The sequence below is a fragment of the Trachurus trachurus genome (genome assembly GCF_905171665.1).
Source record: "Trachurus trachurus genome assembly, chromosome: 14".
Taxonomy (NCBI): Eukaryota; Metazoa; Chordata; class Actinopteri; order Carangiformes; family Carangidae; genus Trachurus; species Trachurus trachurus.
In genome coordinates, this window is record NC_139903.1 from 1,615,989 (window position 1) to 1,737,884 (window position 121,896).

At 41.5% G+C, this 121,896-nt stretch overlaps 1 protein-coding gene across 4 annotated transcripts; it reads left to right on the plus strand.

Moving 5' to 3' along the window:
* The first annotated feature begins 9,563 nt into the window (after positions 1 to 9,563).
* On the plus strand, positions 9,564 to 118,542 carry LOC310996901 (glucocorticoid receptor-like). 4 transcript variants are annotated; one of them, XM_083986418.1, is made up of 12 exons: positions 9,564 to 10,159; positions 13,837 to 14,212; positions 14,246 to 14,331; positions 15,519 to 16,543; positions 80,970 to 81,139; positions 85,068 to 85,094; positions 95,398 to 95,514; positions 101,486 to 101,758; positions 108,504 to 108,648; positions 111,754 to 111,884; positions 115,900 to 116,057; positions 117,822 to 118,542. In XM_083986418.1, the coding sequence occupies exons 2-12, from the start codon at positions 13,846 to 13,848 to the stop codon at positions 117,981 to 117,983; spliced, it is 2,661 nt and encodes an 886-aa protein (XP_083842544.1). In that variant the 5' UTR covers positions 9,564 to 10,159; positions 13,837 to 13,845; the 3' UTR covers positions 117,984 to 118,542. The 4 variants fall into 4 exon arrangements, with proteins under 4 accessions (XP_083842544.1, XP_083842545.1, XP_083842546.1 ...); XM_083986419.1 differs by having other exon boundaries at positions 13,837 to 14,331; positions 15,519 to 16,217; positions 16,254 to 16,543; positions 117,822 to 118,541; XM_083986420.1 differs by having other exon boundaries at positions 13,837 to 14,331; positions 15,519 to 16,217; positions 16,281 to 16,543; positions 117,822 to 118,541.
* The last annotated feature ends 3,354 nt before the right edge of the window (positions 118,543 to 121,896 follow it).

The window sequence follows — 121,896 nt, forward strand, 5'->3', positions numbered from 1 at the left end:
TTATTTCAAGTGAAACAAGTGAAAATTATCTAAAAACAAGTTCATTTTTAGGTGATGAGTCTTATTTTAAGTGAAAAGAGTTTAGTTTTGACTAGAAATTAGACATTTTGACAAGAAATAAGACAAATATTCTTGGAAAGATTGAGTTTTTGCAGTGTTGTGAGTCTACATATGAACAGAAATCTCTGCAGTTTGAGTTTTGATGAGGAGCTGTGGGAGAAATCCAACTCCAAAAACACACAGACAGTGAAGATGACACCGTTGTTGTTCGTTAAACAGGACCCCAACACTTTCTTCACAATAAGAACCATATTAATAACAACAGCAACAACAGCACTGACAAATATATTTAATAGCTTCTTTATATAAGAAACTGGGGCGATGGTTTGAGTCTCAGTGCTGAGGCTGCACAATCACATCTCTGCCCCCAATTACAGATCAGGAATTGAACAATGGGCCTGTCAGCTCAGCAGCCGCTCGCTCGCTCGCTCATTGGACCAGGTCTGGCAAGTTGTCAGCCAGCGAGCGAGCACGGAGATTCTGGCAGAGAGAGAATAAAAAAACAGATCCTGTGGCTCCATGGAGCTGTCAGCACCGCTCACTCCGTTTACCTTTATTAGCCCTCGGGGGCTTCGACAACATGCTCATTTGGTTTTTACTGCTTCCTCTCTGCAGTATAATCAGGAAGCAACACACGAAGCTCCGCTGCTATGCAGATGACACCCAGCTGTATCTACCGCTGCAGCCTGATGAGACATAAAGACATTTCTACATTCCTCCTCTGTTTGTCACTGTGTTTGGAGGCTGGCAGACGCCTCAGACAGATATCATCAGAGCTGCATCCTGCCCAGATTCCTCCAGGTTCAATGAGGAACCATGTTTACGATTTAAATCTGACTCCAGGTCTGATCTCTCCTCCTCTGTGTCTCTAACCCTCCTCTCCTCCATGTGCATTTGTTTCCAACAACGAAGAAGAAGCTGGTGAGAAATCAATCCATGGAGCGGTGGATAATAATAATAATACAAAACCTCTGTGGTCAAAACATTAAATGTTGATAATTTGCAAGGATTCACTTTGTTTCATTCCAGATTGATCTGGACCAGTTTTTCAGGTATATAATAAATTATAGGGATGAATTTGTGAAATAAAGACAAAACTGTTCCCAGTTTCCAATTCACAAAATATAAACTCATGTTCTGTTCTCTTCAGACTTTTCTATTAACTTTATACATTTCCTCTATTTTTGCAGAAAACTGAACTTTAAACTTTAAAGACGAACTATGTCCAGTCAGTCTGGTCTCCTCCTCTGTGTCTCTAACCCTCCTCTCCTCCATGTGCATCATCTGTTTCCAACAACGAAACCGGTGAGAAATCAATCCATGGAGCAGTGGATAAGGTTATTTATCATCTATTTATCTCCCTGGAACTAGTTACAAGTCATTGGTTTAACCAGAACTAGGACTCTGGAGCTGGGAGTTAAAGGGATATTCCGGCGTAACTTTGATCCATGGTCTAACACACCACGACACCGAGTAATCTTTTGTTTATGACAGTTAAGACACAGAGACTATAGGCCTACTGTATAGGCTACACGTCGTAACACCGTAGCCGCTCTAGCCCCACTAGCTGCCCCAGATGTTAGCGAGTGCTAGCACGTCTCTCTCAGCAGCAGCAGCAGTCAGGACTGCAAAGAAAAATAATTGCAGTCCGAGTGAAGCACTGGAGCCGCGGACGGAAGTCTCGACTGGTAAGAAGTAATATGAGGGCCGTTTTTGTGAGCTAGCTCGATGCTAACTTCGGCTAGCGGTAGCGGTTAGCATCCGCCGCTAACACCGTCTTCCCAGCTCACCACAATGGCTCTCATTCCCCGTTACAACATAATGTTGCCGGTGTTTACAAACTGCAAAGAACAAAACTCCACACTGACTCCACCTTTATTAAAGCAGAAATAAGCGATATTTTTGTGTTAATATAAGTCTTAAATAGTTGTATCTTCCGACAGCAATCACTTCTATAGAGTGTTTGGACCGAAACACGGGTCTGTCAGTCACTCTGCTCTGCTCTGAGCCGAGGAGAAAACTTCTCGTATCCTACAGTTTTTATCCAATGAGGAGAGAGAACGGCATGCAGGGCTGTGTGTGCAGCCAAGGGATGCGCCTGAATGTGGCGACGTAGGGACAAGGTAACTAGTAACTCGTGTTTTTCCGACCTGTGAAGTCGTACCAGTTCGATCTGGTACGAGTTCACGGGTCAGAAGTTACGAGTGGCCGTTATAGTGACTTTCACAGGTAAAACAGGTCGGAGAAACACGAGTGGGTTGCCTGGAACGCTACAAAGTCGTAAGTCGTGACTTGAAGCTGTAATTTACGGTTTCAAAAGCCTACCTGGAACGCAGCATTAGCCAAAACGACTGGATCGCTTACTTCTGCTTTAATTAAAAACAATTAGGCCTATTATAGGCTAACTATTTATTGTTCATTTTCAGGTCGCACCACATCGTCTGGACCCACTTTTGGGAGATGACAGAGAAGTTGTCCAATGATAACTTGCAGGCAACTATGCTCAACGGGAAGTGACACTGCTTTAGCGATTATCGAACGTACTTCCGGCAATCAACAGTGCCGTGACATAGGTCTATTATGCCAGAATATCCCTTTAAGGGGCATATGTAGCAGAGTTCCTCTTGTAAATGAACTGACCTCTTACTTACCATCAGTTTAGACAGAAAGAGGCTTCTGATAAGTGTGTGTGTGTCCAACATGGACCATTGAGCAGGGCCGGCCCCTGGCATAAACCCTCTATGTGGTTGTTTAGGGCCACAGCCGTTAGGTGGGGGGCCACATGATCAGAAAGGTACCGGGGTTCATCAAGTCATTTAAACATCCTGAGGTCTGCACGTGCAGCTATGAGCTTTATATGTAATGTGAAGTCAATATTCAGCTTCTTTTATCTCACATTTGAGACATTTGGTGAAAATAGAACGGCAGAATGACAACATTTGTGCTCAAAAAGTAATCTTACAAAATTTCATTTCAGACTTGTTTTCTACACTTATCTATTACTGTATTCATATCCTATTTCAAGCACCAAAACAGTTCATTCTCATGACTGAAGGAGTGTTTTCATTTGAAATTTTTCAAAAAGCAGACCTCAAATTTCCAGCATTTGGCCTAAATTATTTCTTTCTACAGTGTTCTAGGACAAACTGGCCTCAGTGTACTTACAGCGGAGGTTCTAATATTTAGACATAAAACACTTGAGTAAAGTGGAGAAAATGGCCTCAAACCTCAGAGGGCATAAACACGTCTGTATTCAGTTTTAACCAGTGATTTGGTGTTTGCGCTTAGAGTGGGCCACAAACAAAAACCTTGTTTAGGGGGCCACCAACATCCTAGGGCCGGCCCTGCCATTGAGCTTGGTGCTGAGTAACTCACTGTGTTATTTCTTCAATAATCACATAACATCGGTGTCTCTGGAGAAGAAGCACATAGTAACATATTTCTCCCTGAATGCTCAGCAGCAGCTGCACATAGACCTACATCACCCACCACGTCGTCGAGCTCCGCAGCTCCACAGCTCTGCACGTATACGGTGTGTTTACTGTCTGCTGGTTAACTCGTATCACCCATCGGCCATCGCCAGCCAGCCGGCTCTAACCCCTCACCGTGTTCCCTGTGATGTTTTGAGAACAGAGCGGTTTGCTGCGGCCCTGGGGAGCTCCTGCCTCTCTCCAGCCACACCGGCTCATAATGACACATCCACATGCACAGGACACACTCTGCTGCTTCTAATCGAACCACTTGCATTGAGGGCCACGCCACCTGCCCCCTCCCCTTCTCCTCATCCCCCCACCCCCTTTTCCTCTTCCTTCCTCCTCCTTTCCTCCTTCTCATCCTCCTCCTTCTTCTTTTTTTGGCTGCATCCTTGGCATCTGCTCCTGTCCCCTCTCTCCTCCTCTTCCTCCTCCTCTTCTTCACTCTGCAGGGACTCACAGCTCAGTCTGGTCCTTGTTCTCAAGTGTCATCAGGAAAATATATTTTTCTTTTTAGAGAGTCTTTTGTCCCAAACACACATTATGTAGATTTGTCTCCTTTTTTCCTCTATATCGTTATTTTTGGATCATTGATGATTCATCTGTTTACTGTCATAACTTCATTTTTGATGTTTTGATTAGATTTTTTGGTAACACTTGAATAGGTATTCATAAGATTGACATAACAGCTGTCATAAACATCAATGAATACTTATGACAGCTGTCGTTAAGTGTCATTCGGTAAGTTATGTCACTTTTGATGCAAAGTTGACATTGTTTGAGATGTTTTTGTTATGAGAACTTGACATAATTTTGAAAGTTTGGCAATTAGGTCTGCTATGACAGTTTAAATTGTCTTTATGTCAAGTTGTCAGAACAAAAACATCTCAAACAATGTCAACTTTGCATCAAAAGTGACATAACTTACCGAATGACACTTAACCACAGCTGTCATAAGTATTCATTGATGTTTATGACAGCTGTTATGTCAATCTGATGAATACCTATTCAAGTAAAGTGTTACCGATTTTTTTAATTCCGTACATGTAAAAGACCATAATTATTATCAATATTACCATCATTTAATTAAAAAAAAAAGTAAGACAGCAAAAACAGACAACAATCAAACAAATAATGGAAAACAAATAATTCCTTCCATTAACATTTGTTTACTTGCACGAAAAGGTACGACGGAGTATTAGGGCCACATTGAGAAAAACAAAACAAAACACAGACTTCAAGAATAAAGTCATAAATTTACGAGAATAAAGTCGTACATTTCATACGAGAATAAAGTTGTAAATTTACGACTTTATTCTCGAAGTTTCTGATTTTTTTATTTGTCAATGTGGCCCTAATAGAGTAGGAGGAATTGTAAATTTATTTAATCCTACCACCATTCACTAATCGAACGATCCTCTATCAATTATTGTCCATCTACTGTACCTATCATTTATTTTTAATTTGAGTTATTTTATTTGTGTTCGTAGCCCAGATGAGAGCCACACATCATTATAGTGACAAATAAAGTTTTCTATTCTTTTCTATTCTATCTATCCCTCATATTATCTATAATATAATATCATATTATCTTCTCTGCATAAATAATTCCCCTTTCAATGTTATTGATCATGTGATTTTGACAGTTATTTAACCACACGGGGCCTCTGACGTGTGTTTCTCTTATCTTGGCCTGTTGCAACTGTTGTTGTTTTTTTTCTTTCTCTTTCTCTCTCCCTCTTGTGCAGCTGTTGTAATAAAACACGTGTGCAAGGATCACTTTGACTTTTCCTCAGTGTGAAAAGCAGCTTGACAGATTTCTACGAAGGAGTATTAGGGCCAGCCAAAAAAAAAAAAAAAAAAGCCAGCCAGCCAAAAAAAATAAAAAATCCGGCGCAAGGGAAAAAAGCAAGCAAAGAAATAAATAAAAAATCCCGCACAAGAAAAAAAAAAATCAGGTAAAAAAAAAAAGTCTGGCAAAAAAAAAAAAAAAATCCAGCACAAGAAAAAAAAAAAGAAATGTCAGGCAAAAACCACTAGTTTGGATTTTGTAAGGGCCTATATTGCTCCAATTAAGCCATCTCACTCAAGTTTTAGAAGACTGGAGCTCATAAACAGACATTGCCCCTTCTGCCAAACTCTGCAGCGTCATAAAAGTGAACAATAAAGCCGATTAACTTAACTCAATGCCGGAGTAGCTATGACAATGAAAACAAGAAAACTTCAGCGGTAGGCTACTGCTAACGTACAGCAATGCATGTTCTTCATTTCTGTCCCCCATATCTATGGCATGCCCCCCACCCCCCACCCCCCAAAAAAACCACAAAAACAAACACACACACACAATCATTTATAAGTTACATAGAGACGTTATATGAGCTAACGTTTAGCGCTAGTAGCAGACTAGCTAACTAGCGGTAACCGCCGTGACTGGACCACCACCATCCACTGGTCTCTGCCTCCTCCTGTAGTATTTACAAATACAAATACTACAGGATACTACAGGATATACCTATGTCCTCTCCTCCTCTCCTGTAGTATTTGTAGTATTTACACTTACACTTTGTTGTGGTAGCCTACTTGGTCAAGCCTCTGCAGTTTTTTTTGTTTTTTTTTACCTGACTTTTTTTTTTTCTTGTGCCGGACTTTTTTTTTTTTACCTGTCTCTTTTTTTTTTTTCTTGTGCCGGATCTTTTTTTTTTTTTTGCCTGGCCCTAATACTCCTTCATAGATTTCCCATGTTTCTTTTCAATAGAGCAGAGTTGTTGTTGTTGTTGTTGAATATTCTGGGTGGGTGGGTGTGTTATAGGGGTGTGTGTGAAGTGTGTTTCATAATTATAACATGTGTCTGTGAGGTGAATGATTGTTCAACCCCCCCCCCCCCCCCCCCCCCCTCCAACAGGTGGAGCTCATACAGGTTATCTACACAGGAGGTCACCGGGTTTCAGATGAAGTAACGAGGCTTCAGCTTCAAGTGCTACTGGGCTGTCGACTTGACCTTTGACCAGAAGCACCATAAATAAAACGAGTTTTAGTTTCAACAGAGAGAAACATGATGATGGATGTTCTGTTTGCAGGAAGATGTTCTGTGCAGTGAACTTTAACAGATAATATACAAAGCAAAGAATAATTTACTCCCTAACAATATTCAAAAAATGTTTAAGGAAAGAGAGAGAAGGGAGATACCGAGCTAAGAGGGAAACTTAACTTAAAATGACATGACACTATACGGCACTTTATGGTGCACTAGAGCACTTTAGAACTTATATTCCGTGTATTATCTAATGTTGATATTGTGGGTGTTTTTATTGTGTGAAGAAGAGCAGCTGATCAATGTGCAATTTCCTTCAGGATCAATAAAGTTGCATCTAATCAGTAACACTTTATAATAAGTACACACTATTAAGCATTAGTTAAGCATTAATAAATACTGAATTCATTATTTATAATGCATGAATACCAAAAGCATGTGTATCTGTGTGGCTGCCAGAGGATCTAAAACAAAGCAAAAACATAACACAGTTTAGAAAAGAAATTAAAACATAGTATGATAGAAACCTATAAACAGGATTGATCATTGTGCTGTTTATTTATTTGGCTTCATCATCAATCATGTTGATTATACGATTTCTGCTACTTTCTGTTGCACTAAAGAGCTCCAAAGGTTTCACTGAAATGGAGAATTAAATTATAGCTTCTACACCTTTTCATCTATGTAATATTTATGTATTAAAGGGATAGTAGCATTTAAAAAAAAAAAAAATTAAAATGAATAAAAACTGTGTTTTTCCTGCACTTTGAAGGGCTGGAAAAAATTATATTATAGCGAACAATGGAACTGTGTATTTTTTTTTTAGGTAAAACCTCTTTTAGGCCGTGAAAATAGGCCGTTTCTTTGGGTCTGTTCACAACACTGTATGTTGTAAATCTCTGGGCAGGGCTATTATGGGCTGGTGTTGCTAACGGGAGGAGTGTAGAGAGTCTTCTACTGCAATTAAAGTACTTAGGGGCTATTTGGAGATCATACAACCACACTTTAAAAAAAAATGCTACTATCCCTTTAAGTTTGAATTAATGAATGCATGTTCATTGATGCCTGACTGTAACAAACTGTGCACCAGATCAAATAAACTAACTGCTACTAAGAAGATGTTGTTGGTGTCCAGACAAACTGGTTTCATATCAGCTGCTCACATTAAATACCAAGTGTGTGTGTCTGTCTGTGTGTGTATGTGTATGTGTGTGTGTGTGTGTGTGTGTGTGTACAGTATGTGTGTGTGTTGTCAACAGATTTCTGTGGTGTGTGAAATCTTAGATATAACCAGAAACACGTCGGCGTTGAGACATGTTTCAGGGGCCGAGCTGTTTGCTCTCATCAGGGGGGAAAACACACATTTCCTCTTGTTTGCTCAGAAACTCATTTGACCTTAAAAGGACCCCCACGTGGGAATTTAACTTGGGAACCGAAAGCTTCAGGGATTTCTATAACTAGTAAAGCGTGTGTGTGTGTGTGTGTGTGTGTGTGTGTGTGTGTGTGTGTGGTTGGAGAGGGAGGGGGCAGAGGGGGGAGAGGGAGTGGCAGGAGGTGAGTTACGACCTTTAACTGCCTCCTCGCGCGGTCCCACCATGCGCAGAGGTTAGCGGCGGACGGAGACACGTTGTGACAGACCCCCCCCCCCCCCCCCCCCCAGCAGCAGCAGCAGCAGCAGCAGCAGCAGCAGCAGCAGCGGAGTTTCAGCGGGGAAAGGGGCGTTCACGTTCACCAGCAAGTGTCAAACTAAACCGCTGCGTCAATGCGTCACAGGTGCGCACGAGCTGACAGGAAGCTGGGCTCCTCTGCTGAAAAAATAAAAGCTGAAACACAACATTCACTGGTTAAAATGTTAAATGAGACCAAACTGGATGGATAGATGGATAGATAGATAGATAGATAGATAGATAGATAGATAGATAGATAGATAGATAGATAGATAGATAGATAGATAGATAGATAGATAGATACTTTATTGATCCTAAGCTGGGAAATGACAGTGCAGCAGCAGCATTTCACAGACACACAGTGACGATAACAACATACAGTATAAGAATATAAAGAACAAATTATACATAATAAAATAATAACACAATGCAAAACCGCTGATGCACGTTGCCTTCAGGGACAGTTTTTCATCAAGCAGTCTCTGCATTCACCTCTACAACACAGAGCTCTGAGCAGCTCGCCGCTCTGCTCCGCCGTTCTAAAAATAGCTTACACCGACTAAAAATAGCTTACACCGACAAATAAAGTTAACAAACCTACTGCTATGACTATAGGGATTATGGCATTGGGCCAATTTGCCAAAATGTTGAACTTTTAAAATCTTTATTGACAAGCAAGTAGAGTACAATAATGTTTTTAGACAAAAAATAGATATGAAACAAGGTAATAATCAGGCGAGATGGTAATAAAAAAAACCCAATAATGTTGGTTTAGTGGTTTAGTTTTGAGAAATCTGTGTTTGTGTATAAAGAATTTACAGGAAAGAATTAAGTAATTACTTAGTAATAAATTCAACTTGTTGTTATGAGAAAAATAACAAAGAACATATTTTTTGGTGAACAGGTATGAGACACTAAGAAAGTCAGAAAAGTGATTTCTCAGGTCAATCCAAAAATCATGCACAACACAACATTCGTAAAATACGTGAGCGATAGATTCCTCTACACATTTACTGTTCACATCCATAAACTTGCATTGCAAGGGTAAATTTTGTGTAAGATTTTAAAATGTATTTCTTTGACCTTATTAGAGATGCAAAACTTATAAGGCAGTAACCATGCTTTATAGAAGATAGTTAGATAGATAGGCCAAAATGTTGAACTATCGCTTTAAACAAGGAGGATGTGACGTAATGACAGGAACAACCACACCAGAGCTTTTATTGTTAAAGGGCACAAGCGGAAGTGCTGCTGCTGCTCCATATGTGACTTGACTCCCCCCCCCCCCCAGTCCGCCCTGCCCTGCCTGAGTTTGCAGTTGAGACTGAGAGCAGCGCGGCGCAATTATATAACTTTAATGTTGGTGACGGAGCGAGAGGAGCGCAGCGCAGCGCAGCGCAGCGGCGGAGGAACACGGTGTCGAATAGCCGCCACGGAGGATTTATTATTATATCATCCACACACCGACTAACTAACTATACTAACCACGGACCTATCGATCGACCTCTCTCCGCTCCTCTTCTCTTCTCTTCTCTTCTCTTCTCTTCTCTCCCCCCTCCTCCTCCCTTCCTCCTCCTCTTCTCCTCTTCTCCTCCTCCTCTCAACTCAGCCCTTCGCGGTGAAAGTTATCGACGGATCGGCGGAACGGAACGGAACGGAACGGCGCCGCGCATAGGAGGAACACAGCGACGGTGTTGGTGTTGTTGACTTTAGAGAAAGAAGAGGAGTTGATCCACTGGAGGAGAAGAGTTGTGTAGTTGATCCTGACTGAGGACGATGGCGCGCTGACACTTCACGGACTCAGAGAGAGAGAGATTATTATTATTCCCTATAGAGCTGCTGCTTTCTCTTTTCCTTCTTCCTTTTTCTTTTTTTCTTTTTTCTTCTGTCCAGCTCGGGGCTGAGGGAGATGAGCTGACCGGCTACAGGTAGGACACACACACACACACACACACACACACACACACACACACACACACACACACACACACACACACACACACACACACACACACACACACACACTGTCTGTCCGCCTCCACACACACACCGCTGCTGCTGCTGTCAGGTCGCTGCTCTCATGTTGACAGCAGCAGGGAGGGTTTAGTTTTTCCTCTCTTTTCTTTATATGTAGCTATATGTATATTTATATGTATATGAAACAACAACAACTGTGTGTGTGCTGCCGCTGGTGCAGCAGCTTTTATACAGGCCGACGACGTGCTGCGTTCAGGGGTCGACGTGCTGCGTTCAGGGGCCGCTGTCAGTGTCAGACAGACGAGCAGCAGCAGCAGCGTGTTGTCTTGTCACCGCAGCAGCCGTTTGTTTGATTGTTGGGTTTTTGTGTGTGTGTGTGTGTGTGTGTGTGTGTAAGACACTGGAAATGTTGCACAAACTAACTTCCATGGGGCGGCTGCTGCTTATCTACCCCCCCTTCCTCCCCCCTTCACCCCCTCCCCAACCCCCCCCAACACTCCCCCACCCCGCACTTCCCGGCGCCGCCAACAGGTTGCACTAAAGCGGCTTCGGCAGGAAAAGTAGTAGGCTGCTACAGGATGGAAAAAAGCTGCAAGTTTTTATTTAAACTTGTAACATCGCGAGTGTTGAAGGAGTCGTGTGTATGTGTGTGTGTGGGTGTGTGTATATACACTGCAAAAACTCAAATATCTTACCAAGAATAGGCTATTTGTCTTATTTCTAGTCAAAATGTCATTTCTAGTCAAAACAAATCTCATTATGCTTAAAATAAGACTCATCACATTAAAAAGCAGCTTGTTTTTAGACACTTTTTACTTCTTTCAAGCAGATTTTCACTTGAAATAAGTAGAAAAATCTGAGAGTGGAGCAAGTTTTTCTTTCTTATTACAAGCACAAAAAACCTGCTTTCACTGGCAGATTTTTCTACTTATTTCAAGTGAAAATTTGTTTCAAACAAGTGAACAAGTGAGAATTATCTAAAAACAAGTTGAGTCTCATTTTAAGTGGAAAGAGATTCGTTTTGACTAGAAATGAGACATTTTGACAAGAAATAAGACAAATATTCTTGGAAAGATTTTGAGTTTTTGCAGTGTAGTCGGTCATATGTAGGCTACCTAGCCTAATAATGTAAACGCAGCCGTGTGTTGCAGCGTCACGTGGGCGGGGGAAGTGGTGGTGACACCTCCAACCAAAACAAAACAATCAAAACAAAACAAAAACCTTCTCGTTTTTTCTCAGTGGGATAAATTAATTCCTGTAGAGCAGATCCCCTCCGCCCCGCCCCCCTTATAATAAGTTCATGGACTTTACTATTAGCACCAAAGTGCAGCAGCAGCAGCAGCAGCAGCAGCAGCAGCAGCGGTAGATAAGCAAAGTGCCAGAAGGAAGAATGTCACGACGTAGTAACAGATTTACATAAGAACAGAAAAGAACAGAAAAGAAAAAGAAAGAGAGAGAGAGAGAGTAGCTACGGTGGCCTGGATGTTCACATGTTGTTGTTAGTGAATCCAGTTCAGTTCTGCTCCTGAAGAAACGAGGCCGATCAGTGTGTTAATGATCAACAGATACATGATTCAGACCCTGACAGACAGGCTGCACTCACTTTATTTGATTTTACTAGATCTAATTCAACTGTTTTATTCTAGATTATCATTATATACTGTATATATATATATAATATTTTAAAGCAAACTTTGAGTTGTGGAGCTGCTCCTTCCAGCCAATGGAGACAGAGAGTCGGTGGTGGCTGTTACACTGCAAAAACTCAAAATCTTTCCATAATATTTGTCTCATTTCTTGTTAAAATGTCTCATTTCTAGTCAAAACTAAACTCTTTATACTTAAAATAAGATTCATCGCCTCAAAATGAACTTGTTTTTACATCATTTTCACTTGTTTCAAACACATTTTCATTTGAAATAAGTAGAAAAAACCTGCCAGTGAAAGGAAGTTTTTCGTGCTTGTAATAAGAAAGAAAAACTTGCTCCACTATCAGATTTTTCTACTTATTTCAAATGAAAATCAGCTTGAAAGAAGTAAAAAGTGTCTAAAAACAAGCTACTTTTTAATATGATGAGTCTTATTTTAAGTAGAATTAGATTAGTTTTAAATAGAAATAAGACAAATATTCTTGGTAAGATGTTGAGTTTTTGCAGTGTAGAGAAGAAGCCCAGAGGCCCAGAGTGTGTTCATCTCTCTCAGCAGATGTGTTGTTGTTGTTGTTGTTGTTGCTGCAACACATGTTGAGCTTCAGCCTGAAACACAACCGGTACGTGAAGCGACAACGTGGTGGTGGTCGTCCTGCAGCAGCAGCAGCAGCAGCAGTATGGAGCTCAGAGAGAGAAGAGATAACATGAATCATCTTATGTAACGGCCGTGGTGGCGGTGGCCTCCCCTCTCCGTCTCACTGAGCTCAGTTTGTGTCTCTGCCATATTGCTCCACTGTGGGTGGGTGTGTGTGTGTCTGTGTGTGTGTGTGTGTGTGTGTGTATGTGTGTGTGAGAGAGCAGGAGACCAGGCCTGTTGTGTGATTTGGCTGCTGTCACTTCTTGAAAAATGAAAATAAATAAAAAAGAGCAGTGGAGATAAGAGACAGAGCAGAGCAGCAACACACACATTCATAATCCAGATGTTTCATACTCTTATTCCTGTGGGAGGAAAAGGCTTTTCATTTGTCTTCTGATAGATTTGTTTCTGTTTTTTTTAGGGCTGCAGCAACGATTATTTTCATTATCGATTATTTTAAACGATTAATCGATTAGTTGTTTGGTCAATAAAATGTTAAACAATGTTGAAAAACGTCAATCAGTGTTTCTCAAACCACCAGACGACATCGTCCTCAAATGTCTTGTTTTGTCCACAAACCAAAGAGAGACTCAGTTTATTGTCATAAAGGAACAAAGAAACCAGAAATATTCACATTGAAGAAGCTGGAACCAGAGAGTTTGGACTTTTTGTTCGATTCGATTATCAAAATAGTTGACGATTCATTTAATAACCGATTATTATTCGATTAATTGCTGCAGCTCTAATCCAGATGTTTCATACTCTTATTCCTGTGGAGGAGCTTTATTCCAAAAATAAGTGTTTTCATGTGTCTTCTGATATATTTTGTCATCTATCGTCTCGGTGTTTATGAGCACTGCAAAAACTCAAAATCTTTCCAAGAATATTTGTCATATTTCTTGTCAAAATGTCTCATTTCTAGTCAAAACTAATCTCTTTTCACTTAAAATGAGACTCATCACCTATAAATTAACTTGTTTTTAGATCATTTTCACTTGTTTCAAACTAATTTTCACTTGAAATAAGTAGAAAAATCTGCCAGTAAAAGCAAGTTTTTTGTGCTTGTAATAAGAAAGAAAAACTTGCTCCACTATCAGACTTTTCTACTTATTTCAAGTGAAAATCTGCTTGAAAGAAGTAAAAAGTGTCTAAAAACAAGCTGCTTTTAATGTGATGAGTCTTATTTTAAGTAGAATGAGATTTGTTTTGACTACAAATGACATTTTGACTAGAAATAAAAATGATTGAGTTTTTGCAGTGTGTTTTCATGTGTCTTGTGATATATTTAGTCCTCTATGGTCTCTGTGTTTCTGTGTTTAACTCTTCTCTCTCTGTGTGTCAGGACAGAGACATGGATCAGGGTGGACTGAAGCGTAATGGTAATCCAGACGACAGTTTGACATTTGTGGAGACAGGAGGAGGAGGAGGAGGAGGAGGAGGAGCGGCGGCCGGTGACACCACAGCTGGTTCGCTGCTGCAGCCCGTCGCCGTGGCCACCACCGCCGCCATCGCCACCATGCACCTGCCCACGCCCACTCCTACTCCCACTCCCACGCCGACGCCCAACGGAGGACAGGCTGGAAGAACCAAAGAGCATCAAAGAGTGGGCGAGTTTATTGTCGGCCTGTTCGATTCCCTTCCGCCGCCGCCGCAGCAGCATCACGGCCTGTGTGAGCCGAGCTCGGACACGAAGGAGGGGAAACTGATCCGGATGCAGAAGCAGCAGCAGCAGCAGCAGCAGCAGCAGCAGCAGCAGCAGCAGCAGCAGCAGCAGCAGCAGCAGCATCCAGATGTTGGGATGTTCAACCTAGAGGACGACGTGTCGCTGCTCAACCAGGTGTTCTGCTCATAACTTACACTCACTGTGCACTTTACACTGTAAACACTCCAAATCTTACCAAGAATATTTGTCTTATTTCTAGTCAAAATGTTTCATTTCTAGTCAAAACAAGTACAAAGTAGCTTGTTTTTAGACACTTTTTACTTCTTTCAAGCAGATTTTTACTTGGAATAAGTAGAAAAATCTGATAGTGGAGCAAGTTTTTCTTTCTTATTACAAGCAAAATACGTTTGAATACGTTTGAAACAAGTGGAATTATCTAAAAACAAGTTCATTTTTAGGTAATGAATCTTATTTTAAGTGGAAAGAGATTAGTTTTGACTAGAAATGAGACATTTTGACAAGAAATACGACAAATATTCTTGGAAAGATTTTGAGTTTTTGCAGTGAACTGGGTAACTCTTGATTACATCAGGCGGCGGGAAAAAACTTGCATTGGGCGGGTGGATGAAACTTGGGCTGCTTCAAATGATTTATTTCACTAGAAAGCCCGACTGAAATCCCCACAGAGCCATCCATCCTGCTAGCTACACATTATCACACTTATTACACGGCTTACTAGTGAAATTTGTAGTGAAGTTTTTGCAGTGTATTTGCTGTTGCTTTTTTACTATGTATAGTTTCTTCTTCATATTCTTATATGTTGTCATCGTCACTAATCTCATTATACGTAAAATCACTTAAAAGGACACTTGTTTTTAGACACTTTTTACTTCTTTCAAGCATATATTCACTTGAAATAAGTCGAAAAATCTGATAGTGGAGCAAGTTTTTCTTTCTTATTACAAGAAAACTTGCTTTCACTGGCAGATTTTTCTACTCATTTCAAGTGAAAATGTGTTTGAAACAAGTGAAAATGATCTAAAAACAAGTTCATTTTTAGGTGATGAGTCTTATTTTAAGTGGAAAGAGATTAGTTTTGACTAGAAATGAGACATTTTGACAAGAAATACGACAAATATTCTTGGAAAGATTTTGAGTTTTTGCAGTGTATTTGCTATTGCTATTTTGCTATTTTATTATGTATAGTTTGTTCTTTATATTCTTATATTATTATATGTTGTTATCGTCACTGTATCGTCAGTGTGTGTCTGTGTAAAGCTGCTGCTGCTGCTGCTGCACTGTAATTCCCCAGCTTGGGATCAATAAAGTATATCTATCTGTCTTATCCATCTATCTACCAGAGCATCTCCGAGCTGAGCCGGACGTCCATGGTCTCGTCCGTCCTGGGCAACCTGCCTCTGCCCGACCTGTTCCCCCCGCGCATCATCAAGCAGGAGCAGCAGCAGCCAGGGGGGGGTGGGAGCAGCAGCAGCAGCAGCAGCTTTTCTCTGGAGAAGGACCTGGCGGCGGCCTTCGGGGGCGGACACGCGGGCGCCGGTCTCTGTTGTGATTTGGATGCAGCAGCAGTGAACAACAACAGCGCAGCAGCGACAAACAGCCGCTTGCTGGAGGATACGGAGATCTGGCAGCATCTGGACCTGCCCACGTCGCTGCCGGAGATCAGCGACATCGAGCTGGATTCAGAAGTGGCGCATTTGGGGGAAATCCTGCACGACAGCGGCGGTGTGGGTCTGCTGAAGGAGGTAAACGGAGGAAACTGTACCAATGTGAACGGCACGGAGCAGCAGCAGCAGCAGCAGCAGCAGCAGCAGCACGCCATGCAGCACCATCATCACCTCCACCAGCAGCATCAGCAGCTGCAGCAGCTTCAGCAGCTTCAGCAGCAGCAGCAGCATCATCACCTACTACCGCCGAATCTCCTCTCCACCGTCATGATCAAGGAGGAGAAAGACCCGGACGACTCCGACTCCTTCACCCACATCCGAACCCCGGGCGTGGTGAAGCAGGAGAAGCTGGACGGTGGCGGTTCGAGTTTCTGCCAGCAGCAGCAGCAGCAGCAGCAGCAGCAGCAGCAGCAGCAGCAGCAGCAGCAGCAGCAGCAGCAGCAGCAGCAGCAGCAGCAGCAGTGTCTCCAGAGCAGCATGAGTATGAGCGCTCTGCACGCCATGGGAGCAGGTTTCCTCTTCAAAGCCAGCGCCGCCGCCGCGTCCTCGTCCTCCTCCTCCTCCTCCTCCTCGGCCGCCGTCGTCGACCAGAAGCCTTTTCCCATGTTTGCTGGGGAGGGTTGGACCAGGGGGGGTCGCTATGGAGACGACGGGCTCTCCTCCGCCACGGCTCTAGCTCCGTTCTCCGTCAGCTTCTCTAGGTGAGTTCAACTGTTCACGTGATTCACTCTGTGTTGTTGTGGTCTCAGCTACGAGACGGCGCTGTCTAAAGTCCAATATTCAGAATGATACAGTACGACCATGCAGTTTCTTTAGTGCATTTAGAAACACTGCTTAAAGGGATAAGTTCAACAACATTTTGGCAAATTGGCCCATTGCCATAATCCCTATAGTCATAATAGCAGTAGGTTCGTTACCTTTAATTGTCGACCGGTGCAAGCTGTTTTTAGAACGGCGGAGCAGAGCCGTGAGCTGCTCAGAGCTACACTACGGAGGCTCATTATGGGATTTCTTGGTTTCACCTCATCAAACTCATCAAATACACAATCCAACAACTCCACAACGCTCTGGTGGACAAGTTGTGAGCTGCACATTCACCACGCTATGAGATAATAACACAACGTTACCACACAGAGTTGTTTTAGAGGGAAATTCATGCAAAACAGCTGATGTGCGTTGCCTTCAGGGACAGTTTTTCATCAACAGTCTCTGTATTTCCCTCTAAAACAACTCTGTGTGGTAACGTTGTGTTATTATCTCATAGCGTGGTGAATGTGCAGCTCACAACTTGTCCACCAGAGCGTTGTGGAGTTGTTGGATTGTGTATTTGATGAGTTTGATGGAGGGAAACCAAAGAAATCCCATAATTATCCTCCGTAGCGTAGCTCTGAGCAGCTCACGGCTCTGCTCCGCCGTTCTAAAAACAGCTTGCACCAACAATTAAAGGTAACAAACCTACTGCTATGACTATAGGGATTATGGCAATGGGCACAATTTGCCAAAATGTTGAACTATCCCTTTAATATTTTTGAGGCGATATTAAGATTATAAATAAACGGTTCAGTGATGTGTGTGTGTGTGTGTGTGTGTGTGTGTGTGTGTGTGTGTGTGTGTGTGTGTGTGTGTGTGTGTGTGTGTGTGAAACCAGAAACCTCATGTCAGTGAGTTTAAAGAGGGCGATCAGGTGATGAGGTGTTTGTCCACATGAAGCTTGGCCGCTGCCTTTAGTCTTTTTGGAGGGAGCGCCACACTGCACAGCAACAGGACACACACACACACACACACACACACACACACACACACACACACACACACACACACACACACACACTGCTCCAATCCACATCACATTTTATGAACAGTGTGACAAATGATCAGAGTTTGAACTCAGAGTTATAAAGAGAAGGTCACACAGCTCTGTGTCCACATGTCGGCGGTTTCTCTTGAGTTTTATTTTGAAAATCTGCCAGTGTGTCAGAGAGAGTTGTGAAATGTTGTTCTCGTACTCGGCTGCTACTTATCGTAATCCGTCCATGTTCTACACGCTGGTGATTTTCCAAAATTGCGCTGTAACATGGCGCTATAGCTTTAACAAGAAAAAAACGTTATGAAATCTGATAATCTGACAGGAAATGATTCATTGAGAAAACATGATATGTGCATTTGTGAGGATGCAGTGTGGTCATGTTTTTATTAGAGGGAAATGAGCCGCTGTGACTGAGAGGTGTGTGTGTGTGTGTGTGTGTGTGTGTGGTGGTAAAGTGCAGCGTTTAAAGACAGATATGAGTTTCTATTCCATGAGCGTGGTTGTGGTTGTTTGGCTCCAGCTGCTTTGTGAAAATCTTACCAAGAATATTTGTCTTATTTCTAGTCAAAACAAATCTAATTCTACTTAGAATAAGACTCATCACATTAAAAAGCAGTTTGTTTTTAGACACTTTTTACTTCTTTCAAGCAGATTTTCACTTGAAATAAGTAGAAAAAAATCTGATAGTGGAGCAAGTTTTTTATTACAAGCACAAAAAACTTGCTTTCACTGGCAGATTTTTCTACTTATTTCAATTGAAAATTTGTTTGAAACAAGTGAAATTATCTAAAAACAAGTTAATTTTTAGGTGATGAGTCTTATTTTAAGTGAAAAGAGTTTAGTTTTGACTAGAAATGAGACATTTTGACAAGAAATACGACAAATATTCTTGGATAGATTTTGAGTTTTTGCAGTGCAACCAGGTTAAACTTTCATAGAAAAAGTGTGAACCCTTTGGAATTTCTTAGTTTTCTGCAATAACTGGTTATTTTTATGTGATCCCATCGCCACAATCACAACATGCTTCACCTAATGCCACACGAACAATTATAATATTTCATGTCTTTATTGAACATTTCAATTAAACATTCACATTTACAACTGGTTGAAGCTCCTTTGGCAGCAACAACCTCAACCCAACGTTTCCTGTAGCTGCTGCAGGTCAGAACTGATCAACACTCAGGATGAATTCTACAGAACTGCTTCAGCTCAGCCATGTTATTATGGGATGTCTGGTGTGAATGGCTCCCAAAGGTGGAATTTCTTTTGTTGAAGCTCCTCTAAGATGATCCAGATAGGAGATTTACTTCAGTGTTTAGGGTTGTTGTTCTGCTGCATCACACAACTTCTACTGAGCTTCAGCTGGTGGAGCCGCCCTGACATGATGCAGCGCCATTTTTACACCATATGTACAAAAAATACTAAAAAATGAATCTTAGTTTCATCAGTCCACAAAACATTTTCCCATTAGTGTTGTGGAGCGGCAAACTGCAGAGCTGCAGTGGAAAAAAAGCAAAGCAATTAAAAATTGCTCACATACTTTTTGTTGCAGCTGTAAATGGAACCAACGGGAGCTTTTAGTCCATGAGTCACAGTGAAGTGCTGCTGTCAGTCCAGATCTCTCTCTCTTTCTCACATGCTGATTGTCATGAAATGTGAGCAGTTAGTGTTGTCTTTTCTTAAAATCTCAGATGTGTAATGCCAATCACCGTTGTAACCAGGGCAGGCTACTTCCTGGTGCCTTCATGTTGGTTGCGTCTCAGCTGAACGATGCAGAATCCTTCTCTCTTTCATCTCTCTCTTTATCTTTCTTTGGTTTCCATGACACAGAAACTTGTCTTTCAAAGTACAAACCTGTTTATTAACTAAACTAATTATCACTTGCATCATCATCATCATCATCAGTTAGCTAATCATGCGTTTTACAGAAAGTCATAATTAATATCCGTCTCAATTACCTTTTAAATTCCACACAGTGACATTTTCCCATGAATCCACATTCCACAGTTTATTGACAGCTTCACTTGTGACATGTGACGTGACAGCAACTCAGTGTGTGTGAGGATTGTGGTGTTCATCATATTTATAGACACACACAGGCTGCTACATGTGTGTGTGTGCATGTGTGTGTGTGCATGTGTGAGCTCCGGTGCAGATCATTAGATAAAGGAAGTGCCCAATGTACAGCAGCAGCAGCAGCAGCTCTGACTAACGATGTCATCAGATACCAGCCGGTCTACTGTACAACTGTTTTATGAGTGAGAATGAAAAATTACTACAGCTCCCCCATGGTTACCACACCAGTTTGCATAGCAACCGACTGCGAGCGAGCGAGCAAGCGAGCGCTGTGTGTGCTGCTGTAGATGGTCGACCGTCGACCGCACGCCTTTGCCTTCGTGTGCTGTGGGAATTCTCAGCACCGTTGGAAAAAAAGAAGGCTTGGCTTCGTCTGTCGTGTTGCTCTGGTGGTTATGTAACTGATAATCAAACAGACAAATGTTGATGCTTCCTGTTCGAGGCCCCTTGTTGATACACTGTAAAAAAAAATCCTCCAAGCAGCACGACACCACTTTGATTAAGTAGAGACGAGACGGCGCTGTTGCATCTTGTCGGCGTGCAGGAGATAACACTTAACCAGAAAGGACATCGCTCTGTGTGTGTGTGTGTGTGTGTGTGTGTGTGTGTGTGTGTGTGTGTGTGTGTGTGTGTGTGTGTGTGTTTTATCTGTTTTAAAAAAGTAAAAAATCTCATCATAAAACCCTCTGAGTCATGCTCTCTGACTGTAAAAAAGGCTCCTGAGCTGCTGACTCGTCTCTGTTGCTGCGCTACATGCGTCAGTGTGGGCCGGGACAGCAAGACACAGCCTGCGTGTATGTGTGTGTGTGTGTGTCTGTGTGTGCATGTGTGTGTGTGTGTGTGTGTGTTTGGTGTGTGTCTGTGTGTGTGTGTGCACAGAGAGGCTGAGACTGAGGCCACGTGTACATATCTCTGCCCTGGTGGGGGCCGCTGCCTCTCTCTGTTGGTCGGTCACTTTTTTTCTGTCTCACCTCTTCAGGCCTCAGAGTCTCTGCTGCATATTTCACAGAGACACGCGAAGGCTGCTGCACACGGAGATGTCATGCATGCAAACACACACACACACACACACACACACACACATGCTGCTGAGTTAGTGGAGTGTGCTGCAGACTGTAGAAGTCAGGGCCAAGGCCGACACACACACCCACACCCACGTGTTTGACGCTTCAGTATTTTAAACTCAGTGTTTTATTCCAAAATGAACATTGAGTCTGAGTCCTGACAGACTTTAACACTTTAACACTTTTAACATAAATCAACTTTGCAGTTTTTGTTTTATTGATTTTAAAATGAAGCAACAGGCTTCACACTGGAGTTCGTGCTGTTACTGTATCAGCACGGACGTGATTCGGTCGTAGGCGCGAGGTTGCAGCCGTAGCTACAACAGCACGACCTCCAGTGTGATATTTTATTAGTTAACAGTAATAAACTACAAGAGATTATGATTTGTTTGTTTATTTAATCATTTCTTTGACTCCGCCAACACAAATAGTTCCGCAACTGGAAGGGAGACGAGGCTGTTGCTATGTAAATGTAAATGTAGGCTACTTTACAACAATCCTTTCGGTGTAGGCTACCAAAGTGCTTTACAGCGGGTAATAAAAAAGAAGAATAAATAAAAACAATTAAAAACAGTGAAAGCAATAAAATACAGCAAAATCAAATAAGTTAAAATGAGATAAAATAAGGTAAAAGTGTCATTGCTAGGCAACACAAACATTTCCTACTAGCTTGCTACTAGCTACAAGCTACTAGCTACCGAGCTGGTTCTGGTTCTGGTTCTGGTCATGGTTCTGAGCCGGTGTCTGATTAGCAGCGGAGCAACAGGACCAGCGTGAAGATACAGAGACGTTATCGATACCGTATTACATTTATTTATCTGCTATGTAATCAATATAAACACAGTTGAAGCTAAGTAGCCTAGCTAAGCTATGTGGCTAACAACAGCTAACGCTAATATCAAAACACACTGGCTCTGACTTAGCTCCTGTCCAGCTGAACAGCCGAGTGATAGTGTAAGTAAGTAAGTAGCCTAATCTTTATTTATATAGCACCTTTCACAGATAAAAATCACAAAGTGCTTCACAAATGAAACACAACAAATAAAAGCAGTGGCAAATAAAACACAATAGCCTAAATAAATAGAGGAGGAGGACAAAGTAGGCTATGTAAAAAGTCCCAGTGCTGTTATCAGGCTACTGTATATCAGCACTCACTCATGGAATGTGTCTTGTCCAATCAGATTACTCGGTTGGAACTAACTGTTGTATAACATTTAGCCTATTAACACCAACACAAAAGAGGCCACAGCAACAACAACAACAACAACAGCACTACTGTAAATGAAATATTCCTAAATCTATGATCTTCTGTTGTTTTTAGACTTTTTTTTGTGTTTTGCATTTCCATTGCAGTTTATGTTTCTTCTTTTTATGAGAACAACAAACACACACACAGACACACAGACAGAGGAAGAACCTGCTGCACTTTAAAGCCGCTCTGACTCTGACCTCCTTCCTGGATCTGGATCTGGAGCTGGAGAATCAGGCCTCAGGACAAACTGGGACAGCGAGCAGCCTCAGAGCCACCGTGCACGCTGATCCACATCCACACACACACACCTCAACAGCATCACTGCAAAAACTCAACATCTTTCCAAGAATATTTGTCTTATTTCTTGTCAAAATGTCTCATTTCTAGTCAAAACTAAACTATTTTCACTTAAAATAAGACTCAATCACCTAAAAATGAACTTGTCTATAGATCATTTTCACTTGTTTCAAACTAATTTTCACTTGAAATAAGTAGAAAAAGTTTTCTGTGCTTGTAATAAGAAAGAAAAACTTGCTCCACTATCAGATTTTTCTACTTATTTCAAGTGAAAATCAGCTTGAAAGAAGTAAAAAAGTGTCTAAAAACAAGCTACTTTTTAAAATGTGATGAGTCTTATTTTAATTATAATGAGATTTGTTTTGACTAGAAATGACATTTTGACTAGAAATAAGACAAATATTCTTGGTAAGATTTTGAGTTTTTGCAGTGATAGTGATGGATCTCAGCTCTGGTCCGGTCTGGTCTGGTCCGGTCCAGTCCGGTGTGTTTCTATAGATGAGAATGTGAAGCTTAATGATGATGATGGTGGTTATGATGGTGAATAGGACGGTCGTTATAGTTGTTATTAAGCCGCTAGACTTGGAGCCTTCATGTGTAACTTACTGCTGCATTTCTTTAACATGCTGCTGCTTGTGGGAACAGAGATATCATCATCATCATCATCATCATCTCCTGTTGCTGCTGGAAGTCGTGACTCTTGTTGTATAGGATTCACTGGGCTTCAGGCTGCTGCTGCTGCTGCTGGAGAAAGTGAAAACAGCCCAAAGCAAAACTGTTGAACTGAACTCAGACCGACGTCTCAGAAATTATAATAATCTTTCAGCTTTTTCCTCGCTGACAACTCTGAGTTATTATTTTAACAAAACCAAATTCCATCATAACTAGAATGAATCCATCAAACTGAATCATTGATGTGGTGAATAACAACAGACACACACACAGCTGATTGGCTTCTCACTGCTGCACTAATTACATTTGCTACAGAGATTTTTCTTTGCTTGAATTTCCATGTGTTGAACTCAGCGGCCACATGCACCTGACAGAGCTGCTGCTGCTGCAGGGGGAGATGGGATGGGGGGGTGGGGGGGGGGGGGGTCGTTGTGTCCTCCAATCAGAGGCCAAAGGTCAGTGAAAGGAACCTGCAGCCGAACTAGGTCAGACAGGTCGATGTCTGTTGACTCAGTTTCCTGGATTTGTAATCTCTAAGATTATGCCAACCTCAATCCACATTGTTTGTTTGAGTTCCTGTTGCTTAATAGGCTTTAGAGATAAGTTAACCTCTGCTGCAACGCACTGCAGCTCTGCAGCCCGCTCTTTAATTAACACTTTCTACTTTAGTCCCTCTCTGCACTAAAAACAACACAAACCTCCAGTGTGTGTGTTTGTGTGTGTGTGTGTGTGTGTGTGTGTGTGTGTGTGTGTGTGTGGAAATGCTCAGTGATTCTTTGTATTACAGTGTGAGTGTGCAGATGCATCGTAACGCTATTAGCGGACACTAGAGCTGCAACAATTCATCGATTAATCAATTATAAAGTCAATCGTCAACTATTCTGATAATCTAATAATCGGTTTGTGTGTGTGTGTGTGTGTGTGTGTGTGTGTGTGTGTGTGTGTGTGTGTGTGTAGTTATTTAAGAAAAAATGTCCAAATTCTCTGATTTCAGCTTCTTAAATGTGAATATTTCTGGTTTCTTTGTTCCTTTATGACAATAAACTGAGTCTCTGTTTGGTTTGTGGACAAAACAAGACATTTGAGGACGATGTCGTCTGGTGGTTTGAGAAACACTGATTGATGTTTTTCAACATTTTATTGACCAAACAACTAATCGATTAATCCGTTAAATAATTGATAATGAAAGTAATGGTTAGTTGCAGCCCTATAGCGGACAAAGGCAGACAGACCCAGTGTCTCTAGCTCAGTTAATTCATCGTCCAACAGAGAGATGAAGCTGATGATGATGATGATGCTGCTGCAGCCAGAGAACAGAACAGACGTATCAGCTCTGATCATCATCTGCCCTCATGCATTTCTCAGCAAGACGCTGTTTTGTTTCCTTCACTCACAGTCCTGATGCTGCAGCCTCGTGCAGGTCTGGCTGTCTGAAGCCAGAGGAACCAGAGCTGCAGGTCTCGGCCTCGGCCTCGGCCTCTTAGCAGCCGAGCCGTCTGTTACGCTGCTGCTCACGCTGCTGTTTACTCTGCTGCTGCTGCTGCTGCTGCTGCTGCTGCTGCTGCTGCTGCTGCTGCTGCTGCTGCTGCTGCTGCTGCTGCTGCTGCTGGAGCTGCTGCTGCTGCTGCTGCTGGAGCTGTGAACATGTAACAGGTCACATGACACCACGGAGGATTATTCAACCTCCTTCTCTCTGCAGCTCAGACCGAATGCATGGAAACAAAAACAGAAAAAACAGAGCGTTAATAATATCAGAGCTGTGGTACTGTAACACAACGGAAAGTCAAAGCAGTCGTATTAATCCTCCTCTGGTGAAAAGTGAAGTGGTGGTTTGTGGTGTAATTATCCTCTTACTTCATCTGTGACAACAACTCAAAGGCTTTTTTTTTTATATTAGTAAACCCAAACACAGCTGCCTGCAGGACTCTAACCAGTCAGTGTTGAATATATTCATTTGTGGACAAATAACAAACCTCTAATTTATATTTATTATCATTTATCTGTCAATCGTTATTTTTTATAGAGTCTACAAAATGTTAATAGTCACAAATATGTCAGTAGAGATGTTCCGAGCTCAGGGTTATAAAGACAAAAACAAACATTCAATTTACAAGGATAAAAAGGACCAGATATGATATAATATGTTTGCAAAGTGTTTTAAATGACGAGGCTCTGGCTTTAAACTGCTGGTTTTTATCGGTACAGATAATTATCGGCCCAATATTGACTGATATTATCGGCCAATAATTAATCAGGCCAAAATACACAGATAAGTCTGGTAATGACATCACTATAGAGCCAACTATAATAAACCAACCAGTTGATATGAAACAGTAACAAATGTTTTTTTTTTTTGAAGATTCATAACTGTTCTTGTAGTTTTTGCTGTGATACAGTAGTAGTGGATGTTGGTCGACTGTAATGAGCTGTAATGTTAAATTCATCTTTACTCACTACGTCTTATTAGCCTTTCTTAACCTGAGCTGTGAATATAAACTATTAGAAATGTTACCGGTACACTGCAAAAACTCTAGAATATTTGTCTCATTTCTAGTCAAAATGTCATTTCTAGTCAAAACAAATCTCATTCTACTTAAAATAAGACTCATCACATTAAAAGCAGCTTGTTTTTAGACACTTTTTACTTCTTTCAAGCAGATTTTCACTTGAAATAAGTAGAAAAATCTGACAGTGGAGCAAGTTTTTCTTTCTTATTACGAGCACAAAAAACTTGCTTTCACTGGCAGATTTTTTTTTACTTATTTCAAGTGAAAATTAGTTTGAAACAAGTGAAAATGATCTAAAAACAAGTTGATTTTTAGGTGATGAGTCTTATTTTAAGTGGAAAGAGGTTAGTTTTGACTAGAAATGAGACATTTTGACAAGAAATAAGACAAATATTCTTGGAAAGATTTTGAGTTTTTGCAGTGTATCAGTTTATCGTGCCTCATCCCTAGTTTGTTTTTTTATCTTTATCTTTTTTCTGGAACTTCATTTTCTCCAGTAGCCTATGGGAATGAGTTTGCTCCGTTTTCATCAGCTGACCAACGTATGGAGCTTTGTTTTTTGTTTTTTTTCATAGCCTAATAACACGTGATCACATGTGTTGTCACTGAAAACTGGTGGAACTTGAATTTTATGACCTCGTCGTTATTCATATGAGAGAGTTGTCCTACAGTGTTTTTCTTCTAAAGATTCATTCATTTCCTTCTGGAGGTCCATGCAGTCCACTGAGGAACTGGACTCTCCTTGTACTTCAGACTCAGTCGTGTCGTGTTCCCACCACCACACACACACACACTGTGGAGACATGTGGCAGACAAACACATGCACAACACACACACACAGCTCAGTCATTGCACATCATATGATGAGTGTGTAGCTGCAGTCGCTGGGAGGAATGTCTCGGTTTAGACTCACAGGACTCAGAATAGAGCCAGAGAAGCTCCGGCATGCAGGATTCTTCATGAACATAATATCTTTGTGTGATGATGAATTATGTGACGACCTTCATCACTAATACGCTGCAAAGTTCCCGGGAGTGCATATTTGTGTATAAGTCATAACTCCCCCCCCTCTCCTCCTCTTCCTCCTCCTCCTCCTCCTCCTCCTTGCAGCAACAGCCCGGGCCTGAGCTGAGCTGGTGATGGTAATAGGACAATGTCTTCCCTGCTGCTTAGTGCTTACATACATAGCTACATATATATATATATATATATATATATATATAGGCAAGGCAAGGGAATTTTATTTGTATAGCCCGTTTTTACAAACAGTTTGTCTGAAAGGGCTTCACATGGCATCACAACAACATCCTCTGTCCTATATATAAACATATATAGTATGTATAAAACCAAAAGATCAGTGAGCAAACTTAAATTTAGCAGCGACTGACCGCTCCGTCTCACTGTGCTTCATAAACACGGCAGCTCTCAGCTTGTTATGTTTGGCCAGAAGTCAGTCAGGAAACAGGAAGTGTGGAGTCTGGAGGCTGAAGTGGAGGCTGCCCCCTCTGGACACACACAGGACCATTAGGATCATTATTATTATGGTTTTTGTTATTATTATGGATTATATATGGAGGTAAAGAAGATGAAGCTGGTTTTTCTCTGTTGTAAACGTTCCTGTTCAGTCGTGATGTAGGTTACTGCAATGATGACATCACATTGAGTCTTGGAGAGATGGTTCTCTGGAGGATTTCCACCTTAACTCTGTAGCATTTCCACCTTAACTCAGCTCCATGTGTCCCTTGTCTCCAGCTCCAGAGTCCTTCTGGTTAAATCAATGAGTTGTAACTAGTTCCAGGGAGAATGGAGCGTCTCTTGGCTGAAAACCAAGCTTGTTGATGACAGATACGACTACACAGATATACACATGGTAACATGGTAGATGATAAATAATGTTATTTAAAGGGACAACGAGGAGTTTGTATTTGGTTATAAAAAAGTCTCATATTAATGTGGATGAATCTACGTTACCACTTGTTAATGGCTCCATTTTCAATAAATATATAATCTCCATCGTTATTTTGTTATTTTAATTAGTGGTGGAAGTTTCCTTACTTTCGGTTTCGTGGCGAGTCATGAGAATAACGCAGCAGAATCTCCGTTTATGGTGGGAACTACGACGGTATGTGATCGTCTTCCAACCTCTGACTTTAATTCTTGATGAATGAAAACATTCTTGGCAAGACGGTCCAAGAATTTCACCGTGCACGTGGAGGCTCATGGGAAATGTAGTAGGAAGACACTTTGCTTTCCAAAACTCCTTGTTGTCCCTTTAATGAGGGTTCGAGACACCAGACCTGGAGAGCTCAGGTTTAAAAAACAACTCTTGGAGCGATTTGACCCAATCATGTAGTTTAAACTAACTGGTCAGTCAGTGGCCACGCCCCCTTCTCCACCTCTGATATTAGAGGATTTACATGAATTGTGGAGCAGCTTTTCTTTCTCCAGCCATGAATGAATCTTAAAGTTGTCTCTTGTCTGCAGAGGAACTGTCCTCAGATCAGTCGACTGGATCTAACCTCCCTCGTTAAACATATGGCTGCTTATTGTGCTGCAGCTCCTCCTCCTCCTCCTCCTCCTCCTCTTCCTCTTCCTCCTCCTCCTCCTCCTCCTCCTCCTCCTCCTCCTCCTCCTCCTCCTCCTCCTCCTCCTCCTCCTCCTCCTCCTCCTCCTCCTCCTCCTCCTCCTCCTCCTCCTCCTCCTCCTCCTCCTCTTCTCCCCTGGAGCTTGATAGTTTTCTGTGTAATCATCTGCTCTTCTCACACCAGGTTCAGCTGCAACACGCTGCAGGAATCTGACGACGACACTTTATTTTTATAGTTTTTATTTGAATCAGCTCATCAAACAGGCCCCAGTGTGTTCGCTCCGTACGTCTGCAGGTGTGAGAAGTGATGAAAGCACTTTAAAGAAAAGACACCAAGTTGTTGGAAACAGAGTGTGTTTTATTATGGGTTGATTCAGACTAGAAGTTGTGTGTTCATGACGGTAACAGTCGTTAGAACAAACTGACTCCTCTGTGTTTCTCTCTCCTGCTGTAAATTCTCTGACGTGTCGCTGCTTGTTTTCTGATCGACAAATCAAGTTGTTGGAATTTCCTGTCTTTGCTGCTTTCCAGTGACGGCTTGTCACTGTAAAAAGAAAAAAAAAAGGAGAAAGAAAAAAGAAAAACCCTGAGAGCGTTTGGGCTCGGTGCCATTCTGTGTTTTCTCTACAAGTGTTTAGTGTCGGTGTGTTTAGTGTCGGTGTGTTTAGTGTCGGTGTGTTCGCAGCTCGTCGGCCTGAATGTGGGTCGATGTAATCGTCTTCGTCGATGCTTCTTCTCCTTCTTCTTCTTCCCGTTCTGTCTCTCATCTGTAACGCAGATGTTTAATCCCTCCTCTGCAAGTCAGCAAGGAGGGAACGTCTCTAATCCATAGGAGGAGTGGACATGTCCCCTGATTGGACTGGAGGAGCAGCAGGAGCAGCTGGAGCAGCTGGAGCAGCAGCCTGGGTGTGTCTGTGGCTCTCAGAGCCAAGGTGCAAAGATCACTGTTAGTTCATCTGTTTGTCTCCTCCACAAACACAAAAAAGTTCACTCAGTTTTGGAGGGAATTTGATTTTTCACTCAGTCGACATGTGATTGGTTTAAAAAAAGAAAAAAAAAGAAGAAGTTTTATCTGTAGAGTGAAGTAATAAAGTCTATAATGTAATCCTCCTCGGTGGTTTTAATCACGCTGAAATGATCCGTCTGATTGCATCATAAACATCTCAGAGCGAATCTCAGCGTCGTATCGTTTTATGAGAGAGTCGCACAGGTCGACACCTTCTCCTGCCCCGCTGCTGTGTGTGTCTGTGTGTGTGTGTGTGTGTGTGTGTGTGTGTTGAGACGATCACTAGTGTAATTATTTCTAGTAATTACGACATGCAGCAGCAGTAAAAGTCTGAGGACAGAGAGGAGGAGGAGGAGGAGGAGGAGGAGGAGGAGGAGGAGGAGGAGGAGGAGGGTGGGGGGTGGGGGGTGAGGTCGACCAAACAGGACTCTGGACCACTGTTTGTTTCTGTCATTCAAAAAGCGCCGTAACCATGGTAACCGCGGCCCCTATGACCCTCTACAGGAGCAACTTATTTGAATTCAATCTGTGACGCGGTTATGTAATGTAACATAACCAAGGTCTTGTGCTCAGACCTCAGGAAGCAGCAGAGAGATAAATGTGTGTTTCTCTCTGGAGCCATGGCGACCAAGGTGTTTTACTAGAAGCTTCTACGTAGTCCAATCAGACGAGTCGACTGTGTGTCGTGGCGCTCTGCGGTTGGATCGAAGTGATAAGATGAAGTCCACGTTTAAAACCTTAAATCTTTTCTCTTCAGACTTCTCTATTAACTTTATACATTTTCATCTATTTTTGCAGAAAACTGAACTTATCTTAAAGAGGAACTATGTCTCTCCTCCTCTGTGTCTCTAACCCTCCTCTCCTCCATGTGCATTTGTTTCCAATAGAGAAATTAATCCATGTAGCGGTGGATAATAATAATAATAATAATAATAATAATAATAATAATAATAATAATAATAATAATAATAATAATAATAATAATAATAATAATAATAATAATAATAATAATACAAAACCTCTGTGGTCAAAACATTAAATGTTGATCATTTGCAGGAATTCACATTGTTTCATTCCAGATTGATCTGGACCAGTTTTTCAGGTATACTGTACAATAAATTATAGGGATGAATTTGTGAAATAAAGACAAAACTGTTCCCAGTTTCCAGTTCACAAAATATAAACTCATGTTTATCTTTTCAGACTTTTCTATTAACTTTATAAATTTCCTCTATTTGTGCAGAAAACTGAACTTATCTTAGAGGAACTGTCCAGTCAGTCCAGTGCCTAACCCTCCTCTCCTCCATGTGCATCTGTTTCCAACGACGAAGCCGGTGAGAAATCAATCCATGGAGAACTAGTTACTGTACAACTCACTGATTTAACCAGCGCTAGGACTAGTTAAGGTGGAAATGGAGCAGAGTTAAGGTGGAAATCCTGCAGAGTTCCTCTTTAAAGAGCGTTTAAAGGGCTTTTCTTGTGTCCTGACACACTGAACATCCATCCAGCCTGTTGAAGTTAGAAATGAATCCGTCTGCTCTCTGTATGTGTGTGTGTATATGTGTGTGTGTGTGTGTTGAGTGCCTTTTGATTTGCTGAGGGTCATTTAATTATAGCTAATGTAGAAGATCACTCGCCTGCCATCCTCCAAACCCTCTGGAGATCTTGTCTGTCTGAGAGTTTGTGTTTCTGTGGAGCCAAGTGAAACTCGACGAAGCCGATGTGAGGGAGGTGTGAAGGGAAAGCAAAGTGGGAGAGTGGAGAGAGGGAGAGAGGAGAGAGAGGAGAGAGAGGAGAGTCCAGGACATTTTAAACATCACATTAAGGAGATATTTATAGACACGACATCTACAACATTCAGTATTTATAGCAGAACATCTGCTGGAGCCCTGAAGCTCACACACACACACACACACACACACACTGGAGCCCAGCTACTCTGCCCACTTCCACATTGTTATTTACTGAGCTGTTGTTGTTGATCTAATATTTGTTTCTGAGCTGCGTTAACATGGCCGACTGAGACTCTTTTGGCTGCGATTTGTCGTTTCATTAATGTGAAACTAGACGACTGTCGCGCTGCAGCTTCAGCTTCACAACCAAACACACATATGCACTGCAAAAACTCCAATATCTTACCAAGAATATTTGTCTTATTTCTAGTCAAAATGTCATTTCTAGTCAAGACAAATCTCATTCTACTTAAAACAAGACTCATCACATTAAAAAGCAGCTTGTTTTTAGACACTTTTTTACTTCTTTCAAGCAGATTTCCACTTGAAATAAGTAGAAAAATCTGATAGTGGAGCAAGTTTTTCTTTCTTATTACAAGCACAAAAAAGTTGCTTTCACTGGCAGATTTTTCTACTTATTTCAAGAGAAAATTAGTTTCAAACAAGTGAAAATGATCTAAAAACAAGTTGATTTTTAGGTGATGAGTCTTATTTTAAGTGTAAAGAGATTAGTTTTGACTAGAAATGAGACACATATTCTTGGAAAGATTTTGAGTTTTTGCAGTGTGCAAGTGTAGAAATGAATTTATTTTATATCATATAACTATCAATCACCTGCTCTTTATCTGTGCATGTGTAGATATGCACCTACAGTATCTATACACACTGGCAGGGGGGGAGAAAAAAAAAGAGGGTCAGCTTGCAGCTTGCAGCTCTGATTGGTCCGTGTGTGCAGCTGGCTCTGTGATTGGCCGTCGCCAGCCAACACAGAGGACCTTGTGCCTCGGGCCGATCAATGATTTACCTGACCAAGGTTACTGTACATGTGGAGGCAAACATTCACCCCCCCCCCCCCCCTCCACCCCTCTACCCCTCCTCACAGCTACAGCTCAGACCGACACCTCGTCTAAGCTCCAGATCCTTTCCAGCTGGTTCGAAGGGAAAAAAGAAAAAGAAAAAACTTGATAATGGCCTAATTTCACCGCGGTCAAAACACCATTAATGAGATTCAGTGTGTGTGTGTGTGTGTGTGTGTGTCCAGGCCCTTTATACTCGGGCCTGACCCACTTCTTGTTGTATGTTTGCTGAGCTACTGCTGTGCACTTAAATCAGCCTCTATGCAGAAAATTGAGGCGGCTATTAGAAGCTGATTGCAGCCTTTGTTTAGGTTTTCAGTTCTAGTGGTCAGGTAGAAAAACTGCTGCCACTTGTTAAACCACATGTTATATAATCCACTTTTTATTCCCTTATGGATAAAGTGCAACAGAGCTGCAGCTCTTCCTCTTAGACATGTATTTAAATATTTTTAAAGAGTTACTCTGCAGGATTTCCACCTTAACTGTGCTCCATCATGTGTCCCTTAGCTCCAGAGTCCTAGTGCTGGTTAAATCAATGACTTGTTAACCCGTAATCTCTTGTTGATGACAGATAAGATTACACAGATACACACAGATGATAAATAACCGTATCCACCGCTCCATGGATTGATTTCTCACCGGCTTCTTCGTTGGAAACAGATGCACATGGAGGAGAGGAGGGTTAGCAAAACCCAGACTTGTATACAGTAGTTCCCCTAATAATATAAGTCAGTAAAACCTGCAGATATCGGTATTATAGCAGCTTGAATGTGTCGTTTCCTGCCTGGGCATTCGCTGCAGCTTGTTTCAAAGTGTCTCAGACTCTGGTTGTGACCGACAACTCGGCTGCGTTCGACTTCAACACTGGGAAACACTTGAGAATTTGTGTTTTTTTTTCGCTGTGAAAGAAAAACACCGTCTCATTTTCCTGCAGCTTTTTTTTTTTGTGTGAAAAAATGTTGTGCGTCTCACAGCGCCCACTCGATCCTGCAGCAAAGTGGGAATAAGAAAAACAACAGCAGATCAAACTTGCACCATGAAACACCGTTTCAAAAACAACTCAGATTAAATTTGAGTTAAAGTGAATTTGATTGCAGCTCTTGAAAAGAGATCAACACTCAGACACAAAGAAACAGAAGCTCCTTTGTGAAAGAGAAAAATCTCAGACTGATGGTGAAGCAGCAGCAGCAGCAGCAGCAGCAGCAGGAGAAGGAGAAGTTGTTGGTGTAAAATGTGCGATGGAGAAGAAGATTCTACTTGTGGAGCACTGCAAAAACTCAAAATCTTTCCAAGAATATTTGTCTTATTTCTTGTCAAAATGACTCATTTCTAGTCAAAACTAATCTCTTTCCACTTAAAATAAGACTCATCACCTAAAAATGAACTTGTTTTTAGATCATTTTCATTTGTTTCAAACAAATTTTCACTTGAAATAAGTAGAAAATTCGGTAACACTTTATAAGATTGACATAAAACAGTCATAACCATGACATAACAGCTGTCATAAACATCAATGAATACTTCTGACAGCTGTGGTTAAGTGTCATTCGGTAAGTTATGTCACTTTTGATGCAAAGTTGACATTGTTTGAGATGTTTTTGTTCTGACAACTTGACATCATTTTTAAAGTTTGGCCATTAGGTCTGCTATGACAGTTTAAATTGTCTTTATGTAAAGTTGTCAGAACAAAAACATCTCAAACTTTGCATCAGAAGTGACATAACTTACCGAATGACACTTAACAACAGCTGTCATAAGTATTCATTGATGTTTATGACAGCTGTTATGTCATGGTTATGACTGTTTTATGTCAATCTGATGAATACCTATTCAAGTAAAGTGTTACCGAAAAATCTGCCAGTGAAAGCAAGTTTTTTGTGCTTGTAATAAGAAAGAAAAACTTGCTCCACTATCAGATTTTTCTACTTATTTCAAGTGAAAATCTGCTTGAAAGAAGTAAAAAGTGTCTAAAAACAAGCTGCTTTTTAATGTGATGAGTCTTATTCTAAGTAGAATGAGATTTGTTTTGACTAGAAATAAGACAAATATTCTTGGTGAGATGTGTGAGTGTTTGCAGTGAGAGCAGGGTGTGGTTGTGTGTAGTCAGGTCTGCATTGATACCAGCAGCAGGTGGGCGTGTGCCGCGCTGCAGACGTACGTAGGCTGACTAAGCAGCTGCTGGTCGGCTGCATTTATCAGTGACTGGAGTCTGTTGTGTGTCTGTTGTGTGTCTGTTGTGTGTCTGTGTGCTGCTGCAGGGACGATACTGAACTGAACTCTCTCTGCTCCCCTGACTGCTGTTTCTGCTTCTGCTTCAGTTGAAAACGACATCTGGGAGGGAATGATCCTCCTGAGCCGCCGCCGTTACGTTACGTTCTGTTCTGTCATCCTCTAAAATAGCAGCCGAAGCCGAAGCCCCTCTGTGTGTGTGTGTGTGTGTGTGTGTGTGTGTGTGTGTGTGTGTGTGTGTGTGTCTGCAGCGGAGCGGCTATTTCCGGCCCGCTTGGTGCTAAGGCCAGACTACTATTTTAAACGGCGCTTTAGCAGCAGATGATAATGCGTCGCCGTGACTTTCACTGTGCCACTTTCCATCCCGCTGCCAAAACAATGTTGGAAATAGACGCATGGTTTGTTCCAACTACACAGCGACACATGTGCCACTCACCTTTATATTTATTGCTTATTCATCGACAAAGTTGGACAAAACTCAAATGCTGCCCGAGGCTTCTGGCTCTTTTAGGTTGTTGTTGGGTTTAGGGTTACTCCTCCTCCTCCTCCTCCTCCTCCTCCTCCTCCTCCTCCTCCTCTCTCAGTGTAGCCGAGGACACAGCTGTTTTCTTTTTTCTTTTTTTCTCATTATAATCGACGATTTTCTGCCGTTAATTAATGAACAACACAAAGACAAACACATTCCAGACAGCGGGATGAACCATGACGGACACGAAATGAAATGATTCTGTCGGCTTGGTTCAGATCAACACAACAGCAGTGAGACGTCCATGTGGCCGTCACATGTCTGTGTGTTGTCTAATGTTGCTGCTAATTTCAGGCTGCGGCTGCCAGAGAAGAGAGAGGGTTTTACATGATTATAAATCAGTCCTTGATGTTTTCTCATCCGAACAACTAGATCCTCCTTGGATTAGTTGATCTATAATAGAATAAATAATAATTATGAACCAGTCATCATCTAAATTGAGATATACAGATAAAACATAAACATTGTTCTCTACAGTTGATGTTAACGACGTTATGATCTCAGCCTCTAACGAACCCACAAATGTGGATTTGAGTGAAAATATCTGTAGCCATGGATTTGCATCTGCATCACTATGAGGAAGGATTTGATTTCAGCGCCTGCAAAAGCATCAGGACACATGAGCTGTTAATCTGAGCTGTTGTTATTGAGACTTTACAAACTGAACATTAAAGCAGAAGTAAGTGATATATTTGTGTTAATATAAGTCTTAAATAGTTATATCTTCCGACAGCAATCACTTACATAGAGTGTTTGGTCTGAAACACGGGTCTGTCAGTCACTCTGCTCTGCTCTGAGCCCAGGAGAAAACATTTATCGTATCCTACAGTTTTTATCCAATGAGGAGAGAGAACGGCATGCAGGGCTGTGTGTGCAGCCAAGGGATGCGCCTGAATGTGGCGACGTAGGGACGAGGACTGTTATGGTGCGTTCAAGGCAACCCGTAACTCGTGTTTTTCCGACCTGTGAAGTGGTACCAGTTCGATCTGGTACGAGTTCACGGGTCAGAAGTTACGAGTGGCCGTTATAGTGACTTTCACCGGTAAAACAGGTCGGAGAAACACGAGTGGGTTGCCTGGAACGCTACAAAGTCGTAAGTTGTGACTTGAAGCTGTAATTTACGGTTTCAAAAGCCTGCCTGGAACGCAGCATTAGCCAAAACGACCGGATCGCTTACTTCTGCTTTAAAGGGAGAGTATAGGAGAGAGAAACGGTTCTAGCAGCCACATTTTGAAAATACACAATTAAAAAGTCCACGCCCTCTTTCCTCAGACTTCTCTCTGAATCCACATCTCCAGAGCTCAGGAACACGCAGCGCTAGTTCAGCGTTGGGTTCACATCAAGCTGAAGCTGCGTCGATGACAGCGAAGCAACACAATGTGGGCGACGCAGCTTTCCTGCTGTAGTCGAGCTTCATCGCTGCTGTAACTTTCCTCCAGCTTTTCCTCATGGTTCATTCATGACGTCATGACGCAGGCGATTAGAGCAGGAAGAGAGAGCAGGTCAGAGCAGAGGAGGGAGGGACAGAGAGATGGAAGTAGGGATGTGACTCTTTGGGTGTCTCACGATTTGATTCGATTCTGATTCTTATGGTCACGATTCTTCGATTCTCGCTCGATGTGCATCGATCACCTGTAACAACGAGGCGGCGCTGCGCTCTCTGCCAGAGGAGCGTCTGCTGTTCCTCTCTCTGCAGCCTGGAGTTTGGCTGCACTTTGTATAAAAACAGTTCAAGATGTGGAGATCAAACCTCCATCTGAGCAACGGTCAGCTGCACAGCGCATGTGTTTTATAACAGCAAGAAAACCCCCAAAACAAACCATTGATCATCCTCTCAATCGATGATAGAGGGTTCGGCTGCTGATCTGCACAAGTCTGGTCACAGAGCATTTTAATCTTATCAGTTAAGTTGATTTTTGAAGTTTATGAATCGATCCAGAATGGTAGAGGATAAGAATCGCAATTCCTCGATGGCAGTTTGATTGACACATCACAATTCAATTGACTTGAACGTGATTGGATGGTGTTGTACAGGATTGTCCATCCAACAGGAGACTGACTTCATTCATTCTCGTGGAAAGGGCTGAAGAGGATTTCTACCTTTACCTTTTAAACTGAGATGTTGATGTGTGTGTTGCTGTTTTCCTGCCTCACACACTTTAACTCGTTCTACGCAGATGTTTTTTTTTTGGATTGTGCAGAAAGTCTCGCTCATCGTCGTCGTCGTCGTTGTAACCCACCACATCCACCGCCGCCGTGTGTTTAGTTCTGAAACGCAGGAGGATTAACAAAAGGTTTCGATCTGTATAACCAACACCCACCCACACACACACACACACACACACACACACACACACACACACACACACACACACACACACACACACACACACACACACACACACACACCTTAACCCTCTTCCTTTTCCTCCAGACTGTCTTCCCTCTTTGAAGTCTCTGGCTCAGATTCTCTCTAAATGTCTCTTTTGCCTCTTCAGGTATTTTCTCTTTCATTCCCTCCTCTTTCTCTCTTTCATTCTTTCTTTAGCCTATTTCTTTGTGTATTTCTTTTTGTTCAGCCCAGATGTTGAGCCGTAACAAACCTCTTGTTTCTCACAGCAGAGGCTGGTTGTGTTACCTTGTTCCCATCAGCCTTTTTCTTTCGTCTTTGATTCTCAGCGAGAGGCTCGTTGAACATCCGTCAAACACGGAGTGAACAGGTTCACTGATTACCTGCAGTAAATCATCAGCCACTTGACATTTACTGCAGCAGATATGGAACATTTACCTTCCCTTAATCATATTTGATAAGAAGAAAAAGAAGAAGTAGAGAGAGCGTTGTATTGTCGGGGAGTTTTAAAGGTTGATTCTGGAGTTTTGTGCCCAAAAATAAACACTAGACTGCTTGTTTGTATAGCTAACAAATGAAGCAAGAGAGTCTGTGTTTTCTTTTCAGCCAATGACGGAGCTCCGGTGAAGCTCCGTGCAGCAGAGTAGCTAGCTGCACTAGCTGTCTCTGATGCTAACGAGTGCTAGCAGCTAGCACGTCTCTCTCTCTCAGCAGCAGCAGTTGTCATGACAACAAAGAAACAGAAACACAGTCTGAGTGAAGCGCTGGAGCCGCGGATCGATTCCCCACCGTCTCCGACAGCTAAAGCCTCGACTGGTAACAAGTATGAGGACCGTTGTGGTGAGCTAGAGCTAGCTCGATGCTAACTTCGGCTAGCGGTAGCGGTTAGCGGGGCGGTGAAATGAGCTGTAATTAAAGTATGTGGTCCTTGTTGATATGTTTTTATTTTAGTTTAGTTTTAATAGCTATGCTGACACACTGCAAAAACTCAAAATCTCTCCAAGAATATTTGTTTTATTTCTTGTCAAAATGTCTCATTTCTAGTCAAAACTAATCTCTTTCCACTTAAAATAAGACTCATCACCTAAAAATGAACTTGTTTTTAGATCATTTTCACTTCAATTTCACTTGAAATAAATAGAAAAATCTGCCAGTGAAAGCAAGTTTTTTGTGCTTGTAATAAGAAAGAAAAACTTGCTCCACTATCAGATTTTTCTACTGATTTCAAGTGAAAATCTGCTTGAAAGAAGTAAAAAGTGTCTAAAAACAAGCTACTTTTTTTTAATGTGATGAGTCTTATTTTAAGTAGAATGAGATTTGTTTTGACTAGAAATGACATTTAAGAAATGAGACAAATATTCTTGGTAAGATTTTGAGTTTTTGCAGTGCACACACTCCAGTGATGAAACGGAAGCTGCTCCTTAAAGCGGTTTCAATGGGAGTGAATCTGCTGTGTGAAGTGGAGCTGCTGGAAAGAAAAAAAAAGAAAAAAAGCATTTAAACCCATGCATCACCTCGCTCCACACTCCACCGGCTAAATCCGTCAGCGGCTCTGAATAGCGACCTCAGTTTCACAGGCGCAGAAATGTAAATGATTCCATTATGGCCCATGCAGCGGCCGCGCATCGGCTCGCTCGTTATTTCCCTCCCTCTCCCTCTCCCTCTCTGTCTCTTTAGGGAAGAGGATCCTGGTTTGGGAGTGCAACCCTGCACTGCCTGGCTGGCTGGCGCTGTGCAACCTTGGCACATGTCAGGCATCCAGCAGCTAGACTTGGGCTGTTTCCTGAATAGCCCCTTAGCTTGACCTCATTCCCCTCGCAGCTACCGTGCAAAACGGTAAAAAAAAAAAAACGAAGCAAAGCCCGTTTCCCTCGGTGGTTCAAGACCGAAAGCTTCATGTTTTTGGTTCAGATGTGACTTCACTTGACTTGAAATTCCTCATTTTTGATCCTTTTGGGAGCAAATTCACCCCACACTGCAAAAACTCAAAATCTTTCCAAGAATATTTGTCTTATTTCTTGTCAAAATGTCTAATTTCTAGTCAAAACTAATCTCTTTTCACTTTAAATAAGACTCATCTCCTAAAAATGAACTTGTTTTTAGATCATTTTCACTTGTTTCAAACTAATTTTCACTTGAAATAAGTAGAAAAATCTGCCAGTGAAAGCAAGTTTTTTGTGGTCGTAATAAGGAAGAAAAACTTGGTCCACTCACTATCAGATTTTTCTACTTATTCCAAATGAAAATCTGCTTGAAAGAAGTAAAAAGTGTCTAAAAACAAACTTTTAATGTGATGAGTCTTATTTTAAGTAGAATGAGATTAGTTTTGACCAGAAACAAGACAAATATTCTTGGTAAGATTTAGAGTTTTTGCAGTGTACAAACCTTGAATGTGCGTGATGAAGGAGGCTATTTTAGCAGCTGGCGAGGCCGAGGCCACTATCTGCTGCTGCCGCTCTGCAGAAATAGCTTCCAGAGTGTTAACAAGCGTGTGGCCTTTCTTGAACCGGGATTCTCAGAAGGCACGCAGCAGTGGCACCTTGCTGTGAAAGAGCACCGGTCGGCGGCTCGATCGGGAGCCGTTCTGAACTCTGAACAAGCGGCTTGTTTGTTTACAGTGACAGACAACTGGAACCCATATATATGTTCACTTAAAGGGATAGTTCACCCAAAATTGAAATTTTTACTCATGATCTCCTCCCCCTCATGTGGACTAAGGGCTGGGAGAAGTTTCAGAGTCCTCCGTGGCTTCTCTGAGTTACAGGGGGTCTCGGCGTAGCAGTGCATGTCCATATGACGGTTGCAAATGGATACCAACTGTCTTCATAACAAAAAGACACACCAAAAAACATCCAAATACCTCCATGCTGCTCGTATGTAATGTCCGTCTTGTATTGAAGCCCCGACATGCGAAAATGTCCCGAAAAAAATTAAATAAGTCTATATTTCAAGCTTGTTTTGTAGTGGAAGCTTCTCGAAGCTCCTCTTCCCGGTTCGTCAAATTTGGATGAACCAGGGTCTGTCCTCTTCCCAGTCGTCCAAATCCGCTACAAAACAAGCTTGAAATATAGACTTATTTAATTTTTTTCGGGACATTTCCGCATTTCGGGGTTTCAATACAAGACGGACATTACATACGAGCAGCATGGAGGTATTTGGATGTTTTTTTGGTGTGTCTTTTTGTTACGAAGACAGTTGGTATCCATTTGCAACCGTTATATGGACATGCACTGCTACGCCGAGACCCCCTGTAACTCAGAGAAGCCACGGAGGACTCTGAAACTTCTCCCAGCCCTTACTTAGTCCATATGATGAGGGTGAGTAGATAATGAGTGAAATTTGAATTTTGGGTGAACTATCCCTTTAACAAACGGTAGATAGAAAAAAAAAAAAACCCAGATAGAAAAGCATGTGAGATATGTGTTTGCAGAAAGTTGACTCGCCCGTCACTTTGGACTCGTTGCTCCCGGATACTGAAAAAAAAAAAGAAAAAATCCTGCATCCTGTCTTACGCACTGATTGGTTGGACGTGTTTTCTAAGAATTTGGTCACAGGCAATTTACAGCTTCTCCATATCTGGTTTTTCATGTTCCTGACTGTGCTCATGCCTGGACGCCGGCCAGCTGGATTATATAACGCATTCAAGCCGCTCATGTAGTCACACACACACACAACCTTTTTAATGCAACACACAAAGCCATGATTTAGGCGCTTACAGTCTTTTAAAGCGCCATCCATCACATGCACATGAATGTATTTGTTGAAGTAGGCTATGTGTTAGTGGTGCAGCATGGAGAGGGTTAACGTTGGTGAATGAGCAACAAATCCCGACAAGTCGCTCTCTCTCTCTGTTTGATGAAATAAAGAATTTGGCTGAATAAGACGTAATTATAGTTATTTCAACCTTGATCTCTCTGCACACCTCCAGTCCACTCACACACTCGCACACATACAGACACACACACTGCTGCTCTTCTTATTCATCATTGCAAAGTTGTGTGTGTGTCTGTGTGTGTGTGTGTTTTCCAGAGCCTGCAGCTGTTTATCTCACAGCGATGGAGCTGAAGTCGTTTTGCTCAGAAAACCAACACGACTGAATCATGCATTTCTTTATTCTGTCAGGATTTTGTCTTTTCATTATACACACACACAGTCACACACTAAGAAAATGAATACAAAAAATATAATAGTATACTCCCTGTATTAAGAATAAAATCACTCACTGCAAAAACTCAAAATCTTACCAAGAATATTTGTCTTATTTCTAGTCAAAACAAATCTCATTCTACTTAAAATAAGACTCATCACATTAAAAAGCAGCTTGTTTTTAGACACTTTTTACTTCTTTCAAGCAGATTTTCATTTGAAATAAGTAGAAAAATCTGATAGTGGAGCAAGTTTTTCTTTCTTATTACAAGCACAAAACACTTGCTTTCACTGGCAGATTTTTCTACTTATTTCACTGGCAGATTTTTCTACTTATTTCAAGTGAAAATTAGTTTGAAACAAGTGAAAATGATCTGAAAACAAGTTAATTTTTAGGTGACGAGTCTTATTTTAAGTGGAAAGAGATTAGTTTTGACTAGAAATGAGACATTTTGACAAGAAATAAGACAAATATTCTTGGAAAGATTTTGAGTTTTTGCAGTGCTGGCTTATTAGTTATAATTATCCGCAGTGTGATTTTACATACATGGATCTTTTTATCTGAAAGCTAAGACGGCTGCTAACTAACGAAGCCGTTTGTTTCTCGTTTTAAAGCGTGATCTTTTCATTTCCCTCCTAACGTGGCGAGCGGCTGCAGCCGGGTCAGCGAGGAGAATCACACGATGTCGGACGGCTTCATCGTTTCACTGCAAACTGATGCAGCGGCTGGAAAATCTATTACATAAAAACCACAGCATGAGTTATTTAGCATTAGAGTCAGACAGTCCAGAGGCCTGTTAAGGACCGTTCTTCATTTGAATTGATCTTTTTTATTTATTTTTTCAGTCTATAATATGAACTCAAGACCCGACTTGACTCATAAATGGTTTCCTTCATTACAATGACACGCTGCGTTGGTGCAGCTTCAACAAACAACTGCAGCTTGTTGGACAGTTCCTTAACTAGAGTTTATGCTTTTTAGTTGTGGCATGCACACACACACACACACACACACACACACACATGCACACAAACACACACACACACACACACACACACACACACACACACACACACACACACACACACACACACACACACACACATGCACAGCTGCTGTTCCCACTGTTCCTGCTTCTGCTCGAGGTGCAGGATCAGGATTTCATTCCATTTAGATTTATTCCATTCATGGTTTACATACTACAACACATGGTTGCACATATTTACATAATGTAGCTACACACAGTCACCATGAATGAAAAGGAGCAGGATGAAGAAAAACATATAGTACCTGCCCCTCTCTATAGTTATAATTGCACTGGCTTACTATCAACACCAATATTAGAACTCTATTTCAAAAAATTAAAGAAATAAATGTAGTGTGAAAACGCTTTGCTTTTCCAAAACTCCTCGTTGTCCCTTTAAGGTCTGAAGTTCTATTAGATCGGCCACTTTCAATAAACCTGCAGAAATAAAACATCTATTTGGATCAGGAGCAGGTGAGCAGTGACCCGTGATGGGTAGTGTCGTTGTCTGTAGCTGCATTTTCCTGATGTCACCTGAACGCCTCACGGCACAGGCAGGTGTTGTAGTGAAGCAGCTGAAGCCTCGAGTCCTGCAGCTCAGACGTGTGTGTGTGTGTGTGTGTGTGTGTGTGTGTGTGTGTGTGTGTGTGTGTGTGGGGCAGTGTGTCAGACAGAGCCATGTATGGGAAACACTGCAGCTTCTACAGACAGTATTATCACACTGCAAAAACTCTACATCTTTCCAAGAATATTTGTCTCATTTCTTGTCAAAATGTCTCATTTCTAGTCAAAACTAAACTCTTTCCACTTAAAATAAGACTCATCACCTAAAAATGAACTTGTTTTTAGATCATTTCACTTGTTTCAAACAAATTTTCACTTGAAATGAGTAGAAAAATCTGCCATTGAAAGCTAGTTTTTTGTGCTTGTGCTTTTTGTGCAAGAAAAACTTGCTCCACTATCAGATTTTTCTACTTATTTCAAGTGAAAATCTGCTTGAAAGAAGTAAAAAGTGTCTAAAAACAAGCTGCTTTTGCAGTGCACTGTATGGACCGAACCGCTGCGTTATCGTTAAAGCAACATGACTTTATGTTTCTTCGGGGTTATGTAGTGACCGTTAGCGGCCGTTAGCTCCATGCAGCTCGTTGCTGAGCGGTGAAGTTGCAGGTGAAGCTGCTCCTGCAGGAGAGGAAACACTCAGCTCAGCTCTGTTTTCTCTCATCATGGTTCAGAAACAAAGATGGTGCACTGCAAAAACTCAAAATCTTACCAAGAATGTCTTATTTCTAGTCAAAACAAATCTCATTCTACTTAGAATAAGACTCATCACATAAAAAGTAGCTTGTTTTTAGACACTTTTTACTTCTTTCAAGCTGATTTTCACTTGAAATAAGTAGAAAAATCTGACAGTGGAGCAAGTTTTTCTTTCTTATTACAAACACAAAAAACTTGCTTTCACTGGCAGATTTTTCTACTTATTTCAAGTGAAAATTTGTTTGAAACAAGTGAAAATATCTAAAAACAAGTTAATTTTTAGGTGATGAGTCTTATTTTAAGCGAAAAGAGATTAGTTTTGACTAGAAATGAGACAAATATTCTTGTAAAGATGTAGAGTTTTTGCAGTGTGTCGCCTGTTTTTCTGACTGTGTTGAAGAAAATTCCTCCTGTGACTGTCTGAGACGGGAGGAAGAGGAGGAGGAGGAGGAGGAAGAGGAGGAGGAAGAGGAGGAGGAGGAGGAGGAGGAAGAGGAGGAGGAGGAGGAGGAGGAAGAGGAGGAGCTCTACTGTAACCGGGCGGCGGTCCAGCTGAGCCACAGTCTGAGCTGCTCTCTCTCCTCTCTCCTCTCTGTAACTACAGTACAGTTTCTTTCTTTCTTTCTTTCTGCTGTGGTTGTTTCCTCTGCTCCGTGTTGTCGGCTCGGCTCGGCTCTTTGAGGCGGCTGCTCTGCTCTGACGCTGTTATTGTTCTGAAGCTGCTTCTCTCTCTCTCTCTCTCTGTTTCACTACTGACATTCCTGACGAGCTTCCCTGTTGCCACATCTAGGTCACCACCTATTTCTTCTCTCATCTCTCTCTCATGCTCAGAGGAAACACGCTGCACGCTCTCAGTCTCCGCTGAGCGCTCACTCACTCACTGTTAGAGCAGAAAGAAGAAAGGAGGAGGAGTGTTGATATTTGACATTGGAACTGGGTTAGTTGATGTAGATTATTGAGTGTTTTTGTGAAGACAACTGTTGCAGAAATGAATTTATGTCACACACACAACAGTTGATTTAATATTTTTTAAATTAATTGAGTTCAGTGGTGCTCACATCACATCACACGTGGGAAGTTTGCAGCAGCGTTTGCAGCACTGCAAAAACTCTCGTCCAAATGTTTCATTTCTAGTCAAAACTAAACTATTTCCACTTTAAATAAGATTCATCCATCCATCCATCCATCCATTTTCATCCGCTTGATCCGGAGTCGGGTCGCGGGAGCAGCAGTCGGAGCAGGGATCCCCAGACTTCCCTCTCCCCGGACACTTCCTCCAGCTCTTCCGGGGGGACCCCAAGGCGTTCCCAGGCCAGCCGAGTGACGTAGTCACCCCAGCGTGTCCTGGGTCTTCCGCGGGGCCTCCTCCCGGTGGGACATGCCCGGAACACCTCACGAGGGAGGCGTCCAGGGGGCATCCTATACAGGTGCCCGAGCCACCTCAGCTGGCTCCTCTCGATGTGGAGGAGCAGCGGCTCTACTCCGAGCTCCTCCCGGGTGACAGAGCTCCTCACCCTATCTCTAAGGGAGCGCCCCGCCACCCTGCGGAGGAAACTCATTTCGGCCGCTTGTATCCGGGATCCCGTTCTTTCGGTCATGACCCAGAGTTCATGACCATAGGTGAGGGTGGGAACGTAGATCGACCGGTAAATCGAGAGCTTTGCCTTTCGGCTCAGCTCCTTCTTCACCACGACGGACCGATACAATGACCGCATTACTGCGGCCGCCGCACCGATCCGCCTGTCGATCTCGCGCTCCGTTCTCCCCTCACTCGTGAACAGGACCCCAAGATACTTAAACTCCTCCACCTGAGGCAGGAACTCTCCCCCGGAGAGATTCATTACCTAAAAAATTAACTTGTTTTTAGATCATTTTCACTTGTTTCAAACACATTTTCAATTGAAATAAGTAGAAAAATCTGCCAGTGAAAGCAAGTTTTTGTGTTTGTAATAAGAAAGAAAAACTTGCTCCACTATCAGATTTTTCTACTTATTTCAAGTGAAAATCTGCTTAAAAGAAGTAAAAAGTGTCTAAAAACAAGCTGCTTTTTAATGTGATGAGTCTTATTCTAAGTAGAATAAGACAAATATTCTTGGTAAGATTTAGAGTCTTTGCAGTGTGTCTGATAGTTTTGCTGATAGATGATTAACAGGAAGGGTTAACCGTCTACATCCTGTGCTGCGTCGAAGCAATAAAACTGATAATAATAATGATGATGATGATGATGATGATAAACTTTGTGTTTTATTGATCAGACCTCCTCTTCCTCCTCCTCCTCCTCCTCCTCAGCAGCTTCTCCAGGTTTTGGACTTTTTTGGTGGTTTTCATCGATGCCTCGGCCTGATCTCTGCTGCTCTATCAACCTTTTATGCATTAATTAACGCTGACACCCGCTCCCCCCCGCTCTGCTCTCGGTTCTCTCTATCTCTTAGCGCTGTTTCATCACTCTTTCCTCCTCCTCCTCCTCCTCCTCCTCCTCCTCCTCCTCTTGCACCGAAATGGCAAATGGTGTTAGCCAGAATTCATTAGCCCTCAGTCTGCTCTGCTCTGATTGATTTTAGCCAGAAACATTTTCATTTTCCCCCCAAAAAATTAAAAAACAAGTTGTCAGAGGAAGTGGTTTACACTGTGAGAGCTGCTGCTGCTGCTGGTGAACGTTACAGTAGAACAAAGTAGGATTTATGAAGTAGGATTATGATTAAACATGCACTTACATTCTGTATAAGACTGAGATATTTCTGCATAATCCGAGCGCAGCTGCTCAGGTCTCTGCTCGTGTTGCACAGCTTTGTGTTTGTGACGTTAAATCTGGAAAGGAAACAAACATGTTGCAGGAACCGATCTGAGTGGACGCGCAGCGCTGATCTGAGACCTGTGTGGACGTCTGCATGCAGGCTGATGCACTCACACAGCCGCTGTTTATTCTGAAATCATTAGAAGCTGAAGTCGACGTTGAAGCGTTCGGTGCAGCAGAAACACCTGCAGTCACACTTCACCTTCTATGGAGCTTCTCTGTCTCATCTGCACAGTTTGGTCATTTTTCAGCGTTTTTTATTTTTGGATATCTAAAAGAACAAGCAGCAGCTGGATTTTTAATTTATATATATATATTTTAAAGGGATAGTTCACCCAAAATCGAAATTTCACTCATTATTTACTCACCCTCATGTGGACTAAGGGGAAGTGGGAGAAGTTTCAGAGTCCTCCGTGGCTTCTCTGAGTTACAGGGGGTCTCGGCGTAGCAGTGCATGTCCATATAATGGTTGCAAATGGATACCAACTGTCTTCGTAACAAAAAGACACACCAAAGAACTTGTTGTCCGCTACAAAACAAGCTTGAAATATAGACTTATTTAATTTTTTTCGGGAAAGTTTCACATTTCGGGGCTTCAATACAAGACGGACATTACATACGAGCAGCATGGAGGTATTTGGATGTTTTTTGGTGTGTCTTTTTGTTACGAAGACAGTTGGTATCCATTTGCAACCGTCATATGGACATGCACTGCTACGCCGAGACCCCCTGTAACTCAGAGAAGCCACGGAGGACTCTGAAACTTCTCCCAGCCCTTAGTCCACATGAGGGGGAGGAGATAATAAGTGATATTTGAATTTTGGGTGAACTATCCCTTTATCCCCACACATCGTCTTTCTGCACTGAGCTTTGGACGAGCTCCACAGGTGTTGTTGTTGTTGTTGCTGTTGTCGTTTTGTGTTAATTATCTCTCCATCATGTGAATTAGAGTGTGTAGGTTTATAGGAGAAGCTGCATCTGCTCTGTTTCCCATCAGCTGCATTAAAGTCGGCCATGTTGGTTCTGTATCTTGTAACCGTTTGGACCGAGCCGTAATTTGTAATGTGGAATAATAACTTTTTAATGCTCTCACTAAATGTTGGATCGGCCCTCTGCGGCTCTGTGTCTGTGTGTGTGTGTGTGTGTGTGTGTGTTAAAGGAAAAAGAAAAACCCAAAACCTGGCTTTGATTGCACTTTTGAGGAAGAACACTTTCTTTTTTGGCAGATTAGACTGTAAAATAAAAAATCTAAAAGCGAAGCGACGTCTCTCATCTGAAGCCAGATATGAAGAAGAAGTAAGTTGGCAGCGTCACACAGTTGAATACCAGGAGAAGTAACAGACGCTTATTTGACACTGAGACGTGAAACGTGAGAAGCTGCACGGTGGAACGACGATGACTCGACCCTGACGAGGCTTCACACTCAGTCACGTACTGTAGCAGCGCTGCTTTTTATTCTAATTCAAATCAGGAAATCAGCCAGAATTAGATCTTTTTTTTGTTTTTGTTTTTTGTTCTGAGAGAAAAACTCTGAAAAAAAAGATGGAAATCATTTATTTTTATTTGTCTCCTGTTGTAAAACGTTGCTGCCAGTGAATGAACCTGCACTCAGGCTAATTAAGCTCTTGTTTTATAGGAGATATTAAAAATGTCAAAAACAGTACAAGAATTAATCTGCACCTCTGTCTCATCACAGTCAACTCTGTTAAAGGTATAGTTCAACATTTTGGCAAATTGGCCCATTGCCATAATCCCTATAGTCATAGCAGTAGGTTCGTTACCTTTAATTGTCGGTGCAAGCTGTTTTTAGAACAGCGGAGCAGAGCCGTGAGCTGCTCAGAGCTACGCTACGGAGGCTCATTATGGGATTTCTTGGTTTCAAACTCATCAAACTCATCAAATACACAATCCAACAACTCCACAACGCTCTGGTGGACAAGTTGTGACCTGCACATTCACCACGCTATGAGATAATAACACAACGTTACCACACAGCGTTGTTTTAGAGGGAAATTCATGCAAAACCACTGATGCACGTTGCCTTCAGGGACAGTTTTTCATCAACAGTCTCTGTATTTCCCTCTACAACAACTCTGTGTGGTAACGTTGTGTTATTATCTCATAGCGTGGTGAATGTGCAGCTCACAACTTGTCCACCAGAGCGTTGTGGAGTTGTTGGATTGTGTATTTGATGAGTTTGATGAGGGAAACCAAGAAATCCCATAATGAGTCTCCGTAACGTAGCTCTGAGCAGCTCACGGCTCTGCTCCGCCGTTCTAAAAATAGCTTGCACCGACAATTAAAGGTAACGAACCTACTGCTATGACTATAGGGATTATGGTGATGGGCCAATTTGACTAAATGTTGAACTATCCCTTTAAAGACGTTTATAAATCTCAGCTCTGTTGTGGTTTTTGGTCGTAGTAGGTCTCAGGTGTGTCGTGTTTCACTGTCTGGTTGGTTTGTTCAGGTTTTGCAGCAGCATGTGTGTTACATTACCCGTGTTTCCTTTAAACTGCTGCTGCTGCTCTGTGATCTGTTTTAATGGTATTATCATCCCAGAAAACACTGCAAAAGCCATCGAAAACACACACACACACACACATGTACACACACGCTGGCGGTCACTGAGGTCATAACACATCAGAAAGTAAAACAAAACAAAAGAAAACAAAACAAAACAAAAGAAAAGAAGAAGGACGTTAACTTAACTTCCATCCCACCTGTTAGCAGTTAACGTGCAGCTACAGTCGAGTGGAAAAACAAGAAATTAAAAAGCGCCAACACGGAGCTTCATCTCTGAGATACAGTAGAGTGTGTTGGTGGTGGAGTGGGAGGTCTGTCCTTAAAAGATCTTTGCTTGGCTGAAACGGTGAAGTAGCTCAGCTCACACATGGGGAGTGTGTGTGTGTGTGTGTGTGTTGAATTAGTAGGAACGTGTGCTCTTGAACGCACCACCTATGCTTTTGTTGTGGTTTCTCCATTAATGTCGACCTGTGGTGAAAAGTACTACTTTTACCACTAATGGTTTTGTTTACTTCCATTAAATCAATGCGGTGGAGGCGGATTTTTTGTCTTTTTTTGTGTGTGTGTGTGTGTGTGTGTGTGTGTGTGTGTATGTTTTTTTGCAGCAGGAGGAGGAAGCGTCAGTGTTGATCACACGGTGACGGAGCTGATATATTTCCTCTGCACTGCAAAAACTCAAAATCTTACCAAGACCATTTGTCTTATTTCTAGTCAAAACAAATCTCATTGTACTTAAAATAAGACTCATCACATAAAAAGCAGCTTGTTTTTAGACACTTTTTACTTCTTTCAAGCAGATTTTCACTTGAAATAAGTAGAAAAATCTGATAGTGGAGCAAGTTTTTCTTTCTTATTACAAGCACAAAAAACTTGCTTTCACTGGCAGATTTTTCTACTTATTTCAAGTGAAAATTAGTTTGAAACAAGTGAAAATGATCTAAAAACAAGTTCATTTTTAGGTGATGAATCTTATTTTAAGTGGAAAGAGATTAGTTTTGACTAGAAATGAGACATTTTGACAAGAAATAAGACAAATATTCTTGGTAAGATGTAGAGTTTTTACAGTGTGTGCATTATTTTTGGTGCATGCTCTTATGTATTTCTGAGCCAAATTGAATCCATACGCCTCAAACAACAACAGCTACAACCACCGAGCTGCTGCTGCTGCTGCTGCTGCTGCTGCTGCTGGAAATCTAATATCAAACCAATCTGCTTTATTCTGTTCCAACACTATTTTCAGCCGTGTTGACAGAGGCGCAGGTAATTTACCACCCCACCCCCATGCTGTGAACTTGTTGCTGCTGCTGCTGTCTGTGGCTGTTTGGATTACAATAATAGGAGCAGGGCCAACTGAACCAGCTCTCCACAGCCTCTTATCAGGCTCTTTATCCTCCCTCTTCTCCCTTTTCTATCAGTCAATGGGTTCACCTGAGTAACAGCTGCAGGATGCGTCTCATGTCTGTGGGTCTGCTTCACAAAAACACTAAGTACAAAGGAGAAAGTGAACGTCTTCTGGATTTACACCAGAGCAGCAACAAACACAGAGTCCATCTACTCTGCTGTGATGTCAGCCACGTATACTAACCTAACCTTAACTCAGCTCCATGTGTCCCTTGTCTCCAGCTTCAGAGTCCTAGTTCTGGTTAAATCAATGACTTGGGAATGGAGGCTCTCTGCCTCAGATATACACATGGTAACATGGTAGATGATAAATAACCTTAATCCACCGCTCCATGGATTGATTTCTCACCGGCTTCGTTGTTGGAAACAAATGCACATGGAGGAGAGGAGGGTTTGAATTTGAATTTGAATTTGAATTTATTTATTCAGGATAGCCCCTTGAGATGAATCATCTCATTTTCGAGGGGGTCCTTCCACAAAAAGATACAATGATACAATGTCAGGTAAAGAAATAAAAAGAAAAACAAATACATTGTAACACAATGCAGGACTTACATACATACACACACACACACACACGCAAGACAAAGCTCTCCTAACCCCAGCTAATCCACAAACGACCAGATATCGGAATAATAGTCAATTTGTGATATCATAAAAAATAAGTAAATAAATAATCAGATCAGATAAGAGAATCGCACACACAAAGAAAGAATTTTTTATTTTTTTTTAATTTTTTTTTAGAGACACAGACTACGTTTCCATGCAGTCAGTCAGTGTTCAGGTTGACGTTAAAGCAGAAGTAAGCGATCCGGTGGTTTTGTCTAACTTCCTGTCAGCAGATGGAGTTAGCAGTCCCCGCCCTCGTCCCTACGTCACCACATTCACGCGCATCCCTTGGCTGCACACACAGAGAGGACTGCCCCTTTATGCCGTTCTCTCTCCTCATTGGATAAAGGTTGTAGGATACAAGGAAAGTTTTCTCCTGGGCTCAGAGCAGAGCAGAGTGACTGACAGACCCGTGTTTCAGACCAAACACTGTCGGAAGATACAACTATTTAAGACTTATATTAACACAAACATTCACCTTACTTCTGCTTTAATGTTCCTTTAGATGGGGAGATCCCGATAGGCGTATACATGACCAGAAAATATTCAGGTTAGAAAAGGAGTCATCCAGGGGTCATTTTCGTGTTTTTAAAAACTGGTAGATGAGCATATTCTGCTTTTTCAAAAGGGTTATAGGTGTTTATATGGCCGTACGCTAATTATTATTGCTAATATTCTAGTTATTGACTGCATGTAAACGTAGTCCCAGAGGAGAAGAGACCAGACTGGAGAGTTCAGCTTTAATGTAACTGAGTTAATGTGGAGCTGTTGCAGAAACACACACCTGACCTGTTGTGTGTGTGTGTGTGTGTGTGCTGGTTGTATAGACTCTCTGTCGTCTTCATGCATGACGTCGGTAGTTGACAGGTCCTGTCAGATAGATATGTAGATATGTGTGGAATCTGTCACCTGAGACAATCAGACAAATTGGTGAAGAGGTTTCATCCTCTGCTACTGTTCACTCATCTGTGTTATTATGGTTATAGATCTCTGCTTTTTCACATTAACATCTTCCTCTGTGTTCGAGCTCGTCAGAAACAACAAGATAACTCACATTATAATCTAGTAGAGTCAGTAAAACTGGAAATATACTGAATATAGCCTACTATCTGTCTTTCCTCTTATCAGCTCTCTCTCTCTCTCTCTGGCTCACAGTCTGTGAAGCTGTTTGTGAAATCTGAGTTTTGAAATCTGTGAAAAAATGTGTGCAACCTGGTTCTGTTCTCCCTAATTTATGTTATCTAATCTAATCTTATCTCAGAGCTCCGAGCGCCGGGTTTTCTTTCTTTTTCTTTTCCTTCAGTCCCTATCTCCTCCTCCTCCTCCTCTCACTTTCTCTCTTCTTCCTCTTTTTCTTTCGTGGAAACAAGGCTGGGTCGGTTCGCCCCTCGTGTCTTCCTCCTCATCGTATCGTGTCGGTTTAGAGAGCGAGGAGGAGGAGGAGGAGGAGGAGGATAAGAGACTTTATGAAGGGATATTCAGCGTTCTTGTCTGGGTTAATGATTGGCTCCTTTCATCGTATGCGTGTGCGTGTGTGTGTGTGTGTGTGTGTGTGTGTGTGTGTGTGTGTGTGTGTGTGTGTGTGTGTTTGTGTAAACCAGGGGAGTGTTGTTGTGCCCTCATGGACTCGGGGTGAAAGTCGGTGTTGAGTCTCTTTGAATTCGCCGACAGAAACATGAAACTCTATCTGAGCACATGACGACACATCAGTGATTTTACAAATAAATCATTTGATATTTTCTTTATTATTCTGTTGTATTTTATTTTTCTCTTTGCATATATATGTGTGTGTGTGTGTGTTTTTATAACTATCACACACTCTGCTCTGTCGTGTTGTATAGAATAGAGCTCCTATTGATTTACACAGAGTTGGATTCTCACTCCGTCTTCCTCCACAGAGACTTTGACAGCTGCTCTCTAGTCTGAACAAACATTGCTTCAGTTTTCTAATAACTGATGAATATTTAACTGAGGCTGGTTGTAATGAAGCACACCGAGCTGTTTGCTGGAAACACATTTAATAGAAGTTCATTCAGTGTGACGCCTGCGTTTTTTTTTTCTTTTTTCTTTTCACCGGTTTGACTTGATCCGTTTCGACCACATTTCTTTTCTTTATTTTTCTATCAGCTATAAATAAATCATTAAGACAGAGTTTCCTGAGGAAGGTGAAGCTGACAATGATTCTGTCACTTTCAGGATGTTAATTATGATGAACGTCGACGTCTTTTTGTTTTCTCTAGTCTATTATTAAAAAAGACAATCAAGGTTTTTGTTTTTTTTGCTGTTGTTGGTAACTGACTTGGTGGTTTTTCAGGCTGCTGTGATTTTAATTTGTATCAATGTTGATGTTGCCTCACTCACAGTATTGAACTTGTGTCTTGGTTTCCATGAATAGAACTGATTGTTTATGAGGGTTTAACATGTGAATAAGTGAAGATGTGATGATGTTAAACCGCTGCAGCGCAGGTGGAAATCCTAAACGCTGCAGGAGTTTGGATGTGAGGGTTAATCTCACGTCGGCCATGTTTACTGTCAAACTGAACGAGTCACGTCCAGGACAATGAACTTTATGGAAGTTTTGGTAGCACTTTACATGACGCCTATCTCTATAACGCATTATAACCATACTTAATGAGTTATAATGCAGTTACAGCACTGTATAACTATAGTTACAAACACTCATAAATGATCATAATGCTTTGTAACAATAATCATTACACACTATAAAGCATTTTATCATGACTTATAAGGTCAGGTATTATAATACATTATAATTGTTAGTAATTCGCTGACAATGACCACATCGATAATACATTATAAATATAGTTATAATGTGTTATAATTGGCTTATAGACGTCATTATAAACACTCATAAATTATCATAAGGCTTTATAACAATAAGCATAACACATTATAGAGCATTATAACTCTATTATAATACTTGACCTTATAAGCCATTATAAAGTGCTCTATGATGTGTTATTCTTATTGTTATAAAGCCTTATGATAATTTATGAGTGTTTATACAGCGCTATACCTGCATTATAACTCATTATAAGTATGTTTATAATGTGTTATAGAGAAAGTCATCTTCAACTGTGCCACCTTGTCCTTACTAGGGATGTCACAATTACTCATTTTCACAATTTACCACGGTATTAAACACAACAATTAATTAATCGTCAAGGTTCCTAAATACCGTCACTTTAAAAAAAAAAAAAAAGATTATGTCATAACTATCGAGGCAGATCAGTGATCAGTTACACAACAGCTGCGTTTTGAACTTTGTTTTCATTCGTTAACTTATGCTAATGTTAATTTACCCAAGGTAACACTGATCTGGTAGCCTGTCAGTTGTAATAAAAAAAAAAACAATTAAAATGAAACATTTGGTATAGATGACAATTAATGACATCAAACATTTCCCCTGGGTGATTTATAATTGGTCATATATTAATAGATACTTAAGATATTTTGTGTATATAATTGTGATGTAATTGTATTTTGACTATATTTGATTTTACAGATTCATATGCTGTGAAATTAATTAATGCAGAATAATCGTGATAATCATAATCGTGCCAAGAAAATCTATAATGGTGACATAACTAGTCCTCACACTCCTTAAAACTTTCCTGCTGTTGCTGTGAGAAAAGCAGCGTTTTCCTGCGGTGTCTCTCCTCTCCTCTCCTCTCCTCTGAGTTTATATTTGGCGACGGAGCAGCTGCTTCATGAACTAACGAGGCGAGAATGTACTGTATATACTGTACGTGAATATGCGTATAAATACTGTAAGTCAGCACTCGGAGGGAGTCGGCTGCAGAAACAGAAACAGAAACAGATGCATTTCACTCCGGACATCTGATAAACTATCAGCGCCGTAGGGAGCGGCGGAGGAATGAAGGCGGTTTCTACAGCTGCACTTGAATGCATCACGACAGAGACCATTCATCTGCACATCACACTCACTCTGTTTTAATATTGTTCTTCTTCTTCTTATTATTATTGATCGTGGGTCGATCCAGAGTGCTCGAGGACTGAAGGCTGTTAAAGGAGCAGTTTCAGCAGCGGCTGTTAGCAATTATCTTAATTGATTAGGTATTTACTAATTCTTCTTTAAGATAATGAAAACTGTCACTGCAGCCTCTTGAACTTTAAATGTGATTAGTATTATTATTATTAAAGTGTGAACGGCCTCTGGGCTGCACATTCTTCACTAAGAGCTTCTGTCGTCTCTGTAACAGGAATCTAGTCTGAGTCAGTAGCATCAGTAGTAGAGACGCAACAATTAATCCATTAATCAAACAATAATCCATTATTAAATGAATCGTCAACTATTCTGATAATCTAATAATCAGTTATCAGTTAATAAAAAGTCCAAATTCTCTGATTTCAGCTTCTTAAATGTGAATAGTTTCTTTGTTTCTTTATGACAATAAACTGAGTCTCTATTTGGTTTGTGGACAAAACAAGACATTTGAGGACGTCACCTGGTGGTTTGAGAAACACTGATTGATGTTTTTCAACATTTTTTAACATTTAATTGACCAAACAACTAATCGATTAATGGTTTTTATTAATAAATAATGAAAATAATGGTTAGTTGCAGCTCTGAATCGGTCCCTCCCTGCTCTCAGGGTCTGACAACAAGATCTTTTTACTTCATAAAGATGAGAATGAGTCACACTTATTTAACTGTAATTCTCACACTTGCATTATGTTAAGTATAATTGCAGCAGCAGCAGCAGTCGTTTTAATAATCGATAATGACAATAATCGATAGTTAACTTGCAGCTCTAATCAGCAGCGTGGTGCATTGATCCATTGATCCGTATCGATAAGACAGAGGAAGTCTGTTTGTTGTCGGTGTTTCTCTATCTCCTGGTCTGGCAGCAGCAGCAGCAGCAGCTCGGTTCATTTTGCATCTTGACCTTCATTAATCTGGTTGCAGACTGTAACGGTGGGCGTATGCAAATTTAACCCTTTGTTAGTCAGCGCCTCTCTTCTCTTTCTCTTGTCTCTTGCCTTCCTGCCTGCCTGAGTGTGTGCGTGCGTGCATGCATGTGTGTGTGTGTGTGTGACCTGTTTTCCACCGTCACTCAGCCTGTTGGCGGCTGTAACCACAGGGCTCGGCCTCAGCCAACCAACCAGCCTTCCTCCTCCTCCTCCTCCTCCTCCTCCTCCTCCTCCTCTTCACCATGCAGCTCCAGTCTCAGTCTCAGTGCTGCTGCTGCTGCTGCACATCGCTGTGAAGTTGCTCCGTCAGTGTTTCAGCCCACACACTGACCCCAATTGAAATCACAGGGATGTTAACAGAGTTTGGAGGGCACAGCAGCACAGCAGCACAGCAGCACAGCAGCCTACTACTACTACTACTACTAATCTGCTGCTCACACTGCAAAAACTCAAAATCTTACCAAGAATATTTGTCTTATTTCTAGTCAAAATGTCATTTCTAGTCAAAACTGATCTCATTATACTTAAAATAAGACTCATCACATTAAAAAGCAGCTTGTTTTTAGACACTTTTTACTTCTTTCAAGTATATTTTCACTATTCCTATTACAATATGTTGAAAAATCTGATAGTGGAGCAAGTTTTTCTTTCTTATTACGAGCACAAAAACTTGCTTTCACTGGCAGATTTTTCTACTTATTTCAAGTGAAAATTTGTTTGAAACAAGTGAAAATGATCTAAAAACAAGTTCATTTTTAGGTGATGAGTCTTATTTTAAGTGAAAAGAGATTAGTTTTGACTAGAAATTAGACATTTTGACAAGAAATACGACAAATATTCTTGGAAAGATTTTGAGTTTTTGCAGTGTATATCACTTGTTTTTCGTGCACTAAACAAACATGCAAAATTTTTACCAGGAGCACGCAATTTAGTGCCTCTTATCTTCAGATCAATCTTCAGATTTTTCCAAAAAACCATGACAAATATTACACACTGCACCTTTAAACAATAAAAAGGTCCACACTTCCATGACATTAATTTTTAGGTGATGAGTTTAGTTTTGACTAGAAATGAGACATTTTGATAAGAAATAAGACAAATATTCTTGGAAAGATTTTGAGTTTTTGCAGTGCAGGTGGTCAGGTCAGGGATGTTTCTATTGGCCGACACCGACGGACAGAAATACAACTGCACCTGAAGGAGGCGGGAGCAGGTTGTCATCTCTCCCTCTGTGTTTCCTGAAGCTGAAGTGTCAGGTCAGACGTCAAGGTGAAAGGAGGGGGCAACGCTGGATTACAGCTTCATCTTTTGTGGTGTGTGTGTGATTGAAGCCAAACAGTGAGATCCTTTTTTTCCCTTATTTAACCCAGATGTTTTAGAGGGAAATTCATGCAAAACGTCTGATGCACGTTGCCTTCAGGGACAGTTTTTCATTAACAGTCTCTGTATTTCCCTCTAAAACAACTCTGTGTGGTAACGTTGTGTTATTATCTCATAGCGTGGTGAATGTGCAGCTCACAACTTGTCCACCAGAGCGTTGTGGAGTTGTTGGATTGTGTATTTGATGAGTTTGATGAGGGAAACCAAGAAATCCCATAATGAGCCTCCTCCGTAGCGTAGCTCTGAGCAGCTCACGGCTCTGCTCCGCCGTTCTAAAAAATAACTTGCACCGACAATTAAAGGTAACGAACCTACTGCTATGACTATAGGGATTATGGCAATGGGCCAATTTGCATAAAAGTTGAACTATCCCTTTAACCCAGATGGCAAATCTACAAGTATTTTTACATTTCTGAAATCTCCCACGACTTTTTTTTTCCTCTTATATAACAAGTCAGTGAACTTTGGCTTCATATAAAATGTATTTGGCTGTTTGGTTTTTGCATTGACTTTCAAACTCTTATATTACACATATAGATCATTATGATTTCCATGTTTATGGTCTGCATAAATATTTATGTTGCCGTGCTCAGCTCTGTGTTATGTAACCCCCCCCCTCTCTCCGTCTTGGCTGGCGAACACACACACGCTGCTGCTGCTGCAAGTCACTACTGTTTGTTCACAGCAGCAAAAAGCAAAGTGTGAATCGAGGCCGACAGCTCCACCGGCGCCGTGACAACATCATTATACTGTTAGTGTCATGACATTAATAGTGATATCAGTGGTGATAGTTCACAAACTGGTTTTATATATGTGTGTGTGTGTGTGTGGGTGTGTGTGTTTGTGTGTGTGTAATTTGCGCTGGGCCAACGTATTAAGGTGCTTAAATGAAAGATAACGACATCAGAGCAGCGGTGTGTCCTCGGGTCCTCGTCGTCCATCTGGTTTAACACACAATGTGTCAGCGGCAAATCGAATCTGCAGGGAGCAAAGCAAGGTTCACACACACACACACACACACACACACACACACACTGGTTGTGGATAAGCCCCTCCCACTCAGGGCAGGGGGGTCGTTGGAGTCGCTCCACGTCTTAATCTGATCCTGGTTTCTAATAATACACCTGCAGCAGTGCAGTTTAAATTGAATACAGTTCATATTTTACATTTTATTGCCGCTCATGAAAAGTATTTTATTTCTTTATGAATAACTTGAAGGATGTTTGGTGACAGTCGTCCGTCCAACCAGTCTCAATTTCAACGATTTTTATTGTTAATGTCATGGAAGTGTGGACCTTTTTATTGTTTAAAGGTGCAGTGTGTAATATTTGTCATGGTTTTTTGGCAAAATCTGAAGATAAGAGGCGCTAAATTGCGTGCTCCTGGTAAAATTTTGCATGTTTGGTTAGTGCACGAAAAACAGGTGATCTACACTGCAAAAAGTCAAAATCTTTCCAAGAATATTTGCCGTATTTCTTGTGAAAATGTCTCATTTCTAGTCAAAACTAATCTCTTTCCACGTAAAATAAGACTAAATCACCTAAAAATTAACTTGTTTTTAGATAATTTCACTTGTTTCAAACTCATTTTCATTTGAAATAAGTAGAAAAATCTGCCAGTGAAAGCAAGTTTTTTGTGCTTGTAATAAGAAAGAAAAACTTGCTCCACTGTCAGATTTTTCTATTTATTTCAAGTGAAAATCTGCTTGAAAGAAGTAAAAAGTGTCAAAAACAAACTACTTTTTATGTGATTTTACGTATAATGAGATTTGTTTTGACTATAAATGAGACAAATATTCTTGGTAAGATTTTGAGTTTTTGCAGTGCACTATTAAATGACAGCAAACGCAGTGCAGTATTTAAATAAGGGTTTTGTGCATGCAATCATTTCCACCATGGAGAGAGTGGACAGAGCTTGCACATGTTTTTTGCAGGTGACATCAAGTTTGCAGACGTTTTTATACAAGCAAACCTTTAGTAGATCAGACCCTCAGTGTATAATCGCTAAAAAATAAAACCTGTTTGGTTTTCGTAGCCTTATAATTCTTCTTTTATATCTGCATATAACAAGGGTCTTGCTATAGAGAGCGTCGCCATCTTGCGCCGCCATGTTTGTACGGCAGAAAATCCAGCCAACCAGCGAGCAGATGGTTTAGATCTTCACCTCATGGCCCTATTAGATTTCTTTGCTACTTATTACTCTTACTTGAATACATCTCCAAGACAAATATTAGTACTTTTACTGGAGTTAATTAGTAGGAAGGCTGAAAAGTACTGGTTACTTTCAGGTCTTTTTCTAAAATCCTATTGGACACAAGCTGTGTTTGTCAAAGAAGGAAACCCTAACCCCTAAAAGCAGCACATCAGTGCAGCTGCTTTCAAAGAGTTCATTCTCACTAACAAGAGTTAAAAGCTCCTTACATTCATTTACAAACAATTAGAGTCATTCACTGATGTGAACAATAAGACATTTACTCTGACTCTTACTTTGACTTAAAGCAGAAGTAAGTGATATTTTTGTGTTAATATAAGTCTTAAATAGTTGTATCTTCCGACAGCAATCACTTACATAGAGTGTTTGGACCGAAACACGGGTCTGTCAGTCACTCTGCTCTGCTCTGAGCCCAGGAGAAAACTTTTCTCGTATCCTACAAGTTTTATCCAATGAGGAGAGAGAACGGCATGCAGGGCTGTGTGTGCAGCCAAGGGACGCCGTGAATGTGGTGACGTAGGGACGAGGACTGTTATGGTGCGTTCAAGGCAACTCGTAACTCGTGTTTTTCCGACCTGTGAAGTCGTACCAGTTCGATCTGGTACGACTTCACAGGTCAGAAGTTACGAGTGGCCGTTATAGTGACTTTCACAGGTAAAACAGGTCGGAGAAACACGAGTGGGTTGCCTGGAACGCTACAAAGTCGTAAGTCGTGACTTGAAGCTGTAATTTACAGTTTCAAAAGCCTGCCTGGAACGCAGCATTAGCCAAAACGACCAGATCGCTTACTTCTGATTTAAGTACTGGGGTGGAGTACTCTGTTGTCCATCTCTGTACATTTCCTTTTTGCAGAAAACACGTGAAGTTCTTGTCTTTGGGGTTTTGACAGTTTGATCAACAGCGCGGTGGATCTGATGCTGATGTTGATATGAGTGAAACAGGGATAAAGTTAAAGGATTGTGCCATCGCCTCCTCCATCTCTCCTCCTCCCTGTGGTCCACTCACTCACTCGCTCCGCACCATGTGGCCCAATTTCCTGTACAGCGCCACATTCCAGCAGCATAGCGACGCTCCGGGGAGTCGACATGTGACCTCGTGTAGCCTGAACTGTAGCCGTCGTCTCACGGAAACGGAGAGAGAGGAGAGGAACAGGAGGCGCTCTGTCGCCCGTTCAGCCGCTCCTCTCTCCTCCTCTCTCCTCCTCTCTCCTCCTCTCTCCTCCTCTCTCCTCCTCTGGGTTGTGTTTTGAGGCGAGTTGCAGAGAAATGTCTTCCTCTCTATCTCTCTCCTCTCTCTGTCTGTCTGTCACTTTGTTTCATGTGTCTGAGCTTTTTTCTGAGCTCAGCTGCTCACACTCCTATCTTACCAAGATTATTTGTCTTATTTCTAGTCAAAATGTCATTTCTAGTCAAAACAAATCTCATTCTACTTAAAATAAGACTCATCACATTAAAAAGCAGCTTGTTTTTAGACACTTTTTACTTCTTTCAAGCAAATTTTCACTTGAAATAAGTAGAAAAATCTGATAGTGGAACGAAGTTTTTCTTCCTTATTACAAGCACAAAAAACCTGCTTTCACTGGCAGATTTTTCTACTTATTTTAAGTGAAAATCTGTTTGAAACAAGTGAAAATGATCTAAAAACAAGTTCATTTTTAGGTGATGAGTCTTATTTTAAGTGGCATGAGATGAGTTTTGACAAGAAATAAGACAAATATTCTTTTGCAGTGTAGGTAGGGCCGATACCGATTATTAGTAATCAAGGAAACTGATAACCGATATTTAGAACCGATATTCATTTGCAGAAAAAAAAGGAACATTTTGGTGTCAGAATTCAGAATAAGACACCTGAGCTCAGACTGAATACAGTCAACAGTTTGTTTCTTTTTTGTAAACTGTGAAAAATCTGTGATAAAAAGACCTTAAATATTTGTAGAATAATAGTTAAACTCCAACACAGATCTCGGGTCAGTGGGTGGGACATTGAGAGACGGCTGCATCACATTACAGCCAAAGGAGCGCGTTAGAAAAATTTATTTATTTTATTGGTTATTGGTGAGAAAACGACTGATACGATTATCGAAAAAATGATGAATATCGGCCGATATTATCTGCCAGTGTCAATAATCGGTCTAGAGCTGCAACAATTAATCAATTAATCGAACAATAGTTGATTATTAAATGAATCGTCAACTATCTTGATAATCTAATAATCAGCTTGAGTAGTTTTTTTTTAAGAAAAACAGTCAAAACTCTCTGGTTCCAGCTTCTTCAATGTGAATATTTCTGGTTTCTTTGTTCCTTTATGATAATAAACTGAGTCTCTCTTTGGTTTGTGGACAAAACAAGACATTTGAGGACGATGTCGTCTGGTGGTTTGAGAAACACTGATTGATGTTTTTCAACATTTTTTTTTTTACATTTTATTGCCAAACAACTAATCGATTAATTGTTTAAATAATTGATAATGAAAATAATGGTTAGTTGCCGCCCTAAATCGGTCCGTCCCTTCTCTCAGGGCACCGTGTGTGTATAATAAGTCTGACAACAAGATCTTTTTACTTCATAAACCTGAGTGATAATGATGATAATGATTCACACTTATTTAAAGCAGAAGTAAGCGATATTTTTGTGTTAATCTAAGTCTTAAATAGTTATATCTTCCGACAGCAATCACTTCTATAGAGTGTTTGGTCTGAAACACGGGTCTGTCAGTCACTCTGCTCTGCTCTGAGCCCAGGAGAAAACTTTTATCGTATCCTACAAGTTTTATCCAATGAGGAGAGAGAACGGCATAAAGGGGCAGTCCTCTCTGTGTGTGCAGCCAAGGGATGCGCCTGAATGTGGTGACGTAGGGACGAGGACCAATAGATCCATGACGAGGGCGGGGGCTGCTAACTCCATCTGCCGACAAGACGTTATGGTGCGTTCAAGGCAACCAGTAACTCGTGTTTCTCCGACCTGTGAAGTGGTACCAGTTCGATCTGGTACGAGTTCACGGGTCAGAAGTTACGAGTGGCCGTTATAGTGACTTTCACCGGTAAAACAGGTCGGAAAAACACGAGGGGGTTACCTGAAACGCTACAAAGTCGTAAGTCGTGACTTGAAGCTGTAATTTACGGTTTCAAAAGCCTGCCTGGAACGCAGCATTAGCCAAAACCACCGGATCGCTTACTTCTGCTTTAACTGTAATTCTCACATTTGCATGATGTTAAGTAATTGCAGCAGCACTTTGCAGCACCTTGCGTTGTGTTGTGTAGTTGTGTTGCAGGCAGCAGCATCAGTGTGTGTGTGTTGCTCCTCTGACTGGAGGTTATCATCATCATTATCATCATCATCATCATCATCATTATCATCATCATCTCAGAGTCACAGTGGAAACGACTGTTAGTGAGACCACGTCACTGTGGCTGCTAATGCTAATGCTGCTAATGACTCTGCTGGTGTATTTTAGTCCACACACAGAGGCGGCACAGTGTGTGTGTGTGTGTGTGTGTGTGTGTGTGTGTGTGTGTGTGTGTGTGTGGTGGACTGACATAAACATCAACTGTCACTGTTCAGATTCTCGGCTGAATGATAAACTTGTTTTCCTCTTTCTGGAGCTTTCACTTCTCCTCCTGTGGCCTGACTCACATCACCGACTTCTCTGCTCACCATGGAGAAAAAAAAAAGCTTCTGTTTGGATTTTAAGACTTTAAATTTACTTGTGTGTTTTTGTTAAAGGGATAGTTCAACATTTTGGCAAATTGGCCCATTGCCATAACCCCTATAGTCATAGCAGCAGGTTCGTTACCTTTAATTGTCGGTGCAAGCTATTTTTAGAACGGCGGAGCAGAGCCGTTTTGTTTTAGAGGTAAATTCATGCAAAACCGCTGATGTGCGTTGCCTTCAGGGACAGTTTTTCATCAACAGTCTCTGTATTTCCCTCTAAAACAACTCTGTGTGGTAACGTTGTGTTATTATCTCATAGCGTGGTGAATGTGCAGCTCACAACTTGTCCACCAGAGCGTTGTGGAGTTGTTGGATTGTGTATTTGATGAGTTTTATGAGGGAAACCAAGAAATCCCATAATGAGCCTCCGTAGCGTATAGCTCTAAAAAGCAGTTCACGGCTCTGCTCCGCCGTTCTAAAAATATCTTGCACCGACAATTAAAGGTAACGAACCTACTGCTATAATGACTATAGGGATTATGGCAATGGGGCCAATTTGCCAAAATGTTGAACTATCCCTTTAAGGATTGTGTGAAATCTGGGATGAAGGTGAAGTAAATGCATAAAGCAGGTGAAAAGAAACGAGGTCTGAGTTTGTTCTGCTCTGGTGCTGCTGTCGGTTTATATCTATGGTCTGTTCTGTGAATATCACAGAGTTTCAACACAGAAGCAGCTGCAGGTTGAAGACAGATCATGGTCACAGTGAAAAGAAATGATGATGATGATGATGATGATGATGACGCTGGGTTAGGAGATGGATGTGAACAGGATCTGTTGACTCATCCATCCACCCAGCTCCAGCAGCAGCAGCAGCTCCTCTTCTTCCTCTTCCTCCTCTTCAGCCAACAGACATGAATCACAGCACTGAAGTCTGATGATAAACCTTTAGAGTTTAAAGGGACAACGAGGAGTTTTGTAAAAGCGAAGTGTTTTCTCACTACATTTATGAGCCTCCGCACCGTGAAATTCTTTGACCGGTGCAAGACAGACTCATGTTTTCATTCATCAAGAATTAAAGTCAGAGGTTGGAAGACGATCACATACCGTCGTAGTTCCCACCATAAACGGAGATTCATCGGCGGCGTTATTCTCATGACTCGCCACGAAACCGAAAGTAAAGAAACGCTGGTCGGCTCGCCCAGCATTTCCACCACCACTAATAATAACAAAATAACCATAGAGACAAAACCATATGTAACCCTTTTACCACCGGCTCGTGTATTAAAACCCACCTTATGTTATGAAGATGAAGCTTTAACGCTTATCAAATGTTTTATGGTAAAAGTCACATCTCAAATAGTAAATATCAGTCTAGGGTAATGTATGATTCTCACTTGTAAATAACCAGGTGGAGACTGCAGGGAAATACACTTGACCTGTATCTTAATACTTCAATAATGAAACACAATTTAATAAAACCAAACACAATGATCTCAGTTTTGCGAATGTATTAATGATGCAGGGAAAACACACATCCAAACATTTCTCTTTGGAAGAGAGGTATAGAAAATAAAAAAGTATAACCCCGGGGTTTTAGAGTTTTTTGTCTTTTCTCAAACTGTCTAATTTTATTTTGAGTGCACTCTTTTTCTACCTTCGTTGGCGCGCTTAGCTGGAGCTCGTGATGGAAACCTTTTGATACCTGTACTCCCGTGTGTCTGTGAGGTCAGCCAGACCAGGCCGCAGCTGATGAATCGCTCGCTCGTTGCGGTAACGACCGTCTCCGCTCGCAGCAGCTCGCAGCGGCGAACCTCAGCCGCAGCGAAGCGTCCTCTGTGTCCCTCGGCAGCAGCGAAGCGACCTCCGTCGACGACTCTCTCCCGAGACGACTCACCGAAGCTCCTCCCGTCCGTGCAGGCGGCGTTTCCCCTCAGCGAGGCCCGTGGTGTTAGCCTAGCTCCCGTGGTGTTAGCCTAGCTCCCGTGTTGTTAGCCTAGCTCCCGTGGTGTTAGCCTAGCTCCCGTGGTGTTAGCCTAGCTCCCGTGTTGTTAGCCTAGCTCCCGCGGTGTTAGCCTAGCTCCCGCGGTGTTAGCCTAGCTCCCGTGGTGTTAGCTTAGCTCCCGTGTTGTTAGCCTAGCTCCCGTGGTGTTAGCCTAGCTCCCGTGGTGTTAGCCTAGCTCCCGTGGTGTTAGCCTAGCTCCTGCTAGCTAACAGAACCGAACTCGTCTTCGTGTTCACAAAACACAAGCAGCGGTGGAGAGTTGGACTAAACGCACTCCGAACACGTCGCTCAACTACAGTTCAAAGTCACTCACTCATAACTCCACACTGGCGACACACACAGTCCCAAAGTCTCCGCTCTACGCCATTAACACGTTGCTCCTTCTTCTTCCTCACTCGAGTCTCTCCCCGGAAGTGTAAACATTCAGGTCATGACCTCACGCGTGAACTCACGCACATAATGTAACGTAATAGAATTACTTTTAACTTCTTTTAAAGCAGAAGTAAGCGATCCGGTCGTTTTCGCTAATGCTGCGTTCCAGGCAGGCTTTTGAAATCGTAAATTACAGCTTCAAGTCACAATTTACGACTTTGTAGCGTTCCAGGCAACCCACTCGTGTTTTTCCGACCTGTTTTACCGGTGAAAGTCACTATAACGGCCACTCGTAACTTCCGACCGGTGAACTCGTACCAGATCGAACCGGTACCACTTCACGGTCGGAAAAATACCAGTTTCCTTGAACGCACCATAACAGTCCTCGTCGCTACGTCACCACATTCACGGCGTCCCTTGGCTGCACACACAGCCCTGCATGCCGTTCTCTCTCCTCATTGGATAAAAACTGTAGGATACGATAAATGTTTTCTCCTCGGCTCAGAGCAGAGCAGAGTGACTGACAGACCCGTGTTTCAGACCAAACACTCTATGTAAGTGATTGCTGTCGGAAGATATAACTATTTAAGACTTATATTAACACAAATATATCACTCACTTCTGCTTTAAAGGCATACACATCCCATGAAATGATATTTTTAAAGTTACTCATTTTAAACATTAATTATTTATACATTTTAATACCTCGTTTATATGAAATAGTTATTTATGTAGATTTTAACTTCACCATGAACTGGCATTTTATACTTAAAGCAGAAGTGAGTGATATATTTGTGTTAATATAAGTCTTAAATAGTTGTATCTTCCGACAGCAATCACTTACATAGAGTGTTTGGACTGAAACACGGGTCTGTCAGTCCCTCTGCTCTGCTCTGAGCCGAAGAGAAAACATTTATCGTATCCTACAGTTTTTATCCAATGAGGAGAGAGAACGGCATGCAGGGCTGTGTGTGCAGCCAAGGAACACCGTGAATGTGGTGACGTAGCGACGAGGACTGTTATGGTGCGTTCAAGGAAACTGGTATTTTTCCGACCGTGAAGTGGTACCAGTTCGATCTGGTACGAGTTCACGGGTCAGAAGTTACGAGTGGCCGTTATAGTGACTTTCACCGGTAAAACAGGTCGGAAAAACACGAGTGGGTTGCCTGGAACGCTACAAAGTCGTAAATTGTGACTTGAAGCTGTAATTTACGATTTCAAAAGCCTGCCTGGAACGCAGCATTAGCGAAAACGACCGGACCACTCACTTCTGCTTTAACTTATTCCCATGGAAATAATGAAATAAATAACACTGATATTTATCAGAGTATTACACATATATTTATCTAAAATGGACCATTAACAAGTGGTAACGTAGATTCATCCACATTAATATGAGACTTTTTTATTGTCGCAGAATTTTTCGTTCTGCCGACTGAGAAACTCCTCGTTGTCCCTTTAAAACAAGCAGCATCGGTGAGAAAAACAACTGCAAACAACCTGAGTAATGGAGGGAGCAGAGGGAGGAGGAGGAGGAGGAGGAATGAGGCTGAGGCAGTGGAGTGATGATTGAAGTGACAGCAGTGTGTGGGAGATGTAAGACACAGAGATGTGAGGAGGAGGAGGAGGAGGAGGAGGAGGAGGAGGAGAGAGGAGAGAGAGAAGAGAAGAAAAGAAGGAGCCATCACACAATCACATGATGATTTGTGAAACAAGGCTCGGCTTTATAACTCTGCTGCTCTGTAGCAACCAAAGGCTCCAGTCACTAATTCAAAGACCAAATCAACACACACACACATGCAAAGTGTGTCCTTTGCACACACACACACACACACACACACACACACACACACACACACACACACACACACACACACACACACACACATACACATATACATACACACACATGCACTGTATGTGTGTGTGTGTGTGTGTGTGCTTGTCTCTGGGTAGGTGAGTAATCCCATGACTGGCCTGACCTCCTCCATACTCGCTGCCTGTAGTGACACTCGATTGGCTGAGAGAGAGAGAGAGAGCAGCAGCAGCAGTTAAAGGGATAGTTCACCCAAAATTGAAATTTCACTCATTATCTACTCCCCCTCATGTGGACTAATAAGGGCTGGGAGAAGTTTCGGCGTAGCAGTGCATGTCCATATGACGGTTGCAAATGGATACCAACTGTCTTCGTAACAAAAAGACACACCAAAAAACATCCAAATACCTCCATGCTGCTCGTATGTAATGTCCGTCTTGTATTGAAGCCCCGAAATGTGAAATTGTCCCGAAAAAAATTAAATAAGTTCATCAAATTTGGACCAACTGGGAAGAGGAGCTTCGAGAAGCTTCCGCTACAAAACAAGCTTGAAATATAGACTTATTTAATTTTTTTTCGGGACAATTTCACATTTTGGGGCTTCAATACAAGAGGGACATTACATACAAGCAGCATGGAGGTATTTGGATGTTTTTTGGTGTGTCTTTTTGTTACCAAGACAGTTGGTATCCATTTGCAACCGTCATATGGACATGCACTGCTACGCCGAGACCCCCTGTAACTCAGAGAAGCCACGGAGGACTCTGAAACTTCTCCCAGCCCTTACGTAGTCCACATGAGGGGGGAGGAGATCATGAGAGTAGAAATTTCAATTTTGGGTGAACTATCCCTTTAATACTGTACGAATGTTATATAACGGTGGCAGATGAGGCGTAGTGAGGGGAAGAGGAAGGAGGAAGAGGGGGAAGGAGCTGAGAGAGAGAGAGATGTGGTGAAAGAGGAAGTGAGAGAGGGAACGGCAGGAAGAGGAAAGTACAGTAAGACGTTACACAACCAGGATGCAGAAGCTTTTATTTTATTTTATTTTATTTTATTTTAACAGAATGAAATGATGATGCATTATAAACCCAGAACTCTACCGCATGACATTTACAAAGAGCAGCTTCATTCAACACTGTTGGCATGACGACGTCACTGCAGATTTACTGAATTATTAACACAAAACATGAATTTGAAATATTTAAAAATGGAAAGAAAAAATGCTGAAGTAAAGACACAGTATCTCTGGGTCTTAGACTGTTGGTTGACAAAATAATATAAGATAAAGATCATATATAACACAAACTAGGAATGAAATATAGTTATACATAACATAAAGAATAGTTTGCAGATTGTTATTCATGTTACAGGGTTGAGTGTTGCATACAGTGTTGGGGACTGGAGATGTGCAGAGCTGCAGGTGTTTGGAGATAAGACATTGGACAATTGGACATTGATTAATAGTGCTACTACTACTACTACTAGGGCCGTTGTATAGGGGAGAAAGGTGATGATAACTCTAGGGGCCCAGCGCCCAGTGGGGCCCATAAAAAACCCCAGTAGTCTAATCTTTGTATGACTGATTTATTCTGTGTAAGACCCTGACTAATACTCATAGTACACTGTAAAAACTCAACATCTTTCCAAGAATATTTGTCTTATTTCTTGTCCAAATGTCTAATTTCTAGTCAAAACGAATCTCTTTCCACTTAAAATAAGACTCATCACCTAAAAAATAACTTGTTTTTAGATCATTTTCACTTAAATTCCCAATAAGTAGAAAAATCTTCCAGTGAAAGTAAGTTTTTTGTGCTTGTAATAAGAAAGAAAAACTTGCTCCACTATCAGATTTTTTCTACTTATTCCAAATGAAAATCTGCTTGAAAGAAGTAAAAAGTGTCTAAAAACAAGCTGCTTTTAATATGATGAGTCTTATTTTAAGTAGAATGAGATTTGTTTTGACTAGAAATGACATTTTGACTAGAAATAAGACAAATATTCTTGCTAAGATACTTGAGTTCAAAACAAAGAAGGCTAAATAAAAAACGATAATACATACGTAGTCTAAGAAAAAAAAAGGAAAAGTTAGGGGGAGGGGCCCACTTTAGTACTCTTTAAGGCGGCCCAGAATTCCTAGCAACGGCCCTGCTACTACCACTAATAATAATAATAATAAGCAGATTAATTGTCGTCCTACCGTCTTTCTTTTGCTTTAAGGTTCGAAGCACTCGAAATACAGATGCCAATGTTGTGTTACAATTCCACAGTTCATCGATGCGTTAGCTCGTTGCTCGGCATCTATTGATACGACTCTGAGGAATCTGTGTCAGAGAAAAGAAAACATCTGCAGTCAGATGAACAGTGGAGACTTGTGAGGTCAGACAGAAATGATCACACAGTCCGATATCATCATAATAAAATCCTCTCCAGCTGTTTGTTCTCTGCACTGCAGCAGAAACAGACTTTTCAATTAGTAGTAGAGTTTTTTTATGTTTTAATTCTTTCAATCCCAATTCTTTCAATTTCCTTTTGCTCATCATACTTGTTGTAAGTAGGGATGCACATGATTAACCGTTGAACCCGAACTTTGACTGATTAATACTACCGCTTCATTTATTTTTATTAGCTCCTTGTGTCGTTAACTCATGGGGCCGTGGTGTCGACATGTGCAGACTTAAAGCAAAAAGTTACATGGGAGGAAACAGAAAAAAACTTTGTTGATCGTCCTCTCAATAGGCGATGGTATCAGAGCAAATGTGTCTCATAATTCAAATTAAAATGGATTGACAGAAAGGCTTTTTCATTTTCAAAGTATAGCTGCATTTTTGACTCATAAATAACATGAATAATCAATAATCCAAACTGTTTTCAGCTTCAGGTGTGAACTGGACAGAGGAGCAGCGCTGCCGAGGATGTTTTGTAAATTAAATCTTAATTGAAGTCACATAATGAACAGTCTTGAAGAAGAAATTTAAAATGCAGTTTGGATTATGGATTATTATTCATTTTATTTATGAGTCCAAAAAAATGCAGCTTTATTTTGAAAATGAAAAAGCATTTCTGTTAATCCTTTTTAATTTGACAGAGGATCCGGTTGCTGAGCATTTGAATCTTATTAGTTATTAATCGGTTAAAGGGATAGTTCACCCAAAATTCAAATTTCACTCCTTATCTCCTCCCCCTCATGTGGTCTATGGGCTGGGAGAAGTTTCAGAGTCCTCCGTGGCTTCTCTGAGTTACAGCGGGGCTCCGTGCAGCACTGCATGTCCATATGACGGTTGAGAACGGAGCTCACTTTTCTTCGTCCAAAAAGACACACCAAAAAACATCCAAATACCTCCATGCTGCTCGTATGTAATGTCCCTCTTGTATTGAAGCCCCGACATGAGAAATTGTTCCGAAAAAAATTCAATAAGTCTATATTTTAAGCTTATTTTGTAGCGGAAGCTCCCAGTGTTGCTCTGCCTGTGCAAATCACGCGAGATTTGGACGGACCAGGAAGAGCAAAACTTCTGCCAGCCCTTAGTCCACATGAGGATAATGAGTAGATAATGAGTGAAATTTCAATTTTGAGTGAACTATCCTTTTAACGAGTGTCAGTTATCGGTCAAGTAGAAAATTCAAGATGTGCTGCAGCTTTCCCTAGTTGAAAGTTGTAGACGTGGTCGATCTGGAGTTGTGTGAAGTGTGAAGGTGCAAGAACATGTGGATGTCGACTCTCAGCTCTGTGTGTGTTTGTCGATGAGATATTATCCATATATTATCTATATATATATATATATATATATATATATATATATATATATATATATATATATATATATATATATATATATTATATATATCTGTGGTTATTGGAGGTGAAGCTGACGACTCAGGCGGTCCGGTCCGGTTTGGTCCGGTCCTGTCGGCGCCGGCTGCAGCTCGTGGTCCTGACGGTCCGTGTGTAGCTGCTGCTGCTTCCTGGTTAACATGCAGAATAACGACGCTCCTCAAAGTGGCGCTTTTAGTTTAGTTTAGTTCAGTATTTTTTTTGTGTGTGTGTGTGTGTGTAATCATTCGAGCTCAAATGATTTGCACGTGCAGAAACCTTGTTGTAGTCGTTTTACACATTCCTCAGTTTTCTAACGGGCCAATGTGTTTACAATTTAGCTCATTATGTGCATTTCACACAGTTTTATATTCAAGGAAACAACAGTTAGTTTTCTCTGTCGCCGAGCGGAGGAGAAAAGAGAAAAGTTCCCAGCATAGATTCTGAGAAGCGCTGCCCACAACAACACTGGTATTTATTTATCTGACGGATAAGTGAATCATCAAGAATCAAATGGAATCAAATTGAATCAAAATGAATTGGTTCTGGGCTGTGTGAAGTGAAATTCAATCAAACAGAGGTCGATCAAGCGCCAATAGCCGGGGCCGAGTGTCCGCTAATGGACGACGGCCTTTTAGAGATGGAAGCAGCCGCTCGTCGTCGTCGGAGAGAGAGAGAGAGAGAGTGGGCGCAGCAGCAGCAGCAGCAGCAGCAGCGTTCATTATGGATTCAGAGGGTTCATTTAGAGCCGAGGAGAGGCCGTAATAAAAACACATGGAAATAAATATTGTATTGAATGGCTGCTGCAGAACGGCTCTCGGTGCAGATGCAGTTCACTCACTCAGCCTTTCTTTTCTTTTCTTTTCTTTTCTTCTACTTCTTCATGAAGTGGCTTCTGGATTTGACAGGAAATGAAAATTAGAAGCAGAGAGAGGTCATGTCAAATCCGTTATGTATCTGCATCCAAAGCACAGCTGTGTTTGTCATCAGAGGTGTTGCCGGCCTCAAACATTCATCATCATCATCATCCAGTTGTGTTTTACTCACAGTTTCCACAGAAATTCAGTTTTATGTGACTTCTTATTAAAACTGCACCAGTTTTTTATTTTTTATTTTACGTAACTTACAGTTTTCTGTGTGGCCACGTCCTTCGGTTTCTATATCTGTGTCAGACTCGTCTCATATTCTGCATTTCTGTGTGAAGGAAGGGGAGGAAGAAACCGCCGCCCGTCTCAGACTCTCTGTGCTCCCACACATCACATCACATCGGCCTTAAAAAAAAAAAAAAAAGCTTTGATCTTGATGGAAAAATGATGTTTGCATGGCGTTCCCAGTGCAGTCGCTGCTATACGGCTCCCCAGTGGCGGAGCGGCTCGGACACGCCTCCTTCTGTGGAGACTGTTTGTTGTGATCCGTCTTTTCCATCGCCGCTTCCTGCAAGTTTACGGCTTCATCAGAAATACACATTTATTTATTTATTAAAGAGGAACTCTGCTCCATGTGTAGAGGACGTGTGTCCCTGTACAAAGAAGCTGGGAGGTCAAAATAAGAGTCCTCTTCAGAGTCCTAGTGCTGGTTCAATCAATGACTTGTAACTACACAAATATTTGTTCTGAGACTGAAGAACATTTTTTACTCGATGTTTAATGTTTAGTCTTTATGCTTTGGCAACATTCATGCCAATAAAGTGAATTTGAATTGAATTGAAACAAATTGAATTGAATTGTATATGTTCAAATTAGGGCCACTGGCGTGAATTTGTGGAAATATTGTTGAGAAAATTCTGGAAAAAAGACTTTTTTTTTTAGAAAAAAGTGATACAAATTTAAAAAAAAAAAAAAAAATTCAAAAAAAAAGTGGTAAGAATTCTTAAAAAACAAAATCTCAAAAATTTCTCAAAAAGGTTTAAAGAAAAATCTAGAAAAAGTGGTTACATTTCTAAAAAAAAAAAAAAAAAAAATCTGGAAAAAATACTTTTTTTAAGAAAAGTGATAAAAAATTTAAAATGTACTATACAGATATCACCATGGTAACATGGTAGATGATAAATAACCTTATCCACCGCTCCATGGATTCATTTCTCACCGGCTTTGTTGCTGGAAACAGATGATGCACATGGAGGAGAGGAGGGTTAGAGACACAGAGGAGGAGACACCAGACCTCAGAGTTCAGATTTAAAGGGATAGTTCAACATTTTGGCAAATTGGCCCATTGTCATAATCCCTATAGTCATAGCAGTAGGTTTGTTACCTTAAATCAATGACTTCTTAACCCGTAATCTCTTGTTGATGACAGATAAGACTACACAGATATACACATGGTAACATGGTAGATGATAAATAACCTTATCCACCGCTCCATGGATTGATTTCTCATTGAAAACAGATGCACATGGAGGAGAGGAGGGTTAAAGACTCAGAGGAGGAGACACCAGAGTTCAGGTTTAACTATAAACTTCATTGAGAATCAGTGTCGTGATTATTGGAAAATGGAATAAAAAACTAAACAAAAAAGAAGCTCAGTTTCATTCTGTTTGTCTGGATCGATTCTCGCTGAACATCGTCCACACTGCAAAAAAACACAGGAAACTAATTGTGTAGAGATATTATTATTGTGCGTCCTCAGCAGAGACCTGCAGACACACACACACACACACACACACACACACACACACACACACACACACACACACACACACGCTCTCTGTTTGTTGCAGCAGGATTTCATTTAATATCGTGTTTTTATTTTCATGTCTTGTTGCCAAGGTCCTTCGGTATCTCTCCACGGCCTCTTCAGCACTCACACATATTGTTAGCATGTGTTCACACACACGCACACACACACACACACACACACACACACACACACACACACACACACACACACACACACACACACACACACACACACACGCACACACACACACACACAGGAGTTGAAGTGAAGGAAGAGACTGTTAACATCGTCAAGCTGGTTTTGATTTTTGGTAAATTTGCCTCCTTTAAAAAAAACAGTGCAACTAATTCTGTGAAGGAATAAACACACACTCACTAACACGCACACAACACACACAGACACACACACACACACACACAACACACACAGTGGTGAAACTGTGTTAACACACGCTGGGGGCAGAGTGGACGGAGATGGAGCAGCAAAGGGCGCTGAACTGAACTGCAACCTGCTTTTTGTTGCGTGTGTGTTTATTCATATAATTTGCTGAGTAATGGTTGTGTGTGTGTGTGTGCATGTGTGTGTGTGTGTGTGCGTGCGAGTGTGTGTCTTTGATGGATTATTACATTACTTTTCTTTTCTGCAAAACATCATGCACCAGACTTTTTTATTTCTGTTTGTGTGCTAATCACAGTCTGCAGCGCGTTTGTTCCATCAGCATCAAGTCGTCTCTTCTCTGTGTGTGTGTGTGTGTGTGTGTGTGTGTGACTGTAAGTGCACATGTTTATTGCGCTCATAGAGACATTCCTAATGAGGCTTGAATCTGCGCTCCATGGCTGCGAGCCACGCTTGTTGGCCGAGCGCTGGGACGAGCATGTGAGTAGGAGCAGTGGAGAGAGTGTGTGTGTGCATGTTTGTGTGTGTGTGTGTGTGTGTGTGTGTCCATGTGCGTGGTAGGGGGGGTTGTAAATGTTTAATCCAAACACCACCCTGTGGTCGTTTTACATTACGAGTATTTTAAGTCAGAGCTTCAAGAACACAGAATAATATTGTGTCAAATGTAAAAACTTTATCTTTTTTAGGAGAGGAGACACTACGGGTGAATAGCGTAAAAATTTTAATTAACACATAATATCACCATGAAACTTCCCAAGTTCATCACTCACATTAAGACAAATATTTTTTGTATTACAGGTTTTGTCAAATCTCATGTTTAAATATGTAAATGAGGCAATATCTAATGAAATATGCGCTAATTGTCATACATTTCCAGAACAGAAATCTGAACAATGGATAAAGCCACTTTCAAAATTCTTGTTTTATTTTGTTGACACATTAGAGTCAGAAGTTTTACAGAGGAGGATTTTGGATATCTCTTTTTATCACTCTGTAAATGAGAAAATACTGTCACCAGCCCTAAAAAAAAAAAATCAAATTTCGCCATGTTTTTAGTAATAAAATGTTGTATAAATGAGGCTGTGAATGATATATCAACAATCCCCTCTGTAAAAACCTTCAGAATATAGAAAGGGATCAAAGTGGAAGGTTTGGTGTCTGGAAGTGCTGCTGAAGTGGAGATTTCTAGAGAGGAGTCTGAGTCTGAAAAACTCTTTTTGAGAAAACGGCCTTTAAAGACTTGGACTGTAAAATTACAGAGATTGTTAATGTCAATCCTACTTTTACGATTTGTTGCTGATGAAAAATTAAATGACAATTTTTGGAGCCTACAACATTTTTCAGGAGAGAGAGCTTTACAATGATACCTGACATGACATGGGTCAGACGAACTTTTGGTGATGAAAGAGACAAAATGAAGTAAAATAAAAACCTTAAAGTGGATTTTCTACCATTTCTTTCAACTTTTCTGAAAGAATACATGCTAAGGAAGAAAAATAGCCCAAAATCTCAAAATTGATCAGTGCATGAAAACACAGTGTTTTTGCCTGTAGTGTCTCTCCTTCTTGCAGTGAAATTACAGAAGGTCTCTGTTTTAAAAGCTGAACACTGTGTGAATACCTACACTCAGCTCTCTGTGTGTGTATGTGTGTGTGTGTGTGTGTTTGTCCCCACTGCACTCGCAGGTCAAGCGTCGTCTGATAATTAGTTGTTCGCAGCATCTTCGCTTTCCGTCCCGAGCGCGGCCGCTTTAAGTCGACATGTAACCAGAGAGCGACGGAACGACGAGCGGCTCGTTGAACCTCCTCATAACCGAGGTTAACAGAGGACAGCTTCTATAAATACTCTACTAGCAGCAGACAGCCAGCACCGAAAACCTGTTGCTATAGTTTAGAGTGTGTGTGTGTGTGTGTGTGTGTGTGTGTGTGTGTGTGTGTGTGTGTGTTCATGTCATGTTACCGACTGTGATTCATGTTGGAGCCTCATCAATAACTTTATCCTGCACGAACGTTGACCTCGAGCTGAGAGTTAAAACCAGAAGCAGGTTGTGGGTTGAATACGTTTCACAATGAGTCGTGTTGCCTTCAAGGTCTGAGGTTAAAGGGATAGTTCAACATTTTGGCAAATTGGCCCATTGCCATAACCCCTATAGTCATAGCAGTAGGTTCGTTACCTTTAATTGTCGGTGCAAGCTATTTTTAGAACGGCGGAGCAGAGCCGTGAGCTGCTCAGAGCTACGCTACGGAGGCTCATTATGGGATTTCTTGGTTTCACCTCATCTAACTCATCAAATACACAATCCAACAACTCCACAACGCTCTGGTGGACAAGTTGTGAGCTGCACATTCACCACGCTATGAGATAATAACACAACGTTACCACACAGAGTTGTTGTAGAGGGAAATTCATGCAAAACCACTGATGCACGTTGCCTTCAGGGACAGTTTTTCATCAACAGTCTCTGTATTTCCCTCTAAAACAACTCTGTCTGGTAACGTTGTGTTATTATCTCATAGCATGGTGAATGTGCAGGTCACAACTTGTCCACCAGAGCGTTGTGGAGTTGTTGGACTGTGTATTTGATGAGTTTGATGAGGGAAACCAAAGAAATCCCATAATGAGCCTCCGTAGCGTAGCTCTGAGCAGCTCACGGCTCTGCTCCGCCGTTCTAAAAACAGCTTGCACCGACTATAGGGATTATGGCAATGGGCCAATATGCCAAAAATGTTGAACTATCCTAAAATCAGAAGCAGGTTGTGGGTTGAATAAGTTTCACAATGAGTCGTGTTGCCTTCAAGGTCTGAGGTTGAAGTTGTGTGTGTGTGTGTGTGTGTGTGTGTGTGTGTGTGTGTGTGTGTGTGTGTGTGTGTGTGTGTGTGTGTGTGTGTGTGTGTGTGTGTGTGTGTGTGTGTTTTTAAAGTTTGAATAAACCTTTTTTTTTCCCCTCTCACATGTTTCTGACCACCACATTCAGAAAGTGAGTCGACTTTTTAACTGTCGTGCTAAGAATAGCTGCTGAAACACGATCAGATCTTTGATGCAGAAAGAAAAAAAAGAAAATCTCTGGTTTCAGTTCGACTTTTTTTAACAACCTGCCCGTTCAGAGCAGCAGCTAAACTCTGTGTCTGCAGCTCCACCTCTGCTCCGCTTGGCTTCACTCCAGTTCACATAAACAAGTGTTGTCTTTCCAATGACCATGAGGCACCAGACACTGTGAAGCTGGAGGAGACAGGTGACTAACAACTTTCATTTAGACATGCACTCTCTGTTTTGCAAACATGAGTCTGTAGCTCGGACGCAGGCGGAGAGAACAGATATGGATCATCAGTCGGATACAGAATCTGTAGGTCTGGATGTGAAGTCATTATGAAGCTCATTAGGAAGCGTGTTGCATTCACTTGTACGACGGAGTATTAGGGCCACACTGAGAAATAAAAGATTCACAAACTTCGAGAATAAAGTCGTAAATGTATGACTTTATTCTCGTAAATTTATGCCTTTATGCTCGTTATGTTATGACTTTTTTCTTGTTGGAAATGTACGCCTTTTATTCTCGTAATGTTATGACTTTTTTATCGTAAATGTACGACTTTATTCTCGAAAACTGACAACTTTATTCCCGTAAATTACGACTTTATTCTTGTAATGTAGGATATGTGCGACTTTATTCTCATAAATTTACGACTTTATTCTTGTAATGTTATGACTTTTTTCTCGTAGGAAATGTACGACTTTATTCTCGTGAATTTACAACTTTATTCTTGTAAATTTACAACTTTATTAATCGAAGTTTGTGTTTTGTTTTCTCAATGTGGCCCTAATACTCCGTCGTACGTGTTATGACTTTTTTCTCGTAGGAAATTTACGACTTTATTCTCATAAATTTACAACTTTATTTTTGTAAATTTACAACTTTATTCTCGTAATGTTATGACTTTTTTCTCAAAGTTTGTGTTTTGTTTTGTCTTTCTCAATGTGACCCTAATACTCCGTCGTACACTTGAGTAAATTATTTTTTGGTTTGTTTTTCAGGGCAGTTATTTCTGTTTTTCTGACAAATTTTTTTCTTCCTGTTTTTGGGGGTAATTTTTTTCTGTCTCAACGAGATTTCAAAATCCCGCGAGAAGTTCCCACCTGCAAGTAACGTTTAACCGCTGCAGTCGTCAAACCTCCACTTCATCACGGATCTACATATTACATCTTAGATCCATGAGATTCGTTGTTAAGGATTTTTATTCAAGCTACACACGTCACATCAGGGAGCGTATAACAAACATCCTTCAAAATAAAAGTACAACTCATAATAACACAATGAGTAAAGGCGCTTTCTTTTACATTGTTTAACATACATCCATGGATATGCTCCACAAAATATACAGTCTCATTTTCACTGTGTTCCCAGTACATTACAGTATATTGAAAGGAAACTACCTGTTATTACAGAACTCCGAGTCACTCAGAGCAGTCTGATGGAGCACCTTTATTTTGAAATCAGTCCTTACCTTAAGTCTAGCTAAGTCAGAAAAAAATTCCCCCGAAAAACAAACCTCTCTTACTCAGAAAAAACAGATTTTTTATTCAAGTGAATGCAATACGCTTCCATAGAAACCTGTAGCATCATAGCAGCACACACCCCAAGTAGTGTGTGTGTGTGTGTGTGTGTGTGTGTGTGTGTGTTGCTTAAACAAACCATGTAGAAAAATGTAAGCCCTTCTAATGCTGTCAGATTCCTGTCAGGGATTACACACACACACACACACACACACACACACACACACCTACAACCCAACAACGCTCCGTCGACGCCCTGGCATCCCGCCTGCTGCAATACATCTGACAAATTGGTGTTTGCTGCCGGTTAAGCTGCTCCGCTCTGCAGTTCAGGTGTCTCACTTACTGTAAGTGTAATTATAGTCAGTCAGTCAGGGGATAATGGCAGCAGTGTGTGTGTGTGTGTGTGCATGCACGTTTCTCAAGAGGTTTAAACAAGACTTTCATTTGCATTGTAACACAACTGGAGATTTAGAGATTAGTTCCCGTACAGTGAGTGAGGAGGAGCTGCACCGGTGACTGGGTTTAACCTGCAGAGAGCTCAGCCAGTCAATCAATCAATCAATTAATTAAACTTGATTCATAAAGCACCATTCAAACAAATCAAAAGTGATTTAAAAAGTGCTTTAAAGTTTTAACGTTTTCTCTTTAAAGTTGATATAATATATTAGCATTAATATATTTTGATAAACAGAGAGACAAAGGGCAGCATCATGGCTCCAATACAGAAATGAATCAACCTGGTGTATATATAAATATATATCTTACTACTTTTCTGCATCCAATAAGTTATTTTCTCTAGGAGAACACGTTTAGTGCTTTACAGTTTGATTGAAAAGCAAAAACAACACAAGAAGTAAAATCAAAAAGGACTCGGAGATCAATAAACCATGAAATATGAAATATGAGCAGTTAAAATAATAAAAGATCCAGAATAAACATAAAAAAAACCAATCAGTGAAAGGAATGAAAACAAACACATCAGTGACAAGAATAAAAGATAAAAAACAATCAGTTACAAACAATAAAATTCAACAAATACAGATAAAAGGTCATAAATAGAGTTTTGATTAGACAGAAAGAAAAAAGATAAAGTTTTCAGTTTATGTATAAAGTGTTGGAGCTGAAGTCATGATGTCACATCTGGACCAGAACCAGCTGCTCTCCTTCTCATTCATAATCACATAATAATAATAATTAAAAATATAATTTAAACGTTGTTTAAAGGTGTCGAATGTCTCGATTCTTTGTTTGGTTTTCTGACTAGTGGAGACACACACACACACAGACACACACACACACACACACACACACACACACACACACACACACAGACACACACACCCTCACCAGGCATGAGCTCATCAAAGTGAAACCAGCGGCCATGACACATGAAGTCAGAGGTTTATTTGTGGACGTTGCCTCAGTCAGTCAAAGTGAAACTGACTCAGCAAATGTCGGTTATTCCAGTAATTAGTCTCCTTTTCCCTGGAACAGATTTACCTTTTTACTGCCGAATTCTTCTGACGCTATGATTTATTTTCTTTTTTTTAATCATTGTTCAGTATTTATTTTTGGTGGACATTTGCAGGACACGTTAACTAACCTGGGAGAACACAGTGTACACTATGATATTATGATCTATACTTTCATTTCTGTGTAATATTGACACTGTTAACACTAATGTGTTAACGGGACAGTTCAACATTTAGTCAGATCCTCCTCTCACCATAACCCCTACAGTCATAGCAGTAGGTTCTTCACCTTTAATTATCGGTGCATGTTGTTTTGAGATCATCAAACTCATCAAATCCAACAACTCCACAACGCTCTGGTGGACAAGTTGTGACCTGCACATTCACCACGCTATGAGATAATCATGTATAATGATGTAACATTACGACACATGAAGCAAATACTCTGAACTACTTTCTCTTTTGAAATCCCTCCGCCCAGCGGCAGCCGTGTCTGGGATGTAGTTCCGGCTGCATTTCCCTCTAAAACAACTCTGTGTGGTAACGTTGTGTTATTATCTCATAGCGTGGTGAATGTGCAGCTCACAACTTGTCCACCAGAGCGTTGTGGAGTTGTTGGATTGTGTATTTGATGAGTTTCATGATCTCAAAACAACATGCACTGATAATTAAAGGTGATGAACCTACTGCTATGACTGTAGGGATATGGTGAGAGGAGGATCTGACTAAATGTTGAACTATCCCTTTAAAGCCGAGCAGAAGAGGATTTATAGACTTCATCTTTACAGCTTCTTCCACCCTCAAACCTTCGCTCTCTGACCTTCTGACTTCAGATTTCCATATTTCCCTGCAGCCTCCTTCATCTTCTCTCTCTCTCTCTGTGTGTTTGTGTTGCAGCTCGTCTCCCAGAGCGGCGGAGAACAGCGGCTCCGTGGCGCCGGGTCAGTCCAAGCCCGGCGGCCAGACCCACAAGATCTGTCTGGTGTGTTCGGACGAGGCGTCCGGCTGCCACTACGGCGTGGTGACCTGCGGCAGCTGCAAGGTGTTCTTCAAGAGAGCCGTGGAAGGTTGGTCTGCTTTACCTTCGTCTACTCACTCACTCACTCACTCACTCGCTCACACTGACTGAGATCACCATGACGACAGACCATAGTGTTAACGAAAATCTTTGTGAGGACAAAGTTTAAAGGGATACCCGAGTCCATGACCAGCAGATAGACACCATCCTTTCCACTGTGCGTGCAGTAACAAGGGAGATAGAGCCGTATCGCCCGTAATTAGCTTAGCTCAAACACTGGAAGTGTATAGGTAGTGTTAGCCTGCCTCCACCTAAAGTCGCTAATTAGCTTAGCTCAAACACTGGAAGTGTATAGGTAGTGTTAGCCTGCCTCCACCTAAAGTCGCTAATTAGCTTAGCTCAAACACTGGAAGTGTATGGGTAGTGTTAGCCTGCCTCCACCTAAAGTCGCTAATTAGCTTAGCTCAAACACTGGAAGTGTATAGGTAGCGTTAGCCTGCCTCCACCTAAAGTCATCAGAGAAACTCTTCAGCAACTCTAAACAGAAACCGGCGGGCCGATCTTGGTCTCAGAGCTGACAAAACTCTCCAGTAAGGCATCTTGAGCGGTCAAATGCCGCTAACGGGACCAGATCGGTCAAAACGGAGGGTTCAAGCAAAGACGCTTTATTTTGGTTCAAGCTAGCTACATCGAGGGTAGGTTAGCTTCGGGGACAGCTCTCCATTCCGACACACCTCCACTTCGACACCCCGCAGCTGTCCAATGTCCAAGGTGCTGAACCACGTGACGTTGTTTACACTCTGTGTTGCGGCTTGTCTGTGAAACGTGCACTGCTCAGAGACTGGGCAGATCTGTCCCACTTGCTTTCTCCCCGACTTGTAGGAGATCTCCCACACAGTAATAAAAATACACTTTTTTTCTCCCCCCCCCTGCTCCGCTCAAGCGCGGCTGAAGCCGGCTTGAGCTCACAGGGGCGCGAGGCTGCAGCCGCCGCTCGTGCTGACAGCTGACTGAGGGAGATGCTTTGGTTGGGCTTAGGCAACGAAGAAAGGAGTTGGTTAAGTTGAGTAAAAAGACCAGGTAGAGGCTAGACAGGCTAGAACCTTAATGAACATTATATGTCATTAATATGAAGTATTTGCTTGTTTTGCAGTTAATTATGCACGTGATCCGTTTCGACCCCAAAAAGGAAAAAAGGATCACTGCGCACTGGGGGTTTCCCCCAATAGCCTTTTCGGAATAGCGGGGTCTTTAGAAAAAATAGAAAACCCCGCTATTGCGATGAATGGAAGTCTATTGTCGGAAAGGCGGGGCTTCGGAAAGGCGGGGTGTAACCGTTAGCTTCCTATTTCAAGGTAAAAGCACAAATTCTATCGTCATGGTTTTCTGTATGTAAAGGGCAACGCGTGTTTTATTTTGTGAAAGTAACCGGAAGTGCGTTGGTCACAACGGCTAGCTTGAGTAGCGCCGAATTCGTCCGAACAAAATAGTAAACAGCTGGTATTTAGACAAATTAACGACACACTGCTGATCTAAACGGCTACTTTCTCACCTAAACATGTTTGAAATGTGGATAAAGTGATATATTTACAGAGTTTAGAGCTAAAATGAAACCAACTTCTGACTGCTGATTTCAGCTCGGGTAGGAGGCAGGCTAACACTACCTATACACTTCCAGTGTTTGAGCTAAGCTAATTAGCAACTTTAGGTGGAGGCAGGCTAACACTACCCATACACTTCACTGTGTTTGAGCTAAGCTAATTAGCGACTTTAGGTGGAGGCAGGCTAACACTACCCATACACTTCCAGTGTTTGAGCTAAGCTAATTAGCGGTGCACCAGTTCTGCCCGTATCTCCCTTGTTACTGCACGCACAGTCGAAAGGATGGTGTCTATCTGCTGGTCATGGACTCGGGAGTGAGACAAGACACGAAAAAAAAAATGTTGGCGTATCACTTCCAGAGGTTCAAAAGCAACAAAATTAAGTGTTTTTACTCCAGTTTTTCCTTTTGTCAGGTTTACGACAGCCGCTAATATCACGTGCATGGTCATGTTTATTATTATTTTGTACATCTGCTCCTTTAATTCAGTGGTAAACGCGTCCGTGACCCTTCGGCCCAGAGGTTTTATCATTCATGTGAACGCTGGCTCTTGAAGCTGCTGTTGTTTAGGAGTGAAACGTCTGCTCTGCTGCTTTCTCTGCTTTTCTTGGGCAGCAAAGAAAAAAAAGAAGTGTAATCACGTCTCATAATTCAAGGTCAGAGTGAGGTAGCGGGGCTTTATGTCGAGCGCACACATTGTGTAGTTGCATTTTCTGTCGGTTTGAATCTTTTTAGTCCTTGACATTGCATGATGTCACCACCGACCTTTCGCTCCTGCCTTTCCTGTTTGTCTTGTGTCAAAGCAGAGACGACTTACCCGTCATTTATCCATCCATCCACACCAAAAACATTTCAGAGGAAAAAAAAAAATACTGGTCCAACCCTAGTATTTGTAGTATTTTGTAATGCAGCCGTTCTTCTGCTTTGCTTCACAAACATTTGACACTTGGTACTTTTTTTTTTTGTTTTTTTACTATTTCACTTCTTTGTCTCTGGTGAGAAGTTTGTGTCGACACGGATGCATCTGAAAAAACAGAAAGTCATTTGTGTTAAAGGCTTTCTGCCATGCATTCCTCCACGGCCCCCCACGCTTCTCTCTCCTATGGATTATTATTATTATTATTAAAGGGATAGTTTAACATTTTGGCAAATTGGCCCATTGCCATAATCCCTATAGTCATAGCAGTAGGTTTGTTACCTTTAATTGTCGGTGCAAGCTGTTTTTAGAACGGTGGAGCAGAGCCGTGAGCTGCTCAGAGCTACGCTATACGGAGGCTCATTATGGGATTTCTTGGTTTCCCTCATCAAACTCATCAAATACACAATCCAACAACTCCACAACGCTCTGGTGGACAAGTTGTCACCTGCACATTCACCACGCTATGAGATAATAACACAACGTTACCAGACAGAGTTGTTTTAGAGGGAAATACAGAGACTGTTGATGAAAAACTGTCCCTGAAGGCAACGCGCATCAGTGGTTTTGCATGAATTTCCCTCTAAAACAACTCTGTGTGGTAACGTTGTGTTATTATCTCATAGCGTGGTGAATGTGCAGCTCACAACTTGTCCACCAGAGCGTTGTGGAGTTGTTGGATTGTGTATTTGATGAGTTTGATGATGAGGGAAACCAAGAAATCCCATAATGAGCCTCCGTAGCGTAGCTCTGAGCAGCTCACGGCTCTGCTCCGCCGTTCTAAAAACAGCTTGCACCGACAATTAAAGGTAACAAACCTACTGCTATGACTATAGGGATTATGGTGATGGGCCAATTTGACAAAATATTGAACTATCCCTTTAATGTTATTATTATTATACAGTCAGCCACCGACTTATTCTGGTACTAAAAGCACAGAAACGACCCCAGTGAGTCCCAGTTGGACTTGTTCTTCCACTCAGTCTCTACATCCACTCTCTCTCTCTGTCTGTCCATTACTAACACACTGCTAGTGAATTAACACAGTCAGGAAGTCTTTGCTCTGAATGTCAGGTGATGGTGTGAACATGGGTTTTTTTTTTTTCAGTTCAGGATTAAAAGAAACGTGGCTGGTGGTGGTGAATTTTTTTGTTTTGTTTCCTGCACACAGTTAATAAAACACATGCTGTTCCTGTTCCTTTAGAGAAATATATGTAAAGAAAACTAAAATGTTTCAGTATTAACTCTTGATATGAAGCCGCTACAGTTAATTTTCTTGGACTTGTGTGTGACCTATAACATTATACTGCTGGTTTTAAATCCCACGACAAAAAAGTGTGCATTTTATTTTGAAAAGCCCTGACCTGCTGCAGCATAGCACTGAGATGTGTTGTTCTTGTTTCTCTCCCCCCTCCCCCCGCCCGTCCTCTCCGTTCTCCGGTCGTTGTCTCTATGGTGAAGGATGGAGAGCACGACAAAACACAGATGGTAAATAAACACACTTTTAATAATAATAATGACAATGACAATGACAATACTTGTAATTATGATGATGATGATGATGATGATGATGATATTGATGATGATAATGATGATGATGATGAAGCTGATTTGCCCGTGTCCCTTTAAAATACGACCGATCTGCCCAGACACAATTAAAGGACAATTCCGGGCAAATTCAACTGGGGGCTGTATGTTCCTATCATTTTAGGTCTAAAAGAAGGAATCTGAAGATTTTCAGTTTAATTGCCCCTGTTGTGCGGTAGTTGTGTCTGTCCCCGCATCTAGCCCCTAAGTACTTTAATCGCAGTAGAAGACTCTCTGCACTCCTCCCGTTAGCAACGCCAGCCCATAATAGCCCTGCCCAGAGATTTACAACATACAGTGTTGTGAATGGACCCAAAGAAACGGCCTATTTTCACGGCCTAAAAGAGGTTTTACCTGAAAAAAAAAACACAGTTCCATTGTTCGCTATAATATGATTTTTTCCAGCCCTTCAAAGTTCAGGAAAAACACAGTTTTTATTTGGACCGAACCAACTGCTGATTGGCGGGCGCTAACCCTGGGCGGAGGGATACGTGAGTTGGTTAGGTCCAAATAAAAACTGTGCTTTTCCTGCACTTTGAAGGGCTGGAAAAAATTATATTATAGACCCTTTCAGAGAGTATAAACAAAGACAGGTGTGGCTCATTAGAAAACGTTCTGGTACACTAAGTGGAATGGAGCCTTAATTAGTATCCTTGGTAACACCTGTCTTTGTTTATACTCTCTGAAACGGTCTATAGCAAACGATGGAACTGTGTATCTTTTTTTCAGGTAAAACCTCTTTTAGGCCGTGAAAATAGGCTGTTTCTTTGGGTCCATTCACAACAATGTATGTTGTAAATCTCTGGGCAGGGCTATTATGGGCTGGCGTTGCTAACGGGAGGAGTGCAGAGAGTCTTCTACTGCAATTAAAGTACTTAGGGGCTATTTGTAGATCATACAACCCCACTTTAAAAAAAATGATACTATCCCTTTAAACCTTCAAACAGCAGCTTGTTTCTTTAAACTGACATCCAGTCAGATGAAATCACTGCGTTCAGGTTCAGACTCCTCCTCCTCCTCCTCCTCCTCCTCCTCTCATCAGAGCCAGAGGCTTCACTCTGCAGCTCCACCTGCCTCAGGTCGCTGAGCGGCTCAGTGCAGCAGGAGGAAGAGAAGGAGGAGGAGGAGGAGGAAGAGGAGGAGGAGGAAGAGGAGGAAGAGGAGGAGGATGTCAGTGGGAATCAGCTGGCTCTCCTCACACCACAGATGGTTGTTTACGCCGTAGTGTTCACTGACTTCCTGTGAGATCGGCTGCTGCTGCTGCTGCTGTCCTGTCGTCACCTCCACATTCATCTCCAGTCCATGTGGAATATGATGATGATGATGATGATGATGATGATGATGATGATGATGATGATAATGATGATGATGATGATATTGGAGAGTTTCAGCTGTGATTGCAACACCTCTGGAGAAACTTTGTCCGTTCCACTAACACATGTTTCACACTGTCCTTTTCTGGGCAAATTGAATCGTAGGCAACTGGACTTGTATTTGTCTGGGAAGACGTTTCTCCTCTGATCCAAGGGGCTTCATCAGTTCCTACGCAACAAGTATCACTATAGTCTGCACTATAGCTAGACAAAGACAGTGGAGTAAGTCTAACTAGTGAGACTTGTTGCGTAGGAACGGATAAAGCCCCTTGGATAAGAGGAGAAACGTCTTCCCAGACAAATACCACAAAGTCCAGTTGCCTACGATTCAATTTGCCCAGAAAAGAACGATGACCTGGATGAATGAGAATATTATATTTCATCCTACTACATGAATCCTCTGCTAGAAAACATTTAGCTTCAGTCTGCATCAGTAAAAACTCAGCTCATCCTTCACTCTGCTGCTTTCCCATGTTTGTGTTTCTGCAGCGACTCACAGAGCGCCGGTTGTGTCGGCTCGGCTGTTGTCGGTGTGAGTCTCAGCTGTCACCGGCCAGATAAACCAAATAATGTGCAGCACCACATCATGAAGGAAATTAAATATAGTAGCTACATCATATGAAATGTTTAGGCTCCGTCAGATCAGATCAGTGTTGCTGTATGAACACAGATGGTCTCTCTCTGTGTCTCTGTTTCACTGCAGTGATTCGCTCTTTTATTACGTAAAACGCTGCAAAAACTCACATCTATACTTAATTAATGATATAGTTGAGACGCTTGAATCCTGTTTTGTTGTTGAATCAGCCTCACACACTTTGTCGACGCTCCACACGGATGTTGTGCAGGTTTGTTTTGGTGGATCGTTTGATTTCGTGTGATTAGATGTGTTGATGATGCCGACCTGTCAATCATGCAAAAAGTAAATCAATGTTTAACAGCAGCTAATCAATCAGAGCATCACAGTTAATATGCATCTACACACACACACACACCATGCAGCAGTAGGAGGGTTATTCCCACAGTCTATTACATGGCACCTGCAGTATTATCGAATGCCCTTTAGTTCAAAAAGCTGCATTAAACATGTGGTATTTCAGATCAGTGGAGACAAAGATCAGTCAGTGTTTATGGTCCCAAAGGGCATCGAGTCTGATTTCAGCTGATGATGTTTCCCTGAAGTCATAAATATATATAAATATAAACTTCTCAGTGTGTGTACAGAGTAAATTGAGGGTTGTTGTTTAGAAGCAGAACAAGCAAAGTGTTTATTCAGTCGTCCAGTGTGATGCTCTGTGAACATGAATAGGCTGCAGATTGATACACTTTCCCTGAGGTTGTTGTGTATTGAATCATATCTGTGTAGATCTGCTCCATACTGAATAATGTTAGACACTAACCAGCAGCTTTCCACCTTCACTTTGCCGTATGCACAGGGATGTGTGTTGTAATTCAGTCGTCCTGCATGTGGAGGAATTGCAGCAGCATTGTTGTGACACTCTGCTGCAGAGAGAGTGTGAGCTGCTGCTGGAAAAGTTTGAAATAGTTGATCAGCTGATAAAATAATATGTGAAATGACTCTTTAATACATGATGTGTGTGTGTGTGCTGCTGACATCCTGTTTGATGGTGGTGAGCTGTAACTGTAACTGGAGAGTACGACGTCACGCTGCGTTATCCACGACATCTCTGTGAATCTGTCGTTTTCTGCAGCGCGACGCGATCTGAGCAGCAGATGAGAAGAGAAGCGAAGCGAGTTGGTGACTCATCCGGCGCTTCGGTCGCTTGTGATTCTGGTTAATCACGACCGTTTGGATTTCATAGAAAACTCAACTGCGATTGTGAAACTTAGAGAAAAGACTTTTCTGACTTTTCTGACTTTCATCAGAGTCTCCAGTCTTTACTTCACTGGAGTATGGAGCTACATTTGTGTCTTTATTATTCAATGAAAAGAAAAGTTGATTTAAACAAAAAAGATATTTTCAATCAAAACAAACTTCATTTCAATCAAAAAAAAAAAGGATTTGAATGCAAAAACATATTTGAGACCCACAAAATTTCAATCAATCTTTGATTGAAAAGTTTTTTTTGATTGAAGTGAGTTATTATTTGATTGAAAATAGCTGTTTTGTTTAATCAACTTTTTTTCTGATTGAATAATAAAGACACAAATATCCTACCCGTAATATGGCCTAAATACAAAAAATCCCCCCAAAATATTTTCAATCAAATAATAACTCACTTCAATCAAAAAAAAAAAACTTTTCAATCAAAGAAAAAAAGGGTTCAAATGCAATTTTTTGGGGTCTCAAATATTTTTTTTGCATTCAAACCCTTTTTTTCTTTGATTGAAATGTTTTGCTTTTGATTGAAGTGAAGTTTGTTTTGATTGAAAATAGCTTTTTTGTTTAAATCAACTTTTTTTGGGGGGGGGGATTGAATAATAAAGACACAGATGTAGCTCCATACTGTAGCTGGATGTTGTGTTTTTCATAGAAAACTCAACTGCGATTGTGAAACTTAGAGAAAAGACTTTGGCACTTTGGCACAAGCATTGACAGGGGACGTCCCCCCTGGTTAATGCGACCTATCAGACCGATCCGGCCTCAGTCTTCAGTCTGTCGATGGGAACAGATGAGACTCATGTGACGCTTCCTCAGGCTCTGTCACACAGCTTATATGAATGGATCCTCTGGGATGGAGCGTAAAGTCTCCGGCTGCAACTCCAGTGTGAAGCGTTGTGTAGTGTTGTTAGTGTGTTATTCAGTGGTGACAGTAATGGAGTAAATTTACTTGAGTACTGTACTTAAAGCAGAAGTAAGCAATATATTTGTGTTAATATAAGTCTTAAATAGTTCTATCTTCCGACAGCAATCACTTACATAGAGTGTTTGGTCTGAAACACGGGTCTGTCAGTCACTCTGCTCTGCTCTGAGCCGAGGAGAAAACTGTTCTCGTATCCTACAAGTTTTATCCAATGAGGAGAGAGAACGGCATAAAGGGCTGTGTGTGCAGGGACGAGGACCAATAGATCCATGACGAGGGCGGGGGCTGCTAACTCCATCGGTTGACAAGACGTTATGGTGCGTTCAAGGCAACCCGTAACTCGTGTTTTTCCGACCTGTGAAGTGGTACCAGTTCGATCTGGTACGACTTCACGGGTCAGAAGTTACGAGTGGCCGTTATAGTGACTTTCACAGGTAAAACAGGTCGGAGAAACACAAGTGGGTTGCCTGGAACGCTACAAAGTCGTAAGTCGTGACTTGAAGCTGTAATTTACGGTTTCAAAAGCCTGCCTGGAACGCAGAATTAGCCAAAACCACCGGATCGCTTACTTCTGCTTTAATTTCTAGGAAGGCTGAAAAGTACTCGTTCTGCTCTTTTTTTTTTCTAAAATACTATTGGACAAAATGTGAAAACGACAACTGCTGTCCTCTTATGATCCCATTCAGTTTATTTGTTTTTCTAGGTGTTTCTGCAGCTTTATATAACATTGTGGTTCTAAAAGCAGCACATCAGTGCAGCTGCTTTCAAAGAGTTCATTCTCAGAAACAAGAGTTAAAAGCTCCTTACATTCATTTAGAAACAATTAGAGTCATTCATTGATGTGGAGAATAAGAAATGTTTACTTTTACTTTTACTTAAAGCAACATTTTACAGTTTAAAATGACTCTAGAGTTTTTTTATAAATGTGTATAAGTCTTTTTGACAGTCGAACGTCTCTGGACTTTTGTGCGCAACATAAAAGGAAAATAGGTCAAACAGACTTAATGAGACGGTTTCAGACTCTTCTGAAAGGTCACGTATAGTTTAACTAATGAGATCATTAGTGGACAGGACAAAGGTTTGTGTGTAACTCTGTCTTTTAAACTGACACTGCAGTGCACACAATCAGGATATTTATGAAAAAAAAGACATTTTGAAATATTCAAGATTTAAGATGTTCAAGATACTTTACTTTATTATCATCGTACTGGTGAAACAATGCAACAATATTTAGTTTGGCAACAATCCGTCTAAATAAATCAGAGTGATGGCTGTGAAGTGTATTAGAATGACCCTATAATTAAACACATTTAAAATAACCTTTTTATCTTTATCTTTTTAAGATGCATTGGTGCAATTGCAAAAATAAGAATAGAGATAATATTGCACTGCTGCTTGTTTCATATTCCATATCCAGCACCAACATTTTAAAAGTAAAGTGGGAACTCAGTCATTTGAACGTCATCGGTGCGTTCTTGTGAAAACAAACGTTTTTAGCTTCATTAATTCTCAAGAGCCTCAAAACAGCCGGAAACTAAAGTGTAATAAGGAAACAGAGAAGTTTGATTGATCTGTTTGCACAAATCTTTTATAAATGAACGAGTTTTACACTTTGCAGAGTCGCTCCGCTGCAAACACAACGTTTCAAACTGTTTCTGTCTGAGCAGAAACTTTTATTCTCATCGATGATCCAACTCGGTCCAGTTTCCCTGCAGATGTCAGTGGATCAGTACATCCCATAGTGTGCAGACAGACAGACAGACAGACAGACTGGCACTGCTGTCACGTCGCCATGGAGACTCAGTCAGAAACGTCGTTAAACTTTGTTAAACTCTTGTGCTTTCATTGTGTTTGTGCTGCCAGAGAGAGAGAGAGAGAGAGAGAGAGAGAGTGTTTCCATCAGAGGAGGTGACTCACTCCACCTTGTTGTCGTCTGCAGCTTCTCCAGCTGCTGCACGCACACACACACACACACACGCACCGTTGGACTGTTAAATGGTGACATCACTGTGTGTGTGTGTGTGTGTGTGTGTTTGTTTGTGAGTCTCACGCTGGCCTCAGAAAGCTGCATGCGGTGCAGAAAGCACAAGTTGCAGCGGTGACGTTAAATAGTGAATATTAATGAACCGTGTCAGATTTCAGTGTCGGTGCTCATTGTGTGTGTGTTGCTTTGTGTGTGTGTGTTGCTGTGTGTGTGTGTGTGTGTGTGTGTGTGTGTATTCATGAGGGGATATTGATGTGAAGCAGCGGAGCAGCTCTGCTCCTCATCGAGGCGTGTGCCTGTGTCTGGATAACGAATGCGTGGTGTGTATTTTGGTGGAGCTGAGTCATCAAGAGGCCGATTTTAAATCTTAAGACGATAACGACGTCGTGACCTGAACTCACTAATGAGACACAAAGATAGAAAGAAACACAACAACAACAACAACAACAACAGCAGAGCAGAGGAAGTGAGTGACTCTCATGCTTCCTAAAATAACAGCAGCTGCCTGGGATGGGATGGGATGGGATGGCACTGGAGTACGGAGCTACATTTGTGTCTTTATTATTCAATCAAGAGAAAAGTTGATTTAAACTAAGGCCGGGACTTTAACGCGTTAATTACACAAAAATGAACACGTTAAAAAAAATTAACGCATTTTAATCGCACCTATTAAAAAAAAAATTCTATTTTTTTTTCTTTCTCACGTGTGTCTACGTGCGGTGCGCCCGCACGCGAGAGAGGCGGCAGTTTGAGAGGCTGACTGGCAGAGATGAGAGCTGGTGAAACGCTAGCATGGTTATTTAAAACACCATCTCTGATCTCTGCCTGCACATAGATACACAGACACGGCCGCACGCTAAATGCGCTATATAGCGCTAATTGCTCAGCTGCAGCGCTATATCTATGACCTGTCACTGTCACAGGTGCAGCTCATCTCATTATGATAGGACTTCACCCTCAGAGCTCTGTCTTCAGACTGTCCTGACCTGTCCCTGAACACCACACAGGGACAACATGGAGCTGCCTGTGTGACTGGTTACTGAGTTTTATTAATGTTTACATCAGGCTGAGTTCAACACATCAGTTGATGCTACTGTGATTTAAGTAGCCTAGTTAAATACTACAGTAATCATCATAGTGTATTGGCAGGAAAGACCATTTAATCTGTATGTATCAAATATCCATTAATTCATTAATGGATAATTTGCATCCCTAGTCTGTTGGTCTTGGTTAAGTACCACCTTGAATGCTTAAGCTTATGTGTTCAGTCATTCAATGGTATACTAAAATCCATGTGAAAAAAAAAATGCTTCTCACCGTTCTCAGGTCAAATATTTATATGCGATTAAAATGCGATTAATTGCGATTAATAATTACAAAGCCTCTAATTAATTCGATTCACTTTTTTAATCGAGTCCCAGCCCTAGTAGCTCCATACTGTAGCAGGATGTTGTGTTGTTAGTCGACTGAACGTTGTGTTGTGATCACAGGGTCGGGTCACATTAACCTCGACTCTCTCTGCTCCACGTCACCGGTTAAACAAACACACAAAACAAACACACTTATTAGTTTGTTGTGTTTAGAAAAGAGAAATGCACATGTTGTGTGTGTGTGACTCTGCTGCAGCTGCAGTCATCTCGTGCAGATACGTGATACGTGCAAACCACATGAAAACATCATCATCTGTTGTAGAGGCAATCTTTCTACCTCCGAGTAGCCTACTCCGCTTTACCACTACTATTAAAGGGATAGTAGCATATTTTTTTAAAGTGTGGTTGTATGATCTACAAATAGCCCCTAAGTACTTTAATTGCAGTAGAAGACTCTCTGCACTCCCCCCGTTAGCAACGCCAGCCCATAATAGCCCTGCCCAGAGATTTACAACATACAGTGTTGTGAACAGACCCAAAGAAACGGCCTATTTTCACGGCCTAAAAGAGATTTTACCTGGGGGTCCAAATAAAAACTGTGTTTTTCCTGCACTTTGAAGGGCTGGAAAAAATTATATTATAGCGAACAATGGAACTGTGTATTTTTTTTTTCAGGTAAAACCTCTTTTAGGCCGTGAAAATAGGCCGTTTTTTTGGGTCTGTTCACAACACTGTATGTTGTAAATCTCTGGGCAGGGCTATTATGGGCTGGCGTTGCTAACGGGAGGAGTGCAGAGAGTCTTCTACTGCAATTAAAGTACTTAGGGGCTATTTGGAGATCATACAACCACACTTTTAAAAAAATGCTACTATCCCTTTAAGCAGTCTTCTTGGCAATAAGCTTGACACAAAAAAGAATCTTCCAAGGCAGGAACTCCATTCAAAAGATAACTTTACTTAAAAAGCAAAAACAAAGTTACAAGATTCGCTCTGAGGTATCGTCAAAAAACTGTCTTGCTCCTTTTAGACTGCTTAACCTGGTCTGAGAGCAAAGCTACTGTGATGTCATCAGCAACATAATTAAAGGAGCAGTTCAACATTTTAAAGGAAAACTACTGTATACCAACTATTGTAAGCAATACAAATATGGCTCTTACACCTGTTAAGACATAAGAAATAAGATGTTTATTCATCCCACATACATGTATGGGATATTTGGTTGTTACAGCAGCATTAGAAAAGTAAAAAAAAAATGCAAATATAAAAAATATAAAATTATATAAACATATAAAAACAAAAGAGAGAGAGATAAAGACATTCTGTGTGCAGTGATGTGTGGCTGAGGAGGATGAGCCCCCCCCCCCCCCCCCCCCCCCTGCTCAGACTGGACCGTGCTCCTTCAGCTCCATGAACGCAGCCATTGTTGTAGTTTTATTTTTAGCTGAGCTTCACATTCACCGTCCTGCTGCTGTAAATACACCAGAGCTACAATTCTGTGGTTAAAGAAAGAAAAAAAAACCTTCCCCTGACTTCTTGAGTTGCTGAGAAGAAGGTCAGGTCAGATCCTGTAATGTGGTGTTTCATTGTTACACTGGGCCGCCGCTCTTACTCACACAGACTTTTCTTTCTCAATGAGACTTCCTGGTAGAAAAAAAAGGAAAAATAAAATCTCAGTTGTAAGAAAGAAAATGAAATAATACTACGACTACATAGTCAGTTTACTGAGGCAATCACTGACTTTCTACCTACAAAACTAGAATTCATATTCATGTACTGGCTGTATCGTTTACAATCGTTCTGGAAGTGCATTTCTCACATTTAAGTATTTTTTAATGAGTGTCCAAGGTCGGTCTAAACTAGTAAACTGTCTCTGTACAGGTCTTCTAGTGCTGAGGCTGCACGTTCAAACATTATTAATCATATAAAGTCCTTTAGCAAACAAAACAATTGGGTTTCCGTACTCTCCATTTCATTGGTATAATCCAGAGGATTATATCACATATATAGGATCACAGAGAGGAATGCAAGTGTTAGTAGTTGTTGTATTGCACCAGATTTTGGCAAACACACCTGACTTTAGTATTTTAAAGATCAGTCACAAACAGACTGATGCTCTCAGACCTGATTGAACCTGCTGCTTCACGTTTCACTGACAAATGTTCGATGGAGTCGACACAAAAAAAACCAAAACAAACCAGAAAACAAATCCCAACCATTCAGACCCTGTATCTGGATCAGCTGCTTCTTTTTCTGCTATGAAATCAATCCAATCACTTGTTTTATATCTGGTTCATTTTCCCATAATGTTAGTTCTGCAGGGCAAAGCAGCAGGCATGTTGTTATTAGAGGGTTGGTGGTGTAAACGTGCAGGTTGTGATACTTGAGATCCACAACATTGCATTTGAACCCTTTTTTTCTTTGATTGAAAATGTTTTTTTTTTATTGAAGTGAGTTATTATTTGATTAAAAATAGCTTTTTTTGTTTAATCAACTTTTTTGTTGTTTGAATACGGTAATAAAGACACAAATGTAGCTCCATAGTCGGCCTCTTTCTGCTGCAGCCTGCAGCCTCGGGCTCACTGTGCAACCAACAGGTGGTTACTGTGGTCATAATACATACTGCTCACTCTCACTAATCCATGTCAGACCTCCTTATCGAGCTAATATGTCTGTCTTCTCCCCCTCTCCTCCCCCCCCTCTCTCTGCTCCTCTCAGGCCAACACAACTACCTCTGTGCAGGGAGGAACGACTGCATCATAGATAAGATCCGCAGGAAGAACTGTCCAGCCTGCCGCTTCAGGAAATGTCTTCAGGCCGGAATGAACTTGGAAGGTAAACAGGGCCGAGCCGCCTTTAAACGAGGCCACGATGCGTTCAAGGACCTCACACACACACACACACACACACACACACACACACACACACACACACACACACACACACACTGACTGACCTGTAGAGTAGTAGAGTCCAAGCCGGGGAGGATTTAGCCTCCAGTCAGCGAGGTGTGTGTGGTTGACAACATGACAGGCTTTGATTGATTTGATTGGGTCTCTCAGAAAGTGGGCGGGGCTTAGCAAATACAGAGCGACTCTTTAGGCTTTGACACACTTACAGACACACTTATGTACACACACACACACACACAGCAGCCAGATGAATGCATTAGCCACATTCTTCTGAAACGTAAACACTGGCTGCAGCTGAAGGTTTACATGCAGGGCTGCAGGTTTAATTCAGTTTTTAGACATTAAATCGAAAAAGGTTGCCAGACTTAAAAAAATATTTCCTCTTTGGCAGATATAGTAATATACCTGATTTTCTCCAAGTGTAATAATACATTTCCCAGTTCTCTCAACCACATTTCAAATGTAGGAGCACTTTCAGATTTCCAAAACTGTAAAATTAGCTTTCTGGCTAACAATGTTGAAAGGGAAATAGCTATACTTAGCTTCACAGCTACTTTTCACATTATCTGGATCGGCCACCCCAAACAACACGGTGAATGGGTCTGGGTTACATGGATGATTAAAGGCCTTAGTGAAGAACTCAAACAAGCCGCCCCAGAGTGATTGTAGCTTATCATCAGGAGGATTTTAATGTTTTTACAGGAAGACGAAAAAAATGATTTTTTTTCTCACACCTTCATAGCGACAGATAAAAGAGCAGCTACAGGACGCAGCAGGACGTGACTGTGATTTATTCTTCATTACAAAATGAGCTGTTTTTAAACCAGGTTTCTAATAGTTATGAAAAGTTATCTTCATTCCTTTTTCCCTTCCTTTCTTCCTTCTTTCCTTTCTTCCTTCTTCTTCCTTCCTTTAACAAATCTGTTCCCTCCATCCATCTTTCTTTCCTTCCTTTTTCCCTTCCTTTTTTCCTCAATCCCCCCCTCCTTCCTTCCTTCCCTTCGTCCTTACTTCTTCCTTCCTTTTTGACCCAATTTACCCAATTATTTCCTTTTTCCCTTCATTCTTTCCCTTCTTCCTTCCTTCTTCTTCCTTCCTTGAACAAATCTGATCTCTCCCTCCATCTTTCTTTCCTTCCTTTTTCCCTTTCCTTCTTTCCACAATTATTTTCCCCTTCCTTCCTTCTTCCCTCCTTTTTGACCCAATTGACCCAATCTGTTCTCTCCCTCCTTCTATCTTTCCTTCCCTTTTCCATTCCTTCTTTCCTCCCATCTTTCACTTTGTCCTTCCTTCCTTCCTCCCTGTTTCCAGAGGCTTTAATACCACCTGACACTGTGTTTTTACTTTAAATCACACCACACCCATCCCTGTTTAATGACGGTCTAATAGCCTTGAAAAAAATCCAATTACTGTAACAGTAAAACCACATCTCAGTGTTTATATTCAAGCTTTTTTTTCTTGAACACTTTAACAGCAGTAGTGCAGCAGTTTGACAGGAGAGAAAATGTGATGTCGTAGTCACACTCCGGAGAAAAATAAACACATACCGTAAGTGTGTGTGTGTGTGTGAACGGAGAAACAGAGGGAACAACTTCAAACTGAACCAAAGCATTTCTGTGGAGAGTGTGTGGAGCATCACAGCAGGACGGATGAAACTCAGCTTTTTTTTTCTTTTTTTTTTTACTCACCATGTGGAAAAGTCTCTGTTCTGTTCCCACCTCAGTTGGCTCTTATGTAACAACATGTCGGCGCCCATAGGGATACATACAGTCAGTACAGTGTTATTCCTCTCAGAGCAGCGACTCTCTAAGAGACACGAGAGATGAAAACAAATCACCTGCAGGCTCCGAGAAGAGTCGACTTTATTAGTATTTGAATTTGAGGTTTTGAGGTTTGTGTGGATTTGAGACAGACAGACAGACAGACAGACAGACAGACAAAACAAGAACAGCTGAAAGGGAATAAATTAATAAATAAATAAATGAATAGATAGATAGAAGGCCTCTGGTCCTAGTGCAGCGCCTCAGACCAGCAGTGCCACAGCTGTTTGGAGAAATGTTTCAGATTCTTCACAAAAAACCCGGCGACAACATGAAAAAAAACAACCTCTTCCTCCGTCCGTCCTCCAGTGTGTGTGTGTGTGTGTGTCGCTCCTGTGGGAACATGTGCCGTCCTCTATGAATGTGCTGTTCTGTACACGTGTGCCGGTGCTCCATGTCCATGTCCATGTCCATGTTCATGTCCACGCTAATGAATGAATGAATGAATGAACGCTGCATAATCCACTCGCTGTCGAGTCCAAGTCCACAGCTCTGGATCACCTAGTGAGAGATCACTGCTGCTGTCCTGCTGGGTCAAGGAAGGAAGGAAGGAAGGAAGGAAGGGAAGGAAGAAAGAAAGAAAGATGGAGGAAGGGAACAGATTGGATCAGGGAAGGAAGAAGAAAGAAGGGAGGAAGGAAGTGAAAAGGATGGTGGGAAGAAGGAAAGGAGAAAGGAAGGAAAGAAAGAAAGAAAGGGAACAGATTGGGTCAAGGAAGTAAGAAGAAGGAAGGACGGAGGGAAAGACGGGAGGGAGGAAAGAAAGAAAGAAAGAAAGAAAGAAAGAAAGAAAGAAAGAAAGAAAGAAAGAAAGAAAGAAAGAAAGAAAGAAAGAAAGAAAGAAAGAAAGAAAGAAAGGGAACAGATTGGATCAGGGAACTGGGAAGGAAGAAGAACGAAGGGAAAGAAGGGAGGAAGGAAGTGAAAAGGATGGTGGGAAGAAAGGATGGGCAAAGGGAACGGATTGGGTCAAGGAAGAAAGAAAGAAAGAAAGAAAGAAAGAAAGAAAGAAAGAAAGAAAGAAAGAAAGAAAGAAAGAAAGAAAGAAAGAAAGAAAGAAAGAAAGAAAGAAAGAAAGAAAGGGAACAGATTCAATTCAAAAAAACTTTATTCATCCCCAAGGGGCAATTAAGTCTTTCACCTCCTACCAGGCCATTGCCTTAATAAGAATGTATTCTTAGCCATTCTGGTTTAGTTACTACTACTTAAAAAGCACGCTGAGCAGTTCAATTCAGATTCAAATCAGATTGGTTCAAGGAAGGAAGGGAAATGATGGTGGGAAGAAGGGAGAAAGGAGGGAAAGAAGGATGGAGGAAGGGAGGAACAAAGAAAGGAAAGGAGTGGAGAAAGAAGGGAGGAAAGAAAGTCCATTCGAAACAGATTGGAGGACACAGGAAGACAACAGAAGGGTTAAGGGATCAGCGATGTCACTCTGGAGGTGTGACCAGGGGGGGTTAAGGTTAAGGAAGATGGACGTTAGGGGCAGAGCGGTCGGACAGCAACAGGAGAAGTTCAGCACCTGCTTTAAGAGGAAGAGGAAGAGGAGGAGGAGGATGAGGAGGAGGAAGAGGAGGAAGATGTTGTTTGATGCGATGCTCCCGAGGCCACGTCGTCGTCCAGATCAGATCAGCTGTTAGCAGAGAGCAGCTCTGTCAGACGGAGGTGAAGCTCCGTTCACCGGGGAGGCAGAGAGAGACACAGAGAGGATTTGATGGACGTCAGTGCATCGGCAGACAAACTCCCACCAGAAAGGCTCTTAGTTGCCATAGAAACACCAGGAGAGGAAATTAAAAAAAGGTAGAGAACAGGAGGGGAAAAAAGAGAAAAAAGCAGAACAGGTTTTTTCACGGTAACCTCTCAACTCCTGACATGTTTTGCACATTTAGTGGGAGAAAATGTCAAAATCATGCCCACGTAAATGTTGCTACGAGCTGCTGCTGCTGCGTTTTACCAACAGGAAGCAGAGAGAGGGAAAGAGAGAGGGAGAGATGTGGATGAAATGATGGATGAGAAGAAACGTTTGGAGGGTTTGTGTCTTATTACAGGACTGAAAAAACCCAGCGTGGTGCTTTTCTCTGTCCTTTTACAACCGTCGCTTCACTTTACTGTCGTTACTGTTGCTGCTCTCTGTTTTCTCTTTATTCATCTAAACAACTTCTTTATTTCCATCGCCGGTCGACTCCTTTTTGATTTGAACAGTCAGAGACCAGGAGAAGAAATGATACTGTAGGAGGAATAGGTTCATTATCAGATCCATTCTCTCACCTCTGTGTATTTCAATCAGGACGGACTAGTAGGAATAAAAGACAGACAGGTTGTGAAATGAAGTTACATTTATTCTGCACAAAATCAACTTTGGCGCTCAGAGCCCACATGAAGTAGATCACTTGATGGAAAAGAGAAGGTGGCGGGTTGTGATTGGATCAGGACAAGTGATGAGAGGTGGAATGATAGGTTAGTGGGAAAGTTGGAGCACGCTCAAAGAGATAGTCTTCTTTTTTTCATTTCATGAGAATAACGCCGCCAAATCTCCGTTTATGGTGGGAACTACGACGGTATGTGATCGTCTTCCAACCTCTGACTTTAATTCTTGATGAATGAAAACATGAGTCTGTCTTGCACCGGTCAAAGAATTTCACGGTGCGGAGGCTCATAAATGTAGTGAAAACACTTCGCTTTTCCAAAACTCCTCATTGTCCCTTTAAAGCAGATATCAGTGGAATGTTTTTGTTAATATAAGTCCTAAATAGTCCTATTTTCCGTCAGCAATCACTTACATGAAGTATTTCAGCCTAAACACGAGTCTCTCCGTCACTCTGCTCTGCTGTAACCCGAGGAGAAAATTTTCCTTGTGGGATACAAGTGTTATCCAATGAGGAGAGAGAACGGCATGAAGGGCTGTGTGTGCAGCCAAGGGATGCGCGTGAATGTGGTGACGTAGCACGAGGACCAATTGATGCCTGACAAGGGCGGGGGCTGCTAACTCATGGTGCGTTCAAAGAAACTCGTACTTTGTGTTTTTCCTTCCTGTGAAGTCATACCAGTTCGATCTGGTACGAGTTCACGGGTCGGAAGTTACGAGTGGCCGTTATAGGGAACTTTCACAGACAACAGGATGGTAAAAACACGAGCTACGGGTTACCTGGAACGCTACCAAGTCGTAGTTGTGACTTGAAGCTGTAACTTACGGTTTCAAAAGCCTGCCTTGAACGCAGCATTAGCCGAAACGGCCGTGAAGCTGATATCTGCTTTAATGCTGTCCCATTATCTGTCGGCTTCTATAGAACGAAGCACCTTGTTGTTTACAACTACTTCCTGGTAGAAAACCAGCATGAGAACAATAGTGACGGACGAGAGTTTCTCTATATTTATCTAATTTTTCATGTTACTATATCACCGTTTAGACTAATCTGTCTGTTTGTAAAGTTTATAAAACCAATGATTGGACAAACATTACTATTTCTGTGTGCACATTTTTGTAATTAGTCATGGTTATCCTAGATTAGCTGGGCTAACGGTTAGCTACCTGTTTAACTTTAATAACTCAGTGACTCAATAAACGCTCCATGAAAAAATATTTTCTCCAGCGGATATCTGAGTTCCAACATGACTGAGCTAACTGGAGTAGTTTCATGTCGTGTCCCACAACGGGAGGGTTTTAACAGCTGACGTCCTGGTGTTAGCTTAGCTACCGCCGTTAGCTTAGCTACCGTTAGCTGTCCCTGTCAGCTGAGCCCCTGATGCTTTCTAGACACCGTGATTCCCCCAAACTGAATAAATACCACACATAGCAACACTATAGAAATAGTAATGTTTCTTCCATCATTTCAGATTTGTCTAAACGGTGATAGGCCGTGAAAAATATGATAGGCTAAAGCTAAACTCTCGTTCGTTACTATTGATCTCATTCAAATTACGTGCTGGTTTTCTACCCGGAAGTAGAATGTAAACAACAAGGAGATTCGGTGACTATTTTCCTGAACGTTACGATTGTTTGAACACTCTGATTGTCTGTATTTTTCAAATGTGAAACAAAGATTTTCATTCTCTCTGTCTCTCTGTCTCTTCCCCCAGCGAGGAAAAACAAGAAGCTGATCAAGATGAAGTCCCCGCGGCCGCCCGGCTCGGCGGAGCCGCTCAGCAACATGCCGGTGCCGGTCATCCCGCGCTGCATGCCCCAGCTGGTGCCCACCATGCTGTCGGTGCTCAAGGCCATCGAGCCCGAGGTCATCTACTCGGGCTACGACAGCACGCTGCCCGACACGTCCTCGCGCCTCATGACCACGCTCAACAGGCTGGGGGGGCACCAGGTCATCTCTGCAGTCAAGTGGGCCAAGTCCCTGCCAGGTAACGACCACCGCACATACACGACACGACGAGCTGCAGCTGTTTGCTTAAGGAGAGGAAAGCTGCTGTACCAGAGGCTGCAGCTTTAGGACCGTTCGATTCTTGTCACAGCGCCACCTACTGAGCGGAGGGTGCAGTTACTGGCAGGTTATTTTTATTCTTTGCTGAACTCAACTACTTTCTTAAAGCCCCAGTGTGTAAATTATTTGGCTTTTTATTAGCAAAAATCAAATATTCTTTCATAAATCCGTATTTCACTGAAGTGGAATCACAGCTGCATACAAATGAAAGCTTTCTCGTACCTTAGAATGAGAAAGAAGTCGTTACAAATACATAAGTGGGCGACGCACCGAACCGAGGCGGCCATGTTGCATCGTGACCGTAGGTAACCACGGAAACGGTCTGTTAAAACTGTCACCACTGTGTAGTGTGAGGAAGGACAGAGGCACCGGTGTTGCATTCAGGTGCAGTCAGGCAGACGGCCGTCGGCAAACCAACCGGATGTCATTTTACTCCACCAGAGAAAGACGGTAAAACAATACCACGACAACATGTTGTCAGGCCTGTATTGTTTTGCCTCGTGCTGGCGGACCACTGGTTTATCCTGTTACATGCAGCGTCTGTTGTCTGTCTGACGTCTGCCCCATTTCACCTGAATGCAACATCAAGAATACGTTCAGATATGCAACCGCACCGCTAGATGGGGGGAATTCCTACACATTATACCTTTAATTCAGTGTTGGGCAGTGACCCCTTAGTAACACGTTATTGTAATCTGATTACCTTGTTTTTAGTTATTGAGTAATCTAATAAAACCCACTAGCTATATATACAGTAAGTGTTTTTTGTTTCGTTTTTTTTCCCAAAAACGCACATATTTCATATTGAGCAGACTTTACGAGGGGTAAATTTATCGATCAACGCATAATGTGGCAAGTCATTGTTAACTTGCAGGTCGATTTAAAGTAGTGGCCAACTTTTAATTAATTTAAACCGTGTTCACTTCCTGCCATCTAAAAAATCCTCTCTAGTCCTCCTGAACGTAGGTGGCGCTGTGACAAAAGCTGCGGTCCTGAAACTGCAGCCTCTGGTACAGCAGCTTCACCCTCCTGGTCTGGTTTGGTTTGGTCTGGTTTGGTTTGGTGCAGGGTGGCTGTGTTCGAAACCACATACTCCATACTACATACTTCCATACTGCATACTTCCATACTCCATACTACATACTAATCGATCATACAGTATGCAGAGCGTTCACACTGCTGCGTACTATGATAACCCACAATGCATTTCGCTCCTGCCCGAGCCGAAATCAGCCGCCCTGAAGCTGATTTCACTTAAGCTCTAAACTCTGTAAATATATAACTTCAGCAACATTTGAAACATTTTCAGGCGAGAAAGTACTACTTCGTATCCCCATGGTGTTGAAAAAATGACAAAATAACACCTATTTACAATTTTAGTCGGACGAAGTCGGACTTCTCTGGCGTTAGTAAAACCAGCCGTAGTGAGCACTGTACTTCCGGTTTCTGTGTCAAAATAAAGCACCCGTTGCAATTGACCATAAAGAAAGCCGTTACAATGACGTCAGTGCTCTTACTTTATAAACAGGAAGTGAACCTGTCCCCACTGTGGCTAGCTTGCTCACATTTGTATTGCTGCCCCTCCTTTTTCCTCTCGTCCGCTCGGCTCCTCCTTCTCCGTTTTTTTTTTTTTTTTTTTTTTCGCGGCAAGGAAGAGGCGGTCCTTGACGTCACGTTGCGTTGCATCTTGGGTAGTTTGAGTATGAGTAGTGACCTCATGATGTATACTCAACATTTCGGCCGAATCTAGTATGCATCCGGGAACTTCTCGCCTACTGCAAATCGCATACTGCGCAGTGTGAACATACTGCATACTCAAATCGTTAGTATGAGTAGTACGAGTAGTAGGAGAAGTATGCGGTTTCGAACACAGCCCTTGAGTTTGTGCAGTGAAGCGAAGCAGCAGGAAGACACAGACACGCGTGTTGACTCTCCTGTTGCCTTGAACCGGTGCAGCTGCAGCAGGAAGTGACATCGCTGCAGATAAAACAAAGGAACATTTCCTTGGCTGCGCACTGCAGCGTTTACACAGCAGACAACGTTTAGTTTTCACTTTCACCCCCCACCACGCGCACACACACACACACACACACACACACACACACACACAGTAACGGAGCAGCATTGTTGTCATTCCTCTGTGAAAGTGAAGAACTCAAGTCGCCAGAAGTTCAACCTGCAGAGTCATGTCAAGTATGAGACGTTTCCTGTGAAGAAACATAACTGAGCAGAGTTCAGTAAGTCACAGTTCAGTCTGCTGCTTAGTGCGAAGATAAGAGATCAACCAGTCACACTGGAACATGGATCTATCTATCTATCTATCTATCTATCTATCTATCTATCTATCTATCTATCTATCTATCTATCTATCTATCTATCGTTCTATCTATCTATCTATCGTTCTATCTATCGTTCTATCTATCGTTCTATCTATTGTTCTATCTATCTATCTATCTATCTATCTATCTATCTATCTATCTATCTATCTATCTATCTATCTATCTATCTATCTATCTATCTATCTATCTATCTATCTATCTATCTATCTATCGTTCTATCTATCTATCTATCGTTCTATCGTTCTATCTATCTATCGTTCTATCGTTCTATCTATCTATCGTTCTATCTATCTATCGTTCTATCTATCTATCTATCTATCTATCTATCTATCATCTATCTATCTATCGTTCTATCTATCTATCGTTCTATCTATCTATCTATCGTTCTATCTATCTATCCATCGTTCTATCTATCGTTCTATCTATCTATCTATCGTTCTATCTATCTATCTATCTATCTATCTATCTATCTATCTATCTATCTATCATCTATCTATCTATCTATCTATCTATCTATCTATCTATCTATCTATCTATCGTTCTATCTATCTATCTATCGTTCTATCTATCGTTCTATCTATCTATCTATCTATCTCTCTATCTACTGTATCTATCTATCTATCGTTCTATCTATCTATCGTTCTATCTATCTATCTATCTATCTATCTATCTATCTATCTATCTATCTATCTATCTATCTATCTATCTATCTATCTATCTATCTATCTATCTATCTATTATCTACGTATATAGATATGTGTATCTCTATATATCCATATGTGTTTAGATAGATAGATCTAAATCTATATTCTTGCCCATAAAGTTGGATTTTAAAATTTTTTTTTTTTTTACCTCTTCTCATGAAATGATTGTGATGTGATTGATTCTTGATAGATAAAGTGTTTATCTTCTCAAAACTTTATTGATCAATCTCTTCCAAACATATCACTGTACAAAATCAAACCACAATTAACCTTTTGCAAACTGTGTCTTACTGTAAACCTCAGAGGCTTCAACAACATTATTCCAACCTTATGGGCAACAGTGTAAATAGATAATTGTGGTCAGACAAATTTCATAGGAGATATTTCTATATAAATATAAATCTGTTTTCCATGTGAATCCTGGTAGAGAGAGAGCAGCAGCAGCAGATGTCCAGAGAGCATGTAGACTAATAAAACATGTGTAAGTGCAGACAGACTGAGGCTTACTGTTATGAAAGGAGCCGCTCCGACTGTGATCGGGTCGTGACCACGGTTAATGTCGCTCCGCTGTGAACGCACACACACACACACACACACACACACACACACACACACAGAGACAGTGGCGTGCACAGACTTTTTGAAGGGCAGGGGCGAAAAGGAAAAAAAAGGGCACCTAATAGCGCGTCCTCGCCACTGAAGAGGGCACTTTAGCACACGTCTTGGCTTCCCTGAGGGCACTTTAACACGTGTTTTAGCTCCCAAGAGGCCACTTTAGCACATGTTTTGGCTCCTAGTTGTGGCTCCTAGAGGGCACTTTCAGGGCTGCCAAGTTTCAGAAAATGACAAGAGTGAGACTGTAGCGACATGGTGCGTTTGGCCGGCGACCATAGGTCGGCGCCGAAAAAAATTTGGCCTTTTTTAGCGTTGATTTGGCCTGTTTTATGATATGAATACCTTAAGACTAAAAAACGTCGATGTGGCCTGTTTTAACACGTGTTTTGGCTCCCAAGAGGGCACTTTAACATGTTTTGGCTTCCAAGAGGGCACTTTAACATGTGTTTTGGCTTCCAAGAGGGCACTTTAACATGTGTTTTGGCTCCTAGAGGGCACTTTAGTACACGTTTTGGCTACCATGAGGGCACTTTAGCACACGTTTTGGCTCCTAGAGGGCACTTAAGCACGCGTTTTGGCTCCCAAGAGGGCACTTAAGCACACGTTTCAGCTCCTAGAGGGCACTTTAGCACACGTTGTGGCTCCTAGAGGGCACTTTAGCACACGTTTTGGCCCCCATGAGGGCACTTAAGCACACGTTTTGGCTCCTAGAGGGCACTTTAGCACACGTTTTGGCCCCCATGAGGGCACTTTAGCACACGTTTTGGCCCCCATGAGGGCACTTGAGCACACGTTTTAGCTCCTAGAGGGCACTTTAGCACACGTTTTGGCTTCCAAGAGGGCACTTTAACGCGCGTTTTGGCTCCCAGGGGGCACTTTAGCACGCGTTTTTCAACAATTGGGCCACGAGGGGGGGCGACCGCCCCCCCTGCCCCCCCCCTGTGCACGCCACTGCACAGAGACAATGTTCCTGCTGATGCTCACACTCATTATCTCTGCTAGGTAAATGTTCCTATAGCAGCCAGTGGAAATGTTTCAGCCTTTTCATCTCGGAGCAATTAAAACCGCTGCGTTTATGGTCGGTGTCACGTCGGCTTACTGAAGCGTGAAGCGGTTTTCAGTCAGTGTCGGTTTCTGGCTTATTTCCTCTCACATCGACGGCACATCATCGTCTCTGAACATCTAGTCTCCAAAATAAAAGCCCTGGCTGCCATTTCCATTCATGAAGGGATGTAGCCTATTTATAATTTTTTACTGTTACGTAAATTCAATGTTATAAACATCAAGAACAGAGATAATTGCCGGGCTTCAGGGCTGCACACTTTCCATTCCATGAAAACAAAAATGGAAACACAGACTTTGGATTTTTTTTTTTTTTTTTTTGTGTGTGTGTGTGTGTGTGTGTGTGTGTTACCACCCATTCTTGTTTCTAATCATGAGAAAAGAGGCACATGACCTGATAATCGCTCCAAGTATTTGCCTGGAGATTTTCCCTCCTCCTCCTCCTCCTCCTCCTCCTCCTCCTTCCTCTCGGCCATACCAGAGATTTAACATCACATAAGAATTATTATTATTATTATTATTATTACTGTTTTAATGCGTCCGAGCTGCTGTCAGAGTTTCTCTACATACGTACGCTGCTAATCCTGGTTTTTATTTTTATTTTTTTCCCTCTGTTAATTGTGATTTGTGTGTGTGTGACGGTGCGATGAGGGATGGATCTGGCTGCAGTGTACTGTAGTTGTGTGTGCAATGCATTGTGCACAGCTGGCAGCCGGCCAGGATGGTGGTGGGGGTTGGGTTGTGTGTGTGTGGGGTGGGGGGTTGGGGGGTCTTACATAACATCCATGGTTTCAAACAAATGTAATGTGAAAGGACTTTTCATGTGCAGCTCAACTTGTCCAGTTTTGACAGTGTTGGAAACACAGAAATCCAGTTTGAACATCGACTTAACTACGCGGTCGTTTCCTCTCCCTTTAGCTCTGTGTTTGTTGTAATTGGCTTTTAATGATGTTTTTAAGCAGTTTTACCTTCAGTTTCTTTTCAGTGTTTCCATAACAAACATATGAAGATGTCACAGATAGAAAACGCTGAACCGATAATACAAGGACAGATGTTTCGGTAACACTTTACTTGACGCTTATCTCTATAACGCATTATAACCAACTTATAATGAGTTATAATGCAGTTATAGCACTGTATAACTATAGTTTTAAACACTCATGAATGATCATAATGCTTTATAACAATAATCATAACACACTATAAAGCATTTTATCATGACTTATAAGGTCAGGTATTATAATACGTTATAATTGTTACTGGCTGACAATGCATCGATAATGCATTATAAACATAGTTATAATGTGTTATAATTGGCTTATACATGTGTATAACTATCATTATAAATACTCATTAATTATCATAAGACTTTATAACAATAAGAATAAGACATCATAGAGCATTTTATAATGGCTTATTAGGTCAAGTATTATAATAGAGTTATAATGCTCTATCATGCGTTATGCTTATTGTTATAAAGCATTATGAGTGTTTATAATGATAGTTATACACGTTTAAAGCCAATTATAACACATTATAACTATATTTATAATGCATTATCAATGTGGACATTGTCAGCCAGTTACTAACAATTATAACGTATTATAATACCTGACCTTATAAGTCATAATAAAATGCTTTATAGTGTGTTATGCTTATTGTTGTAAAGCATTATGATCATTTATGAGTGTTTATAACTATAGTTATACAGTGCTATAACTGCATTATAACTCATTATAAGTATGGTTATAATGACTTATAGAGATAAGCGTCAAGTAAAGTGTTACCGATGTTTCTATAGCAGGAAGTGAAGCTGCGTTGCATCATCTAGTTATTCCAATTATAAAAATGTGTGTTGTGTTTCTGTGTCTGTCTCAGTTCCCCTGTGTCACTGTCTTGTTTTTTAATCTCTCCTCTTCCTCCTCTTCTGTTTTGACCCTTGTAGGCTTCCGTAACCTGCACCTGGACGACCAGATGACGCTGCTGCAGTGCTCCTGGCTCTTCCTCATGTCCTTCAGTCTGGGCTGGAGGTCCTACGAGCAGTGCAACGGCAACATGCTCTGCTTCGCCCCCGACCTCGTCATCAACAAGTACGTACAGTACACACCCCAACTCCCCCCCCCAACCCCCCCACCACCGCCCACAGCTGCTCTCTGACTCTGTCTTCTGTTTCTCTGCACAACATTTTATTGCTGGTCAGTTTTGTTTTTGAGATCTGCTCATTTCGAGGAGTTTCTCTCACTCCCACACTCGTTCAAGTGTCGACTTATGCTTAAACTCCTGGAGGAGAAGAGAGAGTTGGTGAGCCTGAGTGGTTGTATGTTGGATCGTTTATTTGTCAGTTTGTGTGTTAAAGGGAAAGTTCAACATTTTTGGCAAATTGGCCCATTGCCATAATCCCTATAGTCATTATAGCAGTAGGTTCGTTACCTTTAAAGCAGAAGTAAGTGATATTTTTGTGTTAATATAAGTCTTAAATAGTTCTATCTTCCGACAGCAATCACTTCTATAGAGTGTTTGGTCTGAAACACGGGTCTGTCAGTCACTCTGCTCTGCTCTGAGCCCAGGAGAAAACTTTCCTTGTATCCTACAACCTTTAGGACGGCATAAAGGGGCGGTCCTCTCTGTGTGTGCAGCCAAGGGATGCGCGTGAATGTGGTGACGTAGGGACGAGGGCGGGGACTGATAACTCCATCTGCTGACAGGAAGTTAGACAAAACCACCGGATCGCTTACTTCTGCTTTAATTGTCGGTGCAAGCTATTTTTAGAACGGCGGAGCAGAGCCGTGAGCTGCTCAGAGCTACGCTACGGAGGCTCATTATGGGATTTCTTGGTTTCCCTCATCAAACTCATCAAATACACAATCCAACAACTCCACAACGCTCTGGTGGACAAGTTGTGACCTGCACATTCACCACGCTATGAGATAATAACACAACGTTACCACACAGAGTTGTTTTAGAGGGAAATGCAGAGACTGTTGATGAAAAACTGTCCCTGAAGGCAACGTGCATCAGCGGTTTTGCATGAATTTCCCTCTAAAACAACTCTGTCTGGTAACGTTGTGTTATTATCAGAGTGAGACCTCGGTGAAAAGAGCCTCGGTCCAAACACCTCCGTCCTCCACTCACCACAGTGAAACCTCCAGTACAGGAGAACTGTATCTTCACATTGTTGGAAACACACAGTTTTTTTTGCTCTGTTGCAAGAAGCTCAGATGTGCAGATCGATAACTCTCTCAGACCTGAGCCTGAGGTGTGGAGCTGCAGCCGGAGGACGAGCTGCTCTGATCCAAACACAGACTGGAGACCAGCTCCTCTCCTCCTGGTTGCAGCTTCTCACTTAGAGGAACTCTGCAGTCTCAGATTCTGCAGGTTTCTGTTGCAGGAGTGAAATGGAATAAATATATTCTATAATAAATAAGATATTTATCAGAAAGAAGCTCTCAGGTTTTGTAATGCACAGGAAAACACAATAAAATAAAATAAAACAGCACGTTGTCCATGTTCATCCGACATCAGCTCCACAGTAAATAACCTCTGTGTGCTGAAGCAAAGGCTCAGGTACGAGCTGCTCTGTGTTAATTACACAGGCTCATTACTTTAACAGTCACTGGCTGCAGAGATTGATTGTGCTCGGATGTATCTGTGCTCAGCAGAGTGTGTGTGTGTGTGTGTGTGTGTCGTCCCCAGAGGAAACAGGATAGAGGGCTAATCTCCTCCAGGCTGTTTTCATTCACAGGCTCAGATTTTAAAACACATTCACAGGTAAAAACACAACAAGAAGAGAAGAGCACTCCTCCGGTCAGAGTGTTTATTAACAGGCCACTCGGCAACAAGCGAATAAGATTGTCGCACATCCTGCATGGCGAGTACGAGCCATAGAAGGTTCAGAGTTCCTCACTGCAGACCGAACAGATTCAACAACTCGTTTGTTCCCGTGTCGATCAAGCTGTTAGATAAGGTCAGATAAGACCAGAGCTCAGGTGACTTGCTCTTTGCCCGTTCTGTATCGGTTAGTAATTCTCCTACTACAATTATAGCACTTTTTATTTGGTGCTATTTATTCATTTTTCAATGCACCATGTTTTTTTTGTATCTCCTGCACTTTGTATGATATAGATGTGCACATCTATTGTATGTGATCGTGTGTAATTGCATGTTCTGTGTTACTTGTGGCTGCAGCATGCGGGCGAATGGCCCAGAGCAACTTTCTCACATTGTGGGACAATAAAGTTAATCTTAATCTTAAAGGGATAGTTCAACATTTTGGCAAATTGGCCATTGCCATAACCCCTATAGTCATACCAGTAGGTTCGTTACCTTTAATTGTCGGTGCAAGCTGTTTTTAGAACGGCGGAGCAGAGCTGTGAGCTGCTCAGAGCTACGCTACGGAGGCTCATTATGGGATTTCTTGGTTTCCCTCATCAAACTCATCAAATACACAATCCAACAACTCCACAACGCTCTGGTGGACAAGTTGTGAGCTGCACATTCACCACGCTATGAGATAATAACACAACGTTACCAGACAGAGTTGTTTTAGAGGGAAATGCAGAGACTGTTGATGAAAAACTGTCCCTGAAGGCAACGCACATCAGCGGTTTTGCATGAATTTCCCTTTTTGAAACCGTCAGTCGTCACAGAAAGAAACAGATCTGCGTTTCCCTTCAAAATGTTTGATATCAAAGAGAATCACTTTCCTAAGATTACGAGTATTTTTCCTCTTTTCCATTTTTCTGCTCTATAAAACATGAACTCTGGACTCGGATCAAACATTTCAGCGATTGTTAAACCACAGCTGGGAGTTCATAGTGACGGTGGAGTAACAGTTACCTCAGCAGGGTAAAACCAGAGACGAGAGGTGAAGGAGTCACGAGCCCGAGGCCACCACAAATCTGGAGAATGTGCATTATTGATTGTAGAGAAAGTGATGTGTGTGTGTGTGTGCGTGTGTGTGTGTGTGTGTGAGTGTGTGTGTGTGTGTGTGTGTTGGTGGAAGTGAGGTGTGAGAATCCATCAGGACTGATTTCACAGTGCGGTTTCCTCCTGCTGGGGCTGTTTATTGAGAATTGAATAACAGGATGAGTGAAAGAGCTTTAAATCTAATCTGTACGTCTGTTTTCCTCTCCTCCTCTTCCTCTTCCTCCTCCTCCTCCTCCTCCCCCTCCTCCTCCTCCTCCTCCTCCTCTCAGGGAGCGAATGAAGCTGCCCTTCATGAACGACCAGTGCGAGCAAATGCTGAAGATCTGTAACGAGTTCGTCAGACTGCAGGTGTCCTACGACGAGTTCCTGTGCATGAAGGTCCTGCTGCTGCTCAGCACAGGTAATAATGGAAACACACACAACAAAACACTAAAACACTTCAGGGATGGTTTTGTTTTTTTTTGTTCTTTTTTTCAAATTTCAAAGGCTGCAATTATTCTGGGATTAAAAAACAAATGACAAAAGCACTTTTCCAGCGTGTCCGACGTGTAAAGCTGCTGCTGCTGCTGCTGCTGGTGGAAACTCAGGAGTCGGAGCAGAGAAATAAATGTCACAGCTTCTCTACACCTGACGACACAGAGATTTAACTTTACACTTCATCATTACTGTATCATAATGCAAAACAATCAACCAGCTCTGATTGGTCGATTGATTGACAGAAACCGATTAAGCTGCTGCACCGATTAAAAACATCACTTCTGTCATTTCTCTGGCGGCAAAAAGCTTCATTGTGATAATTTCTCTGTTTTCCTGTGGCAGTAAATTGAACGGTAACACTTTACTTGACGCCTATCTCTATAACACATTATAACCATACTTATAATGAGTTATAATGCAGTTATAGCACTGTATAACTATAGTTATAAACACTCATTAAAACAGTATTATAAATATGGGCATCGTCAGCAAGTTACTAACAATTATAACGTATTATAATACCTGACCTTATAAGTCATGATAAAATGCTTTATAGTGTGTTATGATTGTTGTTATAAAGCATTATGATCATTCATGAGTGTTTATAACTATAGTTATACAGGGCTATTACTGCATTATAACTCATTATAACTATGGTTATAATGTGTTATAGAGATAGGCGTCAAGTAAAGTGTTACCAATTGAACTTTAGGATTTTGTTCATTTGCAGGAAAACAGACGTATTTAAAACTTCACTGTGACATTTTGACTTGTTCATAAATGTTTTAAGAAACGACAGAGTCAGAAGCTCAACGTCACTTCAGCACAGACTCACTGAAGTTTGTTTTAAATGATAAAACTCACTGTGAAGTCTGAAGACTCCAGCTTTGTTTCTGATCATAGAGAGGAAATAAAATGCAGCTCTGTGTGTGTCTGTGTGTGTCTGTGTGTGTGTGTGTGTGTGTAAGTGTAATAAACAGAGGCACAAATTACCTAAATGGAAAACCTGATTACAAGAAAATGTTTTTCTCTCAATTATGATCATTTTAGTGGCTGAGTGGAAATTGGCCGGAGCAGAGATCTATCATCATCACATCCTGGATTTAGTCTGAATTTAGTTGCTCTGCAGGCTCCAGTTTAAAATGTACAAATTAGTGAAGATGGACCGACATAAAAGAAGTCGTAAAACATTCAAAACTGTAAAAAAAAAAAAAAACAACAGCTTTATAATTAGCACTAAAAAAAAACCCAAAAAACATGACCAATCTGACTTTTAGCCACTTATGTAAATGTGTCGTTGCTGCAGCCGAGCGCTCGTCCTCTCAGAGCAGAGCAGAGGATGCACTTAAGAGCAGATTTGCTCTTTATGCAGAGGAAATGACATTTCCATAGTGAGCAGCACCGGTTGCATTTTCATACCTGAGAGCTATTTCCATCCGTTCCCATCGGGGATGGGATGGAAACACTATCAGGTCAGGACGACGGCTTCGGTCTGAGCCGTTTGAATCGTTCCTCATGCACATGACTGAGAATTACAGTACAATCACCTATGGGGCCAATTTGATTTATTATATCATCATCATCATCATACCTGTTATGCAGACAGAGCTCAGCCTGAGCAGTTAACATCTGCCCCACAACATTTGAATAATAGGTCAGACAAAGAGCACACACACACACACACACACACACACACACACACACACACATTACACACACAGAGAAGTGGGTCGTAGTACTGTATTGTAGTAGTAATCCCCTGTTAAATACAATAACACTTAGTTCTACTATACTAAAGGGAAATCCACAGAGAGCAGAAAAGGAAAACAGTTTTTACTGCAAAAAAATTAAATGGTCTCTGTGCCAAAAAGCAGCAACCAGCAGAAAGCCGCGGCGAGGCCAGATACTGAAGCACTAACACTTATCTGATTATGTAAATGGGACAGGACTTCATTCTGATCCGGCCCTCAGCTGGTTTTGCATAATCTCTGGGCCGGTAACCGTGGCGTTGCCCGGGCGCAGCCAGCGCCATCACATCATCAGGCACCGACCGGACTGACAAGGAATCTGTTAAAGTGTCGACACGGTCGTTATGACGACGACGACGAGCGGCGTATTGATGCTTTTCAGCCGTTTAGTGTAGTTTTTATCTCGGTGCGGCGCCGTGGAAAGGCCCAGCGTGAGCTCAGTCAAACACACAGCACAGAGAGACGATGATTATGTTGTTGTGTTGTGTTGTTTTTTTCTGTTTGGGAGCTGTGTGTGTGTGTGTGTGTGTGTGTGTGTGTGTGTGTTCCTCCTGGAGTGGGAACACACACACACACACACACACACACACAGAGCGCAGCAGCATTTGATGTCACCTTTTAGTTTTGCATATTTTCCACTGGTTCTGCAGCTTTCTGCTCAGGAGGTGCGTGCATGCATCACGCTGTGTGTGTGTGTCAGTGTGTGTGTGTGTGTGTGTGTGTGTGTGTGTGTGTTAAAGCTCACCGGGTCACACACAGTTTTAATGACCAGAGCTACACACACACACACACACACAGACACACACAGCTTCACATCCAGACTTGTTTAAATTGAATTGAATTGAAGTGAATGTGCATCAGCAGCTGTGGAGACTGAAGCTCAGATTCAGTCTGAACTATGAATATAGAACATAACATGACACATAACATGAGATCACATGGCTGCACTTGAAGTTATTCATTACACACGTTACATAAGAAACCATGGCACAGAGACGATACAGTCCAGTAGAGGCAGAGTGGACTCCTTCACTTCCTCCTCTCAGACACAAAAAATCCCTGTAAACTGCAAATGATTGATTCTATAAAAGTGTCATGCACATGTGCTTACAAGACACTCAGCATTTAAATACATACATCCCTGTTGTTTTTGATTTCTTTTGTCTCTTTTGTCTTTTTTGTCTATTTTGGTTTTCTGATTTTTTTTTATTTTTTTTTTTACACGTGTAGCCTATATAAATCTAAAAAAAAACTAAAACAAAAGACGATTGTTTGTCTGCTAATACCACTTGTAAAATGAATTGTCCAAATGATTGCTGAATTAATATTGTAAAAGTGGTTGTGAGGAAATAAAAAAAAATGAAAAAAATAAATACATACATCCAAAAATAGACAAAACAAAACAGAACAAAGCAAAAACAATAGAACAGCAAGCAGCAGAACATGATTTTATGTGCGATCTAATGCTTCCTGTCTTAATTTCCAAACTCCATCAATGAATCTAGCTAGAGCATAAGTCTCCTCTTTAAAAACCAACAACACAGCATATCATGTTCAGACATCCAGAATAAGTCTGGGTTCTTCATGGGCTTCTCCATACAGGGAATGTCTCAATTTATCAAACAGAGGACAATGAAACAGAAAATGCAACTCACACTGCAAAAACTCAAAATCTTACCAAGAATATTTGTCTTCTTTCTAGTCAAAACAAATCTCATTCTACTTAAAATAAGACTCAGCACATTAAAAAGCAGCTTGTTTTTAGACACTTTTTACTTCTTTCAAGCAGATTTTCATTTGAAATAAGTAGAAAAATCTGATAGTGGAGTAAGTTTCTTATTACAAGCACAAAAAACTTGCTTTCACTGGCAGATTTTTCCACTTATTTCAATTGAAAATTTGTTTGGAACAAGTGAAACTATCTAAAAACAAGTTCATTTTTAGGTAATTAATCTTATTTTAAGTGGAAAGAGATTAGTTTTGACTAGAAATGAGACATTTTGACAAGAAATAAGACAAATATACTTGGAAAGATTTTGAGTTTTTGCAGTGCATCTTCAACAGTGCTACGTAAGGTCACACAAAACACACAAGCGCTCGCTGCTCTTCTGGTATAAATGAACATGAGACTGAACGTTGTTAACTGTGAATGTAAATGTGTGTTTGTGTTGATGTTGTGTTGACGTTCAGTACCGAAGGACGGGCTGAAGAGCCAGGCGGTGTTCGACGAGATCAGGATGACGTACATCAAGGAGCTGGGGAAAGCCATCGTGAAGAGGGAGGAGAACGCCAGCCAGAACTGGCAACGCTTCTACCAACTGACTAAGCTACTGGACACCATGCAGGAGGTCAGACACACACACACACACACACACACACACACACACACACACACACACACACACACACACACACACACAGATACACACACACACACACACACACACACACAGATACAGCACTACTCATAGCAGTAGGTTCGTTACCTTTAATTGTCGGTGTAAGCTATTTTTAGAACGGCGGAGCTACGCTACGGAGGCTAAAGGAATTTCTTGGTTTCCCTCATCAAACTCATCAAATACGAATTCCCAAAACGCTTTCGTGGACAAGTTGTGACCTGCACATTCACCATGCTATGAGATAATAATCTAACGTTACGAAACGGAGCCGTTTTCGAGGTGAATAGGGGGTAAATGCAGAGACTGCTTGCTGAAAAACTGTCCCTGAAGGCAACGCGCATCAGCGGTTTTGCATGAATTTCCCTCTAAAACAACTCTGTGTGGTAACGTTGTGTTATTATCTCATAGCGTGGTGAATGTGCAGCTCACAACTTGTCCACCAGAGCGTTGTGGAGTTGTTGGATTGTGTATTTGATGAGTTTGATGAGGGAAACCAAGAAATCCCATAATGAGCCTCCGTAGCGTAGCTCTGAGCAGCTCACGGCTCTGCTCCGCCGTTCTAAAAATAGCTTGCACCGACAATTAAAGGTAACGAACCTACTGCTATGACTATAGGGATTATGGCAATGGGCCAATTTGCCAAAATGTTGAACTATCCCTTTAAATTCAATGGTGCACGGAGGGAACGAAGCCGGTTGGCTCGTACATAAGTTCCACCCCTATAACAAATTACAACAAGACAAATTTCAATGGCTAACAAATAAACATAGGAAAAAAAAGAGATAAAGTGCATAGATAATCAACGTTATATGAGGAAAATGAACAAAAATGAGAAAAAATGGAGAGATAAAGAACAAAGTGATCAGTAACAAATAGAGACATAAGAGAAATAAGGTACAAAAAATTCATTAATTGAAATCATAAGACAGAGTAAGGATGTGGGATGTGGAGAGAGCGGGAAATTCAAGAGAAGTTGAGATGTATTTTTAACTGCTTTTTAAAAAGTGAATAAGAAGAAATGGATCTTAGTGAAGGAGGTAGTCCATTCTCTATAAGTCACATTAAACTGATGATATGATAATCGGGTGAAGGGTAAATATAAAGTAATATTATTACTGTGTTTAGTGCAGTGAGAATGTACATTATGAGTGAAGGTAAAGAAACTTGTGTGTAAAACCCTGAAAATGTTCAAGTCTCAAACATGTGACGTCGCTACGACGGAGTATTGGGGCAAAAAAACAGACTTCAAGAATAAAGTCATAAATTTACGATTTTTATTTGTCAATGTGGCCCTAATACTCCGTCGTACGTCTCTTCCCTCCATACGACGGAGTAGCCTACTAGGGCCACATTGACAAATAAAAAAATCACAAACTTCGAGAATAAAGTCGTAAATGTATGACTTTATTCTGGAACTTACAGCACATGGTTGTATAGATTAGAGAAGATCTCTGCCTGTACTGTTTCTCCATCTCTTCTCATATCAGTCAGGATTTTTCTTTCATATCTTGTGGTTCAAGTTTATCAATAACTTGTGTGTAAAACCCTGAAGAACACACTCAGTCATCCCTCTAAGTTCCTGTAAAGCCTCTTTACTGCAGAGGCAGAAATCCTCTGTCCTGTATCTACAGTAAAGCTACTGTAAGAAGAGATTCACATTACAACTAAAAAGCTTTTTGTCTGTTTGTTTGTCTCTTCCTCTTCCTCCTGCAGATGGTGGAGAACCTGCTGCAGGTCTGTTTCTACACCTTTGTGAATAAAACCCTGAGCGTGGAGTTCCCGGAGATGCTGGCGGAGATCATCACCAACCAGATACCAAAATTCAAAGACGGGAGCGTCAAGCCTCTGCTGTTCCACCAGAAAGGACTGCCTTAAAGAAACAAAACTGTGAAGCAAAGACTTACACCTCCTCCTCCTCCTCCTCCCTTCTGCAGGAGCACGACGACGACGACGAAGACGCCTGTGGCCTCTCGCCGGGTCAGATCTGGCCCCCACACCCCAAAAAAAAAACGAAACCTGCAGCAGCAGTAGGAAGAAACCCTGCGAAGCCACCGAGAGAGAGACGTTGTGGCTCTGAATGTGTTGTTGTGGGCCGGCTGCTGCTGCTGCTGCTGCTGCTGCTGCGTTGTGGTGATCTGTTTGTTTCCCTCCGTCTCTCCGGCCGCCAGTGTTTCACTGCTGTTTTCTGACAAAGACAACCACCTTCTCTTCTCTGCAGCCCCCAACCCCCAACCCTCCCCTCACTCACACATTGAGTTTAGTTTTTTTTTCTTGTGTCTTGCCTCACTCCCGAGTCCATGACCAGCAGATAGACACCATCCTTTCCACTGTGCGTGCAGTAACAAGGGAGATAGAGCCGTATCGCCCTAATTAGCTTAGTTCAAACACTGGAAGTGTATGGGTAGTGTTAGCCTGCCTCCACCTAAAGTCGCTAATTAGCTTAGCTCAAACACTGGAAGTGTATGGGTAGTGTTAGCCTGCCTCCACCTAAAGTCGCTAATTAGCTTAGCTCAAACACTGGAAGTGTATGGGTAGTGTTAGCCTGCCTCCTACCTAAAGTCATCAGAGAAACTCTTCAGCAACTCTAAAGGGAAACCGGCGGGCCGATCTTGGTCTCAGAGCTGACAAAACTCTCCGGTAAGGCATCTTGAGCGGTCAAATGCCGCTAATGGGACGAGATCGGTCAAAACGGAGGGTTCAAGCAAAGACGCTTTATTTTGGTTCAAGCTAGCTACATCGAGGGTAGGTTAGCTTCCTATTTCAAAGTAAAAGCACAAATTCTATCGTCATGGTTTTCTGTATGTAAAGGGCAACGGGTGTTTTATTTTGTGAAAGTAACCGTAAGTGCGTTGGTCACAACGGCTATCTTGAGTAGCGCCGAATTCGTCCGAACCAAATTGTAAACAGCTGGTATTTAGACAAATTAACGACACACTGCTGATCTAAACGGCTACTTTCTCACCTAAACATGTTTGAAATGTGGTTAAAGTGATATATTTACAGAGTTTAGAGCTAAAATGAAATCAGCTTCTGACTGCTGATTTCAGCTCGGGTAGGAGGCAGGCTAACACTACCCATACACTTCCAGTGTTTGAGCTAAGCTAATTAGCGACTTTAGGTGGAGGCAGGCTAACACTACCCATACACTTCCAGTGTTTGAGCTAAGCTAATTACGGCGATACGGCTCTATCTCCCTTGTTACTGCACACACAGTGGAAAGGATGGTGTCTATCTGCTGGTCATGGACTCGGGAGTGAGGCAAGACACGAAAAAAAAAATGTTGGCGTATCCCCCTTTAACGCCTGATGTTGGTTCCTCTGATCACCTCGCCGTTTGCCCTCCACAGCTCAGAGAATGTAGTGAGCGCCACGGACGGACGGACGGACAAAAAAAAACTAAAGATCGGAGAGAAATGAGAAACACACTCAAGAGAAAGAGAGAATCTTTATTTTCCCTCCGTCTGGACCCGGGGAGGGGAGAGGGGGGAGAGGACGGACTGTTTTCAGCTGTGAATCAATTTCTCTTTTCTGACGTGAAACAAATCAGATTTCTACACCGGACTGTGGACGAGGAGGAAAAAACAGCAACAACTAAACATGTAGAGGAATATTCTCCATTTATTTTATGCAGGCACGCTTTTCTGACCACCACACACACACACACATAAACACACACAGACACACATAACCATACAGAGAAGACGCAGACATGCATTCACACAAATCAAAATGTTTACACAGGATGTATCCGAGAAGGGAAACCCAGTGCCTTTTTAGCTTCTGAAGCTTCATAGCCATCTCCTCTCTCTCTCTAAAACTGTTGTGTTTCTTTGCATAAGAATGTAACCTTGACATCCTTCCACATACTTTGTCTGTTTTAGTTTTTCCATGCTGGCAAATTTCTGTTTTCTTTTTTTCAAAACCGCCATGTTAGTGTTTTTAATGTGGGCAGCTCTCTCTGTTCTTCTCCACACACACACCCTCCCTCCATCCCTGCAGACATGCACACAAGGAAGACAGCCTTAGATAAGTGTTGATAACAGTGTAGAGAAGAAAAAACAAAAAAAAAGGAAAAAAAAGTCACAAAATAATGTTCAAGTCTCAAACATGTGACGTCGCTACGACGGAGTATTAGGGCCACATTGAGAAAAAAAACAAAAAACACAGACTTCGAGAATAAAGTCATACATTTACAAGAATAAAGTCGTACATTTATGAGAATAAAGTCGAAATTTACGAGAATAGTCGTAAATTTACGAGAATAAAGTCAAAATTTACGAGAATAGTCGTAAATTTACGAGAATAAAGTCGAAATTTACAAGAATAAAGTCGTACATTTCCTACGAGAAAAAAGTCATAACATTACAAGAATAAAGTCGTAAATTTAGGACTTAATTCTCGAAGTTTGTGATTTTTTTATTTCTGGCCCTGATACTTTGTCGTACCTCTGTGTGATGTGGAGCTTCAAACCAACACACACACATGAAAATGAGAAGCTGCAACTGGAAGTTAAACAGCACGTCGTATCTGATGTTTTATAATAATAATAATCATTGAGCAGCAGTTGAAAGGATCCTGAGTTGTTAATTGGAATGAAATCTGTTTACAAAACCTCTGCAGTTCATTCAGGTGCAGTTTTACTTTTTCTTTTTTTTAAATCGAGCTGCATTTGAAAAAAAAAAACCCCACGCCGTCCACGGTGTCAGGAGTCCAAGGTGTCTGTGTGTTGTTGATGATTTAAAACCTCTCACTGCTGCGTTCACACTGAGGTTGTAGCTTTGTCCATGTTTTCATGCAGATTCATTTAAAACGACATGTTTTCATGGCTTCAGGTGACGGTGACACACCTGTTACCTGTCCAGGCGGAGGAGATCATTCCTGCTGTGTTTCATTGGATTTTTTTTATTTTTTATTTAGATAACAACGTTTCTCAAAACCCTCAAAATATTCAGACGTTTATTCTCTGATTCTCTGGAAACTATTAACTTCACCATAAAAGAGCATTATGAATTAAACTGCATTTAAAGTTTAATGGTTTAATCAGCTTCATCTCAGAGTGTTTGCACAAACAGGACCTGAGGTTTAGGTTTATAATTAATGGCTGAAAAGGTAAATTAATATATATATATATATATATATATATATATATATATAGATATAGATATAGATATAATATACACATATATTTTGTAATATGAGATGTAAAAAAAACACAAAAAAAACAGAGACACTCGTGATTTATTGAAGCTCAGCACAAGACTGCAATGTTTCTGCAGTTTGGTCTAAATGATTTGTGAATCAAAGCTCAGGCTGTGAGCTGGACGTGTTCCACTAGTGCCAAATGGAAAACAACATTTTACACACACACACACACACACACACACACACACACACACATATATACAGTATATACTTTTTTTTCCAAGAGATGTGAGCGAATGGTTCTTCAGTCGTACTTGTTCTTGTCACTTTGCTTCAGGATGCTGATTGTTGTGATAAACACCGACCTACACCAGCTTCAAAAGGAACTGATTGTTTTCATCCAAGTGAGTGTATGATATAATGATATAATAATATATTACATTATATATATTATTATTATTATATATTTTTTTGGGAGATGCACAAAATATTGTATTTTTGAAATTGCAGTACAGTTTCTTAGTAGTAGCTACTGCTGCTGTCAGCTCAGACCGGTGGTGGTGGTGGTGTTCAGCATTTGGTCCATTTGCAATGTGAAAAAAAAAAAAAAAGATGATTGTACCAGCTTTCTGCCACAGCCAAAGCAA

Excerpts from the sequence above, each read along its gene's own strand:
- LOC310996901 (XM_083986417.1), top strand. The coding sequence starts at position 13,846 with ATGGATCAGGGTGGACTGAAGCGTAATGGTAATCCAGACGACAGTTTG. Across the intron at positions 16,544-80,969 it reads TTCTCCGTCAGCTTCTCTAG|CTCGTCTCCCAGAGCGGCGG; the intron begins GTGAGTTCAACT and ends TTTGTGTTGCAG. Across the intron at positions 101,759-108,503 it reads GTGGGCCAAGTCCCTGCCAG|GCTTCCGTAACCTGCACCTG; the intron begins GTAACGACCACC and ends TGACCCTTGTAG.